The sequence below is a fragment of the Armigeres subalbatus genome, chromosome 1, assembly GCF_024139115.2.
Source record: "Armigeres subalbatus isolate Guangzhou_Male chromosome 1, GZ_Asu_2, whole genome shotgun sequence".
Classification (NCBI taxonomy): Eukaryota; Metazoa; Arthropoda; class Insecta; order Diptera; family Culicidae; genus Armigeres; species Armigeres subalbatus.
In genome coordinates, this window is record NC_085139.1 from 212,501,096 (window position 1) to 212,624,800 (window position 123,705).

The 123,705-nt window shown below is 40.2% G+C and overlaps 2 protein-coding genes and 1 long non-coding RNA gene across 3 annotated transcripts; 2 read left to right on the forward strand and 1 right to left on the reverse strand.

Annotated features, from left to right (window-relative positions):
- Positions 1–31,186: 31,186 nt before the first annotated feature.
- Positions 31,187–77,090, forward strand: LOC134205745 (uncharacterized). The gene is made up of 5 exons (XM_062681311.1): positions 31,187–31,285; positions 31,373–31,547; positions 44,492–44,748; positions 76,406–76,640; positions 76,753–77,090. The coding sequence occupies exons 2-5, from the start codon at positions 31,515–31,517 to the stop codon at positions 76,891–76,893; spliced, it is 666 nt and encodes a 221-aa protein (XP_062537295.1). The 5' UTR covers positions 31,187–31,285; positions 31,373–31,514; the 3' UTR covers positions 76,894–77,090.
- On the forward strand, positions 64,421–65,222 carry LOC134205747 (uncharacterized). The gene is made up of 3 exons (XR_009978189.1): positions 64,421–64,522; positions 64,597–64,657; positions 64,717–65,222. It is a non-coding gene; the product is annotated as an uncharacterized LOC134205747 (long non-coding RNA).
- Positions 77,091–77,133: 43 nt separating the features above from the next.
- On the reverse strand, positions 77,134–97,639 carry LOC134205744 (keratin, type II cytoskeletal 1-like). The gene is made up of 4 exons (XM_062681310.1): positions 97,487–97,639; positions 96,909–97,341; positions 96,378–96,839; positions 77,134–77,714 (listed from the first exon to the last, which is right to left on the reverse strand). The coding sequence occupies exons 1-4, from the start codon at positions 97,499–97,501 to the stop codon at positions 77,662–77,664; spliced, it is 963 nt and encodes a 320-aa protein (XP_062537294.1). The 5' UTR covers positions 97,502–97,639; the 3' UTR covers positions 77,134–77,661.
- Between the last annotated feature and the right edge of the window lie 26,066 nt (positions 97,640–123,705).

The window sequence follows — 123,705 nt, forward strand, 5'->3', positions numbered from 1 at the left end:
AACCTAATTTGGAATACACATTCATTATTAATGGAGCAACTTATGAATGGGATTGGAGGCTCCCACGCAATACAGCGGAACGGCGACGGAAATGGCAGATTTGATACTTAGCCCATATATTTTTTGTCAAATTCCACTGAATTACGTTTAGGGCTTCATAGGTCATTCGGTAAAGAGGGAGGGACTACTGTAGAAAACAAAGAATTATGTGTAAATTCTGAACACGTGGGTCAATTGCAAACAAATAAGGAACATATATTCATTATTTCCTCCTACACTTATGGGTGGATTTAAACTAACTTGGGTATACATACATTTTTTATTTTCTGAAGACGATTATGAATGGAATAAGTGGGTAATTAAGTAACGTATGATTTTTGAACGCATTTCAATCACATTTAAATCTCGTAACCTTTTTTCCAATGGTTTGTATCATTCTTCTTCCCCGCAAGATACATGCTCATACATTGGCGGGCAAAGAAAATCTTTCAATTAATAACTGAGGAAATGCTACTAGAATACCAAGTTAAAAAGCGGCCCTAGGTCCAGATGGAATTTAGAGCCATTGAAGATGAAAAAGAAAACGAAGAAGAAGGATTAATCAGATGAACAAAAATGACACTCTGAAACAATTGACAAATACACCCATATAATTGGAAATATTTTGATTTCGTGATTAGTTAGTACCGTTTTGACTCAAATCCCGAAGAAACTCATATTCCGAACAATCATAACATGGAGATATATATATAGATTTATATTTATATTATTATTGCATAAATAAACAATTTTTCACGCCAGGCGTACAGATTAAGAACTTTAGAATCGTCATACAACGTGATAACAATGAAATTTTGCATTTTAGTGCATTTAAGGTGATGTTTGGAATTCGAATCAAAGTGTTCAGCATTTGAGACAGTTTTTGACAGAATAAAATTATTCAGCATTGATACCTACAACCAATAAAACATAATTATCAAGCGCGTATATTCTCTATTCTTGCACTACCCGATAGAAACAATTGGTCAATAAAAATATTTTAATTGAAAGTGTTCTGAATATGAATCAAAACGGCAATCGAATTTAATCTAATGGTATTTTTGAAGCTATTTGCGTGAAAGATAGCACAAACAATTTCAGACTACTATGTTGCACTGCACGTATCAGTGATGCTCTCAAAGGAGTTTAGCGATCATGATACTCAACCTCTAGTCAAATCGATAAGGCACTAATTATTGGGGCGATTAATCAAGCCGTGGTTTTCATTGAGTGAAAGCTTCTGAGTACTCCGTTTAGCCATGGGAGCGTCCACAAATTACGTAACGCTTAGAGGGGGAGGGGGATTGAGCGAAGTGTGACGTTCCATACAAAATGTACAGATGTTTCATACAAAAAGTGCGACATAAGGGGAGGGGGGTTGAAAATACCCAATTCTTGTGTTGCATGATTAATGGATCTTCCCTATGTAGATTTTCTTTTAACCTGCGCTTAATGGGGAAGAGCCATAATCAGTATAAAATGGAGAAATAATTTTCCTCATACTAATTTGCCTACAAACTTAAAACGTCTTGTAATAAATCAGTTTTATCCAAATGCAGGTAAATTTTCGGAGGACACTCAGAACATGATAAAAAAAAATAGATGACAAGCCCGTGGTGGTAACAGATTGTATTGAATTTCCACCCGTAAACATCCTAAGGCCGAACCGAGAATCGAACTGGCTATCATCGGATTGGAAATCCTACGTCTTTGCTAGCAGGCTGACTGGAGACCCCCAATTGGATTTGTATTCGGATGTCAAGGGATCGACTTGTGTTTGAATATTTAAAATATTTCCAGTTTGAGTCGGGTTCTGGTTGAATATAATATTGCACTCCAGGTGCTGGTTCGGTTATAAAATTAACACTAAATTTGCCATAAGAAAAGAGTTTCAATATGTTGCCTTATGAAAATGATTTTAAAAAAAGTGAAGTTAGTTGGAACCATGGACGTCGGGATCAATAGGACTGCATGCACATGTGGACCACATGACCATCGACGCGTAAATGAAGCACTGTTACTGGAAACACTGTCATTTAAAGATTGGCGCCAGTTGTGAATTTCGAAAGTCCAGTTCATAAATAAATACATCCGGTTTGAATTGTAATGTGAAACCAAACCATCTCTTTCCCTACTGTGCACTTCAAATAATCTGAACGTTGTTTCTATCTGAATTTTCAGCTACATTTCACTGCAAATGCTTAAAAAATTCACGTGAAACTTACGTGTCCGGTAAATGAGAAATCTACGGGAAAATTAGGTAATTTTTTTTTCAGGTTTCCATCTGATGCAGATTTTTTAGGGGTACATTCATTTCTTCGATAGGTTATTGCGCGTGATGAACCTAACCTTATATTTTGGACAGGTACTGGTCCTGTTGTAAACGTTTCGGACTTAGAATTGTTGCCTTTCTCGTATACAAAGTATACGTAAAAACCATATGTTCTAGTCTAGTCTAGTCTACACATACACAGCCAGTTCGTGAAAGAATCCTGGAAAGTGATAGATTCGACGACATCTATCACTTTTCTTGTCATTATTAATGTTTGAAGTACATCATAAATGCAGTTCAATCAAGAGTTCAATCATAAAAGCGGACAGGCCTACTGTGCAGTGATGTTTAAAAAAATGGATATCAATGCTCAACTTGACTGTACATGTAAGCCATAGAACGGGAGAGTAAAGATGGATTAATCGTTGGGATTGACATTACAAGGAGGATTAATATACACTCCTTGAGTCCTCGAAGTCTTGGAATGGGACACAGTTTTTAGTCTAGTGCCTTGGCTTATACAATAATTGACAAAAGTATATGTAATTCCTGAATGTAATACAAACCTAGCTGATTGAAATCGATTCATGTGTTTGGAAGTGATACCGAATAACATATTCATTTTCGAAAAACCGCTCCCACCCCACTAAATGAACTCCTCATTCATACCCTCTCCATCTACTAAAAAACCCACTCGACCCCTGAATAATCGACCTCTTGATATTAATGATGTATTCCAAATTTGATTGAAATCTACAAATGCTTTTAAAAGCAATACTGAATCATTGGTTTTCTAAAAAAAATCCACTACCCATATATCCTCCCTATTTTCTAAAACAGAAATGATTAGCTTCGTGATATAGAGAATATGTAGTTTAAATTTAGTTGAAATCGATTAATGCGCTTTTGAACCACACTAAATGAAATAAAACCCACCCGCACCATACACTCTATATCGCCAGCTTATCATCTTTGTCGCTCTCTTATTTCAACAGCGAACAAGCTTACTCCTCTCTTGTTACAACTTAAAAATCACCCCGTTATAAGAATGGCTGGTGCTACCCAGCAATTCCAATAGGACATCGATGGAAAATGATTCGATATCTGTCAGTAATCTTGCTCATGCGAGCAGGGTTATTCGATAATTATTGAAATGTCACTTTTAAGTTTAATTTTAGTTTAATTATCCAATTGAGACAGACCCTAAATGGTTGGTGCTGGAATGATTTTTTGGCTGCCCTACAGTTACACTCACGACGGTGGCGATATGAGATTTACCGGAGAATATGCTGGGATCCATGTTTTTCAAAGCATTGACTTTGTCATATGTATTTCACCCTGCTGGGTATGCTCTAAAACATTTGGAAGAAATTAGGGTTTAAGACCAAAAATGATAAATTGGATCTAGACTTCAATTATTTGTCCAAATCCAAAAACAAAAAAAATCAAAAAACAAAAACAAAAGAGGCTCCTGCACAGAAGAAGCTGACAAAACTGCAAAGGTTAGTGTCCATTGCTATAACGGGAGCAATTGAAACAAGACCTCCTTCTGACTTTGGATTCAGGATCTTCAGGGTCGTTCATTGTGAGTGATAGCTCATTCTCACCACGCTACCGTTCAGTTAAAGGATACTACTATCTGTACTGGGCCGTTTATGAATCGAATTATTGACCAGATGGAGTACACGTTCAACGAGAAGAGGGTAAATAACAAACAGGAAATACCGATAAGGGCTAGAAAATCCAAGGTTTCTAATTTCCATTGAACCACAGACCGACGAGGCTTGATGGCTCCTTTGTGAGCCCGGAATACGAAACAAACATCAAAAGCTAAGGAAATATTAATATTCAGGGCAACTTTCACTTATTAGTTATAAAGTAGAGGCATTTTTTAACTTTACAATGTTTATTGTGACGTCACATTCATAGGGATACTTGCGCTTTGAGTTGTTGGTTGTTGGAATTGGGTGGTCTCGATGACTCTGATGGCCGACGGGCCTGAATTGTTGGTTTCGGCGTTTGGTCGAACTTCAATGACCGACGTTCATTGGAAATCGTCGTACTGAGGAGTATTTTAGCCCAAATCCTGGCCAAAAATCAAAACAAAATTTGTATATTATTTTCGTTTTTATACCCTCAAATAGTAATATTTATTTGCCTTGGGATTTTTGAAACAATATTGTTTACTTTTAAGCAATGCTGGCTACCAAAACTTAACCATGCTAGTTTTATCGCAATTGTCCATGATCAAATGCTTACCTTTATCGTGTTTTTCTGGATTTTAAATGATTTCTAAGATGAAAACCAATATAGGTACCAATAATGAGGGTATGTAAAGCGTTTCCAAGCATGATTCGATCTGAATTTTTCAGGTGATTCATAATGATAATATTAATTGATGGCTTTTTCTACCTTTTTACAATAATATGTTTTACAAACGAGACGAGCCAGCCTTCGGCTGAAAGTCTCTTCAATAAAGATACAAAAAATGTTTCACTAAATAAAATTTTTGATTAAGTTCCAAACTCGATCAAACAAAAAACCTCAGTGTTGGAAAGATTGGAGTTTCCTCAATAAGCTCCACGAAAAAACTTTTGACGCATCCTCACGCAATCGTGACTTGTTTTTATTCTTAATACATGTAGTGAAATTTGTTTAAAAAAAACTAGAAGAAAACATTAAATATTTATTATTTTGAGCGATGAAGCTCACATAAATGGTTCGCTTCCAAAGAAAAGTTGGACTTTGATGAACACACTGATCCATAAAAAGCATACACATTTTTCGGATGTAAAAGGTTGTTAAGAAGTAAAGCGGTTGATTTGCACTTCGTATTTATTTGATCTGCTCCATTGATTATAATATAAATGCATTATCCAGGGATTTTAACATTATCCGATAACTAATTTATAGAGTCGAAGTGAACGACCAAAGTACATATTTCATAAAATTTAGTAAATAATAATAAGAGAAATAAGATTAACATAAAAATTATACGCATCAGAGGTGGCACCACTCATCGCAAGCACGCTGTAGTTCTCAAGAGCAGCGTTCTTGCGCCAAGTGGTGCTCTATCAAATAACAATAACTGACACACTTATGGATCAATACAAACAAAACAAACCTATCAAGAAAAAATACGCTTTGCTGTTTATTGAATGCATTTCAAGACGACAAAATTATTAACATGGTTTTGGCCACGCTTTTACACTGCGTACTCCTATCTGGTCGGTGCAGTGGAGCCGTATCGTTCATTCGCCGGATCGTTTAGCATCCAGGGAGTGGACGATCCATCGACCCAGGGCGACGATTGCCTCCGGTTTGGGTGATACTCATTGTTGTTGAGAAAGATGGTGGAAAAAGCGTTTGTTCGCTTTGGGCTCGACACGTCTCACACGGTAGCTACCGGAATTTCCTTTTCAGCGTTTTTCTCCTGACCGTAGTGCATGTGCGACCAGACTGTCCGTCTGACCGCCGATCATCAGCTAAGCCTGATGAATAAAAGAAAAAGGTCCACTCTGGACCTACCAACCGTATTAGAACTCGTGACGTCACTTTAATGCCCTTTCTGTTAATTTGTTATCACTATTAAAATTCACCTTTTTCTTGTTGTTTTGTTTGTGTGTAGGTTATTCCAATATAGTTTTATCACAGGCCATACTTTAGCATAGCTTTCAATTATTTAAGCATTAGTTTTCAACACGAACAATAATTAAAAAAAAAACTAACCCTTTTTTGCTTTTTAACATACATTTTTAAACTAACACAGCAACTAACATAGTAATAGCTTTTAACAAACTATTTTTAAGAAAAGAAGCTTTAAATATCAAAATTTCTAAAGCACAATGAGGTAAATTAAATCTAAACTCAATACTTCACGACTAGATTTTACACACGCGCGCTCTACTAACTAGTCCAGGATCACGAACGAAAAGAGAACTTTTCATTCTATCATCCCGTTTTTCTACAAAAAAATCGTTGGTAAAATTAAGAAAATCAGTTAGTGGTTTTAGTAGAAAGTATATAACTGTTGAATTAACAATGCAAAAATGTTACTTCGGTTAGAACTTTGACAGTGGCAAACTTTTAAAACAACATTTTCCTCTCAAAACTAAATGCGTATTTTACTACTCAAAATGACATTTTCTTCTCAAAACAAAATGTGTATTTCGCTGTACAGCTAATGTAATTGTTTTAATTGATCAAAATTTGTTATTTCTCTTTTATTTCAACTTTAAGGACATAGTTGAAAGAGTACCACAATGGCAGTCAATATGGCACCGGACCTTCCACGGGTCAACCCCACACCTCCCGCACTCCTCTCCCACCAACATTCGGATGCATCGAACAGCATCGAACAAAAGTCTAATATTGAAATTACTAACCTGTTCACAGCATATTTATTCACTTCCCGTGATAATGAACATGTTTACCCAAAGAGTCTCATGTATTTCGGCTCGAATATTATCCTAAATCATCAGTTTCGTGCCAATTTAATTGCCGTTCGCGATTTGGTGGGTTTATTACTGCACTTCACTTCTTCTCAAAGGGCACGGAAAAAATCAAGTTTTTACTCACTTCTCCGCACATGAGCAGCCCGAAATGTTGATGGAATGCAAATTAAACATCACTTTTCGAAATCAGTCACTTGTTTAAACCGAAAACTCAATATAAACTGCTATTTTTGCCTGAAAAAAAAAACGATTAAAAACTGATCGCGGAGCGAATGTAAACACTGGCAGCGGCAGCAGCAAACTAATAACTAGGGTGGTTCAAAAAATAATTTTGCTCCACCACGCTCAGTCGATTATGATTAATAATTTGGGTGTCATCCAATGGTTTGGGCTGGTTTGAATAGAGGCTTACCGTGCACAAGTCGTTTCAGGTTTGTATGACAGGCGAGGTGGAATTTAACATTATTCTGATTCTGGCACTCCGTCATTTGGCGCTATCGAGGGGGGAGACCATATGACGGGATGAAATATTCAAGAGTTTCAACTCCATAGACAATCCATATTGAATGGTCGTTCCAATAGTTAGGAGTCGATTTTAATCGAGGTTGCGAGGTTGCGAAAATCGCATGATAATTAGGCTTCTCAGAAGGCATCATCGAAACGTGCAATTCAACAAAATACCCAAAATTTGTGATATCTATCGCACCAGGGGCAGATGCTTCATACAAAAAGTGTGACATAAGGGTGAGTGGGGTATAAAATGCTATATTTGCGTTACGTAATCAATGGATCTTTCCTGCGGTGCGGTTTTTATTCAGTGAAGTCTCTGGAATGTTGCTTTCAGTTATGCGGTCTTTTTTTTGCCAGCGTTTGGAGGGGAGGCGCCGTAGCCAGTGTAATAAAAGGTTTAGTTTCCCATACTAGTTTTCATACAAACTTGAACCGGCTTGCGCTCAACCAGTTTTTGTTCAAATCGGTTTTTTGAGGACACTCGGAGCATGGGACGGAATCGAGTGAGCGTAGTGGAGCTGGGTCGTTTTTTGAACCACCCTACTAATATTCTTTGTTATTTTATAAATACGACACCAATACTACTACAGTATATGACAGTTTTTATTGTACCAATACTTTCAAAGCTTTGTTTTGGTACTCAACCCACCTTCACCTTAACATCGGTCAGCGATTGATGATGGCCCTGAAGAATTGAAGAAATAAGGATAATAAGCATGGAATGATACAATTAATAAGCCTTACTGCTATTTTGCCCTGGAATACATTTTGTACTTGGTCTGACTACGATTTTGTTGTGTTCCGTCAAGGCATAATCTTCCGCCAACTTTATTGGCATGTACAGCTGGACATCTGCTTTATCTTGCCATCTACAAGAAAGGCGACAAACTGGAGTGTGAGAACTTTCGAGCGATCACCATCCTTAATGCCGCCTACAAAGTGATATCCCAGATCATCTTCCGTCGTCTGTCACCATTAGTTAACGAGTTCGTGGGAAGTTATCAAGCCGGCTTCGTTGACGGCCGCTCGACAACGGACCAGATCTTTACTGTACGGCAAATCCTTCAAAAATGCCGTGAATACCAGGTCCCAACGCACCATCTGTTCGTTGATTTCAAGGCGGCATACGACAGTATAGACCGCGTAGAGCTATGGAAAATTATGGACGAGAACAGCTTCCCTGGAAAGCTTACCAGACTGATCAAAGCAACGGTGGATGGTGTGCAAAACTGTGTGAAGATCTCGGGCGAACACTCCAGTTCGTTCGAATCGCGCCGGGACTAAGACAAGGTGATGGACTTTCGTGCCTGTTGTTCAACATTGCGCTAGAAGGTGTCATGCGGAGAGCCGGGTGTAACAGCCGGGGAACGATTTTCAACAGATCCAGTCAATTTATTTGCTTCGCGGATGACATGGACATTGTCGGCCGAACATTTGCAAAGGTGGCAGAACTGTACACCCGCCTGAAACGTGAAGCAACAAAAGTTGGACTGGTGGTGAATGCGTCAAAGACAAAGTACATGCTTGTGGGCGGAACCGAGCGCGACAGGGCCCGCCTGGGAAGCAGTGTTACGATAGACGGGGATACCTTCGAGGTGGTCGAGGAATTCGTCTACCTCGGATCCTTGCTAACGGCTGACAACAACGTTAGTCGTGAAATACGAAGGCGCATCATCTGTGGAAGTCGGGCCTACTACGGGCTCCAGAAGAAACTGCGGTCGAAAAGATTCGCCACCGCACCAAATGTGTCATGTACAAGACGTTAATAAGACCGGTAGTCCTCTACGGACATGAAACATGGACAATGCTCGAGGAGGACTTGCAAGCACTCGGAGTATTCGAGAGACGGGTGCTTAGGACCATCTTTGGCGGTGTGCAAGAAGACGGTGTGTGGCGGCGAAGAATGAACCATGAGCTCGCCCAACTCTACGGCGAACCCAGTATCCAGAAGGTAGCTAAAGCCGGAAGGGTACGATGGGCAGGACATGTTGCAAGAATGCCGGACAGCAACCCTGCAAAGATGGTGTTCGCTTCCGATCCGGCAGGTACGAGACGGCGTGGAGCGCAGCGAGCGAGATGGGCAGACCAGGTGCAGAACGACTTGGCGAGCGTGGGGCGTATCCGAGGATGGAGAGATGCGGCCTCGAACCGTGTATTGTGGCGTCAAATTGTTGATTCAGTGTTATCTGTTTAGATGTTAACTAAATAAATGAATGAATGAGACAGGCCCTAAATGGTTGGTGCTGGAATGATTTTTTGGCTGCCCTACAGTTACACTCACGACGGTGGCGATATGAGATTTACCGGAGAATATGCTGGGATCCATGTTTTTCAAAGCATTGACTTTGTCATATGTATTTCACCCTGCTGGGTATGCTCTAAAACATTTGGAAGAAATTAGGGTTTAAGACCAAAAATGATAAATTGGATCTAGACTTCAATTATTTGTCCAAATCCAAAACATAAAAAAATCAAAAACAAAAACAAAAGAGGCTCCTGCACAGAAGAAGCTGACAAAACTGCAAAGGTTAGTGTCCATTGCTATAACGGGAGCAATTGAAACAAGACCTCCTTCTGACTTTGGATTCAGGATATTTAGGGTCGTTCATTGTGAGTGATAGCTCATTCTCACCACGCTACCGTTTAGTTAAAGGATATTACAATCTGTACAGGGCCGTTTATGAATCGAATTATTGACCAGATGGAGTACACGTTCAACGGGAAGAGGGGAAGTAACAAACAGAAAATACCGATAAGTGCTGGAAAATCCAAGGTCTCTACTTTCCATTGGACCACAGACCGACGAGGCTTGATGACTCCTTTGTGAACCCGGAGTACGAAGTAAATATCAAAAGCAAAGGAAATAAATATTCGGGGCAACTTTCATTTGTTAGTTATAAGGTAGAGGCATTTTTAACTATACAATGTTTATTGTGACGTCACATTTATAGGGGTACTTGCGCTTTGAGTTGTTGGTTGTTGGAATTGGGTGGTCTCGATGACTCTGATGGTCGACGGGCCTGAATTGTTGGTTTCGGCGTTTGGTCGAACTTCAATGACCGACGTTCCTTGGAAATCGTCGTACTGAGGAGTATTTTAGCCCAAATCCTGGCCAAAATCAAAAACAAAACCCAGATTAATCCACCTAGCGGTGATGGTGCCTTTCTCGTTCGTTCAAAAGGTTTGGAAAAATCTCAAATAACACCAATATGTGGATTGGTCTTATTTTTCATATTTGTTTATATGCATAAAAAATTCTCGCCAAACGCAATTTGTTGCAAACAAATCGGATGAGCATAAGAGCAGAAAATGGCATTTTATTTAGTAGTTTTAAAATTAGTATTTTCGCCATAACTTTTGACCCAATTGTACAATCCGGCCAAGTTTCTATAGGAAACAATGGGACAAGATTCTGCGTCGAATGCAATCTGTTGCGAGCGACCTGAGAAGCACACATATTGCACATCAATCAGAGTAACTTATATATGACCGGATTCAGTCACAATATGGTTACTGCAACCAGATTTGTTGAAATTGTGTTGCTTGGGGAATAGATGAAGTCTAAGTGCTAAGAAAGTGAGCTAGACTTTTTTGAACTCTTTTTCACAATAAATAGTTATTTGACCATAACATCTAAGCCCATAGTCCGATCTGGCTAATTTTCAATAAGAAAATATGAGACATTCTGCGTTGAATGCAATTTAATGCGAGCAAATCGGTTGAGGCAAAGTGCCTGAAAAATGAGTGACATTTTTTTAGCGATTTTTTCATAAAAAATGGTATAATTTTCGATCCCATAGGGGAAGTGCACCGGTTTTGGCCAACTTAGTGCCTATTTTGGCCAACCCTTTTTTTTATTGTCTTTATTAATGAGGTTTTCGGCCCTTGACCGGTTCACCTCATACTTGGCCAACCCTGAAAAATACATATTTTTCCAAAATAATCGATCAGTTAAAAGCAGCGTTGAATCGTGAGGGATATATCTCTTGTTGGAACTAATAAAACCCTCCCGAATCGCTTTATTTTTGGAGTTATTCGCAAAATTGGCCAAATTAGGAACATGGCCAAAACCGGCCAATTTTCAATAGGAAACAACGGGACAGGATTCTAAGTCGAATGCAACTTGTAGCAAGCAAATCGGTCGAGGATAAGTGCCCGAAAAATGAGTGACATTTTTTACGCGATTTTTTCGTATGAATTTGTATTTTGGCCATTACTGCTGATCCCATAGTTCGATCTGACCAATTTCAAATTGGAAACAATGGGACAGAATTCTGCGTCGAATGCAACTTGTTGCAAGCAAATCGGTTGAGGATAAGTGCCCGAAAAATGAGTGACATTTTTTTACGCGATTTTTTCGTATGAATTTGTATTTTGGCCATAACTTCTGATCCCATAGTCCGATCTGACCAATTTCAAATAGGATACAATGGGACAGGATTCTGCGTCGAATGCAACTTGTTGCGAGCAAATCGGTTGAGGATAAGTGCCCGAAAAATGAGTGACATTTTTTACGCGATTTTTTCGTATGAATTTGTATTTTGGCCATAACTTTCGATCCCATAGTTCGATCTGGCCAATTTTAAATAGGAAACAATGGGACAGGATTCTGCGTCGAATGCCACTTGTTGCGAGCAAATCGGTTGAGGATAAGTGCCCGAAAAATGAGTGACATTTTTCACGCGATTTTTTCGTATGAATTTGTATTTTGGCCATAACTTCTGATCCTATAGTTTGATTTGGCCAATTTCGAATAGGAAACAATGAGACAGGATTTTGCATCGAATGCAACTTGTTGCGAGCAAATCGGTTGAGATTAAGTTCCCGAAAAATGAGTGACATTTTTTACGCGATTTTTTCGTATGAATTTGTATTTCGGCCATAACTTCTGATCCCATAGTCCGATCTGACCTATTTCAAATAGGAAACAATTGGACAGGATTCTGTGTCGAATACAACTTATTGCGAGTTAATCGGTTGAAGATAAGTGCCCGAAAAATGAGTGACATTTTTTACGCGATTTTTTCGTATGAATTTGTATTTTGGCCATAACTTTCGATCCCATAGTTCGATCTGACCAATTTCAAATAGGAAACAATGGGACAGGATTCTGCGTCGAATGCAACTTGTTGCGAGCAAATCGGTTTTGGATAAGTGCCCGAAAAATGAGTGACATTTTTTGAGTAGTTTTGCGCACACACACACATACACACACACGCACACACACACACACACAGACATCACCTCAATTCGTCGAACTGAGTCGATTGGTGTATAACACTATGGGTCTCCGGGCCTTCTATAAAAAGTTTGTTTTTGGAGCGATCATATAGCCTTTACCGTATACTTAGTATACGAGAAAGGCAAAAAATCTCGCCAAACGCAATTTGTTGCAAACAAATCGGATGAGCATAAGAGCAAAAAATGGCATTTTATTTTGTAGTTTTAAAATTAGTATTTTCGCCATAACTTTTGACCCAATTGTACGATCCGGCCAAGTTTCTATAGGAAACAATGGGACAAGATTCTGCGTAGAATGCAATCTGTCGCGATCGATATGAGAAGCACACATATTGCACATCTATCACAGTAACTTATATATGACCGGATTCAGTCACAATATGGTTACTGCAACCAGATTTGTTGAACTTGATTTGCTTGGGGAATAGATGAAGTCTAAGTGCTAAAAAAGTGAGCTAGACTTTTTTGAACTCTTTTTCACAATAAATAGTAATTTGACCATAACTTCTAAGCCCATAGTCCGATCTGGTCAATTTTCGATAAGAATGGTATAATTTTCGATCCCATAGTCCAATATGGCCAATTTTCAATAGGAAACAACAAGACAGGGTTCCCCGTCGAATGCATCTTGTCGCGAGCAAATCGGTTAAGGATAATTGCCCGAAAAATGAGTGACATTTTTTACGCGATTTTTTCGTATGAATTTGTATTTTGGCCATAACTTCCCAAGTAGCACACGCAACATCTTCCAAAAAGCATATTGTTTCTATTCAGTTTCATTAAAGACATTGGAAAAACATCAAAGCACGAAAAAGTTGCATTAAGATGTTAAAAACGTTTGAGTTTTGGTCAATGTTTCATTGACATTGCAATGCAGTACGTGTTTGACATTTGGGAACAACAACCAAAAAATACTGCACTTTATGTTGCAAATACCAAACAAAATTATCAAGTTGCATTTTTTTACCATGTAACTTCAATCCGTCTTTCAAAATCTATTTGTTTGTTTAAATTAAGTTGCAGATAAGTTGAGTGTATCTTCGTGTTTAATTTAGCATCGTTCAACGTTTTGACAACTCACATTTTTTTCCGGTGATGGTGCAATCAAGTAACAGAAAACCTGAGTACAAAACTTCATAATCGTATGGTTTTTATGATGAGTCAACATGCAGTCCCTTCGAAGTGTTGAATGGTGCTGTGTTACAGTGAAGGACTATCAATCACAAGATCCACAAATCGAATCCAGTTTTATATTTTTATTTAATTTTTATCCGCTGTAGTATTCTGCAACATTATTGCAATTTTACTGCAATCGAAGGATGTTTACGTAAGCTCCACCTCTTGCGCTTTTTATATTGCAAGAGAGCTATGTTTGATGGCACATACGCAAAGATTGTTTCTTTCCAAATAGTTGCAACACAGTGGAATGTTCAGTAGTGAAACAAGTTGTGCTGCTTGGGTTTCGATCCCATAGTCCGATCTGGCCAACTTCAAATAGGAAACAATGGGACAGGATTCAACGTCGAAAGCAACTTGTTGCGAGCAAATCGGTTGAAGATAAAAGCCCGAAAAATGAGTGACATTTTTTACGCGATTTTTTTCGTATGAATTTGTATTTTGACCATAACTTTCGATCCCATGATTCGATCTGGCCAATTTCAAATAGGAAACAATGGGACAGGATTCTACGTCGAATGCAACTTGTTGCGAGCAAATCAGTTGAGGATAAGTGCCCGAAAAATGAGTGACATTTTTACGCGATTTTTCGTATGAATTTGTATTTTGACCATAACTTTCGATCCCATGGTTCGATCTGGCCAATTTCAAATAGGAAACAATGGGACAGGATTCTACGTCGAATGCAACTTGTTGCGAGCAAATCGGTTGAGGATAAGTGCCCGAAAAATGAGTGACATTTTTACGCGATTTTTTCGTATGAATTTGTATTTTGGCCATAACTTTCGATCCCATAGTCCGATCTGGCCAATTTCAAATAGGAAACAATGGGACAGGATTCTACGTCGAATGCAACTTGTTGCAAGCAAATCGGTTGAGGATAAGTGCCCGAAAATGAGTGACATTTTTTACGCGATTTTTTCGTATGAATTTGTTTTTGGCCATAACTTCCGATCCCATAGTCCGATCTGCCCAATTTTCAATAGGAAACAATGGGACAGGATTCTACGTCGAATGCAACTTGTTGCAAGCAAATCGGTAGAAGATAAGTGCCCGAAAATGAGTGACATTTTTTACGCGATTTTTTCGTATGAATTTGTTTTTGGCCATAACTTCCGATCCCATAGTCCGATCTGGCCAATTTTAAATAGGAAACAATGGGACAGGATTCTACGTCGAATGCAACTTGTTGCAAGCAAATCAGTAGAGGATAAGTGCCCAAAAAGTGAGTGACATTTTTACGCGATTTTTCGTATGAATTTGTATTTTGGCCATAACTTCCGATCCCATAGTCCGATCTGGCCAATTTCAAATAAGAAACAATGGGACAGGAGTCTACGTGGAATGCAACTTGTTGCGAGCAAATCAGTTGAGGATAAGTGCCCGAAAAATGAGTGACATTTTTACGTGATTTTTCGTATGAATTTGTATTTTGGCCATATGTTCCGATCCCATAGTCCGATATGGCCAATTTTCAATAGGAAACAACGGGACAGGATTCTACGTCGAATGCAACTTGTTGTGAGCAAATCGGTTGAGGATAAGTGCCCGAAAAATGAGTGACATTTTTTGAGTAGTTTTGCACACACACACACACACACACACACACACACACACACACACACACACACACACACACACACACACACACACACACACACACACACACACACACACACACACACACACACACACACACACACACACACACACACACACACACACACACACACACACACACACACACACACACACACACACACACACACACACACACACAGACATCACCTCAATTCGTCGAACTGAGTCGATTGGTATATAACACTATGGGTCTCCGGGCCTTCTATAAAAAGTTTGTTTTTGGAGCGATCATATAGCCTTTACCGTATACTTAGTATACGAGAAAGGCAAAATTTTAGATATTTGTATATTATTTTTCATTTTGGTACTTTAAAAAAGTAAACTAATTTGCCATGGGATTTTTGAAACAATATTGTTTTCTTGTAAACAATGCTGGCTACCAAAACTTAACCATGCTAGTTTTATCGCAGTTGTCTATGAAAAATTGTTCACGTTTTATCGTGTATTCTGGATTTTTAATGATTTTTAAGATGAAAATCAATATAGGTAGGTATCAATAATGAGGATACGTAAAACGTTTTCAAGTATGATTCGAACTGAAATTATTTTCAGGTGATTCATAATGATGATATTAATTGCTAGCTTTTTTCTACCTTTTTTACAATAATATGTTTTACAAACGAGACGAGCCAGCCTTCGGCTGAAAGTCTCTTTAATAAAGATACAAAAAAAATGTTTCACTAAATAAAATTTTTGATTAAGTTCCAAACTCGATCAAACAAAAAACCTCAGTGTTGGAAAGATTGGAGTTTCCTCAATAAGCTCCACGAAAAAACTTTTGACGCATCCTCACGCAATCGTGACTTGTTTTTATTCTTAATACATGTAGTGAAATTTGTTTAAAAAAACCCAGATTAATCCACCTAGCGGTGATGGTGCCTTTCTCGTTCGTTCAAAAGGTTGGAAAAATTTCAAATAACACTTGTATTTCTTTGTATTTCTTTCACTTTGTATTTCTTATTTTTCATATTTGTTTATATGCATAAAAAAAATTCTCGCCAAACGCAATTTGTTGCAAACAAATCGGATGAGCATAAGAGCAAAAAAATGGCACTTTATTTAGTAGTTTTAAAATTAGTATTTTCGCCATAACTTTTGACCCAATTGTACGATTTGGCCAAGTTTCTATAGGAAACCATGGGACAAGATTCTGCGTCGAATGCAATCTGTTGCAAAAGACCTGAGAAGCACACATATTGCACATCAATCACAGTAACTTATATATGACCGGATTCAGTCACAATATGGTTACTGCAACCAGATTTGTTGAAATTGTGTTGCTTGGGGAATAGATGAAGTCTAAATGCTAAGAAATTGAGCTAGACTTTTTTGAACTCTTTTTCACAATAAATAGTAATTTGACCATAACATCTAAGCCCACAGTCCGAACTGGCTAATTTTCAATAAGAAAATATGAGACATTCTGCGTCGAATGCAATTTAATGCGAGCAAATCGGTTGAGGAAAAGTGCCTGAAAAATGAGGGAAAATTTTTTGTATCGATTTTTTCATAAAAAAATGGTATAATTTTCGATCCCATAGTCCGATATGGCCAATTTTCAATAGGAAACAACGGGACAGGATTCGACGTCGAATGCAACTTGTTGTGAGCAAATCGATTGAGGATAAGTGCCCGGAAAATGAGTGACATTTCTTACGCGATTTTTTCGTATGAATTTGTATTTTGGCCATAACTTCTGATCCCATAGTCCGATCTGACCAATTTCAAATAGGAAACAATGGGACAGGATTTTGCGTCGAATGCAACTTGTTGCGAGCAAATCGGTTGAGGATAAGTGCCCGAAAAATGAGTGACATTTCTTACGCGATTTTTTCGTATGAATTTGTATTTTGGCCATAACTTCTGATCCCATAGTCCGATCTGACCAATTTCAAATAGGAAACAATGGGACAGGATTTTGCGTCGAATGCAACTTGTTGCAAACAAATCGGTTGAGGATAAGTGCCCGAAAAATGAGTGACATTTTTTACGCGATTTTTTCGTATGAATTTGTATTTTGGCCATAACTTCTGATCCCATAGTCCGATCTGACCAATTTCAAATAGGAAATAATGGGACAGGATTTTGCGTCGAATGCAACTTGTTGCAAGCAAATCGGCTAAGGATAAGTGCCCGAAAAATGAGTGACATTTTTTACGCGATTTTTTCGTATGAATTTGTATTTTGGCCATAACTTCTGATCCCATAATACGATCTGGCCAATTTCAAATAGGAAACAAGGGGACATGATGATGCGTCGAATGCAACTTGTTGCGAGCAAATCGGTTGAGTATAAGTGCCCGAAAATGAGTGACATTTCTTACGCGATTTTTTCGTATGAATTTGTATTTTGGCCATAACTTTCGATCCCATGGTTCGATCCGGCCAATTTCAAATAGGGAAACAATGGGACAGGATTCTGCGTCGAATGCAACTTGTTGCGAGCAAATCGGTTGAGGATAAGTGCCCGAAAAATGAGTGACATTTTTTGAGTAGTTTTGCACACACACACACACATACACACACACACACACACACACACACACACACACACACACACAGACATCACCTCGATTCGTCGAACTGAGTCGATTGGTATATAACACTATGGGTCTCCGGGCCTTCTATAAAAAGTTTGTTTTTGGAGCGATCATATAGCCTTTACCGTATACTTAGTATACGAGAAAGGCAAAAAACCCAGATTAATCCACCTAGCGGTGATGGTGCCTTTCTCGACCTTCGTAAAATGTGTGTGCTTGAAAAAAGATGAGCTAGTGGCTAGGAGTAAAAAAGACAAATTTCTTTGTCCGTTCTATGAAAATCAGATTATTTATGGCAAAGATATTGTAGATCCAGTTGAAAACCGAAAATCATATTTTGTCCCATTTCCGGATGTCGCAACTGCATCGCGAGTGGTGCCCGACTATGGCACAGTTGCGCACTACTCGCGATGCAGTTGCACAATCCGGAAATGCGAGAAAATGCGATTTCGCGGGACCTCGGTTCGGTTTTCAGCTTGATCTACAATATGCTAATAAGAATTTCGACATTTTTGTTTCCTTTTCCAATCTTTTTGACGTACATAACCCTGTTTTATTTCACCCAGTCATATATTTTAAGGATATCACTTTTGGATGTTAGTTGAACTGAAGCTCCGACTACACAAAAGAAAACGAAAATGTCATGCCCACCACGCGAGCGGAGGGCAACATTTGTTATGATATAAATCTCATGACCGTCTTTCTGCCAAACTCCCGTATGAAGTGGGAGAGACAGAGACATCATCTCAGTTCGTCGAGCTGAATCGATTGGTATATAACACTATGGGTCTCCAGGCCTTCTGTAAAAGCTTGTTTTTGGAGCGAACATACAGCCTTTTCGTATAAAAAGGCTAAAATGGTGTTTCGGCCATAACTTCCGATCCTATAGTTTGATCTAGCCAATTTTCAATAGGAAAAACCCAGATTAATCCACCTAGCGGTGATGGTGCCTTTCTCGACCTTCGTAAAATGTGTGTGCTTGAAAAAAGATGAGCTAGTGGCTAGGAGTAAAAAAGACAAATTTCTTTGTCCGTTCTATGAAAATCAGATTATTTATGGCAAAGATATTGTAGATCCAGTTGAAAACCGAAAATCATATTTTGTCCCATTTCCGGATGTCGCAACTGCATCGCGAGTGGTGCCCGACTATGGCACAGTTGCGCACTACTCGCGATGCAGTTGCAACATCCGGAAATGCGAGAAAATGCGATTTCGCGGGACCTCGGTTCGGTTTTCAGCTTGATCTACAATATGCTAATAAGAATTTCGACATTTTGGTTTCCTTTTCAAATCTTTTTGACGTACATAACCCTGTTTTATTTCACCCAGTCATATATTTTAAGGATATCACTTTTGGATGTTAGTTGAACTGAAGCTCCGACTACACAAAAAGAAAACGAAAATGTCATTCCCATCACGCGAGCGGAGCGCAATATTTGTTATGATATAAATCTCATGACCGTCTTTCTGCCAAACTCCCGTCTGAAGTGGGAGAGACAGAGACATCATCTCAGTTCGTCGAGCTGAATCGATTGGTATATAACACTATGGGTCTCCAGGCCTTCTGTAAAAGTTTGGTTTTTGGAGCGAACATACAGCCTTTTCGTATAAAAAGGCTAAAATGGTGTTTCGGCCATAACTTCCGATCCCATAGTCCAGTGGTGCTCAGCATTTTGTGTGTTTTTTGCCTTAATTTGCTTATCACACAATAAAAATGAGCTTTCATCTTACAAGTTAGTACTTGGACGAAAGCTTAGATATATCAGCAGAGGATATTAAAACGAATATTGGTGGTAAAATCATTCCGTACGACTTGATCAAAGTAAAATTACCCTGCGGCCCGCGGTCCGCACTTTTGTTTTGCTTTGATCGTTTCGTACGGAGTGAATTTAACACCAACATCCGTTTTATTACCCTCAGCAGATAGATACATTTGAAAGCTTTCGACCAAGTGCTAATTTGTATGGGTTAAGCTCATTTTTATGGTGTGAGCTCATTTTTATGGTCCGATCTGGCCAATTTCAAATAGGAAATAATGGGACAGGATTCTGCGTCGAATGCAACTTGTTGCGAGCAAATCAGTTGAGGATAAGTGTCCGAAAATGAGTGACCTTTTTTACGCGATTTTTTCGTATGATTTTGTATTTTGGCCATAACTTTCGATCCCATAGTCCGATCTGGCCAATTTCAAATAGGAAACAATGGGACAGGATTCTGCGTCGAATGCAACTTGTTGCGAGCAAATCGGTTGAGGATAAGAGCCCGAAAAATGAGTGACATTTTTTACGCGATTTTTCCGTAGGATTTTGTATTCTGGCCACAGCTTTCGATCCCATAGTCCGATCTGGCCATTTCGAAACAGAAAACAATGGGACAGGATTCTGCGTCGAATGCAACTTGTTGCGAGCAAATCGGTTGAGGATAAGTGCCCGAAAAATGAGTGACATTTTTTACGCGATTTTTTCGTATGATTTTGTATTTTGGCCATAACTTTCGATCCCATAGTTCGATCTGGCCAATTTCAAATAGGAAACAATGAGACAGGATTCTGCGTCGAATGCAACTTGTTGCGAGCAAATCGGTTGAGGATAAGTGCCCGAAAAATGAGTGACATTTTGTTGAGTAGTTTTGCGCACACACACACACACATACACACACACACACACACACACACACACACACACACACACAGACATCACCTCGATTCGTCGAACTGAGTCGATTGGTATATAACACTATGGGTCTCCGGGCCTTCTATAAAAAGTTTGTTTTTGGAGCGATCATATAGCCTTTACCGTATACTTAGTATACGAGAAAGGCAAAAATGGGACAGGATTCTGCGTCGAACGCAATTTGTTTCGTGTGAATCGATTAAGGTTAGGTGTCCGAAAAATAGGTGACATTTTTGTGATTTTTATGAAAAAGGTAACTTCCAATCCCATAGTCCGACCTGTCCAATTTTTAATAGGAAACAATGGGAAAGGATTTTGCGTCGAATGCAATTTGTTGCGAGCAAATCGGTTGAGAATAAGTGCCTGAAAAATGAGTGACATTTCTTACGCAATATTTTCGTATGAATTTGTATTTTGGCCATAACTTTCGATCCCATAGTCCGATCTGGCCAATTTCAAATAGGAAACAATGGGACAGGATTCTGCGTCGAATGCAACTTGTTGCGAGCAAATAGGTTGAGGATAAGTGCCCGAAAAATGAGTGACATTTTTTACACGATTTTTTCGTATGATTTTGTGTTTTGGCCATAACTTTTGATCCCATAGTCCGATCGGGCCAATTTCAAATAGGAAACAATGGGACAGGATTCTGCGTCGAATGCAACTTGTTGCGAGCAAATCGGTTGAGGATAAGTGCCCGAAAAATGAGTGACATTTTTTACGCGATTTTTTCGTATGATTTTGTATTTTGGCCATAACTTTCGATTCCATAGTCCGATCTGGCCAATTTCAAATAGGAAACAATGGGACAGGATTCTGCGTCGAATGCAACTTGTTGCGAGCAAATCGGTTGAGGGTAGGTGTCCGAAAATGAGTGACATTTTTACACGATTTTTCGTATGATTTTGTGTTTTGGCCATAACTTTTGATCCCATAGTCCGATCTGGCCAATTTCAAATAGGAAACAATGGGACAGGATTCTGCGTCGAATGCAACTTGTTGCGAGCAAATCAGTTGAGAATAAGTGCCTGAAAAATGAATGACATTTCTTACGCAATATTTTCGTATGAATTTGTATTTTGGCCATAACTATCGATCCCATAGTCCGATCTGCCCAATTTCAAATAGGAAACAATGGGACAGGATTCTGCGTCGAATGCAACTTGTTGCGAGCAAATAGAGTTGAGGATAAGTGCCCGAAAAATGAGTGACCTTTTTACACGATTTTTTCGTATGATTTTGTATTTTGGCCATAACTTTTGATCCCATAGTCCGATCGGGCCAATTTCAAATAGGAAACAATGGGACAGGATTCTGCGTCGAATGCAACTTGTTGCGAGCAAATCGGTTGAGGATAAGTGCCCGAAAAATGAGTGACATTTTTACGCGATTATTCGTATGAATTTGTATTTTGGCCATAACTTTCGATCCCATAGTCCGATCTGGCCAATTTCAAATAGGAAACAATGGGACAGGATTCTGCGTCGAATGCAACTTGTTGCGAGCAAATCGGTTGAGGATAAGTGCCCGAAAAATGAGTGACATTTTGTTGAGTAGTTTTGCGCACACACACACACACACATACACACACACACACACACACACACACACACACACACACACACAGACATCACCTCGATTCGTCGAACTGAGTCGATTGGTATATAACACTATGGGTCTCCGGGCCTTCTATAAAAAGTTTGTTTTTGGAGCGATCATATAGCCTTTACCGTATACTTAGTATACGAGAAAGGCAAAAAATGGAACAGGATTCTGCGTCGTTTCGTGTGAATCGATTAAGGTTAGGTGTCCGAAAAATAGGTGACATTTTTTGTGATTTTTATGAAAAGGTAACTTCCAATCCCATAGTCCGACCTGTCCAATTCTCAATAGGAAACAATGGGAAAGGATTTTGCGTCGAATGCAATTTGTTGCGAGCAAATCGGTTGAGAATAAGTGCCTGAAAAATGAATGACATTTCTTACGCAATATTTTCGTATGAATTTGTATTTTGGCCATAACTTTCGATCCCATAGTCCGATCTGGCCAATTTCAAATAGGAAACAATGGGACAGGATTCTGCGTCGAATGCAACTTGTTGCGAGCAAATCGGTTGAGGATAAGTGTCCGAAAATGAGTGACATTTTTTACACGATTTTTTCGTATGATTTTGTGTTTTGGCCATAACTTTTGATCCCATAGTCCGATCGGGCCAATTTCAAATAGGAAACAATGGGACAGGATTCTGCGTCGAATGCAACTTGTTGCGAGCAAATCGGTTGAGGATAAGTGCCCGAAAAATGAGTGACATTTTTACGCGATTTTTTCGTATGATTTTGTATTTTGGCCATAACTTTCGATTCCATAGTCCGATCTGGCCAATTTCAAATAGGAAACAATGGGACAGGATTCTGCGTCGAATGCAACTTGTTGCGAGCAAATCGGTTGAGGATAAGTGCCCGAAAAATGAGTGACATTTTTTACACGATTTTTTCGTATGATTTTGTGTTTTGGCCATAACTTTTGATCCCATAGTCCGATCTGGCCAATTTCAAATAGGAAACAATGGGACAGGATTCTGCGTCGAATGCAACTTGTTGCGAGCAAATCGGTTGAGAATAAGTGCCTGAAAAATGAGTGACATTTCTTACGCAATATTTTCGTATGAATTTGTATTTTGGCCATAACTTTCGATCCCATAGTCCGATCTGGCCAATTTCAAATAGGAAACAATGGGACAGGATTCTGCGTCGAATGCAACTTGTTGCGAGCAAATCGGTTGAGGATAAGTGCCCGAAAAATGAGTGACATTCTTTACACGATTTTTTCGTATGATTTTGTGTTTTGGCCATAACTTTTGATCCCATAGTCCGATCGGGCCAATTTCAAATAGGAAACAATGGGACAGGATTCTGCGTCGAATGCAACTTGTTGCGAGCAAATCGGTTGAGGATAAGTGCCCGAAAAATGAGTGACATTTTTTACGCGATTTTTTCGTATGATTTTGTATTTTGGCCATAACTTTCGATCCCATAGTCCGATCTGGCCAATTTCAAATAGGAAACAATGGGACAGGATTCTGCGTCGAATGCAACTTGTTGCGAGCAAATCGGTTGAGGATAAGTGCCCGAAAAATGAGTGACATTTTTTACACGATTTTTTCGTATGATTTTGTGTTTTGGCCATAACTTTCGATCCCATTGTCCGATCGGGCCAATTTCAAATAGGAAACAATGGGACAGGATTCTGCGTCGAATGCAACTTGTTGCGAGCAAATCGGTTGAGGATAAGTGCCCGAAAAATGAGTGACATATTTTACGCGATTTTTTCGTATGATTTTGTGTTTCGGCCACAACTCTTGACCCCATACTCCGCTCGGGCCAATTTCAAATAGGAAACAATGGGACAGGATTCTGCGTCGAATGCAACTTGTTGCGAGCAAATCAGTTGAGGATATGTACCCGAAAAATGAGTGACATTTTTACGCGATTTTTCGTATGATTTTGTATTTTGGCCATAACTTTCGATCCCATAGTCCGATCTGGCCAATTTCAAAAAGGAAACAATGGGACAGGCTTCTGCGTCGAATGCAACTTGTAGAGAGCAAAACGGTCGAGGATAAGTGCCCGAAAAATGAGTGACATTTTTTACGCGATTTTTTCGTATGAATTTGTATTTTGGCCATAATTTTCGATCCCATAGTCCGATCTGACCAATTTCGAATAGGAAACAATGGGACAGGATTCTGCGTCGAATGCAACTTGTTGCGAGCAAATCGGTTGAGGATAAGTGCCCGAAAAATGAGTGACATTTTTTACGCGATTTTTTCGTATCAATTTGTATTTTGGTCATAATTTTCGATCCCATAGTCCGATCTAACCAATTTCAAATAGGAAACAACGGGACAGGATTCTGCGTCGAATGCAACTTGTTGCGAGCAAATCGGTTGAGGATAAGTGCCTGAAAATGAGTGACATTTTGTTGAGTAGTTTTGCGCACACACACACACACACATACACAACACACACACACACACACACACACACACACAGACATCACCTCGATTCGTCGAACTGAGTCGATTGGTATATAACACTATGGGTCTCCGGGCCTTCTATAAAAAGTTTGTTTTTGGAGCGATCATATAGCCTTTACCGTATACTTAGTATACGAGAAAGGCAAAAACTAGTCGAAAAAATTAAATATTTATGATTTTGAGCGACAAAGTTCACATAAATTGTTCGCTTCAAAAGAAAAGTCGGACTTTGATGAGCACACTGATCCATAAAAAGCAAACGCATTTTTCGGATGTAAAAGGTTGTTAAGAAATAAAGCGGTTGATTTACACTTCGTATTTATTTGATCTGCTCCATTGATTGTAATATCAATAAATTATCCAGGAATTTTGACATTATCCGATGACAAATTAATAAAGTCGAAGTGAACGACCAAAGTACATATTTCATAAAATTTAGTAAATAATAATAAGAGAAATAAGATTAACATAAAAATTATACGCATCAGAGGTGGCACCACTCATCGCAAGCACGCTGTAGTTCTCAAGAGCAGCGTTCTTGCGCCAAGTGGTGCTCTATCAAATAACAATAACTGACACACTTATGGATCAATACAAACAAAACAAACCTATCAAGAAAAAATACGCTTTGCTGTTTATTGAATGCATTTCAAGACGACAAAATTATTAACATGGTTTTGGCCACGCTTTTACACTGCGTACTCCTATCCAGTGATGGGAAATGTCCAAAAAATGTCATGGCATTGGTATTACTAATTTCGTAATAACTTTTTCCAAAAATTAATTACAGTTCGGATTTTTTGATCAACAGTACTTAAAGGGTCCTAGAACTTTGTCGAACAGATCATTGTTCTAAATACAAAGTGTGAGCCATGAGAGCGAGATTAAAAAAATGTCACGGAATGTCATGACATTAATGTCATTCGGCTCTCACGCCGCCAATATCATATTTAGAGAAATTACCTATTAGAAAAAGTTTTCGGGTCATTTGAAGGCTACATGTTTATATGGTAAACATTATTGTAAATGACTTGTGAGAAAAGTTATTAGCAAGTTAGTCCCATGACATCGATATGACATTTCCGTCACTGCTCCTATCTGGTCGGTGCAGTGGAGCCGTATCGTTCATTCGCCGGATCGTTTAGCATCCAGGGAGTGGACGATCCATCGACCCAGGGCGACGATTGCCTTCGGTTTAGGGTGATACTCATTGTTGTTGAGAAAGATGGTGGAAAAAAGCGTTTGTTCGCTTTGGGCTCGACACGTCTCACACGGTAGCTACCGGAATTTCCTTTTCAGCTACAACATTTTGCTAACAATTTTTTACTAACACAACAACTAACATAGTAATAGTTTTTAACAAACTATTTTTAAGAAAAGAAGCTTTAAATATCAAAATTTCTATAGCACAATGAGGTAAATTCAATCCTCAATTCATCACGACTAGTTTTTACACACGCGCGCACTACTAACCGGTCCAGGATCACGAACGAAAAGAGAGCAGTTCATTCTAGCATCCCGTTTTTATACACACAAAAAAAATCGTTGGTAAAATTAAGAAAATCAGTTAGTGGTTTTTAGTTGTTGAATTAATCATGCAAAAAATGTTACTTCGGTTAGAACTTTGACAGTGGCAAACTTTTTAAAACAACATTTTCCTCTCAAAACTAAATGCGTATTTTACTTTCATACTAACATTTTCCTCTCAAATCAAAATGTATATTTCGCTGTACAGTCGACTGTAATGCTTTTAAAACAAAAAGTGCAATGAGCTGTTAATGTAATTGTTTTTTATTGATCAAAATTTGTTATTTCTCTTTTTATTTCAACGTTTAACATCGGGCAGCGATTGATGATGGCCCTGAGCAGGGAATCAATATTCGAGCAACGCCTAACAATATACCCTTTGTCGTCAACAGAGTTTGTTACTGACAAACGCACCTAGCGACAAACCTTTATCAGAACCCGAACACAATATGACAAGAATCATTTGCCCTGCATGCTCTGATATTTCCGAGAATACGATGCTAATATTGTAATCATTGTTGGATTCTCGAATATTTCCATATAAGCAGAAACTATGATAGCATAAAACCGAAATTTGCTCTAGAAATAATGCAAAATAACGGAGTGAAAAGTTAGCAAAAAAATTGTCTTCTTTTTTGGTGATGACAAAATGTTTCGGATCTTTGTCATTATTATCTCCGACAAAAACACAGCTTTGTCGATAGTTCTCTTTTGTCGCTTGTTTCGCATGCGCATCCGAGAAAAATTGATTCCCTGGCCCTGAGGAATTAAAGAAATAAGGATAATAAGTATGGAGTGATACAATTAATAAGCCTTACCGCTATTTTGTCCTGGAACACATTTTGTACTTGTTATGACTACGATTTTCTTGTGTTCCGTCAAGGCATAATCTTCCGCCAACTTTATTGGCATGTACAGCTGGACATCTGCTTTATCTTGCCTTTTCGGAAGACACAGGCTGACTTTGTGGACTGCCGAGTGATCGCAAGGGACAAACACCATATTACGGGTCTTTTGAACACAACCTGGAGAGCAGAGTATAAAATATTCACTTTCATGAAGCACATTCACTCCGACTTTCGACATTCGTGTTTTGATTATTCAAAACGTAGAATGACTTACTCAGTTTACTTCTACATAAATCCATTCAAGTGATTACAACTGAGTATGGTAACTGCGCGTGTAAAAAACAAAATTAGCCTGGATTATATTGACATTTGGCACTAAAAATGCCCCTTATTTGAACGTCGGGATGTATTCGTGTATTTATTTGAAACATCAAACATGAGTTCAGTTTTACGATTATTTAATAATTTGTAATATTCAAATAAATACTCACTGACTGGATTATATTGACATTTGGCACTAAAATGCCCCTTATTTGAACGTCGGGATGTATTGCGTGTATTTTTTTTAAATCATCAAACATGTGTTCAGTTTTACGATTATTTAATAATTTGTAATATTCAAATAAATACTCACTGACACATATTCATTCTGAAAATTGACGTTGCAGCGCCGAATATGAATATGTTTAGAAGTGAAGTGACAAAGAAGGCCGATGGGCTTCATAAAAAATAATCGAATATTTGGAGAGTAATTAAGAGAGATAAAAGATAAAAGAGTATTTATGCTACAGAGTAATTGAAGAAGGAAAAGGGTCGTAAATACATCGAATCATCAAAATAATGAACCTTACCTTTTGTTTGTCCTAAAATCGGCTTTTGCAGCACTCGACAAATATCACAAAGCCAATTTGAACCGACAGGCCTTTTGATTTTCTTCATTTTCCTGAAAAGTTTGTGCTGACAAATTGGGCTGCTTTGGATCATTACAAAATTTTACTTTCAAATTAAATATTTTAGCACTCAAAACTACAAATTTTTCTAACTTTTGTTGAAGTGTACTAAATAAAATTCTTGAGAAATACCCCCTTGGGAAGTACCAGAGTAGGATTTATTTTTCATCGCAATTACTTGGACTGGTGCAAATCCAAACAATGATAAATTTTCTCTTGTTTCCTTTTATTTTTTTTCCGCGCTTTGGCAGGACGGTCTTGAAACCTTGTTTCTTAGAAGGAAGTGGAGAACTCAGAGACTCCCATGTCCTCTAGTTTAAGTTAATGCTCATTGCTGAGCGTGGAGACGTGACATTCTAAGAGGTTTTTCCCCAAAAAAAATTTCTTGCTGGATTACCACCACTTGTCGGACTTTTTCTTCCGCAAGCGGATCCAACGTAAAACGAAGGTACGGATCCAAGCAAAGATCGTAACGGGACCAGTAGGTTCAAAAAACGCTGAGAAGCACTGCGGAAATTAAAATAGTTTCGGGTAGTATTAAAAACTTCCTTCAGCAAAGAGAACAGACAACCCCACAATACAACAATGCGGGCTGAACTTTGTACACTTATTCGCTATGATATACGATCTTGTGTTTGCTGGGTAGATGATTACCCAATGCAGCGCTCTAGTCAATGCCCCACCATCGTGTTTAAACAGCTCTCCTGATAGTTGTTCAACCCCTGAGGCTTTATTGCTTTTCAGGCGGACAATCTCCTCCTGGATTTGATGACGATGATGATGATTTCATGGAGATTCGGAACTGGAAAACTCTACTAGTTGCTTACATTCATCATCATATCAGCCATTTATCTGATCCGGGACACTGTGCCTAGTGCACCGTTTGCAGTACTTCCCTTAGCGGATCGAACATCTCTCCAGCCATCTTCCAGGGAAGCTGGGCCTAGCTGCTCTTCCGTTGGAAGTGACACCGTTGAGAGTTTTGAGCGCAGGCATACTGCAACGAGGTAGTGGTCGGATTCGGAAAAGAATTTACCGTCGATTACAACGTGGTCGATTTGGTTTTCTGTTTCTTGTTTAGGTGATTTCCATGTGTGCTTGTGGATTTTCTTGCGCGGGAGAATGTACTTCTGACTACCATTCCGCTGGAGGCAGCAAAGTTTATGCATACTTGGCCCTTGTCGTTCGATACGGTATGGAGACTGTCCGGTCCGATCACCGGTCTATACTCCCTACGTGAGCGTTCATGTAACCGATGACGATTTTTACGTCGATTTTCTGTGGCGCTACGACGTCGAAGTTGTGGGATGTAACTCATAGTAAATTATCGTGATCCACTATTCGTCGCCTGGGTCACTGTCGATTTTATTGAGTCGTATTAGCTCTTATGACGTTCGTAGTGCTTGGTTTTATAGGAAGCTTATTGGGCCTGCGCAAACCTCCTATCTCGACGGAAGGCTGTATTGTAATGTCTGTTTAGTTTCCTATCAAACCTCAGGACATCGGCTAGTACGCTTTGAGCGGTACACGGTCGCTTTGGCTGAGCCTGCTACCGGATACATGCAGCTTTTTATAAGAAGCACCACAACTCGCAGTTGACCTGTGAGGGATTTTCAAGCCCTTGTACAATGTACAAAGTTCCTGCTGCCCCTCATATATTCGGGAAACAAAAATGGAATTGTTAGTGATTCCAAACATCAGACATGCGCCTATCTTTGAATTTGTCATAAAATAATAAATTCTTTCCTGTGAACTTCCTTCAATTCTGTCGGACATAAACAATCAGAATTTGATAATGAAAAAAAAAATGGCAAATTTCTAACGAAAGTACAAGAGTGCTATAAATTTTTTCTCTAATAATTCAGATTTCGGCACCGAAATCGAAGCCCTACGAGATGAGCCGGGCAAGGGCCAAAAGTCTCTTTAATAAAGACAAGAATAATAACCCTAATAGAAGTATCTAATAATTATCGAAGTCATACAATCCAAAAATAATAATAATAAAGATGGTATGGATGATGTAAATCGTTACACAATTGATTACAGCTGGTTTGAACAGATTCTGGCAAATTATTATAAGTTTCTTCTATTTTTCTTTCTAATGGCACTGAAAACGAGCATGATTAACAACAAGAGAAAAACATGTCACAGTGCAGATGTTTGCACTTTTAATTGGTCATTAGCTTGAACGTAGACGGCGTAGCATAACCAACACGCGTAATACCGTAAGCGAACAATTTAGATTCGGATCTCATCGTTGTGTACTCAACCTACTGTTAATAATGCTCGCGAATTGAAGTGGTTCAGTGAAATGGATAGCTTCCTACCCTTAGTCGGCCACCCATTCAAATGTCATCAATCGTCGAGGTGACTTGTGTGACTGTTTCCCAGTTTTCGCCGGATAAATAAGCTCAAAAATCCAGCATGGAGCGAAAATTTCTCCCATGGTGGTTAACTCGTGCAAATCGTGACACACACGTGATCCGAATGACTCAAACCAATTGATCGTTGCCCGAATTGAAGGTACACGTGAGGCGACTGTCAAATTATGTAATTGAAGTTTTGATTTTCATGTTCTCAGAGTGGTGCGGCAAAACTGAAGCACGCAAAAATCATAAACATGTGATTAATGCAACCTAACCAGACAACATATCATGATCACTTGATCTAACCAACCCCCTCATCTCGCTTTGTGTAGTATGAGGTGAATCGAGGATTGCTCAAGCATCACAGGCGAATCAAGAGAGGTGGAGCATCACGATCTTGTTATACATGAAGGTGCATCTAAGCTGCCTACCAACGTATGGGTCTCCCAAAACTCAATTTCGCAGCGATCCATTACGAAATGACCCTTGTGTGATAACGTTAGACCCATTACGGTCTGTCAAATGTTTCGAACGATCGCCACACGAGCGTATCGCCGCAGCCATCGCGTTCTGATCTCCAAAATATAAGACTCCGACTGATGGTGATCGACCAACTAGCGGCATGGCATTAGTCGGCGATCCAAATTCGACTAAAGTGCTCCAATCAACGCCTTCCAGAAGCACGAACCAATCGTCCAGCCGGTGTGATCTTCTAATTGTTACCCCACGATCTGGAGGTCTGTGTGAGACTCGTCTCAAGAATCCAACAGCGTTGACCGCCACGGCTCCGTTTGATGTAATCTGCTGCGCCAGACAAATTCACTTTCAGTTCGGCAAGATTTTCCACATCGTGGGCTTCTCGTCTTCTATACAGATTTTCATTTTCATTCCGTCTTCGTGTTCGTCGTCTTCGACTTGGTCTTCAGGTGTGCTTTTCCGTTCGTCACCGCTTCTTAGCTGAAGCGTTTGGGGGCGCGGGGTGCTCTCCCCAGAGTGAGAGGAGACTGACGGAGGTATACCTCTGCTAATATAGCAATTGTAGTTTAGTCGGCGGTACACTTTTTTCCATATATAAATCAGATCATTATTTTCCACCCCAGTTTAGTGCTGTACTAGCGGTGTGAGCGGTTGGATTAATGCGAGTAAAAACAAAGAGTTTCGAGAAGAAAACGAAGTGTCTCGGATTCTGATTGTCATTAGAACAAATTAGGACAGAAGTTCTTTTGTGGATTAATTGTCAAGATGATCGTCAGATTTTTGGGAATTGTGACAGTGGTGAGTGAATTCAATACACCATTAAGAACTATAAGGATTAATGGATTTCATTGAAGTGTGACGAAAGTCAGCTTATCAAAAGACATGTTAAAGGTTTTTGAAAAGTTCACTTATGACAAAAAAAAATAAAAAAAACAGATTACATCATGGTGACAAATATATGCCTTAGAAGTTCTGAAAAGTCGTGTTTACAGAAGTGTTTTTGAAGCAAGATTAGTTTGTGGTAATGTACACACCAAGTGAAAAGTGATCATAGCTGTTTATGAACTGTGTCCTGTGTCAAACCACTTGTTTTAAGGAAATCAAGCAACGACTAATGTTACCACATGCTGGCGACTTCCGCATATACCAAATGAAACGTTTACTGGACAATAAGAACAATGGACAATAAATGGAGTGAACATGTGAACATGATATGAATAAGTGGAAAACTAGCAATACATATATCAATGTTTTGATACACATTCTGATAATGGTACATAGGGGGGAAATTAATCCCTCTCCAAGAAATTGCTTTGATAAAAGTAGAAAGGTGCCCGAAGATTTTTTAAATATTTTTCCTTCAAAATACGAAGAATTTTTGAATTTCTGTGCGTATACATGAACGATTTTTGTTATTGAATTCGACAGCACATGCAATTTAAGAATTTGGAGAGACTTTATCTTCTTTCTATGATATCCACGCAATAAATAATTATTTCTGCCGACCCTTGATCAAATCTGTCAAATCTACGAAAAACTAGAAGAAAAAACTGTAGAACAGATTTATATTTTTTTGATTTTTTTCGTCATTTTTTTGTATGGGTGAGTAACGAGGGATCAAGTGTCCCAATAATGAGGCAAAAACTTGAAAACGAAATATTCTAAAATTATAATGAAATGTTGACATTTTCATCAGTACAGATCATTAAGTATATTTATGGCTTCGAGCTGTGAAAAACGAAAGCATTTGGTCATTGTTATGAGAAGTTGTGCAAATTTTGCGTGGCCATTAAAAAAAAAAATTTTTTTTGTCTTTATTTAGGAGACATTAAAAAATCTTTAGGAGGGTCAAAACATACATCTCCCCACCTTCCCCTATTAACAACACCCGTGGGGCTCAAATAAACACGCTTTAACCAAAACTGTTAAACTGAAAATGTCAAAGGTGTCTTGCGATTCCAGATCCGAATATTTGATTTTATCGTGTATGAGTGATAAAATGGCCATATTTTCAACATATTAGCAATGAGTGTTATGATGGCTACTGCATAATGATCATTATGACACTCATTGGTACGCTATGAAATGGGAATACAGTGGAATCACATTTACATGGTTACATGTTGCTCAATTAATGAAGTGAATGTAACGTGTGCCCTGTACTATTTTAATTTAAATCCCGAACATGACACATTTTTCGAACACTGGCGTTCTAGCGCCCAAAACTAACAATCACTTCAATTTTAAATACGAAGGATCAAGATTACAACCGAATTGAATACCCTATGAACAGAATTAAAGAAATAAGGTTGAAATGATCATTTAGAAGCGAGTGTTAAGTACTTTGAGGAGACTGAGCTCATCATATGCCGAGAGTTAATTTCGCCATCGTTTCATAGTTCGTTGGGCCTGGGTTCCAGGGTAAACAAATTCTTCAACAACTTCAAACACATCCCCATCAAGCACTATCTCAGCATCAACACCACTAGGTCTTCCTCTATCTCTACCTGCCACCATGTACTTTGTCTTGGTATAGTTAATGGTTAAGCCTATTCTCGCTGTCTCCCTTTTCAGAGGGACAAAAGCCTCCACTACTGGTCTACTGCCAGGCGTTCGTGTGATGATAGTGCCGTTCCTCTGCACGCCAGATCTCCTAATAGCGCCTTCGAGTGCAATATTGAACAATAAATTCGAAAGTGCATCACCCTGCTTCAATCCGTCTAAGGTCACAAACGAGGTTGACACTTCGTCTGCAATCCGAATACTTGATTTCGAGCCATCCAGTGTTGCACGTATCAGTCTAATCAGTTTCGCCGGAAAACCATGTTCGGACATTACCTGCCACAGCTCATTTCTCTTAACTTAATCGTACGCTGCTTTGAAATCAATAAACAGATGGTGAGTCTGCAAGTTGTGCTCCCGGAGATTACCAAGGATCATCCGAAGGCTATCAGATCCGTCGTTGATCAGCCCTCACGAAAACTTGCCTGGTATTCGCTGCCGAAGGACTCCTCAAGAGACCTCAGTCTGTTAAATAGGATACGCGACAGGATTTTGTACGCCGACTTCAGAAGAGTGATCCCTCTGTAATTGGCACACACCAGTCTGTGCCTTTTCTTATAGATTGAGGCCATCCAAGCAGCCGGCAGGCAGTTCATCATACTTCCATATTTTCTGGATAATGAGGTGGATTGATTGATGCAGCTGCCCACTTCCGTGTTTGAGAAGCTTGACCGGGATCTCGTCCTTCCCAGCAGGTTTACTGTCAAACTATGTCCATTCTACTCCTTAATACACTTTTATTTTACCATTCAACAAATATTCGAAGTGCTGGTTCCACCTGGCTGCCACCATAGTCTTGTTTGTTAGCAAATCCCCCTATTGGTCATTGCACATGGCGGGCACTGGCGCAGCTTTATGTCGCGCGCCATTTACAGCTGCGTAAATCCGCCGCATATCGTTTCCATGTTTTCCTGCGCTTCAGCTATCACACTCTCTTTGTGGTGTCTTTTTCTATGCGGTGGATTCGTTTCTCTTCTGCCCTTGCTACACTGTACCGCTCTCTGTTGGAACGGGTACGAGCCACTAGCATTCAACTCCTAGCAACATTTATCTCGTCCGTCACTCGTTGGCGTCGCTGTGAAGTGCCTAGCAGTTCCTGTAGTCACAGCTTCGTGGATATTTTCCCACAATCTGTTGACGTCGCCAGATCCGGTGGCATCTCCTATCCGTTCTTTCAGCCTCTGGTGATATTGTTCAGCAACTCTTTCAGCTATAGACAAGCGTTGGATATTGAAACGCTGAAGAATCGCGTTCGAATTATTGCAACTACAAGGTAGTGATCCGAGTCGATTTTCGGACCTCTGAAGGACCTTACATCTATAACATCCGAGAAATGTCGTCCGTCTACCGCACGTGGCGTATCTGTGAATAAGTGTCTCCACTCGGATGTTGTCAGATGTGTTTACGGATATTCTTACGTGCGAAGTAGGTACTGCTGATTGCTATTGCTGATGCTTTACTAGCATCAGCAAAGGTTACAAGTCGCCGACCATTATCGTTGGTAACGGAATGAAGGCTTTCCGTACCAATGACTCTTCCGATCTTCTTCTGAAATGATGACCCATTTAAAAATCACTATAATAAAAAACAAAAAAAAATCTCCCGATCTGCGCATTTTCATCCCCGATGACAATCTTTACATCGTGTGTTGGGTATACTCCGTAGACCTTATCAAGGCTCTCATAGAACTCATCTTTCACGTCATCATGCTTATCGTTTGTTGGAGAATAGATAGCTGGATTGCTGCAACACTCACGCCGACCTTTTGCAGCTCACAAGCCAGGAGCCCTACACGTGCGGGTTCATCCAAAGTTCTCACGCTCCAAAATCCGACTTTCCAATCGTTGTCCTTTATTCGCTGTTGAATCAATCCGTTTGCTCTTGCTATCAATGGTAACTGTAGAATCTCCGGTAGGCTACCTTACAAGTGTTGCGCTACCTACATCGCGTTGAAGGGGCTGCCTTCTTCGAAAATGACGTTTTTCAGGTACACATACATGTTTAACGAACGTAGGGTTTTTGATGGGGTCTGTTTTCTTTGCGGGCAGCAAGGACTATGTCCAAGGGCTTGACGATCCCTCCTCAGGCCAAGGAGAGGCCGTTTCTTCAACTATAACATCATCAACATGCACTGCCACACGAAGGGAGACCCGACGACGAGAAAGAAGCGTTCTACGCACAGCTGGAGCAGACATACGATGGATGTCTACTGCGGGAGATCAAAATCGTCATCGGTGACATGAACGCTCAGGTAGGAAGGGAGGAAATGTAAAGGCTGGTCATCGGACCGGATAGTTTACATACTGTTTCGGACGACAACGGCCAACGATGCATAACCTTCGCAGCCTCCCGCGGAATGGTAGTCTGAAGCACCTTCTTTCCCCGCAAAATATCCACAAGGCCACATGGAGATCACCTAACCAAAAACGGAAAATCAAATCGACCACGTTCTAATCGACGGTAAATTCTTCTCCGACATCACGAACGTCCGTACTTACCGCTGTGCGAATATTGAATCCGACCACTACCTCGTTGTAGTATTCCTGCGCTGAAAACTCTCGACGGTGTACAACACGCGTCGAAATCGGACGTCGCAGCTTAACATTGGGCGGCTACAAGACGGTAGACTAGCCCAAGAATATGCGCAACAGCTGGAAGTGGCCCTCCCAACGGAAGAGCTGCTAGGTGCAGGGTCTCTTGAAGATGGCTGGAGAGATATTCGATCCGCCACTGGTAGTGTGAGGTTGAGATATATTAGGAATTGGGCAATCAACTTTTAGAGTGAATTGATGACAGATATGCAAATATCGTATAACGGTTTGGTTGCCAACACCGACCAGTAAATGGCAGGCCATGACTTTGCCTCTATCCTCGCGGGACAACGAACGGAGTAGCACGCGCGATAAGACAGCACACCCCGTGACGGATAGCTCGTTCAGCAGAACTGGGCCGCACATTTAGCGATCCTGCCAGGTTGTTCCTGCTTGGAAATAATTGTTTTGTAAGTATTCTGTGGACGTGATTGGGACATTTTTTCATCGGTTTCGACTTGTAATGTCGAAGATGCTATGGAAGAGCGTCGGATTGATAAATTTGCTTATCGGTTTCGACTTGTATTGTCGAAGACGCTCTGGAAGAGCGTTGGATTAAATGATTTGCTCATCGGTTTCGACTTGTGATGTCGAAGACGCTCTGGAAGAACGTCGGATTGATAAATTTGCTCATCGGTTTCGACTTGTAGTGTCGAAGACGCTCTGGAAGAGCGTCGGATTAAATGATTTGCACATCGATTTCGACTTGAGAGACGAGCTCGGTGGTCTAGTGGCTACCGCTTCTGCCTTGTAAGCAGGAGGTCATGGGTTCAATTCCAGGCTCGTCCCTTTCCTACTTTGTATTTCTATCTAAGTTCTTTCTGTGTTTCACGTTCTACCAAAACGATTCCTACTGTTATAACCTTCCACACAATCCCAAAACCTCCCGTGGCACCTATGAGAGGTCGTAGAGTTCTCTGCATCTTTCTTAAGTAGGTGTCCAACTAACCATCCTTCCCCTTCCTCAGCATTCGCAAGGACGTGGCCAGGACAGATCTCGACTATTGGAAGGTGCATTGCTTTCATCTAAGAGAATAGTGATTAGTCCCAAATCAATATCTGTGGTAACGGATGAAAGTGACGCTACTCTCGTACAATAGTCTAGGCTTGTACCACCTACGAATTTGTGCGAAATGCTCAATGCTAATGCGATGCTAATGCTAATGCACATCGATTTCGACTTGAGATGTCGAAGACGCTCTGGAAGAGCGTCGCATTAAATGATTTGCTCATCGCTTTCGACTTGTAGTGTCGAAGACGCTCTGGGAGAGCGTCGGATTAAATGATATGTACATCGGTTTCGACTTTCTGATGTCGAAGAAGCTGGTTTGACAAATGTGTTGTTTCTCAACGGTTTCGACTTAAAAAAAGTTGAAGGCGCTGTCGAAGCTGCTGTGGTAGAGCGCTGGATTGAATGTCTTGGCTTGTGACTTCGCAGACGCTTTGGAAAAACACCGAAAAAAAAAGTTATTTGTTTTCTCATTGGTTTGACCTACGAGTTAAAATGTCGAAAGAATTCTGGAGTAGCGCCGAAACAAATTATTCGTTTTCTCATCGGTTTCCACTTGTAGTGTCGAAGGTTCCAGATTGAATGATTTGTTTCTCTTATCGGTTTTCGACTAAACATGATATTTTTTCGGAATAAATGATTTGTTTTCCCATCGGTTTTCTGCTTGTGTTGTCGAAGGTGCTCTGGAAGAGTATCGGATTGTTGCAGCTTTTGACGGCGAAGGTTGGGTAGAAGAGGGGCAAATTGTTCGCGTCAAAGAAACGTTAATCAGCGTTAAGATCGTTAAGATCAGCAGAACACAACTATTCAAATTTGAATTCGGAAGGTGTTGTGTGAGAGTACCGTACTTATTGGCTTGCGTTTGAAGGGCCAATACATAGTATGTTTGAAGAGCTATCGATATTGTTTTGATTTTTCCATTGGAAAGCCATCAAATTGTATTGGATATGGTCTGCCGAATCGAATTCTATTGGTTTTGGATTGCAATGCTGGAAATATCCGCAAAAAAAAAATTAAATAAAAGGAATACAACTGGAGGATCATGAACCTGAAACAGTTGACTTTTTCAAAATTTTAAAAAATGCTGGATTAATTTACTTAGTAAATATGCATTTACGTATTTGTATGTGGACTTGGAATTGAAATATTGAATTTGGATTGTTTTTGGTATTGGTTTTTAATGAAATATTTGATATTTGATAATGGGTGAGGTATCATGATTATTATATTTGAAATGTGGAATTGGCTTGGTTGCAAATATTTAATATTATTTTAGAATCAACTTTTGGTTATAAGCTAGAGATTGTATTTGAAAGATGGAGTTGGATTAGAATATTAGTTGTGAAAATTGGATATGAATATGAAAAAAAAAATACTGATACGAGTTATTTATAACCATGCAATGGCAGGCATAAATAAAACTTTAAATTATTTACTGTGGAAATGCTAAAAAAACACGTAAATAGTAAACCAAGAAATAGTTGCAATGCAGAGCCATGGAAGATGAAGAGAATAAAAAAAAACTTGATTATTTTATATGAATGTTTGATTTTGGTATTCCATTATAAAAACGTTCCAATGTTGGTCTTTGATTAAAACTTTGTTCATGGAATGGGAATATTGGATTTGCTTTTCGGGTTCATACATTGGATTTAAGTATCAGATTGGAAAATCCTATTAAAATATTTGAATTCCAATTTTAATTAGGATGTTTTTGAATAAAGGAATTGAGTACGGATATCGGATACTGGATTGTAAAATTTAAAAAAAAAATGCGACAACTATTCACTTGTTTATGAAAATCCTAAGCCAATGGTTTTTTTTCTCTTTTTTTAGTGAGAGAAGAAGGGGAATGTGAGGGTGAGATATATTAGGAATTGGGCAATCAACTTTTAGAGTGCATTGATGACAGATATGCAAATATCGTATAACGGTTTGGTTGCCAACACCGACCAGTAAATAGCAGGCCATGACTTTGCCTCTTTCCTCGCGGGACAACGAACGGAGTAGCACGCGCGATAAGACAGCACACCCCGTGACGGATAGCTCGTTCAGCAGAACTGGGCCGCCCAGGTAGCACCGCAACCGCTGCACTTGGCACGGTGCCCCCGGATCAGAGAAACGACTGGTATGACGGCGAATGTGAGCAGATAGTAGAAGAGAAGAATGCAGCATGGGCGTGATTGCTGCAACACCGCACGAGGGCGAACGAGGCACGATATAAACGGGCGCAGAACAGACAAAACTCGATTTTCCTGTGGAAAAGTGCCAGCAAGAAGATCGAGACCGTGAAGAGACGGATCAACTGTACCGCGCTAATAACACACGAAAGTTCTATGAGTAGTTGAACCGTTCCGTAAGGACCACGTGCCACAACCTGATATGTGTAAGGACATAAACAGAAATCTTCTTGGACGAGCGTGGGGTGATCCAAAGGAGGCGGCAGCACTACGAAGAACACCTGAATGGCGGTGTGGCAGACGAAGATGGCGGTATGGCGAAGGATCTGGGAGAACGGACATAATTTTACCGGCTTCGGATCTCCAGGAAATCCAGGAGCAGATTGGCCGGCTGGAGAACAACAAAGCCCCTGGGTGGACTAACTACCAGTAGAGCTATTTAAACACGGTGGTGAGACACTGGCTAGAGCGGTGCACTGGGTCATTACCAAGATTTGGGAGGAGGAAGTTTTGCCGCAGGAGTGGATGGAAGGTATCGTGTGTCCCATCTACAAAAAGGGCGATAAGCTGGATTGTAGCAACTACCGCGCAATCACATTGCTGAACGCCGCCTACAAGGTACTCTCCCAAATTTTATGCCGTCGACTAGCACCAATTGCAAGGGATTTCGTGGGGCAGTACCAGGCGGGTTTTATGGGCGAACGCTCCACCACGGATCAGGTGTTCGCCATTCACCAAGTACTGCAGAAATGCTGCGAATACAACGTGCCCACATATCATCTATTCATCGACTTCAAAGCCGCATATGATACAATCGATCGGGACCAGCTATGGCAGCTAATGCACGAACACGGATTTCCGGATAAACTGACACGGTTGATCAAAGCGACGATGGATCGGGTGATGTGCGTAGTTCGAGTTTCTGGGGCATTCTCGAGTCCCTTCGAAACGCGTAGAGGGTTACGGCAAGGTGATGCTCTCTCGTGTCTGCTATTCAACATCGCTTTGGAAGGGGTAATACGAAGAGCAGGAATTAACACGAGTGGTGCCATTTTCAATAGGTCCGTGCAGCTATTTGGTTTCGCCGACGACATAGATATTATGGTACGTATCTTCGAGAAGATGGAGGAAGCCAACATCAGACTGAAGAGGGAAGTCAAGCGGATCGGACTAGCCATCAACACGTCGAAGACGAAGTACATGATAGGAAGAGGTTCAAGAGAAGGCAATGTGAGCCACCCACCGCGAGTTTGCATCGGTGGTGACAAAATCGAGGTGGTAGAAGAATTTGTGTTCTTGGGCTCACTGGTGACTGCTGAAAATGATACCAGTAGAGAAATTCGGAGACGCATAGTGGCTGGAAATCGTACATACTTTGAACTCCGCAGGACGCTCCGATCGAATAGAGTTCGCCGTCGTACCAAACTGACAATCTACAAAACGCTCATTAGACCGGTAGTCCTCTACGGACACTAGACCTGGACGATGCTCGTGGAGGATCAACGCACACTTGGAGTCTTTGAAAGGAAAGTGCAGCGTACCATCTATGGTGTGGTGCAGATGACGGACGGAGTTGCAGCAGCTGCTGGGAAAACCATCCATCGTTCACACCGCCAAAATCGGACGACTGGGGTGGGCCTGGCACGTAGCCAGAATGTCGGACAGTAACCCGGTGTAAATGGTTCTCCACAACGATCCGACGGGCACAAAAAGGCGAGGTGCGCAGGCAAGGTGGATCGATCAGCTAGAAGATGACTTGCGGACCCTCCGTAGACTGCGTGGTTGGCGACGTGTAGCCATGGACCGAGCCGAATGGAGAAGACTCTTGTATACCGCACAGGCCACTTCGGCCTTAGTCTGAATAAATAAATAAATAAATTTCTTTGTGAAGGCCATCAGGAGAAAGTCTTTTAGAGATATTTTCCGAATGTAGCGTTTACTTTAGCGATCTCTAGAAATTAACAGGACTTCAAACCGTCTAAGACGAATTAAATACTGTCAGACGACACTGAAGACGAGCACACAGTTGTGGTCGAAATACGTATCTGCAAAGATAACGAAAATCAACTGATGGAATTAAATGGACAGTACTTAATTCGTCTTAGACGGTTTAATACATTCCACTAAACGAGCTTAATATATTTTTCTGAGGATTTTAAAATTTATTAAAACGTTAATCGGAATCGGTCCACATTGTAGCGGTGTATTTAACGAAAAGAGTTGGTGAATACTCATAATTGCGTATTCTGTTGGGTCTATGTACGCCAGTCATTGTTATGCATAATGCTTAATTCTCACAGACCATACAATAATTCGAGAAAATGGTTACTATTAAAATTCTCCACGTAGGCATTGGTTTGTTTTAGAGTGACATATCGCTTAATGATAACTAGATTGAGGAAAAGTCATCAATTATTTTCTCAGTAGTCTAGAAATGCTTTTCAGGTAGCATCCACGTTGATTTTTTTCTGGCATTATCAGGCAGTATCATCCGAGCACAAGATAAATATCATCTTTGCTTGTGCAAAGATATTATCCCTAATCAAAGAGCACTCTGGAAAGATATTATCATTTGCGAGGGGGACGCCACTTTGCGATTGCACACTTAATCGCTGCGAGATCTTATTAAATTCTGGTCGAAAAGCCATCGCTTTTATTATCGCAACTAATCGCGAAATTAATCGCATAATCGCGCCCCATCGCGCTTTATCGCAACTGTTTATTGCTCGAATCGTAAGTAGCGATCCATTGTTACCAGAGTAACCAACCAAACTTGTTTTGTTTATTTCGAGTAGGTAAATTCAGTTGCATCGGTGACAACTGTAAATTTTAACCCCGCAAGGAAACCGACGTATTGACATCATTGGGCTTCGGCTTCTCGCTTTTGCCGGTAAATTACCTAGCAGCATGGAGACAAGAAAACTCGGCTTCGGAAGCACTTTCGTAATCGTCGGTAGTATGGACTGACCACAATCGACAGATTTCAACAGATGTTTCGGTGGATCTTGTACGAGTGGATCATATGTCCGAACACGGGCGATTAGTGAGAAACGATCAAATAATAATGTAGTTTACGTGATGGTATGGAATAAACAGTATGCTCAGTGAGCTACGGACATATTCTTTTTTAATTTACGCGGGCAATTCTCCAAATGATTTTCAAGAAGTTCTTCAGTAATTCCTCAAAATTACTGTAAATCATTCGTATTTTACACAGAACTACAAATTGACGTTTCCCATTTATAATCTTGGACTAATCTTAGGTAAACTTCCCAAAGAACTATCTTCAACAGTAGCGCTTTCTCTTTGTTTATTATTTTGAAATATTTTCGTAGCAGTAGCAGCCTCGATCTGTCTTTCGGTGAGGTCTTCCAAGGGTGGGTTTATCGAAGCCAGTCTTCTCTAGAATTCTTTCAAATGGGATGGTATGGTAGGGTAAATGATCCAATAGTGGAGGAACTAAGCGCGTTCCAACACTATTAATTTCCCCAGAAAAATAACAAATCTTATTCCACTTACCTTTGATATGTATCCGAAGGCTCTACGCTTCTATTTCTATAAGAAAATGCTTCCGTTTGAAAAGAAATCATAATTTCAACCTAAAATCAAAACTCCAATTATTGGTACAGTGTTCCGATAGTTGCGATATTTTTTAATCTTTGTTCCTATAGTTGCGAATCCCATTGTTTTCTTACGGGACTCGCAACTATAGGAACACTACCGCAACTATTGGTGCACCGACGGAAAAAACATTAAGGTATTTTGATGATATTTACCAATTTACAAGAGCTAGCCAAAATGTTTTGGTTCCGTTCGGGTACTGATTGATTAACTAATTGATTAACAATGTGGGTTGCTGCGTTTGATTTGTGAATTTTGAGTATACCATACTACCGCAAATATAGGAACACCCACGACTAACGGAACTTTTACCCTACTGGAGTTTACCTTTCCATATTCTTTAAAAAATAGTCTGCCGGTTTATTATATTACTGTTTATTATCATCCATTTGAGAAACAATCATTACCTCCAGATTATTCATGTCGGATGTCGTGTTATTTCTTAAACAGCCTGTGTTGGTATAAGGTTCTGCACAGATATATCATAGATGCCCAACCAAGTGACCAAGTGAGTTTATAATCTTAGGTCTTCTGTAGAGTCTACCGAATATCCAAATGGAACGCTGCGGCGAGCAGAGAAGAACGCACCGGAACATGGACACTGACAGAAGCTCGCATTTTCCGTAGATAGCCAAACAAGGGACTAACGAAACGTGGAACTGCAGGCAAGCAGCAGAGAACACACAGGAAGGCCCCGGAACTCCGTCATCTCAAGTAAAATCGTTATTGAAAAGCGAAATTGTTGTGAAAATATACTAATCGAATATCGGACAGCAAGAAATGTCATTCTTTTATGACAGTCAGAATTTTCGAGCAGTTCCCTTCTGTCAACGCATTTATCGCATCATTATCGCGCTTTCATCGCGATTAATCGCGCTAATCACAGGTAAAAAGTTTCATCGCAAAGAAAATCAATACCACGTAAATCTTTGTTCCAGGGAAGCTTCATCTACTGCTCATCGTGGAAGTGGCGCTCCCTCGATCATTTGAGCATTTGATGATGATCCTGATTTCCAGCGCGGTTCGGGGTTTGTTCACGTTGCGAGGGCGTTGCTACAACAAAAGCAGTGAAAAATCTTTTCTCCATAGACCAATGCCTCACTTATTTTGACAGTTCACAGAGCTTGTTTACAAAGCGATGAAAAAGAAAATTAAAATTCATATTTTTAGTTTAAAATTGCTGTGATCGAAGTATTTCAGTAATATTCTTTGCATTCAGCATGAAATCAATCGCAAAGGACATCGACATGCGCATAAAATGATCAAACAATTTTAAAGGAAGCTTTGCCGGAGACTCGGTGCCGGTGTCCCGGTGAAATAGCTTTGTGAACTATCAACCTACGTCATCATGCACTGGTCTATGGCGAACATTACGCTTTGTTTACTGAGCAGATAGATAACTAAGATCGATATTCCAGCATATCATCAGTATCCAGATTGACATTGGTTTAATTCAAAATTAGCTGGATATTCCAGCTCTAAGTACATGCATGCAAGTGCTCTTAAGTTAAAGTAGCCGAAATTCGTGGTAATTTTGATCACGTTTTTTATTCCCGCGTGCTTTCCAAGTGGAAGAATTGCAGAAAAGAAAATTCAAAATAATACCGCGCACCTGCATTCCTGTCAATGAAGAAAATATATCAATAAGTTGATTTTTAATAAGACGCATTAGGTTTATCTAATTAGGAGCAAAGTTTCTATGCAGTTGAATAACATTTTTGCTCTAATTTATTAGCCACTATTTCAAGCAGTCTCTCATCAATATCAATTCCTTCGCAGTTCACGTCCCTCACGCCCTCCCTTCTGGAAGCCCGCCCAGAACCACCCGTAGGCGGTGGCGGCCCATATCCACCGTCTCGGCCGGAACCGCCAAGCAGTGGCTACAGTTACGGCCCACCACCGCTGCCGCCATCCATTTCCGTCAACAGTTATGGTTCAGCCACCTCGGAGTACGGCCCACCATCGCAGGCCCCCATCATCCACAAGCACGTTTACGTGCACGTTCCTCCACCGGAGCAAGAAGTTCCAACCACCCGGTAAGTACCGAACCGTACCTGTGCGAAACTTTAATTGCACCCACCACCGTCAAATGAGCGAAACGTGCAAGGAGAAAAACCATTTGTCACATCGTCGTACCAACGCGTACGGTGCATTATCGTAGGGTACGCGACGCCGATTATGTAAAAGCATTAAATTCGATGCCCCCCATAACGGTGAGGAGGATCAACCCGGCGGTCTACTTGACCTTCTTTGAACTGAAGCCGTCGTAATGTGGAATCGCCCAAAGGCTTCTCGGCGGTGTTACAGCACAGCATAACCCATCGAAAAAAAAATATGTCCACTCATCTGTCAGATCTGGCAATCTACGCTGGTGCTGCTAAGGTATTCCAATGTTACTGCCAGGAAGATTTGTTGATTGCTGATGTCTTTTGTTGTCCTCGCGATTGACATTATCTTGGATTCGATTTTAATCGAACAAAACGTGCTAACACGACAAATTCCAAATTGAATGTATGCCAAGTTGGTAGGTACGTTGGCTAATAAAATATGACCGCAAGCTCTATGTTTAGAGGCTTTTAAATCAAGTTTTTTGGAGACCAAATTTAATTCAGACACGCGCGTACTTTTGGCATTTGCCATTTTATGCAATTCGTTTTTCTTTTTGGGAATTCTACAACTTCGTTTATTTCAAAAGAAATTTGGACATTCGGATAAAAATATTAAATCTCTGAGATAAAGGCCTTCGCTTCCACCTGAGGCCTAAAACGAATGAGCATATTTACAGCAATACAGAAGCTCAGTTTTTGGGCTTAAGTATCGGTCTGATCTAGCATTATCCCGGGAAGGAAATATTGTCGACTCTTGAGTCATAGTGCTTGTGCACTGTGCTTGCCAAACCAAATGCGTATTGAAGTAGTATAGCGGGCTAAGAAAAGCTTGTAGAAATGCCAATAGGACACTCAAATGAAAACTGAGCCATTGAAAATAAGAAGATCAAATTTTGAGAAATAAAACACCTTTGATGGAAAACATTTGTCGTTATTCTGTTCGGCGTCACGCAGACAGATATTTTAATCGACGGCGGTGTGAATCCACGTGGATTTTTTCCATGCATCTGTTTTAAAGAGAAATTTTTGTGGGTGTTTTCCCGGATTTTTTTTAATTTTTATTAATGTTTCACCTAATAATGATTATGAACTCTTCGTTTTTTTTTCTGTACTTCCCCGCAATCTTTTTTCTTCCCAGGGAAATCCGTTTGAATTGCCCAAACAAATATTTATACTGACTTTTCACCGAAAACTTATGTGAATACCCCTCCCCTTATTTTTCGGATTTTTTTTTCTTTATTTCCACGATTTATTAAAGGATTTTAAATTTGTTGTTTTAAATTCTCAAGGTAAATTATTCTGATTGTTTATGTGCTCTTATTGTTTCTAGAATAAGCTGAACTGCGCATAATGAAACACAATTGAAAAAGTGTGTTTAATGTGTTCCTCTAAAAGAGTCCCTTAAATCTACACTGGACGACAAAATCAGAAAAAAAAATTGTGTTTGGGCTGCTCATGTACCGCTATTTTATGTATGACCCAAAAAATCGTCTGGTGACTATTGATTGATTGGGAAAATCCCGAGATTACTTGGACACAAATTAGAGCGGTTCATCGCTTCCAATTTTGCTCCAAGCCAATTTTGAGTTTTATTACCTGAAGTCGAAATTGAGTGAATTAAACTTACATTTGGGTAAATAAATTTTCCGTTGGGTACTTTTTTAACATGGAAATAAAGGCAAACTACTTCGACCCTACTTACTCAATTTTGGCTTCCCGTACGGATGTTCGAGGTAAATTAAACTCACTATTGGGTAGTTTATTTCTTCCGTGGGGAATAATAGTTATAAAATAATAGAACGTGGGGTAAAAAGAGCAATATTTTAGCTTCTTTAGTCGTGCGGGGGACAAATATAACTCCACTCAACTTCCTGGAAAACTCTAGATCATACTCTCAATGTGGGATTATTTGTAACTAATTTGAGGAATATGAGAACATGGGGTAAAATCAGCAAGATCTCAATTCCCAACATCGTGCAATAGACAGAGCTCACACGGTTTTTGGCAAAATGTGTTATGTTTTATCGGTTGTTTGTAACTCCGATCTTGACGAATTACATAACAAATAAGAAGCATTGGGGTAAAACGATGCCTTGCAACTTCGTGTAGTGAACTTACCCAGAAAGTTCTTCCCATTGTGCAGCGGATGGCAGATTTTTATGCAGTTCTGCATAAGAACCTTACAGAAACTGTATAATGGCCGAAAGGTTATTAAACCGAAAACGTTTTGGCCGAACTGATCATTTGGTCATAATGGCTGTTTGGCCGAATTGGTCATTTGGCAGAAAATGCCGTTTTTCCGAAATACCGTGCTGTGCCCTTATTCCGTTCACCTAAGTCAATGCGCTATGTCTAAAAACTCTAAAAAATAGCCATTTAGTATTTTGAAGCTGCAATTTCGCTACATAGTGTCATTTGCTATATACAATTGAAAATAGAATATGTTGAGATGCATTCATAGACATAAAAAAATAATTGATCGATTATGTGGTCCTAATTCCAATCATCTGAAATGGCATTGTTCCTAATTCCGTTCATTCGTGTTCCTAATTCCAATCACCCGAAGAACATTTGATTTCTTGGAGATGCTGATACCAGGTATCATTTTTCTCACAAATCCATCTTTTCATTTATTATAATATTGCAAATAAAAAGCTTAAAATGTAATTTCCTTCCAAATTTAAAATACAATGAATGATATTTCCTTAGTATAGCCAAGTTGACTGTTTTTTCGTTTGTTTTACATACCTTTCGAGATATATTCAACATGAACATTGATGCTAATTGCCCAGTTGTATTTGGTACCACAGAAAAGGACAGATACGATTCATTATCGGAGTTTTACACCTTCTCTTCAACGTAATTTTGACTAGAGCCTGGATACTAGGCCTTTAATTATGACCTGAACCATCCAAAACAATATCTCTGTTTGTTTGGAATTGTTCGTACCACTGTTTCGTTCAAATTGAATATTCTTTAAAATTCCGGTTCTTTAAAGTACCGGATAACCCTACTTCTACGAAGTATTCACGGATTTCGGTAAAACATAACCTTATTTGCAGCTCAGAGAGGGCAGTGTTTTTTTTTAATAGAAATTCGTCAAGAAATTTCCGGATAAAGCTTTTAAACAAGCACGCCGCAATTATGGATTGTGCTGTTTAAAACTGCCCGAATTCTCCGGAAATCCTTTCTTAACATTGTCCAGCACATCCTCCAAACCCAATGAACGGAATAAGGAACGAGTAGATTTAGATGTACCCTTATTCCCGTCAAGATATCTTTCACTTTTCAGCATTTTCTATCGGAAGAATCCAGGTAACAATTTGGTAATACGCTATAATGTTAACTGTTTTGTCTTGTTATGCTGCTGTGTTTGAAATCCAGGTCAAAATTTCACTTGAAAATGCCTAAATATTATAACAGACGTTCTTAGCAAATGGGTTAATGAAAACAGTCAAAATGGCGTTCGTAGTGACGACCAACAAATTTTGTTTAAATTTTCACTATTAATCATTGGCGTAACTACCTCCGATGCCTAGGGGGGGCTATAGCCCCATTATATTTTTCTCGAAATTGACCCTCTTTTCGAAAATTCTCGAACATTTTAACACCTCATCAAATTATCAGCGGTAATGTGACAAATGCAGTCCAACCACCTACGGCAATGGGAAATGAAAAGGGAAAGATGACATTGATCATCCTGAATGCGTAAATTTTTCTTCCGATCCAAAAGTCTAAAGGAACATTGTTTAATTTGAAATTTAAAAATAGATGCAAAATGCTTCCTCGACATTTTCGGTCTTGTTTGACGTACGGAATATTAAGATTGAAACGCACTTGCAAAACACCGCAGGGCACTTGACTTAACCTTTGACAGTTAATATATGGGCCTGACGTTTTGGGCTGATGGTTCATTCGTTCTGAAATGTTGCACAGCCCAAAATTTGCCTTAAAATGTCTTAAACACAAAAATATTTTTTACTGATTTAGACTTTTACCAGAATTTTTATAGCATCGGTTCAAGTATTCTTGACCGATGCACTATCGTTTGCAACCACAAACGAGTTAGGGCTTTAGGACCCAATTGCGCTCGACTAGCGTCAGGCAGTGGATATATTTGCATACTTCATAAATATTCTATCTATCTCAAATGAAAAAAAAACAAACGAGCAATGGGTAATGTTTTCAACATAACCGCGAGTAGACGTAGGACTTGTATAAACGTAACGTATTTACATTTAACTTTTTACTTTTAGATCTATAGTGTTTGATTATGGGTATTAATATTGGAAACGACAACTTCCATGCTTTGTAGAATTATTAGCAATTTGTGTATAGAAAACTTCTGGAAATAAAGCTAATAATTAAATACATAATTAGAATTGCTTTGTTTGTAACTATTAAGCCCTTATTTACTCAAGCAAATGTAGGGCATTTATAGATCTTTATATATAAAATTTTCAGACTTGGGCAAAATGTGCTATTTTAGGAGAACAGTCCCGTTCTCCAAACAAAGAAATACAGCACCAATTTCGTTGCTTCTTTTTGCTAACATGCATGCTTACTGCTGAAAAAAATCACAACAATAAGAAACAAGTCAAGGAGCAGTAACCCTACTAAAATAGAGGAGGTACTGCTAATACGTCAACGAAAAATTATTTGATGTTTTGATTCCAAACTCCGAGTCTACGTCAAGTTTAATAATACAATTTCTCAGAAAATGAAAAACAAATTATTTTTTGTGGACTTTTTTAAAACATTTACATGTATTTACATTACAGCGAAAGTTTCTAATCTAAAATGGATATTAATCCTATTGCTGATTAAGCATCTTTAATTGATAATGCCTCCTGCAAATAAATAGAAGTAGTTATTTTAAACAAAATTTTATTTTCATCAGTGTAGTTGATTTTTTTTGCTAGGGAATCAGAACTGTTGTAGTATAACCATAATGTACGTGCCGTTTAGAACCAAGCACAACTTAACATATGCAGGGCTGTTACAAAATAGTCGAATTCAATCCGCGAATTCCGCGACTAGCAAATTGAAAACCGCGAATATGAAAACAAATCCGCGACTAACAAAATATAATTTCTTACTTATAATTACACGTTTTATAATTTTAAAATTTTTCAATATTTTTGCTTCTAATCTATTGGCATCAATAGAAAACAAAATAGAAAGAACATTCACTTATTTATGTAATATATAAAATTACATAGGTAACGCTTTAACCATATCATGACAAAAACATTTATTTGCAGCGTTGAACTATGCCTGAAAGTAATTTAATTTTTAATGTTGCCGGAAACCCCACCATTTGAATCGATGTTGTATCATTACATTTCTTTATAAGTTGGTTGTGCAGATGGCAGTCTGTTGTCATAGGGCTATATATTTGAATTACACTTTTTAGTACACTATATAGTATTCTTCTAATCTATACTATTGTTTTACAAGGGCTTGAACGCATCAATAACCCGTCAGGCTACTTATTGATCAGTCATTGCATTGTGTACTTCCATCAATCCGCCAGTTAGGAAATAATATAAAACCATTTTTTTAAGCAAGCGATTCTCTACAGAACTCTGCAGAGGCCCGAGCAAAGCCTGACGAATCTGATTTAAAAGCACTCAGGCGAAATGAAGCCAGAGGTGGACAGGAACAGTCCTAAGGCCTGCGAATTTTTAAGAACTTGGATAATATTCACGATTTGAAAAATAATGTCATTATCACTACGTATGAGATAATGGATGAGTATTGCTATGCTTATACAGCACGGCAGACATGTTTTTCATTAACCGGAAGAGCGTCAAGCGAAGATAACATGCACTAGACATTCCAGAAGAGGCCGTAGTCTTCATGGTAGGCCGCGTACACGATGGCGTTTTGCCATCTATAGTGAGCAATATAACGTTGTATGTGCTATTCATCGTAGGATTCGTTTGGAGTCTCAAGGCTCAAGTTCAGTCAGACAGTTTTCTGCAACTGAGTAATCACGAACGAACTCTCAATGGATATAAGAACAGCGAGGAATTTTGAAGCGAAAGTAATGGAATAAAAACTAGCCTAGCAAAAAGTTATTTGAATGCATAATAGAACAAAGGATGAATACTGAATGGTTTGAATGAGATGCCTGCAATAGTGGGAGTCATTGAGCATGATACAAAACTAGACGCAACTGATGGTCAGGAAATTTAAAAAAAAAACCTCTCGTTCAACCGACGATATCCGGATTTCTGAATATCACCCCAACCATCGAAAGGCAGTATCTGACAATTTGACAGACTTTCTACGTGTCCACTTAAACCAACATCCATACGACTATTGAAAGATTATTCATATACTATGTGTTTGGATCTCGACAGGTTGCCTTTTGGCAAACGCCAAAATAAATGACATGTTGAATTAATCCTAAAATTAAATTGAGGGAAATCGCGATTTTCGCGAGAGTATAGTTATAAATCCGCGATTTTCGCGACAATATTTGACGGAACCGCGATTTTCGCGACTGGAAGTGTAAATCCGCGAAATCCGCGAACGTTAGAATCGCCAAATCCGCGACTGTTGTAACAGTCCTGCATATGGTCAGTCATATGACATGACTCGTACCCATCCAGGGGTCATGTGGATTATGAAACCAATCACCTGAATGAGCAGACCAAATCTCTCTAATTTTATTCTTCTTCACCCGACTAGAAGGTCATATCAAAATTATATCATCCTATGTTATTATGTTATACTAAATTTTTATAACAAAATTTGTTAGAAACATGGTGCAGGATGTTGTTAAAATATCTAAATTTCTATCAAAAACTACACTACTGGAAACAAAAAACTATCAAATTTAGTTACAATTTTATCAAAAAAATAACATATTTTGTTAGAAATTTATAACAGAATCCGATACAAAATATATTGTTTCTGTGCAGTTGGAAATTTTACAGCTCGTGATGGGTTTCGAGATTGCGATCAACAATCATAATTTTTTGTTTTCGTCTGAACAAGAATATTTTTCGAAAACATGAAATTAACAACATAACAAATGAGGCAATTACCTTCTCAAATTATATCAGCTTTTTGATATCTATGGCTGGGAGACTTTGCTACATCTATTTTAATTGCCTACTGTTGGGCAATTCGGTGTTAAGCATTTTTCAAATCATATTATGATATAATCCTGTTAAAACATTTAAAAGATAATGGCTACTGAGAACAAAATTGTATCAAAATAAGTTATGCATCTCACCATATGTTAAAATTGCGTTCAATTTGTGTTATGCTGTTCTAGTCAGGCATCCACCACCGTTGCTCTTGCTGCCTTAGCCATCATCGGCCTCTAGCCGTGAACTCCAAGCGATGCAATGGGCGATTGCATCCATCGCAACCGACAACACTGCATCCGACCATCATCAAGCACAGAATGACAAAAAATGCGCCCACTTCTTTCATGCATATTCGCAGACCCACCGGCAGTTCTACCGCTGGGACTGCATGCTGTCGCTGTGTAGGTAAACACAGCGAACGAACGAAACGAAAAATGCGCAAAAAGCAGAAAGCACGTCAGTACGCGCTGCTGTCACAAATTGTAATGACTCGCACACGGCAGGCACTGCCTCTTTTATACACAATGAAAATCTTCCGGTAGACCCGAAGGCCCATGACATACCGCATTCTGATGTCCGTGTTAGGAATGCACGGGATTGGTTACATATGAAATATTTACTGGCTTTGACAAGAATTAAAATTTTCAATAGCTTATCGTTAATAATCTTAAGTTTCAGTGAAATAGGCAAAATGCTGGAGAGTGTACGAGTCGATTGATATATAAATCTTCAAAATCCATCGAAAGATAAAGGCGCTAGTAACGTTCAAAATCTTCCCTTCCAGCGTAACGCTCTCGATTTTCAAAAATCTAAATGACACCCAGTATAGTAAAGAAAGACGTAAGTCCTACGTCAAAATAGTGCAACTTTCCATGGATTCCGCCGAGAATCTTCCAAGAATTCTGATGAGAATCCTTTAGTGATCCTGACTGGAATGTTCCAGGGACTCCGATGGGAATCTCTAGATATTTCGACAGGAATCCTTCGAAAATACCGATGAGAGCCTCCAGGGATCATGAAGGGAATCCACTAGGAATTTCGACGGGAATATTTCAGGAATTTGAAGGGGAATATTCCAGGATTTTCGTCGAAAAGCATCCAGGAATTTCAATATGATGGTTCCAGGTATTTCATGAGCAATGTTCCAGGGATGAAGACGCATATCGTCGAAGGATTCCGAAGCAATCCGTCCAAGGACTTCGAAGCAAATCGTCGAGCGACTATGAATTAATCCTTCAGTTATTTCGAAAAGAATCCTCGAGCGTTCCCGAAGGGAATTCCCCAAGGATGTTGAAGCAAATCTTTGAGGGATTCCGATGCAAATCATCAGAGGATTTCGAAGCAAATCGTCTAATGGTTCCAAAAAAATTCGTTAAGGGACTCTGAACATAATCTATGAGAAATTCTGAAGCAATCCGTCGATGTATTCCGAAACGAAACGTCGAATGATTCTGAAGCAATTCTTCGCGGGATTCCGAAACTAATCGTCAGCCGGATTCCTTATCGTCTAGAGATCCCAGCGCAGATCATTTGCAAAACGTCGAGAGACTCCGATTTAAATTTTCAAAGGATTACGAAGCAAATTGCAGAAGAATTCTGATTTGTCAAGGAATTCCAAAACCAATCTTAAAACGAATCTGGAGATATTCCGGAGCAAATCAACGAGAGATTCTAAAGCAAATTCTCACATTGAATTTTAAAGAATTATTTTTCACAGATTCCCAAGGGTATTGCTTAACAATACTGGAAAAGAATCCAGTTGGAATTCTTCTAGATTACGATTGGAATACTTCGATGAATCCGAAAAGAATTCTTTAGAGATTGAAGTGAGAATTCTTCTCGGATTCTGATGAGAATCCTTCTCGGATGCTGATGGGAATCTTTCTCAGAATTCAGAAACAAGCTAATTTTTCTTCCACTCATTTCATTAAGTATGATAGAGTGAATATGAGAGATAACTCTTTCTTCTTCAAACTTTTTCGGTAATTCATTATGCTATATGTTGAAAACTGATATCACTGCTAACTAACTTATCAAACCCTAGTAGGGCTAATTTTTTTCTAGGGAGGGCTAAGCCCCCCCCCCCTAGCCCCCCCTTATTTACACCAATGCTATTAATTGCTAAAAATGACGCTGGTTTTCATTTCATACATAACCATAGAAAAGTACACGAATATTTTTCTGTTGTTTTTAGACAAAAACTCTTTATTATTTATTTATTTTTTTTATTAACTAATTTTATTTGCTAATTATCTAATACATGCATTCATCTCTTAGACTAGGTGTTCCGTGTTTTCTTAACACTATCATCCTTATTTGCTATGTTATATTTTTAGTTATTATTAATACATTTCAATTGCCTCTGGCAGTTAGAATTTTTCCTCTGGTTGAATTGAACCATGTAGGAATTACAATGTTTTCAACTTAAACTAATCTTAACCTATTTTATACTAAAGAATTTTACAAGGGAGTTAATCGTTGCAATATAAGATTGCAACGATTTTTATCTAAAATTGAAATTATTTTGTTGGACATTTGTTGCAATGTCTCAATATTAGAAATTCTATGAAGTTCATTGGTACTATACCACGGAGGCAACTTCAGAATCATTTTCAGAATTTTATTCTGAATCCTCTGAAGTGCCTTCTTTTCTGGTATTGCAGCAACTAGTCCATATTGGCACAGCATACAACATGGCAGGTCTAAACATTTGTTTGTAAATCAAAAGTTTGTTCTTAAGACAAAGTTTTGATTTTCTGTTTATAAGTGGATAGAGACACTTAATATATTTGTTACATTTGGCTTGAAGGCCTTCAATGTGATTTTTAAAGTTAATTTTGATCTAGCAGAAGTCCTGAATATTTAGCTTCTTTAGACCAATTCATTGGAACCCCATTTATAGTGACAATATGTCTGCTAGAAGGTTTCAAGTAAGAAACTCTCGGCTTATGTGGGAAAATTATAAGCTGAGTTTTGGAAGCATTAAGGAAAATTTTCCTTTTTTGCAAGTTAGATCCAAACTTTTTTTTTCAATCTACTACAAATGACACGAAGGCCCTTTGGCTGAGAGACCTGTGTCATCTGCAAACAAAGATTTTTGACACCCTGGTGGTAAATCAGGTAAGTCAGAAGTAAAAATGTTATACAAAATGGGCCCCAGTATGCTGCCTTGGGAACACCAGCTCTTACAGGTAATCTATCAGATTTAGAATTCTGATAGTTTACCTGCAGTGAGCGATCTGATAAATAATTTTGGATCAGTTTAATAATGTACAGAGGAAAATTAAAATTCATCAATTTTACAATCAAACCTTCGTGCCAAACACTGTCAAATGCTTTCTCTATATCAAGAAGAGCAACTCCAGTCGAATATCCTTCAGATTTGTTGAGCCGAATTAAGTTCGTAACTCTTAATAACTGATGAGTGGTTGAATGCCCATGGCGAAAACCAAATTGCTCATCAGCAAAAATAGAAATGTCATTAATATGAACCATCATTCTATTTAAGATAATCTTTTCAAACAGTTTGCTTATTGAAGAAAGCAAACTGATTGAGGATAACTAGAAGCCTCAGCTGGATTTTGTCCGGCTTTAAAATTGGAACAACTTTGGCGTTTTCCATTTATCTGGGAAGTATGCCAATTGAAAACATTTGTTAAATATATTAACCAAAAAAGATAAAGAGCTCTCAGGAAGTTTTTGATAAGTATGTAGAAAATATCATCATCACCCAGGGCTTTTTCATATTTTTTAAATTTTCTAGTAATAGATCTCACTTCATCCAAATAAGTTTCCATCGAAGGGTCAAAACATTCTCTTGATTGAGAATGTCTTCGAAGCTCCGTGTAACCTGATCCTCATTTGGACTAGTGAGACCTAGACTAAAATTATGGGCACTCTCGAACTGCTGAGCAAGTTTTTGAGCCTTTTCGCCATTTGTTAATAAAATTTTATTTCCCTCTTTAAGCGCTGGAATTGGCCTTTGAGGTTTTTTAAGAATTTTTGTTAATTTCCAAAAGGGTTTCGAACTGGGATCCAACTTCGAGACATTATTCTCAAAGTTGGTGTTTCTCAAAATAGCGAAACATTTTTAAATTTCATTTTGAAAATCTCGCCAAATAACTTTCAACGCGGGATCGCGAGATCTTTGGTATTGCCTCCGCCTCACATTTTTAAGACGGATCAGTAGCTGAAGATCGTCGTCAATAATAATGGAGTTGAATTTAATTTCACATTTAGGAATTGCAATGCCTCTGGCTTCGACAATTAAATTTGTCAAAGATACGAGCGAATTGTCAATATCACTTTTGGTATCCAAAGGAATATTAACATCAAAATTCCTATCGATATATGTTTTATATAAATCCCAATCAGCTCTGTGAAAATTTAAAGTAGAGCTGATTGGATTATAAATAACTTCTTGTGAGATTTCAAATGTCAATTGTAGAAGAATTTCGACTGGAAGAAAAACAAGTAGGGCAATTGGGATATTGAATAGTATAATATCCCGCAGAACAATCTTCGAATAAAATTTTGCCGTTGGAATTGCTTTGAGCATTATTCCATGAACGGTGTTTGGCATTGAAGTCACCAATTACGAAGAATTTTGATTTGTTGCGAGTCAGAATTTGAAGATCAGCTATCAACAAATTCTTTTGCTGCCCATTGCATTGAAAAGGCAAATAGGCTGCAATGAAGGAAAATTGACCAAAATTTGTTTCAACAGAAACTCCCAAGGTTTCAAAAACTTTGGTTTCGAACGAAGAAAATAACAGGCGCTGTCAAGACGATCATTTCTGTAGATAAAATAATTTGGATCTCTTTTAATGGAGAGTCCGGGCTTTAAATAAGTTTCTGTTATAATGGCAATATGCACATTATGAACTGTTAGGAAGTTGAATAATTCGTCTTCCTTACCCTTTAGAGAGCGGGCATTCCAATTTAGAACTTTCACACAATTATTTAGATCCATTAAAACGGAGTCCGATAACAATCTTTTGTGTGTACTTTATACCAACCTGAACAGCTTCTGGTATGGTATTTGCTTTGAACATTGCATCAATCATGTGATGCAATTGTTCAGTTAAAAAATCAAAATTGGAAGCAGTCATGCTACCTGAATCGGCAACATGACCGTTATTTTCCGTTGGGACATGGGTATAAACCTCATTTTGAGAAGAGAAATTTTGTCTACCAGCAGCGATGTTTGCATACGTCATCAATTTTGCACGGGAATTCAAAACTTTTTTGCGTGAAGGGCATTCCCAGAAATTGGATTTATGATTGCCCCCACAGTTTGCGCACTTAAATTTATTGGAATCTTCTCTCACAGGACATGCGTCCTTGGCGTGAGAGGTTCCACCACAAATCATGCATTTAGCATCCATGTGACAATGTTTGGTTCCATGACCCCACTTTTGGCACTTACGACACTGGTGGGGTTTTGGAAATTTCCCCAGGCCTGCGGAAATGTTCCCATGTAACACGGACACTGGACATAATACAAGCCTTTTCCAAACTTTTCATATTATTTAGTTCACTTTTGTTAAAATAAACTAAATAAAATTCTTCAGAAATGCCCTTTCTGGGAAATACCAGAGTGGAATTTCTTTTCATCTTAATTACTTGGACTGGTGAAAATCCAAGTAATTGAAATTTCAATTTAATCTCATCCAGTGATTTATCATCACTGGGGAGACCTTTCAAGACGACTTTGAACAATCGCTCAGTTTTGTCGTCGTATGTGAAGAATTTATGGCGCTTCTCAGTTAAATACTGAAGAAGACGTTTGCGATCGTCAAAGGATCCCGGCAAAACGCGGCAGTCACCCTTCCTAGCAATCTGAAATGAAACCTTGATCCCCGAAGGTTACTCTAAATCTCATTCCGGAAGCCAGAAAACTCGGCAACAGATACCACAATTGGCGGAATCCTTTGCTTTTTCGCATGAATCGAATCACCTGGGCTAGAGGTATATTCGATTTGCTCAATTTCATCATTAATCAAATCGAACTGATTGCTCAGTTCGATTGGAGAAGAATTATTTCCGATATTAGAGTTAGAAGGAATATCTGAATTCTCCAGCTTCCTTCTATTTTTCCGCGTTTTGGCAGGACGGTCTTGAAACCTTGTTTCTTTGAAGGAAGTGGAGAATTCAGAGACTCCCCCTTCCTCTTGTTTTTATTAATGCTCATGGCTGAGCGTGGAGACGTGACCTTCTAAGAGGTTTTTTTCCCAGAACGGTGTCCCTGCAGGATTACCACCGCTTGTCGGAATTTTAATTCCGCAAACGGGTCCAACGTAAAACGAAGGCACGGGTCCTTGCAAAGATCGTAACGGGATCAGTGGGTACAAATAGCGCTAAGAAGCACCGTTGAAATTAAAATAGCTTCGGGTAGTATTAAAAACTTCCTTCCGCAAAGAGAGAAAGAACCGCACAGCACGAAAGCACGATGCGGTCTGAAGCGTATAAAGAACATTGCCTGTAGCGACCCAACGATAGAATCGCGACGACTAGTTGTCGCCGTCGCGGCGATGAAATCGCGTAGGTCTTGGGGAGCCTTTAAATGTTAGAGGTGAGCACCCAAGTCAACTTCGCACGGCATGTCAGAAGTAAGAACTTAAGTAAGTCAAACATGGTGTGTCAGGGCGTGTGTCAGGAGGAGTGGCAAGGTGTGCTAGATTGAGCACCCTAATAAGTCTCAAATTGGTTTTCTAGAGCGTGAGCATCCACGTTAGTCTCACATGGTACGTACAGGGTTATGACTCACATGGTATGTTAGTAGTGAGTATCCAAGTAGGACTCATATGGTGCGCCAGAGAGACTGTCAGGGTGTTGTTCGCGCCCAAAGCGAACGTGATAGAATGTTTGTCCCAAGTTTCCAATCCTAAAGTTAATCACCCCAAAATCCCACATCCCATCCTACTAACCCCGAGTCGACCGCGGCTGTTTCGGTCCCCTTCCTACTAACAACCATGTTTTGAAAATGAACACGCACTCCTCATCCAACGGCAATTGATAGCTTGCATGCTTGGCTTGTAAAGTCCAATTAGCGAGAAGTCCCGTTAGCGGAAGGTCCCGTTATGAAGTTGAATCCACCAGCAAGGAAGAAGAAAAAGCCTAATGGAACGTACACACGGTCAAGCAGTTTGACCAACATTGACTCCACCTCTCGTTTGTTCAAACATCCATCAAGTTTTACCAACAGACGCACGAACAATCAATTTATTCGGCCAACAATATCACACACGAACGACCGAAGCGCCAACTTGAACACCAACCATCAAAAATATATCACTACAAATGCTCAAACATGTTCGGCGAACCTTGACTCCGCCCCGACAACTTAAACCAAAAGCAAACCGTTTGAATTTTTCCAACCGAGCCGCCAACTGTCAAATGGTTGTTCGAACAACTTCACACACGTTCAAACAAAGCAGCAACCGAAGCGTTTTCTTTGGGGTGGAGTCAATGTTCGTCAAACTGCTTGACTGGTGTGTACGCTGCATAAGACGAGAGCACCGACAGCAATGACGACTTGGCAACATGACGCACACTGACCAATCAGGAGGCGGATAGGATTCAACATCATGTATATAAGAAATGTGCATTCGCTCAAGAGCATTCAGTTTGTTGTGAATTATCACGTAGAATACATTGGTTTAAATTGAAACCGCTTTCTTATTTCTGGACAAGCCAAACCAAACAGCCTTTCTCAAGGCTTCAAGAGTTAAGAAATAATTTCTTAGTCGCTATCGTACGGACTTGGAGGCCCTTCAGCCGAAGGGCATTGATACAGTCTACATTTCAACCGAGCCAACGGGATGGCTCAATCCAGGCATCCTTCAGAGGGAAGGTGCTGCTTTCGAGGTTAAGATACCGACAGTTCCTCGCTAACCGTCCGTGATCGGACAGGTGTGTTAGTGAGAGCATCCAAGTAAGCCTCATACGGGATGAGTGCCTGTGTGTGCGTTGATGAGCGAGTACATTAAGTACTACCTATCCCCAAGAAGTAATTCTGGGAGGCAATTCCTGGGGGAAATGATGGACGGATCCCAAGGAAGCTTAGTCGGTACCTTCACTCGTCGAGTTCAACACTCCAGTACACTTTTGAGTAGTAGCTACTAAGCACGTGTGCTGGGTCGTGCGTCAATGCATTCTCCCTTGTTACAATTATTAACTGCCGGATAATCATGTTTGCATTTGTATATCATGAGGCGTACACGATAAAGCTTTTATGCGCAAGGAAATCGTAGAAATTTACAACCAATATTTGTTTTACACCGGACCGGGAATCTCTTCAGCATGGTCTTGCTTCGTAGCTGCGCATCTTACCGCACGGCTTTCACGACGTTCTCTCACACTAAACTATTTAGGCCAGAACAAATACGGATTCATTCTTTTGCCATGTTGGTCTTCAGGAAACGAAGGGGGTGGTAAATAAGAATAAAATGATAACATCGTTAAACTCAACAAACGAATAATATTCATTACGGCCCAATTTCCTGAAAAACACTTCTCCTTTTCCTAATGATACTTTCACTCCTAGTTTCGGAATTTCCAATGTACCAAGTATCCGGTTAATACTTAAAAGTTGGCAACAAGGTTCTTCTCCACCTTTATTACCCGACTAGTAAGAGCGAATAAGAAAGAAAGTTCTTGTAATGGTGTGCTCAAAATGGCCAGCTCAATATTTTCGTTCCATAGCAATATGGGTATCAAACTTCAAGACAAGTGGAATTATGACATCCGGATATGATTCTGGGGATATTGACCACCCTGAGGTTAGTTCCGAGGCCCCTGGGTGACCCAACAAACAATTGAAGCACAGAATCGAAAGTTATCGCAACCGATCGACAAATATGGAATAATATTGAAGTTTGGAAAGTAATCAAAGAGCCATTGAAAAACAACACGAAATTGTGATTGCTGTTATTTTGCCTAACGGACGTTACCCAGGAACTGCTTGGTTGATAGCGTGGGAACTATCATACCAAGACAAGCAAAATAACAGCGATTTCAACCTGCTTATGTGTTGTTCGACGTTCGGAAACTATTCTAGCGATCAGTGGCATTTTTCAGATATTCCTACAAATTGGCGCTACTAATTGGAATTTTTCAAGCAACAATTTATACGTTCCTACTTGGCCCAAGCGATCTGATATAAATTGCATGTGTCATTGTTTTGCAAATTGGATTGCTGAACAAACAGTAAAATATTAAAACACAACTCAATCAACCCTAGTCTGGTTTCGTGTAAGATCCACCACGCTACAGGCAAATCATGACATTCCCCAATATCAAAGTCCGTGGTACTTATGAGGGTGTCGCTAAGTCGGGAGCCTCTCATTAAAAAAAGACAGGAACAGGTATTTAAAAAGTGTGGACATTGAGGAAGTTTGAGAATTGACAAAATCAAGCCGCATAAAAAGCTACGTCAGCGTAAGTTGCTAACGGTTTATACTGAAATTGTTATCAGTTATTCTCTCAAAATGTCCATCCTGTTAAAGGTCTAAGCTTTCTACAGTATGTATGTGTACTGGCCAATCTTACCGTGAATGAATCGTCTCTATTAATTTACCTACCGGTAGTTGGCATTGTTTGAGAAAATGAAACCATATCCCCATTTCCCAACCAAAGCCACCAATTTCGACTGGACGACACTTTTGATTACGGTGTGCTGGGTATTCCACGAACTGGTTTTCGCTTCTCTCGTATAACTACGTTGTAATGAAAGGCTATGCTTTCTCAAACAAAACGGACATCTTTTTCTTATTATCATTGGCATTACATCCCCCACTGGGACATTGCCGCTTCGCAACGTAGTATTCATTAAGCACTTCCACATTTATTAGCTGCGAGGTTTCTAAGCCAAGTTACCATTTTTGCATTCGTATATCATGAGACTAACACGATGATACTTTTTTGCCCAGCGAAGTGGAGAACATTTTCAACCCGAAATTTCTTACACCGGACCAGGAATCGAACCCAGCCACCTTCAGCATGGTCTTGCTTTGCACATGTTACAGCACGGCTAAGGAAATATAATTCCAAATATCACTTGATCCTTTTCGACGAACTGAGATCATGTTTGTGTCTATGGTTATGTAGTTTTTCAAACTTTCACTGGTTTCATGTACTTAAACTTAATTTTGGCGCACCAGGTTCCAATCGAGGACGATTTACATGTTTACATTTACAGATTTGGACAGAATTCTGTGATGTATTCAAAAGTTATAACGAAAATGATGTTTTGATACTCAGAGTTTTTTTTCTTTATGAAAGCGATTTACAGCCAGAGTCTGGCTCATTTCTGGATCTATACTATACAGAGGTTGGTCTCCTAGTTGATATCAAGAAAAACAGTATCACCACTAGATGAATAAATCAGTTTTTTATTTCTTTATTATAGTGGCATTTAGCTTTACCGCTACTACGCCACCACCATATCGACTAGTGTCTCATTCATTAATTGGCTATTAATTCGTTGTCCATGTTTTGCTCATCGGCGCGCATCCGACCAACAAAAAAAACCGTGGGAGGTCTCAATTTCCATACCTTTTCAATTGAGCAATTCAATTCTTCCATAATCTCTTGATTTACTTTGTGGGTTTCTTTTTGCACTGTTTCACCATTGCTATCCATGGAGCGGATGGTATTTTCGCGCTCGGAATCAGCAACACGTCTCCGTTATCAGTGGATCATGAAACACGGTCTAAAGCAGCAGGTTGCACTTGCACTCCGACCGACATCGATTGCAATTTGTTCTTCATCAAGCACGCAAAGTGGTTCATCGACGACCACGACCGGCACGTGGGAACCTCATCAAAAGTGGAGATCATGCACCACCTTCACCGGATTGAGGCAAACATTCTTGTCCCAAGCACAAGCATCGCTGTTTAGTTTACTTTGCACTTGTGGTTTGTTAACAAATGCCTCCGCCCAACCGAAGAAGTTCATGCGGAATCAAACGGAACGCGCACGCGTCATCGTTGAGACAAGGTCTGATTTGTATGCTAATTTACTTGGATCGGTAGATATGCTAGGCTTGTAAATATCAGACTCGAAGAATTTTCACGCGCCGCTCGCTCACTCGCTGGCTCGCCGCACTGCATTTCGACAGTTTCGGACTGGAAGATTATCTGCTGGGACTCGGTATGCATCTTGGCCGGCTAAGTGAGATGCAATCCGCTGCTTCGGCATCAAGCAAAAAGAAGTAGGAAGAAACTGGTTGCCCTCGTGGTTTGCCAGCAGAAATGATTAATGGCACCGTTGTTATTGTTGTTAATGGGGAGCATCTTACTCGTGTGCTGGGAGATGGAATTTTGGAAGACAACAGCTTGCAGTTTGTAGATATGCTGCTTGATTGGATGATACCGTTCGAATTTTAACGCCCTTCTGAATGTATGTGGTGAGAAACTTTTTAGGGGCAATATAGCAGAGTCTGTGATGAGTCAGACGCAAACTAGTATTATGAAACGTCATTAAATCATTTTGAAGAATTGGATCAAGGGGGCAAGATATGATCAAGTTAATGATGAAATGAGATTCTTTTGTTTAATGTTTTGAGTAGGTATAAATTTCATTAGTATATACAATCAGCACTGGATTCTAGTATGATAGTTGAAAAGATCATATGTCAAATCTCTGTAAATATTTTTTTAAGTCATTTTGGTTTCGGAAATTATAAGGTTTTCTTTCAACTTCACAGTAGCTTACTTAACTCAAGGGCACTGCGTACTCCGGGTGACAAAAAGATCCAACTTGAAATATTTCAATCTTCTGAGCTGTAAGATTGCCTGTTGTGAGTTTTGTATGGGCGACTTTTTGTATTTTTTTTTATCGAAGCATCGTCACCATGAGCCTCTGAGTCTGCCTCTGCTGGCTTCCAATCTATCATTTCTTTGTCAGTTCCGATTCCACTCCTACGAGGGGCGTGTCCGACTTAGTTCCACTTAGGTTCCCAAATTGTAATTCCTATCATTGCATTCTCTACAGTAAATTCGCGCTTATGATTTGTAGTTTAACAAAATCATCTTGGATCAACTAACTGCAATCACTTAATAGTTTAAAACATGCGAGAAAATTGTATATCACCCAACCAGCGGATGGCAGATTGTAATACAGTTCTGCATAACAACCTTAAAGAAACTGTATAATAATTGGGCATATACAATTTCGGAAGATTTTAATACAATTGTTGTATTGAAGTAATACAGATTTGTATTATTTTAATACAATATTTGTATAAAAAGCTTACAGAATTGTATATGCCCAGATTTTATACAATATTTGTCAAGTTTTTTTTTTGTGTGTAGGTACTTTAACGGAAGGATCAAAGTAAGTCTTCACTGAACCGACAGCACACTTAAATTTCACCTGAAAATTCAGGTGAGTTCTGTAAAACAGGTATCAGATACACTTTACTTGATGCACTTACAATTTAACGGTAGTAAGGTGCCATTTATCTTAATTTCAGGTGAAAGTTAAGTGAATTTTGGTAGATTTTAAGGGAGTCATGGTGTGCAAAAATCATGTCATTATCTTTGATTCAATATGGCGATAATAGCGTGCATCAATCTCTCAGAGGTGTTTGGGTAAGCATTTAAATCCAAATTATTTCTTTATGTATTTAATTCGAGGTTTTATTCGTAAATGAATACCATTTTAGGATCCCAGAATTATGTGAAGGTGGCCAGTCGATGTTGCCGAGAACGGATAGTATGTATAAAGTATGTATAATATTTCTATGAAAAACAATTTACTAAACTATTGTCTTCAATTTTTACAGAAGCCAACTATCCCTGCAATCATATTTATTTATACGAGCGTTGCAATAAGCACACCAAATTGAAGGACCAGAGATTTAAATGGATTTTCAAGCGTCTGGCGGTCAAAGCAAATTATTCTTGGATGAAGGAATAATTAGGAAAGGAAAGCCATTCTCTAAGGAACTGACCGCCAAAAAGTCAGAAACTACAAACGATGAATTTGTACGTACACACCCAATTAATTGCTTTGTATCGAACAAAAAATGTTATATATTCTCTCTTCCATTTTCTCAGTTTTTTGTTTTATTGAATGAAAAACACTAAATAAAGATGCAAAGAAAAATAAAACAAAACTTTAATTATGTATGCAAATGCCTCTCCGAATTCACGTAAATGCTACTAAAAATTCAGTTAAATGTTACCAAAAAATCACTTAAAAGTTGAGTAATCATCAACGTAAGTATTATCGACGGAACCGGTGAAAGCTACGTGACAATACGGTAAGTTTCACCATCATCACATGAATTGAGTTTTGATTTCCGATTCATGTAGAATTCACCTGAAAAGTAAGGTGGAAAATATCTACGTGTCTTTTCAGGTAAATGCTACGTGAAAATTATTTGCAGTGTTTCAAACAAGTGGTTAAGGTGATTATATAATGAACCCAGAAATCGGCCATTTTGTAAACCACGTGCTTTTCCAATATTTTTTTCAAAATCACGTGATGAAAGAATCATAACCCGTATGGGGCTGAAATAATGGTAAATCATTTACTTAGTTGTGTTGAAAAATCATAATTTGAATTTCGGCGCTGTACGAAAACTATTACGCCAGATTTGGGGTTTAGGAAATGTAAATAAACGTGTGGTGAATTTGAAATTCACCACGGGCTTCATTCTATAATCACCTTAAAGAAAATTTTCTATCCGTCATTTTTTTCGATGTTCATAGGGGAAAATACGGCTTTGGCAGGTTTTGTTCTATTATTGTTAGGGGGGTTTTTGTTGACCAAATTTTATGAAATTTGGCCACAACATTGTTTGATATGCAAAGAATGTTTAGGCCAAATTTCAGCATAATTTGTTATAAAAAAAAACCTGCCAAAGCCGTCATTCCCCCTGATTAAGTATTTTTTTTGCAATGTAAAATATATATTTCGAGATTTAGTAAAAGTGGAGTTCAGTGCGTAGGCTCTTGAAGAAATAATTGATTTCCGGAATTTTTGATACTCAGAAATCTCCCCTGTTGTCAACTTGGTACTTGATGGACACTCCGGCGAGAAACGTGATATCAATATAAGAACCTCGACTTATTTGTGGCAGATCAAATTAAGGTATGTAGAAGGTAGAAGCAATGAGTTTCGTTAAGGCTGAATATATGGTCACATCACTTCAATGTATTTGTACTGATGCGAAGGATTTAGGACTTTCGATAGATTCAAACATTACCTGATGGATTTCCTTTCTTGCGTGCAGTTCACTAATTACTAAGTTCACTAAGTACCTAATCCAATCAACCAATCAACAATCAATCTTTTAATTTGAACATTTTAATTTCGATACTCCTTTTTATCAGTCCTTCCCTTTCTAATATATTCATAATAGTAATACCAGTGGCAGTACGAATGGATGGGCTTCCTGTGACTCATTATTGTAATGAGTCCAGCTGATGTTTTTATATTATACTAGCTTTATGTACCCGGCTTTGCTCGGGATTGAAAAGTAAATCATGCAATTCAAATGTCTAATTGCAGCATCAAACGCAAATAGGCAGATAGACTGACAAAAAGATAGATCGATACATAGATGCAACTCGATGTGTAAACTGTGATCAGTTTTTCAACAGGGCGACTGTACCGGTTTGTCTTTCTGTCCTATTTGATGTTAGGCTATTCGGCCGAATGCCGTTTGGTTTAATACTACAATAGGTTGAAAACATCCCTCTGTCCTTTCTTCTTTATTTCTATCTTCTTCCTACCTTCTAACTTGTTATTTTATCTCTCTTTCTTCTTCCATTTTCATTCTTCTTCTATGCATATCCTTCTTTCCTCTATCCAGCTTTCCACGCTCACCATTGTCGTAGCCAAACGATTTGTCTTCCTCCTCCGTGGAAAACATGCTTTGGACACCGATAAAGAATCATCGTCCTTCCGCCTCAAGAAACGAAAACTGAATGATCTTCGTTTATATTCTATCACCCATCGAACAATCTAGAATGTCTTGTCAGCCTACTGCGATTGAATTTCAAATTTCTTTTCATTAGCTTCTTAGTATGCTGGCATTTCAAATACTTACTACGATTGAATTTCAAATTTGTTATCTTTTTTTCATTATTGTCATTTGAAAATATTTTAGTTTATTTCTTTATTTTTATTATGAAATAAGACATACGTTTTACTTTATCTATCAATTTAATCAAAAATGCAAATGATTTATTCAGGCTCACTTTATTCCCCACAACCATAATGGCGGATACAATAAAAATTCTGACAAGATCTACTTCCCGACACTGAACTGGAATTCCCATCTAAGCAAACGTTGTTTTTTTGACGTAGGACTTACGTCTTTCTTTACTATACTGGGTGTCATTTAGATTTTTGAAAATCGAGAGCGTTACGCTGAAAGGGAAGATTTCGATCGTTACTAGCGCCTTTATCTTTCGATGGATTTTTAAGCTTTATATATCAATCGACTCGGACACTCTCCAGCAATTTGCCTATTTCATTGAAACTTAAGCTTATTAACGATAACCTATTGAAAATTTCAATTTTTGTCAAAGCCAGTAAAAATTCATATGTAACCAATCCTGTGCATTCCTAACACGGACATCAAAATGCGGTATGTTACGGGCCTTTGGGTCCACCGCAAGATTTTCTTTCTGTATAAAAGAAGCAGTGCCTGCCGTGTGCGAGTTCCCCTAAAATAGCAAATTTTGCCCAAGTCTGAAAGTTTTATTAATAGAATTTTTAAACTTCAAATACAGGGATTGAATCCTTAAGAGAAAGAGCAAGTCTCTCACTTATCATCTCTGTATACATATACGATATGTAGCATACCGCGTGAAACTTTTTTCGCAAGCCGTCATGATAGAGAACTGATTCGGGATGTTATACTGCATGATAAATTTCTTTTAGAAAGCTCCAAATATGGGGAGCACTGACTCTGATGATGCATTTCAACTTGTTACGAAACTGTCAATCTGTCTCTGTGTCGCTGCATGCATAAAAGAGAACTGTTACTGTTAAATGTTTGTATTTGAATGGACAATTTCTACTGTTCTCAATCGAATATATTTTTTCAGCAATTCATAGTCATTCTACTCATAATGATAGAACTAAAATAGTACTGAATGATCACTAAAATGATAAATTTACTCCTATTGCTCAAACTTGATAACGCGATACTCCTATATTAAATAACAGTTACTTAATAAATAGAAGACATGACTTTCCCCACTTTTAATTTAGCTCCTTCCAAGACGGAAATAAGCAACATAAAATTTTGAACAGTTTTTTTGAAAATTCATTAGTAATGTTGAATTAGAATTTATAAATTATCAATTTCGAAGAATTTCCACGTTTTTGCTTTTCTCGTATACAAAGTATACGTAAAGGCTATAGGATCACTCGAAAACCGAACTTTTCATAGAAGGCTCGGAGACCCATAGTGTTATATACCAATCGACTCAACTCGACGAATTGAAGTGATGTCTGTATGTGTGTATGTATGTGTGTGTGTACAACAAAATGTGAGACACACTTTTTTGTACTTTGGCTCACAATAGGTTGCAATCTACGCATGATGCGGCCTAGTTGTTTCCTATTGAAAATTAGCCTGATCGGTCATTCCGTTCCAGAGTTATTAACAAAACATTGGTTTTTGCCAAGGGTCACCCCTTGGAAAAAAAAAATCGAAAATTTTTTTTTTCCCAATACTGCTGCAATGCATTCAAATGACCGCAGATAGATATGAATAGATGGAAATAGAAAAATCTATCCTCCTAAAGTACAATTTTGACCTCTCTTATATGTTTTTCTCATTTTAATAATGCACGGGAAAGGCACCACCAACTCTAGGTGGATTAATTTTGGTTTATACATTTACGTTTGTTACGAGTAGATTTAAAAGCCTAACCTCACTCCGACCTCTTGGCGTTTTAGAAGTCTGCATGGACTCTTCTGCCATTACCCCCTCTCCATATCATTGGCCTTGGCTGCAAAATGAAAAAAAAAATATGTTTCAATCTGTGGTCAAATTAGTTTTTGCTAATGGTTACTTATATTTTAAAATATTTTCAGTTGATTTTGGAATTTATTCCGTGGGTGGTTGAAATACACATGTCGATGTTTTTTACTGTAGCTTAACGAAGATTTATGTGGGGTTCATCAGGAATACGCTTTAAATATAGTGTATATAACAATCAGGGAGGGATTGTGGGGATGAAAATATTGTGGTTCTATTACCCGTTAAATAAGTGGAGCCATATTGTAAACATTTCAAACACGAAGATGTGGGTGAGACTTGATTTTGAAGAAGTGGCACAGCAAGTATAATTAGTAAATTGTTGGATTATTTTAATGGAAGAATATAAATCTTGCGCAAATGCCATTGTTGATAGAAAAATAAACAACGCAATGGATCCCGCTGGTAACGAGGATATCAACGTTAGCTTAGATGGGAATTTCAGTTCAGTGTCGGGAAGCAGTTCTTGTCAAAATGTTTACACGCTAAAAATGAACTACTCAAAATTGAGTCGAATCCGACTCATTTTCATTAAAAACGGGACAACTCAAAATTTGAGTAAAAGATACTACTTCAATAAAATGATAGATAGACGGAATATTGTGAAAAACCTAAATATTAGGGGGAATTATTTACATTTAGAAAAAAGATTAGTCATTTTTTTTATTGGCATCTATTCTATGAGAAATTAATTCAACAGATAAAGTATACTTACGCAAAGCTAACAGTTCACATGTGTTAAAAACTGATTTCAATACTTATACAACATAGAGTGTATGTATTAGGTCGTTGAAAAATGTAGTGATAAATGCAATTAATCACAATAAGGTAAGGTTTCAAATTCTACATGTAAACAATAAGCCTTATAAATGCAACAACAGCTCGATATTTGATCAGAAAACGATTACGTCTTTCTTGATTAGTAATTTAAAATGCTTCCATTCAAATTTGACAATTTAAATCGTGATCATTACTAATATTAATAATATTAGAAGAATCTTTGGTTTTTTGAGGCTAACTCGCCAAAGCTTTTTTTTTTTGTCTTACAGTTGGGTATTTTAATGCTTAAAATCATTGTATCTGATTTTAATTGTTCGAATTCGGCGCTTTGATTTATTGAGCAAATAATTTTGTTTATACTGACCGGAGGGTCCGCAAGTCGTCCTCCTCCTGATCGACCCACCATGCCGCTGTGCACCTCGCCTTCATGTTTCCGTCATATCGTTGTCGAGAACTATTTTCACCGGATTACTGTCCGACATTCTATCTACGTGCCCGGCCCACCGCAGTCTTCCGATTTTCGCGGTTTGAACGATGGAAGGTTCTCCCAACAACTGATGCAACTCGTGGTTCATTCGCCTCCTCCACGTACCGGCCGCCAACGGCACCCCACCATAGATGGTACGCAACACTTTCCTTTCGAAAACTCCCAGTACGCGTTGGTCCTCCACGAGCATCGTCCAGATCTCGTGTCCGCAGAGAAATACCAGTCTAACAAGCGTTTTGTAGATAGTCAGTTTGGTATGACGGCGAACTCTATTCGATCAGAGCGTGTTGCGGAGTCCAAAGTACGTACGATTTACTGCCATGATGCGTCTCCGAATTTCTCTGCTGGTATCGTTATCGGAGGTCATCAGTAAGCCCCAGTACACGAATTCTTCAACCACCTCGATATCGTCACCACCAATACAAACTCGTGGTGGGTGGCTTGCGTTGTCCTCTCTTGAGCCTCTTCCTATCATGTACTTCGTCTTCGACGTGTTGATGACTAGTCCAATCCGTTTAGCTTCGCTTTTCAGTCTGACGCTTTTCAGTCCTCTATCCTCTCAAAGTTACGTGCCATGATATCAATGTCGTCGGCGAAACCAAATAACTGAACGGACTTCGTGAAAACCGTACCACTCGTGTCAATTCCTGCCATTCGTATTACTCCCTTCAAAGCGATGTTGAATAGCAGACACGAAAGACCATCACCTTGCCGTAACCCTCTACGCGTTTCGAAGGGACTCGAGAATGCCACTGAAACTCGAACTACGCACATCACCTGATCCATCGTCGCTTTGATCAACCGTATCAGCTTATCCGAAAATCCGTTTTCATGCATTAGCTGCAATAGCTGGTCGATTGTATCATATGCGGCTTTGAAGTCGATAAATAGATGATGTATGGGCACGTTGTATTCGCGGCATTTCTGCAATACCTGACGTACGGCGAACACCTGATCTGTGGTAGAGCGTTCACCCATAAATCCCGCCTGGTACTGACCCACGAACTCTCTTGCAATTGGTGTTAGTCGGAGAGTACCTTGTAGGCGGCGTTCAGCAATGTGACTGCGCGGTAGTAGCTAATCGCCCTTTTTGTAGATGGGACACACGACACCTTCTATCCACTCCTGCGGCAGAACCTCATCCTCCCAAACCTTGGTAATTACCCAGTGCAGCGCTCTAGCCAGTGCCTCGCCACCGTATTTGAACAGCTCTCATGGTAGTTGGCCAACCCCAGAGGCTTCGTTGTTTTCAACCAGCCGATATCCTGGATTACCTGGAGATCTGGAGCCGGAAGACGTATGTCCTGCGCGCGTGCTCCCAAGTTCGTCATTATGCCGCCATCGTTGTCTACCACATCGCCGTTCAGGTGCTCTTCGTAGTGCTGCCGCCACCTTTGGATCACCTCACGCTCGTTAGTGAGAAGGTTCCCGTTTATGTCCTTACACATGACGGGATGTGGTACTTATGTGAACGTTTTAACTTCTCATAGAACTTTCGTGCGTTATTAACGCGGTACAGTTGCTCCGTCTCTTCACGGTCCCGATCTTCCTGCTGGCGCTTTTTCCTCCGGAAAATCGAGTTTTGTCTGTTCCGCGCCTGTTTATATCGTGCCTCGTTCGCCCTAGTGCGGTGTTGCAGCAATCTCGCCCATGCTGCATTCTTCTCTTCTACTAACTGCTCACATTCGCCGTCGTTGTGCCAAGTGCAGCGGTTGCGGTGCTACCAATGGCGGATCGAATATCTCTCCAGCCATCTTCAAGAGACGCTGCGCCTAGCTGCTCTTCCGTTGGGAGTGCCACTTCCAGCTGCTGCGCATAATCTTAGGCTAGTTTGCCGTCTTGTAGCCGCCCAATGTTTAGCCGCGGCGTGGTGTACACTATCGAGAGTTTTGAGCGCAGACATACTGTAGCGAGGTAGCGGTAGGATTTGCGTGCACACTGCGGTAAGTGCGGACGTTCGTGATGTCGAAGAGGGAATTTGCCGTCGATTAGAACGTGGTCGATTTGGTTTTCCGTTACTTGATTAGGTGATTTCCATGTGGCCTTGTGGATATTCTTGCGGGGGAATAAAGTGCTTCGGGCTACCATTACGCAGGAGGATGCAAAATTTTTGTTCGATACGCAAACTATCTTGTCCGATGACCGGTCTATACATTTCCTCCCGTTCTACCTGAGCATTCATGTCACCGATGATGATTTTGACGTCCCGCAGTGGGCATCCATCGTATGTCTGCTCCAATTGTGCATAGAACGCTTCTTTCTCGTCGTCGGGTCTTCCTTCGGGTGGGGCAACGCACGTTGATGATTCAGAAATGAATAAACGGCCATTTACCCTCAGCCTGCACATCCTTCCGTTGATTGGCTGCCACCCAATCACGCATTGTCGCATCTTACCCAGCACTATGAAGCCGGATCCCAGCTCGTTGGTGATGCCACAGCTTTGGTAGAAGGTAGCCGCTCGATGCCCGCTTTTCCTCACTAATTCTTTGTAGATTATCCTGTCGCAACCTGCGAAGCCTAAAGACTTGAAGTTCCATGGTCCAAGCTTCCAATCGTGATCCTTTATTCGTCGCATAGGTCGTTGCCGATTATATCGATTATATTATATTATATTCTATGTCGTTTGTAATGGTTGTTTTTAAAGTCGTCTTATTGGGCCTACGCAAACCTCCTGTCTCGTCGGAGAGCCGTCGTGTCAGGTCTGTTTAGCGTCCCACCTAACACCAGGACTTAAGTTTATGCGCTTTGAGCTGCACACGGTCGCTTTGGCGGAGCCTACTTGCGGAATGCGGATACATGCAGCTTTTTATAGTAATTTAACAGAGCCCACTGTCAAACCCCACCACATCCTAGGCAGGCATCACAACTCGCAGATGGCCTGGGGAAGGATCGTCAAGCCCTTGGACATAGTCCCTGATGCCCATAGTCACATAGTCACGAAATTATGATAGACTTTGAACGTTAACAGCTCAGCTCAGTTGCTCGATGGATTTCCATTTCCATTCGATCAAGGATGAGTCAACGCTTCTTTTTATTTGTCTAAAAATAACGATTTTCAACTATTTATTATCGATAATTGGTAAAAAGATTAGAAATAGGTAAACCAACCAATTACGTACATGCATCGCAAGCACAGACATCAAAATCAAGCAACCTGCGGGTTTGGACCTAATCCTCAGTTCGAACAAGATTTCATGCTAAGCGGATGGCGTGGAGTGCACAGAGCATCATGAAAGCGCTGGTAGCGTTTTCAACGGAAGACCATAGCATTGGTGGTTACCACCGGAGTGGTTTTTGCAGATCAAATTGCCCTAGCCTGTTTGTCTTGATGAAGATTTTTCCTAACGGTCAATACCTCTTCTTGGACAAATGATATTAGTCCTGAAAAGGAGTGTGTGTAATTAATTCTTGAACTTCCTTTTTTTCACGGTGCCATGGAAAACGATACACATATGCTTCCATCACAGACAGGGTTTGCAGAAATCGCTCTCGATAGATAACGAACAATGATAAAAGAGAGGCAAAAACCTCTTCGAATCATAACAAGCCATAAAAACAAAACTATTGCACTTGTATACAAGTCGGAAAAAAACTGATTCGGATAGGTGGTTTGTTATTTGGAGTGAAATGATAGCTCTTAATTTTGTTGTACGTCAAAGGCAAAAAATACCACATTTGATGCACTCACGAGCGAATTGCTACAAAACGTCATACTCAAAATCTGTAATATCGGAGGAGTGTTATAGCATTGCAAACTGTTCGTCGCTTAAATATCGTTTGGTGGCATTGCTCGGAGCATCAAAATTGTTTCCCGTTGATTCGAATCCCCCACCCAGAATACAAATCTGACAATTATTGTATAACTTCTTGGCATATACAATTCTGTAAGCTTTTTATACAGATACTGTATTACAATAATAAAAAACTTTAAGATTTCATTACAACAATTGTATTAAAATTTTCCGAAATTGTACATGCCAAAATATTATACAGTTTCTGTAAGGCTCTTATGCAGAACTGTCTTTAAAATCTGCCATCCGCTGGTTGGGTGCAAAAATCCATAAAAAAATACTGTTGAAATATGCTACGCTATCATCCACAACGATATAGACTTTATGCTCAAATACACACTTCAAACACAAAACATAAGGTAGCCCACAACCAGCACTAGGTTACACAACACAAACATTTCACTGGAATTTGATATAACATCGCAAAGTACACTTAATTTACTGAATCACACTCGCTTTTTTGCAATGTTTTGCTTCGGTTAATCGCATATGAAAAACGACAAAAATTAGGAACACAAGCAAATTTTTAAGATATTTTTTTTGTTTGCTTGTAGCAAGAAACCATATGCGGTATTGTCTCTAATTATACGCACTGTCAAACTACAAATTTGACAAAGCTTAGATTTGTCGTGTATCTGTTAAGCGTCAAAAGTTATGCAGGGTGGCCCACAGCCAGCCGGAGATTCTCCCCTACTCATCAATTTTTATATGTGGACTCATCTGCAACTCCGGTTCCTTGCCAATCCCCTTGTTCAGGCATTGTAATCGCCGAAGCGCCATGGAATCATACCGCTCATCCCAGCGGTGAGTATGCGACTGGAGGAGCATGAGGACAAGTTGATCTTCAACAGATAGCAGCAGCTCGTTGAGTTTGGTAACTCCGACGTTTTCAAGGGAGAAGCACTCCTTCATCGCTTGGTGACGATTTTCGTCTGCATCAGGGTCCGAATTCTCCTGCTCGGCATTTCCAGACGAGGCCAAGATTAGTGTGCCTGGTGGCCGTACATCACGGTAACGCCAAAAACATCGTTTTTGACGTAGGACTACGTCTGACTTTTCAATATTGGGATTCACTTTACGATTGCGAGAATCGGAGACCGTCACGAAAATATGATAGACTGTGAATATTAATATCTCAGCCGTTGCTCGTTGCATTTTTTGACCTTATGTATATAGTGGCGACTGTATATATAGCACTAAGTTTGCATATGTACGACCACTAGGGTGGTTCAAAAAATCGATTTTGCTCCACAGTGCTCATCTGATTCTTTGCCATGTTCTGAGTGTCCTCTGAAAATTTGAGCTCATTTGGATTAAAACTGATTTAGCACAAGCCGTTTAGAGTTTGCATGCAAATTAGTATGGATAAATTTATTTTTTCATTACACCCAGTTATTTTTTTACACGGGTGGGTATTAGTTGATTACGACCTTTAGCGTTAATGAAACTATGAGTTAATCCCATGAAAAAAATCACAAAAAATCAAAGAAAATTCAGATGGTATTTAAAAAGCTGTGGAAAATCAGGTTAATTGGGAAATTAAAGAATACCAACCGTGTAAAAAAAAATATTGGGTGTATACAGTTAATGACGTTTCCCCATTAAGCGCAGCTTAAAAGAAAACCTACACAGCTGAAAGGAATACTCAACAGCTTTCACCCAACGAAAATTGCATGTTGATTAATCGCCCCAATAATTGGTAATCGAATTTAATCTATACCGTGGTTTTCTGGAGCTAATTGCATAACTCATCAACAGGCAACATTGCTGCTCGTGGCGCGAAAGATAGCACACACAAATTCAGTCTACTATGTTGCACTGCACATTTCAGTGATGCCCTCAAAGAAGTTTAACGATCATGACTAAAGATTCGCAACCTGTCTTAAAATCGATTACTAATTATTGGGGTGATTAATCAACATGCGATTTTCGTTGGGTGAAAGCTGTTGAGTATTCCCTTTAGCTATGTAGGTTTTCTTTTAACCTGCGCTTAATGGGGGAACGTCATTAACAGTATAATGAAAAAATAAATTTCCCCATACTAATTTGCATGCAAACTTGAAACGGCTTGTGCTAAATCAGTTTTAATCCAAATGAGCTCAAATTTTCAGAGGACACTCAGAACATGGTAAAGAATTAGATGAGCACTGTGGAGCAAAATCGATTTTTTGAACCACCCTAGACCACGCTTCACTCAAGAATAGACATTCCATTTTTTGCCAATCTATATTCGTTTTTTTTCCATACGAGGATGTGGATGTGTTATTATAAAACTGGAATTCTTTGAAAATCAAACCTTAATTATTGCCTGCGATTAAAAGTAGTCGCTCTAGCAGATTATTTTAATGCGTCGTACAATATCTTTGGACCCAAACAATGCGATTTTCTATCGTTCTTTCTTTATTTCCAGGAAACCCATCTCCGTCCCACCCCCGCAGAAGCACTATAAAATCGTTTTCATCAAGGCACCATCGCCACCCTCTCAAGCGCCACCTGTGATCCCACCCTTTCCCCAGAACGAGGAGAAGACCCTCGTCTACGTACTGGTCAAAAAGCAAGAGGAGCAACCGGATATTGTCATCCCAACTGCCGCTCCGACGCCCCCATCCAAGCCGGAAGTGTACTTCATCCGTTACAAAACGCAGGTGATTTCGCCCACTCCAGCCCCATTGTCAAATTTCTCTGAACTCTTAACCTTATTTCTCTTTCTCGCGTACGTGTTTCTTCTATGAACATTGGCAACGACAACAACAACAGAAACAGGATGGGAACGCCGGAGGTCCATATCCGGAGAGCGGCGCTCCCAGCGGCGGCGGCATCGGACCCATTCCGTCTATCGGCGGAGACTACGGAGCGCCGTCGAGTCCTCCCAGCAACAGCTATGGCGTTCCGCTATAGGTCGGTTCTGTCCGAGTATATCTACCACAAGTTTCTCAAGCTGTTTAGCTTGACGGCTGCGGCAGCGGCCACTGTCTGAGTATTTTAGTGCTTTTTCATTATAATGTTTAGTGAGTTCGACTGTTCACTAGCCTCGAACGGCATATGTTTACAATGTAAGGTGATAACTGTTTCAATAAAAGTCGTACGTTAGTTAATTTGTTTGTATAATCTCTCTTTTATTTTCGTTCTATAATATGATACTTAAATATAAGCAACAATTTGTTTCTCCTCCTCTATCATTTCTACACATATCTTATCTAAAAATTACTATTTTTCGGGGTATGTTTCAATAATTTAACAGCGAAAAATTGTCAGCATTAAATTAAATTAGTCTTCCACGTAGGCACGAGGATGGCTTTCGATCCTGAGTGCTTATAGTGTTAGTAGGCTGTGCAAATGAGATAATGGTTGCCAGGGTGACCATCTTTCCTCTGTCACCGTTACGTGAGGAGAGATGGCAGCCGCGGCGGCGCACCCAGGTCCGAATAGAACCATCGATCGTGCCTAATAATAGCCCTCAGTTTTCGTGTTTAGTCCGATGTCTCAATTGGTTTGCGTTGCTCTGTGAACGCATCAGGGGGTCTAACCGAGTATTGTCGTCGCACCTACAGCAATCGCTCGCTCGCACGCACTTAACTAGACTAGCTTTAAAGCAAATACGGAGGTATCGCGGATGGATCAGCCGTTAGGGGATAGCTTTGGGTCGGGCTCGATCGGTGTGACCTCCTAGGGGTAGCCCTGGTGAGCGGCGGGGGCTCCATAATCCGTGTGTGGAACGCCTGTTCGGTGCGGATGGATGAAAGAAAGAAAGCGAAATTTGGTTTAAATGAGTGAAGATGCGGCTGCACTTAAGCAAGTGGGCAATCAAGGTGTTAGCACAGAGGTAATCTTCAAAAGATAAATTTCATAATTCTGTCATAAGTATTTAAATTTTGAATGATGCCCGTGATCTATTCGTCGTTGTACCCACAAAGCTTGATCGCCTGTTTGTATACACTTCGAAAGCAATTGCGACGAAGTGGTAATGACAATCAAATGAGGAAGACAACTGCGTCTAATTGCTGTTCACCGACTATGAAGGAGGAAAACCACCGCAAGAGAAATCGTCATAATAAATATTTATCTAACATTTTGATGGCATTTGTCGCACACCGTAGGCAAGGTCTGGTTGGACGGATGGCACGCGATTATGTAGATTGGCGTAGCGTGTGAAGTGGGAAGTAAAATGCTTTTCGCACGAGGATGCACGAACACCCGGTCGTAGACATTGAAGATCGCTTCCATCAATGGAATACGGAGCGAGGAAAAAAAAGTAGGTTAGGTGATCGTTTGTTTTGCAATCCACTAAAAAGGTCAAAATTTGCATACGGTTATGCAATGCAGTAGGCCGTGATATTTGCAGTGACCATAACAACAAAATGCTGACCTTGATCCATTCATACAATCGTTGCAAGGGGTTAATGAAAAAATAGTTTACTAATACCAAATGAGCGAGTGGTGCTTCATGAGGACACTTATTTTTGTTACTTTCAGTTCCCTTGAAAAGAATATTACTAAATTTATCAACCCTCTACTGAACCTGTACTGTGTAGGATTTTTGTTTTTATAACTTTTTAGTTGAATGAAATTTGAAGATAAAAATGGATAATGTAGTACAGTTAACCCTCTAAAAGTCAATAACAAAGGGATTGACGACTGAAAATATCGAGACTTTTAACATTAAAACAGCTGCAGCTGTTTGAACATTATTTCCAAAACATATTTGTAAATATGGCATAATTTGCCAAATCTTTTCATTTTTCCTAGATTTAGAAATTCAAACGCATAACCTCCTACCCGAAAACTCTTAAGGTTATGTTTCTATCGAATCTTCCCAATCGCATTCAAACAACATGCCTGAACAACATCCCTCTTTGGGGAGATTTGTTTAGGCTCAGATTGCAATTTTGATTCCAAGATTTAAAAAAAGATTTACCTCTAAATCTCAACTCGATAGCGATATCAAATCGTATTGGACATTCGAAATCTTCATTAGATATTCGAAATATCTCATAAAAATACCTTAAAATAGCATAAATATTTAACGACGAAACCTTTCCAAGTCTCCACGACTACCAAGCTCCAAACTACGCTGGTAGAAATTCGCCAATTTCGTATTATTTATCACATGCTTGCCTTCTTCAAGACCTCCGCGATGTCAACACCAAACCCTATCAATAATCTTAATAATGCATAACTCTGCAATTTGAAACCCCCAAAACCATATCCGGCTCTCTCGTGGAACGACAGACCTCTACAAACCAAAATCGATCGATCATCTGTCAGGTTGACAATCATGGCATCTCTGCCGATGATGATGTAGGTGTTGTTATTGTTGGTGCTGCCGTAATCCGGACGACGGAAACATATCGCTTTCGCTCTCCAGCCTGCGTTGCGCCGATATTTATGCTAATTTTGCGACCACCGCACCGCCGTCATCGGACATCGCTCGGGAAGATGTCAAATCCGACCTCGCCGAATATAAACCGCACGAAGTTCGCCTCCAACCAGATGGGCGGAGAAAGTTTCTGATGCTTTCTTCTCCTTACAGGTCTTTTTCGAAAAATAAAGATGTCAACAAACAACACTTCTTAATTTATTGACATTAGGCAAGCTTTATCCATAAACTGGTTCGTTATGTTTGTCAAAGACACGCAATGCGCGCATTGTTGCCGATTCCCCATTCGTCGTCTGCATTTTGCTTCCTTCGATCTTCATGCCATCTCTTGGACCCGAAGTTCCGAGATTATGTAAATGTGTTACGGTAATATCCGTCGACCATGTGTTGGTGATTTAATTTTGAAAAATTTCTGTTTATTTTCCCTCAGTCAGATCTCGTTTTGGGTTGGGTAAGGATCACCGCGAGATGTCACGTGCAACCGGCTCGCCCGCCGATGATTTATCAATGGGCTCCGATCCCCGAGCTTTGAGGCTTCGAGAGAAAAAGGGTTGGTTGTGGGAAGCGAAAGTTGCCCTTTTGCGACACCTCTGTCTGGTGGTCTGGTCGGGACCTGAGCCTCCGCGATTCGGGCGGAGTCTTTTGATCAGTTACCAATGTTAAAATTTCGCATAAACATTTTTCTTGAAAATTATAATAAATGGAAAGGCAGCAATCGCAGCGAACGAGCGGAGGGGTCCGTTGCGTAATAACCGAGACATCGTCGAGCGATCCCGTTAATGATCGGGACCTTTTACATGATAAAGGAGTTGATTTTTCATTCACGTCTGAAACTGTGGGAACAGGTTTGTGCTGAATCACCGACTACAGGACGGAAGGATTGAATCATTTTGACAGATTTATGAAGTGCTGAAGTGATTGAATAACCATTCAGAAAAATTGGCGAATGACATAATGGGGGAAACTAGTAATTTATTGGAATTAATTTGGTCATTCCTGATTTGGAAATGGCTTAGTAGACTAGTCCCTGACCATGGAAATAGGTGTTAATTGGTAGATCAGAGTTCAATTCCCGACGACTGCCAACTTTATTTTTTTCTTGTTTTGTAAAATAAATAAGAATCTCATCATCATTCCACGTTAAGTTAACTTCTAATTACCTTTACCACCTAATACTGTTACATTTCTTGAGAAATGCAGGCCACATAATTACAATTTTACAACGCCGGGTGTTATAAATTAACTCTGAAATTCCATCCAAGGCGACAGAACCTCAACCCGAAGCGAACGACAAACGACACGATTTATGACGCCAGCAGAATAACGGTATCACGTGTTCCACGCGCCCTATCATCAGCCATCGTGTCTGGAATCTCCAGCCAACGCAACAACGGTGGGGTCAACCAAACAAGCCGATCATAACACATTCGCTTTCGATGCAAACCGGCAAGGCGGCCGACAACGACGAAAAGCGAAAACCTGTCTCCTGCGGGTGGGATCGGAAAAGAACAAATCTGCCGCCCCGCAGACGGAGGCTGCTGGCTGCAGAGGGAACCAGTTCTTGGTCCAGCCAGCAGGGTGGTGTCGTCGGCCGGCTCTGTCGAGAATGTGTGAATGTGATGTAAGCAAATGCGCGTGGTCATCGCGATCGGATCGGGACAAAACAAAACCCCGAAAAAATGCCGGCAGAGAGGTCACTGACCCAGCTGGATACGAATCCATCGCCGCCGTTGGTTGTCATGTTCTAAAACAAATGCGACTGATTAGGTTTGTTGATATTTATGTGGAATACCACTTAGAATACGCATCATAATAATTTTGTACTCAAACTATCGTTACGAAAGTTTTGTAATGGCTTCTTCCGCTGATTTATGGAAACCAGCCAGCGCACAGTGGGGAAAATCGGACCAAAAAAGTACCTATTTATTACGGCTACTTGCTGCGCCGAAAAAATACCTTTCCTAAAGGCAAAATCCACGACCAGGCCAGATTGAGCTGGCCCGGAGCCGACAGCTTGTGGGGGCCCCTAAATGTACAAAAAAGCTTGGTTTTGGTACATAAGATTTGTAGGATCCGGCCCCCCTAAATCCGGCCCTGTCCACGACAAATCAAATGGTGCTTTTTTTCATTCGCCATCATATTTTAATCATATTTTTTCTATGACAGCTACAACATAAAATCGATTGCGGCTAACTATTTCTATGTTTTCTGATGCTAAACTAGTAGAAAATACGAATGCTATCTATTCCAACCTTGGACCATGACTGGAAGTGGCGGTTTGGCCCCATCTCCTCTTGAAATTCTATTTTTTCTTTGACAGTTACAAAATTACGGCTGACTATTTTTATCTTTTCTGATGCTAATTTAGTATAATGTGACCAGTTGTCCCGCGTTTCAAGGCCAGCGTCTTGTCGTTTGGATACGCCATCAATTCGATCAGGAGTTTGCCCACTCGGAACTAAGAAAGGAGATATGCAAGCCGATTGCTCGTTCAACACGAGGAATCGCTCACTTAATTCCTATTAATCCTGGGTCTGGAGGGCGCCTGCGCCAACCACCACTTAAACGACCTCATGCAAATGGACTGCTGCCATCCAAACCACTCGTTGTCGGTACCAAAATAATGACACATAATGACATTGTAAAGCACCAAGAAACTGGTGAAGAACTGCATCCAGTGTGAAGATTCAACCAAAGTGGTCCGGCTAGTGAAGAAAAGAATGAATCGCCCACTTTGAGCGTGCTTACAGCGGCACACTAGGAGTTAACTTTCTGAAATCAGTATGGCGAAAGGCATCTAAGGTTCGATTTCTCAAAATTAAGCACCTTCATCAAAAAAATATTTGGTAGGCGTAGTAGCAGACACCTTCCTACATAACCGGTACCAAATAGTTTTTCATGAAAAGTTTCTATTTTCGAGAAAACCCACGTTAAATGTCTTTCACCATACAAATTTCTGGCGGTTAACTCATGCTGGCTATTTTGCGCATATACTATAGCGCCTGGATGTAGCAGCGGCGAGTAGAAAATCAGCCACTGCCAATAATGAATCGCCTGCTTTGAGCGTGCTTACAGCGGCACACTAGGAGTTAACATTCTGAAATCAGTATGGCGAAAGGCATCTAAGGTTCGATTTCTCAAAATTAAGCAGCTTCATCGATAAAATATTTGGTAGGCGTAGTAGCGGACACCATTCTTCATAACCGGTACCAAATAGTTTTTCATGAAAAGTTCCTCATTTTGAGAAAACCCGCGTTAGATGTCTTTCGCCATACAAATTTCTGGGGGTTAACTCTTGCTGGCTATATGCGCATATACGATAGCGCCTGGATGTGGAAGCGGCGGGTAGAAAATCAGCCACTGCCAATAATTCATTCATTGACACTAATAAAAGTATGAGCTTCATATCTTTCAAAATTAGGATTGACCCCAAGTTCCGTGAAGTCGCACTTAATGCAAATACATGGCCTACGGGTCTTCTATTTCGAGAATTCGAGGATACCAGCTCAAAAAACACGTGGAAGCTGCTGCTAAATATACCAACCGTCACGGTTTCTCCTGTTGGCGGACACCTACTTATGTTTCGGAACTTATAATCTAAATTTCAGCACCCACGATGCACGAGACCTCTTCACCAGGACGCACCGATAAAAGCATTTTGTAGGTCCCCAGTTCCTCTTACTCAGCCAGCGTTCACCATAGTCGTCCAAGTCCTGAGTTTAGAAGCAGATTAGGGGACTCCCAACTTGTAATTCAAGGCGAGTACATTTGTTATCGACAAAATGTATCGTCTGTTGCCGAATTATATTTCAGCATCGCCGATCAACTCTCAACCTCTGCTGGTTGGTCGCCTAAAATTATTCCAAGCTTCCTATTCGCACCAAACCAAACTTCTGTTATCTCTGCTAACATCTATTCGGAATTGACTCCGAGTTTCATCGAACGAACAGGATCGCCGCACTTACAAGAATCAATTATCATTTCTCCAGTACAAAGTCAAGTCTCTCTTCATCTAGTTCTCATCCAGAACGCACATTTGACACCTATATTCCACTCAACGCAGTCGAGCCAATTCTAGCCAGCGAACAGCAACCGTCCTGGCCCTGTGTGTGAGTTGGGAGCCGGACACCAACTTTTGGCAAGTATGATCAGCCATCATATCTATCTCCGTCTGAAAGTTTTCCGATTTTCAGCGAATGCACCCGAATGCCATACCTACAAGCATCACACAGTACTTCAGGACCTCATCATCAAGCCGCTGCGACCCATTCATCTAGTTTTCCACCGGGGCGCACAATCGACACTAGCTGTAAGGAAGCCCGTAATACTCTCAACGCAGACGAACCACCACTACCAGCGGCCAGCAGCCATATCGGGTCTGCATCTGAGTTGAGAGACGGGGTCTTCCGAAATTCTATAACCGTTAAAATCAGTTCCCAGTATCTTCTGTACAGTTCATCTCCACACTACCGAATGTTTCCGGTGATAGGAGTGCGGTTCTAGCATATTCGAATGTCTTGATATACTACCAGAACGTCGGTGGGATCAATAGTTCTCTTGTCGATTACCATTTGGCCCTTAGCGATCGCTGATCCGACGTCTATGCCTTGATGGAAACCTGGCTCAACAATAATACCACCGCAAATCAATTCTTCGACGAATCATACCGCGTTTATCGGCAATATAGGTTATCTTCCAACAGTAACAAAAACACTGAAGGGGGTGTTCTGTTAACTGTTCGCTCCTGCTTCAAATCTCGCTTAGTGAGTCCTCCTGACAACTCGTATGTTGGTAAGTTGTGGCTCGCTGTAACTACTGCTGATGCCACTCTCTTCATCTACGTTCTTTACATCCCTCCCGATCTAATCAATGATGCGGAGTTGATCGACCTCGCTGCGCTTAACTGGGCGGTCTCGCAATTAGAACCATGGGACAAAATGATTATCCTTGGTGATTTCAATTTGAGCACAATCAATTGGTAGCGCAAAAAGTCGGGATTTTTCTTCCCGATTGCTTCGGGATCGCTGATCGGCCAGACGTCTCGATTGCTGCTTGACACGTATAGCACAGCTGGACTGAGACAGCTGAATCATCGGAACTACTTCTAACGGCGCTACAGTCTTGGATAATCGAAACGAATGTTTTAGATTTTCCCGACGTTTCGACTCTATTTCGAGTCTTTTTCAAGGGAGAATTCTACGAAATCGTTCTCCCTTGAAGAAGACTCGAAAGAGTCGAAACGTCGGGAAAAATCTAAAACATTCTTTCGATTATCCAAGACTGTAACGCCGTTAGAAGTAGTTCCGATATACCAACATCAGTTGAACCCTCTTCATCATTATTACAGATGAATTATGTAGAAAACGAAAACAACGGAATACATGACCGGCTCTTCGTTAGCAGCGACCTCCGCTAGAGCAGTTCGTTTATACAGGCCCCATCACCGCTCGTCAAGATTGTCAGACATCATCCAGATGCGAGTTAAGACAAAACCGCTTCATCACTTTCACGAGCCGTCTGAAACCATTTCAAACGACTTTTACAAGGTCGATTTTAACGGGATAAATGCCTTTTTTGCTCAAGTTGACAAGGATGTGGCTCTTCGAGACTCCGACGTCAACCTATCTGCTTCGACCATGTCAAATATACTACTTTACGTCATCGACCAGTTTGTTCCCGTGAGATCCATACCAGAACCGACCAAACCAGCCTGGTCTAATGCTCATCTCAAAAGTTTGGAAAGAGTGAAACGGCTTTCAGACAACACAGAAAGTATCGTGCGGGCTCTACGAAAACAAACTGTATCAAAGCCAACTCCGAATATCAGCAACTCAACTATCATCTCTATAACGCCTTTCAAAATCGTTAGCAAAGTCGTCTCAGAAATAAATCCAAAAGTTTCTGGTGGTACGTCAACGAACAACGGAAGGAATCTGGATTGCCCTTAACGATGACTGCCGGTTTATCCGAAGCTACCAACGAAATTTCTAATTTGTTCCGTACTAAATTCATTAACGTATTTACTAATGAGTTTCTCGACCCTCGGGATGTAGTTATTGCCACCAGGAATGCTCTTGTCTCTAGGCAGCCATTCGTCATCACAAACGATTCAATAATAGTTGCTAGTAAGAAGTTGAAATACTCCACGGGATGCGGCCCAGGTGGTATTCCATCGCTTGCAGACCGCGTACTGCTGCAGTATTCAACCTCTCGTTGACTTCCGGGGTGTTTTCGATTTGCTGGAAGCAGTCATATACATTTCCAATTTTCAAGGAAAGGCTGCAAGAGAACCGTAACAAACTACCGGAGAATATCTGCGTTGTGCGCCGTTTGCAAACTATTTGAGTTGATTGTTCTTGACGAGTTGACTTTAATGCTACGTTTAGACAAGGCAAGTGAATTTCAGATTATACCTGGAACACGTCACGTACAATAGCAATTGAAAACGTTTGGCCTGGAAGATGTTTGAAACTGTATTTGTAATTGAATTTTGTGGCTTATTAAAATCTCCCCTTGTTTTTTTTACAATTTACGAGAAGTTTTTAAACGGAAACCGGAGACAAACGGAACTCGGATTTCTTGGTGATTTTTTCTTTCGTTTCTTCACTTTTCGCGAAAATTTGTGGTAAGCAATTTCAATAAATTGTGTTGTGACGGGAGTAATTAAAAAAAAAACGATTCCAAGCACGGGAAATATGGAGATGTTGTAAGTAAAAATATAGTTAACTTTATCGTCATATGAGTTTACGATTGTTTTTCATCGCTTTAATTTCTTTTTCTTTTTCTCGTTCCAGAGAGCGAGTAATGGCGCTTAAACCTAGGTTTGAGAGTGTACACTGATGTACATAAGTATTCGTCATGTTTTCATAGTCATCTATCTGAATTTATGCGAATACTTAAGCCCATCAGTGTATAAGCCAGGGCACTAGACTAAAAACTGTGTCCCATCCCAAGACGTCGAAGACCCAAGGAGTGTACATTAATCTTCTTAGCAAAGTCACTCCCAACGATTCGTCAATCATCTTTCCCCCTGAATGTGAAACGGTTGGTACGGCTGTCCCCGTTTCTTCCTTTTCGTAGATTCAAAACTCTTCGTTGATCATGTTATTTATTACTAAATAATCTGATTGCCGGGGAGTTCTGGATTTTCTCCCAAATTCAAGCCTGCACGGTGGGCCTGGCCGTTTTAATACTTGTGTCATATTTATGATATGCTGCAAATATTAATGCAGACAAGAAAATGCTCGGGAATACAACCGACATTTCCAGGATGCTTTTCAATACTGGCTGTGCATGTGCTAAGACAAGACAAGACAAGACAAGACAAGACGTTTAGACAAAGCAAGTGAATTGAGCAAATCGCTTGAATCGAGCGCGAATGGAACGTGTAAACACCTTAATTCAATTCACAATTCGTTCAGAAAAGAAAGTTGAACATGTTCAACTTTTTGCCAAGTCAATTGAATTCAACTGAGTTGTTCAATTCACTTGCCCTGTCAAAACGTAGCATAAGCGACTAAGATGGGATTTGTCCAAACGTTCAACAACCGCTAACCTAGCGTGCTTCACTTCCTGTGTAATAAGACAAATAGACAGACCCTTCTGCTGCATTCGACAAAATGAATCACCAGATTGCCATTACAAAATCTGACAAATTACATTTCACATTTCCTCACCGTTTGCAGTCCAATCCGGCTTTCCACAGGGTAGCCATCTTTGGTCGTTTCTGTTTCTGCTTTATATGAATGACGTCAACTTTGTTTTGAAAAGTCTGAAGTTATTATCACGGGACTGACACTTGTATACCTCCACCACAGCTCGTTCCGTAGCCAACATTGAAAATTCCGCACTGACAACCATAAGGAGAATCATGATAAAGAAAGAGATAGGTGCGTTCCAGACTGACAGTTTCATACACGACAAGCATCTATACTACGAAAACACAACCAAAACATCAGACCCCCGGTTATTATACGCCGACGACTCAAAATTGTATTACATCGATTCTTTTTTACACGGAAAATCCGTGCAAAAAGTTTTATTATTCTCGACAAATCATGCAAAATGGAGCAACTTTGCAACAAATAATTTGTATTGATTTGCCGTGTAAAAATCCGTGTAAAAACAGAATCGGGTGTATTCTATTTCTGCAACAACAGTTTGACTCCTTTGCAGAATGGTGCCGCATCAACCGAATTGTTGTTGTTGTTGTTGTTGTTGTTGCAGTTTGGATTTGACATTTGGTCCGAGGAACTGTGCCTCACGCCAATTACTGTGACGGATGGTCGTTACCATCGTTGCAAATATTCGTCATTCACGTGGTTTTCATAATGGGTGCCTTCTTGACATTCGTAAAAATTTTAGAATGTTTTTCAGTTCTTCGTGGTTTACACCCTGCTGCTGCTGGTTTCGTACTAAATCCTGGATCCGTCTGTGGTTGTCCCAGTTTCCCAGTAGTTTCAGATGTGGGTGTATTTTATACAGTTCAAGAGCGTGTGTTCCGTTTCAGACTACGCTAGACGCATTTTAGCCAGCCAGTAATTTGAGAAATCGTGACCGGCTGGTATCCTGTTAAATGTTCTTGATTCCTCGTCATTAAAATCTGAGTTTCAAAACCAAGGCTTTCTAGGGAAACTAAAAAAACAATTTTTCTTTGTTTTGAACTAGTGCGATGGAGTTGTTCCACGCATTTGTCGTTTCTGCTAATTATTTCCTATATCGCTGTACCACATCATTTATAAGGAGGAGATTGTTGACAATAACTGCAGGACTAGTTAATCCTAACAACCCTACACGGATACAAATTTCATCCATTTGCTTCAAAAATATACATGTTTACTTCCAAAATGGTAAAATGTTTGAATCAAACATATTTATTTTAAAAAATAAATTAAATCCCTGTTTGTTTTATACGAACACTAGTGGGCAGCCCCTCGCTCGCTCGCTCAAAAGTAAACAAAAACTCAAGTTCGGATCGGATCCGATCGGAGGTCAACAAAGGAGTAGGAGCAAAGCGTGGAATAATATTTTTTCTTGCTTCCAAATTGATGATAAGGATGTTTTGCAGGTACAGAAAGGTAAGTAAATGAAATATGAACGATTAGAATTGTGAAATCTGGTAGTCAAATGCTACCAGAATATGAAAATTGGTAGAATTGATAAGAAAATATTATGAATGACCGAACCAAAACAATAATATCCATGTTTGCTTCAAACATTTAGCTGGTTGAAACAACTTGAAACGCACATTTGATTCAAAAGAAAGTTTTCGTTCGCTTCAAATGCAACAATATGTTTGATCCAAACATATTTATTTTGATGCCAGAACAAACAGAATTATTGTTTGGATTTACCTAGAATATGTTTGTTTTTAACGTAGTTTTTTCTGCGTGTATAACTAGAGACCGGCGGAGTGAAAAACTGTAGAAATGGCAACGTATGAAAATGCATGAAATCGTGAAAATATTACAGGCAGCACTTGAACTTTTGCTTGCTTCTTATGCACTCAGCGAACTGGACTAGTGAAATTCATAACTGGCGCCTTATGAATCATCGTCTGATCATTCCTCCAAGAGTGGTTCTTATACGTAGTAAACTTCCTGAGTATTCAAGCGTCGATGGGCGTGTGGTCTATCTACCGGCCTCCTGACCCTGACGTAAATGGTTCGAACCCAGTCTGCCGCACTTTACTTTTTTTAAAATGAAAATCTCGCTTAACTTTTCAAAAGGTCCTAAGTAACATTTTTTTCATGAATTAATTTGAATAGCGCAATCAACAGAACAACATGAAAGCTATTGATTGTAGTATTCAAATTAAATCATAAAAAAAATGTTACTTAGGGCCTTTGAAAAGTTAAGCGAAATCATCGTTCATCATAAGGCAATGTATTGAAATTCATACCGATTCCTTGTGGCAAATTTTCATAAGGCGTTTGATTGAAAATCATACGTCCATTTTCCTCAGTGTGGAAGCAAAAAGTAAACGAGTCGAATTGGAACCGCTTTTGACGGTTCGATTGGAAACAAGATGGCGTCTTCGCCGATCTCTTATTCTAGTATTTATAGTTAATCCCTGCTTTGTCAGAATGTCAGCTCCTTCGTTGCCTCCTAAACCTACATAGCCCGGAATCCATTAGAGTTCCGAACCTGTTGAGTGCAGTACTTTGCAATTATTACTCGTGAGGCTGTTCCACGATTTTTCTTTCCGGTGCTTCTTCTTCTTCTTATTGGCATTACATCCCCACACTGGGACAGAGCCGCCTCGCAGTTTAGTGTTCATTAAGCACTTCCACAGTTATTAACTACGAGGTTTCTAAGCCAGGTTACCATTTTTGCATTCGTATATCATGAGGCTAACACGATGATACTTTTATGCCCAGGGAAGTCGAGACAATTTCCAATCCGAAAATTGCCTAGATCGGCACCGGGAATCGAACCCAGCCACCCTCAGCATGGTCTTGCTTTGTAGCCGCGCGTCTTACCGCACGGCTAAGGAGGGTCCCAGGTGCTACTTACGGACTCCCAATCTGCCTGCTTACTATTGGAAAAGCATCAACCGAATGAGACTCAATGTCGCTAAATCATCTGTCACACCACTAGAGGTAATAAACCATAGAGTAAGATTGTCGCTGCGGTTCCCTTTGTTCTCGTTCCCAAATATGTTGGGTACAAAACTGACAAAACGTACTGATTTTTCCTACGTTGACATTTTGCGCCCTATTATCGCCAGCAAAAGATGCTTCGCCAGTGACTTCAGCGACAATCTTCTTCTGTTGTCAAATCTTTCGGACGCAAACACACTATTCTCCAGCATGTATATGCAGAATCAGGGTAGGGTAGGAAGACAGCTGAGTATGATAGCTGATCCGCAGGAGGATATGGATCTGATCATAATTCGAAGATTTCACTCGATTGTAAATGGCGCTCGGCACAATACTGCATCAGAGCGCACTCTGTGCAATGTCCGAGTAAGCAATTCTCTGACAGACAAGACAAGGTTGAAGACGCACTTCGAAGATTTGTTGTATTACGAAATGAGATAAACATGGTCGACGACAGTCAAGATGTGGAGCCACTAAAATACTGAATGCGGTCAAGAGGGCTCTAAATTAACATTTACAAAGAAATCAACATTCAGAACTCGACGTACAAACTTCTGTCATGCATTTTGTGCGGGGCTATTTACAAAATACGTAAAGCTAAAAGGCGGAGAGGGTTACACCAAGCGTAACGGTTCCTACGAATAAATAAAATACGGCAGATTACAGTGGACTGGGCATGTAGTACGTCGAAAGAGAAACCGACGAAAGTCACATTTAGCAGAGAATCTGGAAGAGGACGTCATCTCCTGGGCAGACCCCGTCGTTGGCTGTGTGCAATGAAGGAAGATGCCCGTCCCAAGTAACACGACGTTTTTCTCAGCAAGTAACAACAACTTTGCTGTGACTTACTAAAAGAATTGTGTACAATGCGACGAATATGTGGATTGTGGAGCTCCATTGCACACAAAAAGCGCAAGAGGTGGAACCTATTTGCAATATCTTGCAGCTACAATGAAAATAAAAACACAAAAACAAACTGAGAATCGAACCATGGACCTTGAGATTTAAAGCCCTTTATTCTTTGAAATGTTGAAAACAAAATTCTACTCAGCTGAGCTCAAAGTGTTTTGCAACATATCAGAAACTTTGTAGTAAGATGCGAGGAGGATTGTGTGCTTCTTGGGATGCGGCCGGTGTGCAGGGACACTGACGACTGGCGGCCCAAGAACAAGCGACCTGGAATCCCAAGTGACCAAAAGTTCCTTTATAAGTACACTGGATTCTGTTTTTACACGATTTTCATTTTTTCAAATTTGCAGTAATTCTGAATGTTTAACGCATTTTTTAAGCGAAATTAAGCGATTAAGCGAAAAACGTACTTTTAAAGGAACTTTTGATTACTTGGGATATGACATTACATTTGGCTTTGCTATGGACAGAGTGTTCGACTATCATAGATACACCCAACCGGCGATTGTCAGATTTTCTAACAATTCTGTATAAGAATCTACCAAACCCTGTATAAGAACTGGGCATATGCCAAATTGTTAGATTCTTATACAAAAAATGTAAGCACACGAACAAATATTGTTAGAAAAGCTTACAAAATTGTTAGATTCTTATACAATATTTGTATAAGAATCTAACAATTTTGTATATGCCCAGTTCTTATACAGATTTTAGTAGGTTTATATACAGAATTGTTAGAAAATCTAACATCTGCCGGTGAGATAGATAATTTGTCAACGAACCCTTCAACAGTCACAGATCGCTTGAGAAGTCTTTCGATGACCAATACTAGGTAGATTTTTATGAGGCCCGATCAACAGCGGATCGGTCCTCGATAAATACCGGGAGTTCAAAATTTAAAAAAGGCACAACGGTTTTCCGACGAAACTGCTTGGGTTGGTATGTACAACGCTTGATTGTTCGAAATCAAACATTCGATTTGCAGACGAGGTGTTAACCTAGTTTGTTCTCCTACATGGGTTGAAGCATGAGCGTAGTATTCTCCGCCTATTGAGCGCTCGTAGCGTAGCGAGTTTATCGGCGGTAGTTGTCTAATCGGAAATCTCTGGGAAACTTGAACCGAAAGTATGACCAAAGTTCGTTTCCTTGCGCCGCTGAGAGAGTTGGCCCTTTTCCAAAACTCAGCAGACATTGTAGTCCATGAATTTTCTCCAACCCCATAGCCTGCAAGTTGTTCTACGCTGAGTGATTCAAGAAGATGCGTTTTGACGGCCTAGATAGGGAGTTGCACTGATCTTTTACTGTCGCGTATTCATCGCTACTGTAGAGATCGCTATTAAACCATCCCCAAGCAACAAAAAGTACGGATAAGATGGGATGTTTTGGCTTAATCAGCTCGCATTTTTAGTAATTTTTGTATGGTGCACCATACATACGCTCCCATGGGAGCGCAGAAGTTAACTTTGAAGTTCGGTTAAAGGGGCTTGGAGCTCAATGTGAACCAAAAGTGAACCAATAGGTTCGGTTAGGAACAAATTGAAGTAAAATCTGAACTTTTGGTTGCTTGGGTCCATAAAAACGGACAGTAGAAACTCCGACTGATGATAATAAAGTCAATGCCGTTCGTTCAAATAAATCTCATCTCATCTTTCATCTTTCATCTTTCGTTTGAAGTGCATACGCTTTTTTTGACAAGTGAAGATCACTGCCTCCAGATTTTTTGAACTATTGTGGAATACACTTTTGCTGTGGAGTACACAGAGTTATTAGTAATAACATGTTTGTGACTAAAGACCAGATTATAGATGATTTAGGAGTTACAGTAATACCCCTATTCAGGCGCGATTAACTTTAAAAAGCCCACCACATCTTTAGGAAATAAAATTCTCATGTCAGCAGGGCCTCGAAAGGGCTTGCCAAGAACGTTGGTCCTACGATGGGTGAGTTCGGATGTTTCTCTCTCCTCGTTACATAAGCGACAATTTCAGGAGAGGATTGCTCCGATATTTTGTAAATGGTATCTGCAAGGGCAGTGTCCAGTTATTAGACCGGTGTAGGTGAAATTCCTTTTTGTTATTTGTTAGGTGTAAGCTTACAGATACGAACCTTTTGGATTGGCTCGTATAGGGATGTGCTTCCCAGTTTAGTACGATTTAGCTGATCAAATATTCGTTTAGCTCTATTTCAACAGAGCTGTCTGAGATCCCAAAAAACGACTCAGATCCAACGAATGCCTCGCCTTAAAAATCTCTACCATTACAGCACAAACTTTTACATGTATTGGAGCCCTTAAAATAGTTCTTAGTACAATGCTTGCGTAAATCTCATTATATTGAATAGCTCTGATCTCAGGACTATAAAATCGTCAAATATGACCAGTGAGTTTATATCACTGCCTAAAATTACGCTTCTGAGTCACCTAGTTTTCTCAAGCATCGAAAGGAGAGGATGCGGAGAAGGTCTTTCATGCATGCAACGCAATTTTTTTCGTCTGTTTCAGAAACAAAATATGTACATGCACTTTGAAGAGCAATTTTGGAGTACTGCTTGCATTTTTTGTACTGGAAGTTCCCCAGGGTGTTGAGTTTTGCCAAAAACTATTGACCTGTATCGAGGAAATCGATAAATTCGGTGCCATTTTGTTCAAAACAGTTTTGTTTAATCGTTATTTGATGATTTAAGTTTGGCGATGGCGCTTTCAAAGTTCTTGCTTGTCTTTGACGTTTGCGCACTACCGCCATCTGGTTGCCGCTTGGCCACACAACCAATGATTTTGCATTGGGCGACAAGGTTTCCGTGACGATGATTTTAATTGCATTTTGCTCAAAGTGAGACGTCTGTTTCTTTGTGGGTTGATCGAGAAACAGTTCGGTACAAGCCCTCTGCACTTACCAAAATAGACGAGGGAGGTTGAAATTCACAGCAAGAAAAATTTGAAAGGTCTGGTACTTCGCAGTCTGTAGAAACGTTTAATTAAACGCTTTTTTATTTTCCCGAGGTGGGCACCGCCAAGTTTCAGGAAACACGATTTTTGCCTAGATCTCAGTGAAAGTTACGTTTCATTCATTTGGAAAGATACGGTAAATATTTTGCCGAAAATCAGTAATAAACAAAATTTTCTGCTCAAGTTCACTTCTGGAGCTTAATGAGCTAAGCGATGCCCGATCTTGCCGAACTCGAGATAGAAATACTTGGTGTGTATGAAAAATTATCTTTACAGATACGTATTTCGACCTCAACTGTGAGGCTGTCTTCAGTGTCTCGTACTTGACTCGACTTTTAGTGTCTATGGTTCTGTGAAGAAATTCACGAAAGGACTATCAATCCTCCAGAATAAGTGAACTGCGAAGTTTCTCATTCCAGGACCGATTTCCAAATTTGGCGTTCATGATTTTGCAAACAATTTCTGAGTAAAACGGTGTGCCACGATTGCATGTCTATAGTGACCGAACGCTCAGAAAGTGTTTGCTTCCGAAATTTCTGAAGGCAAGCTCGACCACGCTAAATGTTATAAGACGGAGAATCTCTTACCGAAAACTTTCCCACGTTTCCAACGCCTTTAGACCCAGAAGTAAAAGAGGCATTTGGTGCCCGTCCCATGCAGTGTCGTTATTGGCTCTACATCAACAGCTCGGCTGCCGTAATCTGAAAAAAGTGACGTATTTTGCAAAAACAGTGTTCACGGATAGTACTCATCGAGTATCTTTTACTCAAATTTTGAGTTGTCCCGTTTTTAGTGAAAATGAGTCGGATTCGACTCAGTTTTGAGTAGTTCATTTTTAGCGTGCAAGCCATGTGCATTAATTTGAAAAATACAACTCCACAGTTGTTCGGGAAATGCCTTAGAATCCGACATTCAACGTTTGGAGCCGGCCAGTCATAATGTAGACAGACGGACAGAAAAGGCAGAAAACGAAAGACAGTTGACCCGGCGAGGTCCAGGAAAATTGTAAGTCCGTTCAAGAGTTGATGGAGGAATTTTTCGAATCGCGATTCGGCGAGGAATGCGAATATTTTCACCTGGCTTGTCCTAAAAAGAAGGACACGTGCTGGCTTCCACGTGTACGATGTTCGGAAGGCACATAAATGGAACGGTCAATAAAATACGGTCGGTCAAAACCAGCGCCTGGAAGTTATACTTGGAGTGGCTGACGAAACCGTAGTGCTTTTTGCTAGACGAATAATTTCCAGCAAAACGGAGTAGTTCCCGGGAGAGGAATGTGACATTGCTACATTACAGTTTGATGTGGTGGAGAAAGGTGGACATTTTAGTGATTTAAATTTGGACCTATGCTTAAGCGATGATATTTGCAGTTGTAATAATCCTCTTAAATTTTTAGCTAATTTGGTTGTTATTTGACTGAGCACGCAAAATTAGAAGTTTGTATGGAAATTACTATAGAAATCGCCACTTATGTGAAACCCCGTTAATAATAGCTAATAATTTAGGAGGAATATTTAAACAGCAAATAACATCGTTTTAGCATAGAGGAGCAAAAAAGTCAAAACTTGAAGCACTCTAGTAGGTACACTTGCTCACTATGAACCAATACCGCCAGAAGCGTCGTTTTTCTGGCCAAAAAATACCTCAACGAGCGAAACTCCAACATAGTGTTGAAGATCAGACTTCGTGAAACACCTAAGGCATTGAAAGAAAAATGATAAACAATGCTACTTCTTTCAAAGATGTCAGCCCCACACTTCTGCCCAAAACTATATAAGCAGTGTCAAGAACAACGTAGGAGAAGTCTGCATTAAGACTTCGGTCAGATGGAGTATATTGAGAATAAATAAATAAAGTCCAATAAAGTAATGAAGGAGAAACAAAAATTAAATTTTGAATAACATCCGACTTAAAAGAATTGTTGGTGACAATTTTTAAAAGTGTCACTTTTAAAAGTACAGTTGTCATATCCGTTTGTAGTGAAGGTCATGTATTTAACTTGATTCCGTAAGTAAACCAAAGTATAACCTATTTTTTTTAATTGAAGTTGACAGAATCGGTTTATAGACGTTATACACCCATTTTACCCTGATGGATTTGATCAATTTCCCGATCTACCTCAGTTTTAAAATCTGTTTTAATACTGCCCGATTTTTCTGCGATTGTTTTGAATCTTTTGTAGGGTGAACTATTTTTTTTTTAATAATAATTTCAAAGACCAGAAATAGCTGCATACAAATAAACAAATGAAATCATTAATAAGCTGTATAAAATTTAGCAAATACAGAAATTCTAACGTAACGAAAGTTAAGTAAAAAGTGAATCCTTTAAGAATCAACAAAGTTTCACTTAAACTCACATTAACACTCATCGTTAAGTGCTGATTCCATGCAACTTCTTTTCGTAGAAGGGTTTCCGGCAGTCGCAAAAATATTTCCACTTATCTGACAAGGCCCGTTTTAGCCAAAACCTGACACACTTAGAATCACATGGTCTCTCCTCATCGATTCCCACACAGCCCACAATCACGAGTTGCAAAGAAAATACTCACCACCACCGACAACGGACGACGAAGCACCGCTACCGCTGGATGCCAGGGAGCCCAACGAAGCATCGAATCCATGTCCCGCAGAGGCCACTCCACCACCAATGGCGCCGCCACCGATAGCACCACCGACCAGTCCACCGTGGGATGCACCCTTGTTGGCCTTGTACTTGATGAAGTAGACCTCGGGTTTGCTTGGTGGCAGAGACGGCAGCTGCGGGATGTTGATATCGGCCTGCTCGTCGGGCTTCTTGACCAGCACGTAGACGATGGTCTTCTCCTCCTGTTGGGACTGTTGGAGAGCGATCTGGGCGGCCGATGGCTGCACGTTCGGTGTCTTGATGAAGATGATCTTGTAGTGCTTACGGGCCACTCCCTGGCTCAAGACCTGCTGGGGACGGGTCTCTTCGGGTTCCTGTGGTGGCACATGTACGTAGATGTGCTTCTGGACCACGGTTTGCTGGGGAGCTGCAGATTCAAAATTCGGATATAGAGTGTATTGTAAATGCGATGCACACAATTGTTAAGATGACTTACCAAAGGCCTGAGCGCCGCCAGTGAAGGAGCCACCGCCAAAGGAGCCACCGCCGAAGGAGCCACCGCCGAAAGAGCCACCTGAAAGGGAGCCACCGGAGGCAGAGGCACCGGAGAAAGAACTACCGGAGATAGCACCACCGAAACCAGCCGAATGGCCACTATCGAATGCTCCACCACCGGAGATGGCGGAACCAAAGCCAGTTCCTTGGTATACAGGAGCTGGTGCTGACACATGGATAGGAGCAGCATGTACAGGAGCGGCCACATGTACTGGAGCCTGTGCCGTGTAGTAACCACCACCATGACTATGAGATGAGGCATGTACTGCTGAAGATGATACACCTCCGTGCACTATTGGTCGTGGTGCTGCATAGTTATAACCTTGAAGAGGAGCCTCTGGCCGCGCCGCAGCCATGGCCACACAAGCCAAAACCTTCACGAAAGAAAAACAGTTCGTCTTAGAATCGTTGACATTTTCACTAGAACACTGTATCACAAAATTCCCATTTCATCACTCGAGTCCAATAATCGTCCATAAAAAACAATCGTCCATGATCGTCACATCACAACCCACTTACCACTAAGATCTTCATTCTCGAAAGAACAGGACAATTCACAGACCCAATCACAGAAACAAATTTTTCACCGAAAAATGGCTCCGATATTCACTGGAGGAAGCTGATTCTCGAACTGAATATTGGAAGCATTGTTTGTATCGATAAATATAGGTAACTCCCCACCACACCGAGGGCCGACCATAGTCGACTGCAGCAGCCGTAGCCTGCCAGACCCACAACAGATGAGTCTGCTGAAAACGATGACGATGACGAAGATCAGGAGAGCCCACCGAAAAAAAAACCTGTCCCCCGCCCGACGACGACAGAGGCGGCGGCCGTGCGACACAAAACCGATCAACCGACCGCCCCGATCAGCCCGAACCAAAGAAAGCACATGGTTTTCGTCTGCGTCCAACCACGCCAGAGGAGGTACAAATGATACCGTGTCGGAGGTGCTGATGGGAGCCCAGTACCGGTGCGATGGCGCGGCGTGGTGCAGCGCTTTGACACGCATCATTTGATCCTGCGCGTGAGACATTATGCGGCGAAACGGTTGTTGAAAGATCGCAAGTTCGCCTGCGGTGAGGAAGAGAACATGTACTTCCGAGTTTTACGATGCGATAAAGGTGTTAAGTAAGGTGGAGCGCTTGTTTGGCATAGATTCCAGGATTTTCTCCCACGCGCCCATGACAGGGTCCGTAGCCGATCGGTTTCATCATCTCAAGCCGGTGAACTATCACGGGTTGATTTATTTGCCAAATGCTGCTGGTGATGATGTTGAAAACCTAGTTATGCAGATAGCGCTTGAAGAGTGCAAACATTTTTGCAGCCGTGAATAATGACGCGATGGACAAAATGTCATAACATGGTCCTTGCCGAGCTTGACATCATCTAAGCTGTTTATGCGCGTGCAAATATGTTGCATCTTTTCCATGTTTTCATTTTTCTCATGTTGAGTGGAGGTTCCTTGTGAAGGAAATCACTTTGCTGGTGAATATAAATCAACACATCATTATCAAGAAGCATCCATAATGCCAGGAAGAATTTATGTTGATTGGATTCTAGCACATAAATAATAGGATGATTAATTGCCCGACGTACTTCAAGCGTGACTAAACAAAAGGCCTAATTGAGTTATTACACATACAAAGTAAGTATTAACAAAATTGAAGCATTCAATTCGTAATAAAATACCTGAACTTTTGTAACAAATCGGTACAATGCGAGGCTGTGGAGCAGATGGTGACAAAAATGGTTGGGAAAATAATAAAACTTGATTTTTTCGGAAATAGTTTATTCGTACTACGTGTTATTCTTATGTAAAATAAATCCATATACAAGAAAGATACTAAGTTTATAAGGTCCCGTTGGTATATCACTTTTACGTAGTGTTTTACGGTGTAAGATCTACCAAACCGACCACTAGCCTGATCCATTTTTCGAGCTAGGGTAATAAGTAGTGGTAATTCAGAGATTTATTGTATTTAGTCCTCTATACAAATATCAGTTTTTTGAAGTATAACAAAACTAACTTTACCCTGCAGATGGTTGAAAGACTTAAATTCCTGTTGGTTGAGACTAAACTGTAGTGGAAACCACTTTTCTAGCAATTATTTAAAAAACCTCGGAGTCACTGTTCTAGGCTGAACTGACTGCCGAAAAAAAATCTAGTTAGGGTTTTTAATACGTACTAACTTTTCATGAACTGGTAAGCATTGGTAGTTCGAAAAAACACACGGAAGGGTCTAAATAGCGGGACCTTGTCACAATATTTTATCCCTTCTGAAGCTTATAAGTAAAACAAAACAAAATCTGTATCGAAAACGATACTGCATTGCTTCTCAATAGCACTGGAGTAATTCGACATGACTTATAGACTAAGGATACGGGTAATGCCATAATAGATTTAATAACTGGTCGCAGTGGCACACCCGAACAGGAAAAGAAAAGTTTATAAAACTCGATGTAACATTAGTTCGTCAGGAAACCTTGATCAGCTGGCAGCAGAAATGGAAAATTGGTGAGCTGGGTAGATGGCTGTATTCAATTCGCCCGCAGATGTCGAAGCGTCCATGGTTAAAAAAATTGAATATAGGACGAGACTTCATTCGAACCATGTGTCGTCTAATGTCCAATCACTACACTTTAAACGCACATCTTTAAAGAGTGGGGCTCTCGGGAAGCAATCTCTGTGTTTGCGGCGAGGATTATCAGGACATTGATCATGTCGTATGGGCGCGCGAGGAGAATCGCGGCCCCAGATCTGCATTAACTGAACATCTCAGGGTCCGAGGAAAACAACCAAAGCCTATTAGAAAAGCGTTGGCGGGCCTTGAACTCGAATACATGGCCCTTGTTCACCAATTTGTAAAATTTGCTGATGTACGATTGTGATCTTAGTCTGCCCACCCCTTGTCTGTCGTACCCCATATCGAATGTCTTCCTCTTGTTGTCCATTTCAATGTCTGTCGTTAACCTTTTTCGTCTTCCTTTCATTTTGCCTCCAAAAAAAATTTTGTCCCGTTACAGATGTGAAACATCACCAAGAATGTCAACTATGTGAACATCAACAACCTAATTACTTAAGCACCCTAAATTCCTTTCCTTTCCTACTATATTATTGTATTCCCTAACCTCGAGCAAACCGCGAGTCTTTCGGTTTCCCAAAACTAACATTATGTATAATATTTAGGAAATGAATTGTTAAACTTGATTTTGGCTCCGTAACGCTTCACGGCAATTGAGCCTCCAAAATAAACGAAAGATTTAAAAAATAAATAATAAACTCGATGCATATAACTATGACAGTACTTAATAAACTCCAAGCATCGAAACTTCAATTTCCCAGTTTATCGTGGTATCAGTAAAAGAAGAGCTCCTCTAATGCGTTCTGGCTCGTTTTCGTAATTTTGCATGATAAAGCTCTTTCAAATACAGAGAATACACGAAAAAATACATTGGTTTTACACAAAACGAAATACACTCAGGTTTTTTTATACGATGGGGGTACGCACCTTGTAAAAAACGTGTAAATTATTTATTTATTTATTCAGACTAAGGCCGAAGTGGCCTGTGCGGTATATAAGAGTCTTCTCCATTCGGCTCGGTCCATGGCTACACGTCGCCAACCACGCAGTCTACGGAGGGTCCGCAAGTCATCTTCCACCTGATCGATCCACCTTGCCCGCTGCGCACCTCGCCTTCTTGTGCCCGTCGGATCGTTGTCACCGGGTTACTGTCCGACATTCTGGCTACGTGCCCAGCCCACCGCAGTCGTCCGATTTTCGCGGTGTGAACGATGGATGGTTCTCCCAACAGCTGATGCAATTCGTGGTTTATTCGCCTCCTCCACGTAGCGTCCGCCATCTGCACCCCACCATAGACGGTATGCAGCACTTTCCTTTCGAAACCTCAAGGTGCGCGTGGGTCCTCCACGAGCTTCGCCCAGGTCTCGTGTCCGTAGAGGACTACCGGTCTAATTAGCGTTTTGTAGATTGTCAGTTTGGTACGGCGCGGCGGGGAACTCTATTCGATCTTGCGGAGTCCAAAGTACGTACGATTTCCAGCCACTATGCGTCTCCGAATTTCTCTGCTGGTGTCATTTTCGGCAGTCACCAGTGAGCCCAAGTACACAAAATCTTCTACCACCTCGATTTCGTCACCACCGATGCAAACTCGCGGTGGGTGGCTCACATTGTCTTCTCTTGAACCTCTGCCTATCATGTACTTCGTCTTCGACGTGTTGATGACTAGTCCGATCCGTTTAGCTTCCCTCTTCAGTCTGATGTAGGCTTCCTCCATCTTCTCAAAGTTACGTGCCATAATATCTATGTCGTCGGCGAAACCAAATAGCTGGACGGACTTATTGAAAATTGTACCACTCGTGTTAATCCCTGCTCTTCGTATTACCCCTTCCAAAGCGATGTTGAATAGCAAACACGAAAGACCATCACCTTGCCGTAACCCTCTGCGGGTTTCGAAGGGACTCGAGAATGCCCTGAAACTCGAACTACGCACATCACCCGATCCATCGTCGCTTTGATCAACCGTGTCAGTTTATCCGGAAAACCGTGTTCGTGCATTAGCTGCCATAGCTGGTCCCGATCGATTGTATCATATGCGGCTTTGAAGTCGATGAATAGATGATGTGGGCACGTTGTATTCGCGGCATTTCTGCAGTACTTGGCGAATGGCGAACACCTGGTCCGTGGTGGAGCGTTCGCCCATAAAACCCGCCTGGTACTGCCCCACGAACTCCCTTGCAATTGGTGCTAGTCGACGGCATAAAATTTGGGAGAGTACCTTGTAGGCGGCGTTCAGCAATGTGATTGCGCGGTAGTTGCTACAATCCAGCTTATCGCCCTTTTTGTAGATGGGACACACGACACCTTCCATCCACTTCAGCGGCAAAACTTCCTCCTCCCAAATCTTGGTAATGACCCAGTGCAGCGCTCTAGCCAGTGCCTCACCACCGTGTTTAAATAGCTCTCCTGGTAGTTGGTCAACCCCAGGGGCTTTGTTGTTCTTCAGCCGGCCAATCTCCTCCTGGATTTCCTGGAGATCCGGAGCCGGTAGAATTATGTCCTGCGCGCGTTCTCCCAGGTCCATCACCATACCGCCATCTTCGTCTGCCACCTCGCCATTCAGGTGTTCTTCGTAGTGCTGCCGCCACCTTTGGATCACCTCACGCTCGTTCGTAAGAAGGTTCCCGTTTATGTCCTTACACATATCAGGCTGTGGCACGTGGCCCTTACGTGAACGGCTCAACTTCTCATAGAACTTTCGTGTGTTATTAGCGCGGTACAGTTGCTCCGTCTCTTCACGGTCTCGATCTTCCTGCTGGCGCTTTTTCCTCTGGAAAATCGAGTTTTGTCTGTTCCGCGCCTGTTTATATCGTGCCTCGTTCGCCCTCGTGCGGTGTTGCAGCAATCTCGCCCATGCTGCATTCTTCTCTTCTACTAACTGCTCACATTCGCCGTCATACCAGTCGTTTCTCTGATCCTAGTGCAGTGGTTGCGGTGCTACCAATGGCGGATCGAATATCTCTCCAGCCATCTTCAAGAAACACTTCCAGCTGCTGCGCGTATTCTCGGGCTAGTCTACCGTCTTGTAGCTGCCCAATGTTAAGCCGCGGCGTCCGACTTCGACGCGTGTTGTACACCGTCGAGAGTTTTGAGCGCAGGCATACTGCAACGAGGTAGTGGTCGGATTCAATATTCGCACTGCGGTAAGTGCGGACATTCGTGATGTCGGAGAAGAATTAGAACGTGATCGATTTGGTTTTCCGTTTCTTGGTTAGGTGATCTCCATGTGGCCTTGTGGATATTTTTGCGGGGAAAGAAGGTGCTTCGGACTACCATTCCGCGGGAGGCTGCGAAGTTTATGCATCGTTGGCCGTTGTCATTCGATACGGTGTGCAGACTATCCGGTCCGATGACCGGTCTATACATTTCCTCCTTCCTACCTAAAAACGTGTGAAAAAACTCTTTAATACGAAAATCCGAGTAAAAAAATCGAAGAAGTCCTTTTTAATTAAAAAAAAAAACAGATTAATCCACCTAGCGGTGATGGTGCCTTTCTCGTTTCTTTCGAGTGAGTAATTTCTACGCACTTTTGGTATGAAAAAAAGTATTTTGGCCATAACTTCTGAGCCCATAGTCCGATTGAACCAATTTACAATAGGAAACAATGGGACACGATTCTGCGTCGAATGCAATATGTTGCGAGCAAATCGGTTGAGGCTAAGTGTTTAAAAAATGAGTGAGATTTTTTCTTGTAAAAAAATGTATTTTGGCCATAACTCCGAATCCCATAGTCAGATTCGGCCAATTTTCAATACAAAACAATGGGGCAGGACTCCGCGTCGAATGCGATCAAATCGGTTGAGGATAAGTTTTGAGAGAAATAGGTGATAATTTTTTCAATATTTTTTCGCTTCATATAAATTGTATGGAACTTCAAAAAATTACTAATTTTCTGTGAATTTTTACATTTTTTATAAACATCTTACAAACTATATCAACATATTGCCGCAAAGCTCGAGCACCAAAGCATTTTTTTCTGTAGTCAACCCAATTTTAACCAAAATGTCACTGCTTCTAACTCCCTCATTTGATTGACAAAAACTTATAAACTGGGTATTGCCGGAATGGGCTCGGTGAGTGGTATGCCGGAAATCAGTATTGCGCCATTTTGAAATTCAAGTTGACCGACTTCCGGTCAGACTTGTGCTTCGCCACCGATGGTTTTCTCCGCCGTTGCCACCGTAAAAAAAATCGGCTTGCAGCCGTATGAAAATTAAACAATTATGCAGCATTTATTCTCATTTCCCAGAAATCTATAATTTGAAATCGGAGTAATTCGTTTGAAGGAGTTCCGGAGGAATTCCTAGAGGAACTGGTTGAGGAATTCCTTTGAGGAACTTCCGGAGGAATTCCTGGAGGAACTTCCGGAGGAATTCCTGGAGGAACTTCCGGAGGAATTCCGTTGAGGAAATTATGGGGGAATTTCTTTTAGGAAAACCCGGAGAAAATTGTGAAGGAACTCCTGAAGGAAATTCTGAAGGAACTACCGGAGGAATTTCTGGAAGAAATTGTGAACGGTTTCCTGAAGAAAGGAAAAGGAGCTTCCCTTAGTATTTCCTGGAGGAACTTCCGGAGGAATTCCTGAAGGAACTTCCGGAGGAATTCCTGAAGGAACTTCCGGAGGAATTCCTGAAGGAACTTCCGGCGGAATTCCTGAAGGAACTTCCGGCGGAATTCCTGAAGGAACTTCCGGCGGAATTCCTGAAGGAACTTCCGGCGGAATTCCTGAAGGAACTTCCGAAGGAATTCCTGAAGGAACATCCGGAGGAATTCCTGAAGGAACTTCTGGAGGAATTCCTGAAAGAACTTCCAGAGGAATTCCTGAAGAAACTTCCGGACGAATTCCTGAACTTCCGGAGGAATTCCTGAAGGAACTTCCGGAGGAATTTCTGGAGGAACTTCCGGAGGAATTCCTGGAGGAACTTCCGGAGGAATTCCTGGAGGAACTTCCGGAGGAATTCCTGGAGGAACTTGAGGAGGAATTCCTGGAGGACCTTCTGGAGGAACTTCTGGAGGAATTCTTGGAAGAAATCCCGGATGAATTTCTGGAGGAACTCCCGGAGGAACTTCCGGAGGAATTCCTGGAGGAACTTCCGGAGGAACTCCCGGAGGAATTCCTGGAGGAACTTCCGGAGGAATTCCTGGAGGAACTTCCGGAGGAACTTCCGGAGGAATTCCTGGAGGAACTTCTGAAGGAATTCCATGAGGAACTTCCGGAGGAATTCCTGGCGGAATGTTCGGAGGAATTGCTATAGGAACTTCCGGAGGAATTCCTGGAGGAACTTTTGGAGGAATTCCTGGACGAACTTCCGGAGGAAATCCTGGAGGAACTTCCGGAGGAATTGTTGGAGAAACTTCCGGAGGAATTCCTGGCGAAACTTCCGCAGGAATTCCTGGAGGAACTTCCGGAGAAAATTGTGAAGGCACTCCTGGAGGAGTTCATGGAGGAACTTTCGGAGGAATTCCTGGAGGAACTTCGGAGGATTCCTGGATGAACTTCCGGTGGAATTCCTGGAGGAACTTCCGGAGGAATTCCTGAAGGAACTTCCGGAGGAATTCCTGGAGGAACTTCCGGAGGAATTCCTGAAGGAACTTCCGGAGGAATTCCTGGAGAAACTTCCGGAGGAATTCCTGGAGGAAATTCGGAGGAATTCTTGGAGGAATTTGGAATTCCTGGAGGAACTTCCGGAGGAATTCCTGGAGGAACTTCCGGAGGAATTCCTGGAGGAACTTCCGGAGGAATTCCTGGAGGAACTTCCGTAGGAATTCCTGGAGGAACTTCCGGAGGAATTCCTGGAGGAACTTCCGGAGGAATTCCTGGAGGAACTTCCGGAGGAATTCCTGGAGGAACTAAAAGGGAAGGGTCATTTGACCGAAACCCATTAGGCCGAAAGCCATTTGGCCGGATACCACTAGGCCATTCATTTGGCCGAAAGGGTCATTTGGCCGAATAGGTCATTTGAAAAGTGAGAAATTGGGAGTGAGAAGAGAGACGTCTCAATTATCATGCCTCATTTCTCACTTCTAAAGTGCGGAGCGCTAAATGAGTAGTGAGACGTCTCACTACCCACTTTGCACTACTCACTTTTCACAGTGACCCGAGTAGCACACTTGTCACATATCACTCTTTATTTAAGCTGTAAAAAGTGAGGAGCGCGAAATGAGTAGTGAGACGTCTCACTACCCACTTATCCCTACTAACTTTTCACAGTGAAGAGAGTAGAAACGTCTCACTTCCCACTCCTCATTTCTCACTTCTCACTGTGATTAGTGAGTAGTGCGAAGAGGATAGTGTGATGTCTCACTACTCACTTCATGCTCCTCACGTTTTACAGTGAGAAGTGAGAAAAGAGGAATGAGAATTGAGACGTCTCTCTTCTCACTTCCAATTTCTCACTTTTCAAATTACCTATTCGGTCAAATGTTCCATTCAGCCAAATGACCCATTAGAAAGAAAAAAAAAGAAAGAAAGAAAGCAATAAAGCTGATGAAATTTTTCATTAACTTTGAACGCTTTTAAAGAAGGGGTCGTCTATGAAAAAATGCTCAGTTTGATTGCTTTTATAGTTCTTTATGGAAATTTCTTTTTTATTGCTTTTATTGATCATTTCGTGGAAAATTTTTATTTTTTTGTGGAAAAGAATATTTATTTTGTGAAAATTTTGTAATTGTTAATTGATAATATTGATTTAGTTATGGAAATTTTGTATTTTTTTCGTGGAACATTTTCATTTCTTTATGGAAAATTCTTCTTTTATAATTGCTATTTTTGCTTTTAAAAGTGCTTATTTATTTTTGTTTTGTGGAAAATTTTTAATTGTTTATGGAAATTTTGTTTTATTTGTGGAAATTTTATATTTATTTATTGCTCATACCCTGATTTCTTTATTGGCAATTTTCTATTTTTTATGGGAATTTTCTAATTGTTTAGGGGGAGTATTTATTTTAGTCTTATTTCGACGGGCTAGAGACTAATTTGGTATAATCTATCTTCTATATAAGGGGATGACGTCTTTTGCAGTTTTTGTTCTATTATTGTCCCTGCATATCAAAGAATATTGTGGCCGAATTTCATAAAATTTGGACAACAAAAACGCCCCTGATAATAATAGAACAAAACCTGCCAAACCCTAATAAAAATGAAATGGTCTGTGTTCGTATCCGCATAACTCGGAAACAGCTGGACAGATTTTCTGCATTCCTTCAGAATATAGGGGAACGGTTTGGCACTTCATTCCATAGCTCCTACTTCCATCCCATCAAAAACAAAGCAATGAAAAGGAATAATAGGAATTGTTTCTAATTTTTGTATTTTTTTCAGTAGTGAGCACGCGTGTTAGCAAGCCACGATATTGGTGCTGTATTTCTTTGTTTTGCGATGAGATGAATATATGTTCAGTGAGATAGAAAACGGAACAGTTACCCTGTTGTCGTTTCCAACGGGTTTATATGATATTTTTATTTTCTCATGCGAAAATCACGAGTAAGGGTGGAGAAATTATGAAAAACTAAAATTAAGATAATTCGCATGGGCAGCTCAGAACGCGCATTTTCGCCCACTATGCAGGAGAACGTCTGCTGGGTCGACTAGTCTTCTTCTATTTTCTTCTCTATGTAATAAAAATGAAATGGTTTGTGTTCGTATCCGGATAACTCAAAACCGGCTGTATGGATTTTCTTCATTCCTTCAGCAGATATGTCGTTATCGTTTCCGACGGGTTTATATGATATTTCCTCATGCGAAAGTCTATGGTAAGGATGATCAAATCGTGAAAAACTGAAATTAAGATTCATATGGATATTTCGCATGGGCAGTTCACAACGCGCATTTTCGCCTACTATGGAAGCGGTTAGATTTAGAAAGTAGTCGTATTTTACAAAGTTCTTCGGAAGGTCAAGACTATTTTGTTGAGAATTAGTTTATTTCGGAATTCATTGTTCATGAGACTTACAAGATAAGATATCTCGGAATCTATACCTAAAGTCAAGGATATTATCAATCATTTAGTAGTTTGTCAATAACTCATCCCAAAAGATGAGTTTCAAAATGTGTTGTATGGTGGACTTCTAGTGCGAAGGCTTTTCTACAACTCTGTCTAATGGTTCGTTGTTTGAATTCCTTTAGTAACTTAGACTAAATAATAACAAAATTCCAATCATTTAGTTTAAGTTACTGCAATTAGGCGCTAGTGTACATAAGATTTTCAGCAAAGTAGGATATCTAAGAATCTATTCAATTTAGCAAGTAGCTGTATTCTACAAATTTGTTTGTATGGTAAAAACCTTTATGTTAAAGATTAGTTTTGTTCAGAATTCATCTACCCAACGGCGCTAATGTACGTGAGAGTTTCGGTAAAGTAGGATATCTCGGAATCTATTTAACTTAGAAATTCATCGTCTTCTACAAAGTTTATCGAAAAGTCAAAACCATTATGTTGGAGATAAGTTTAGTTCGGAATTCGCCCACCCAAAGGCGCTAGTGTACATAAGACTTTCAGCAAGGTAGGATATCTTGGAATCTATACAATTTAGAAAGAAGCCGTCTTCTACAAAGTTGTTCAAAAGGTCAAAACCATTATGTTGAAGCTTAGTTTAGTTCTGAATTGATCCATCGAACGGCGCTAGTGTACATGAGACTTTCAGCAAGGTAGGATATCTCGGAATCTATTCAACTTAGAAAGTAGCCGTCTCCTAAAAAGTTGTTCGGAAGGTCGAAACCATTATGTTATGTTGAAGATTAGTTTAGTTCAGAATTCATTCGCTCAATGGCGCTAGTGTACAAGAGATTTTCGGCAAGGTAGGATATCTCGGAAGCAATTCAATCTAGAAATAACCGTCTTCTACAAAGTTGTTCGAAAGATTAAAACCATTATATTGAAGATTAGTTTAGTTAAGAATTGATTCACCGAACGGCGCTTCGGTAAGGTAGGATATCTCGGAAGTTATTCAACTTAGAAAGTAGCCTTCTTCTACAAAGTAGGAAGGACAAAACCATCATGTTGAAGTTTAGCTCAGAATTCATCCACTCAATGGCGCTAGTGCACAAGAGACTTTCGGCAGGTAGGTAGGATATCTTGGAAGCTATTCAATTTAGAAAGATCAAATAGTCAAAACCATCACGTTAAATATTAGCTTAGTTCAGAATTCATCCACCCAACGGCGCTAGTGTACAAGTGTATCTGGGCAAGGTAGGATATCTAGGAATCTATTCAATTTAGAAAAAAGCCGTCTTCTACAAAGTTTGTTCGAAAGGTCGAAATCATTACGTTAAAGCACAGACAAACAGACATAACATGTTGAACATTCACTCATCAAATTCATCGTCGTTCAAAAACTAACGAAAACTGTTGATTTCAGTTAATTTGGCAAATCACGAACCAGATGGCGGTAGTGAGCAAACGACAAACCAGAGCATATCCGATGCGTACGCCACGAGTAATAAAATTGGCCAACTAATGATTATTTGAATTGACCAGTAAATCAGTGAACGATGGAGGTTTGACGAGTGTTATTTCTGTTGTCTGCGAAAACGGCTACCGCAGTGATGGCGTTGGGGGCAATCATCGATGGTGCAGCAGCGGTGGTTGTTGATAGTGATTGAAGACATCACAGCTCTCTAAATTTCACATATTCCACTAGTTTTGTGTGCGCTAGCGCCACCAAGCGGATGAATACCATAATAATGAGATTTGAAATATAATGGTTCTGACCTTCCGAAAAACTTTATAGAGAATCATAACTCACTAAATGATACATATTCTGTGATATCTATTTCAATTGGTAGCCTCATGTGCGTTTCCGCCACCTAAAAAACTCAACCCCGAGTTAAGGACGTAAGGTTTTGATCATTCTAACTCTGTGGAACATCACAACTCTCAGAATTAAACAGATTCTGATATATAACAACTTGGTGTAATATCACAAATCTATTTTTCAAAAGTTCCGAGATATCTAATTCTCTCATATACGCTAGCTCCGCCAAGCAGATGAATTCTGAATTAATCAGACGTCCACCGTAATAGTTTTGATCCTTTAAAAAACTTTGTAAAAAAAACACAACTATCTAAATTCTACATATTGCAAGATGTCTCATTCAACTGATGATCTCATATACGCTAGCGCTGCCAAGCGGATGAATTTCAAATTAATTAGATGTTCTGCGTAGTGGGTTTGATCTTTTTAACAATTCACACTTAATCTTATTTACCGGGCTCGGTTACCAGTTTACCGATTTCTTAACAGCTGAGCTCTCGGTATCCACCTCAGTAAAATAGTTTAAAAAGTTACCGAGGTCTCGGTTCTGAGTACCCGGTGGCGAAATGTCAGTTACAACTGAGCACTCGGTAAATAATACCGAGTTATTTGCACTTACATTACGGATTTCGATAATGAAAAATACCGAATAAATCGTAATTTGGGTTTCTGTTTTTTCTTAGATAATAAAATAAGGAAGCACAAGAATTTTGTCATTCATCGATTTATTATTATTCATTGACAAGCATATTTTATTATATTTCAAAGTGAATTGGTGTGCGTTCGTAACCGCATAACTTCCAAACAGCTGGATGGATTTTCTTTACTCCTCCAGTACGTTATTATCTCCAATATTTCCTCATAAGAAAATTATCACCTATGGGGAAATCGTCTGTCGGGTCAGCTAGTAATATTATATTTTTTGACGAATCCAGCTAGGTTAAACAGCGAGATAATTTAGCCTTTTGTCTGGAAATTGAAAATATCATGTTCAAACAGTAATGGTTGATAAAATGTAACAAACAGTAATGAAACCTTGAAACCTACCTGAACTACTTAAACTTTCAACCCGTAAAATATTACTCTATTATATGTACTGCAAAGCCTTCAAATTAAATAAAGCAAATCGCACGTGCAACAACTTCTTTCAAATGAATCGGAGATGTGTACTTCATAAATATGGCGTCGCTAAGCAATCACCATCGGTGATAGCGTCACATCGAGCTTTGCTGAGAACTCTGTACTTATTTCACCGAAAGCTCAGTTAAACGCATTGATTTTTACTGAACAATCGGTATATTTTTGACAGTTACAGGAAGTTTTATTTGGAACTGAGTTGTTCGGTAATTTATACTACCAGAGATCAGTATTTTATTTTGAACAGCTGAGACATCGGCAAAAATATTTACAGAAATCGGTAAACTTATTTTAAATAACTGAGCTCTCGGCTCAAATTTACTTTTACCGATTGAAATCAGTAAAAAATATTACCGAGCTGAGATTCTGAATTTAAGTGTGCATATTTCGTTCAAATAGACGCTAGCCACCATGCGGATGAATTTCGGTTTTCGGGTTTGATCTTTCGAACAACTTTGTAGAAAATCACAACTCTCTAAATTTCACAGATTCCTAGATTTCTTATTCAACTGGTAGTGTCATATACACTAGCGCCGCCAGGTGGATGAATTCCGAACTAATTAGATGTTCTCCTCAATGGATTTGATCTTTCGAACAACTTTGTAGAATATCACAACTCTCTAAATTTCACAGATTCCGAGATATCTTATTCAACTGGTTGTCTCACAAGCCTACTAAACAAATATATACAAAATTTTCTATTGCAAAAAACCAAGCAATGTTATAATAGGGAAGAGCGATAAATCTTTGCAAAAGATATTTTTAGTTCCCAGATAAAGATTATCCTTATCGGTTCTTTTTGTCCTGCTGTCCGAAACATGTGTGGTACCTAACTGTCAAATTCATTCATTGACATTTAGATCCCCTATCCTCGCCAGCACAAGCTGTTCCGGAGAGCGACGACAGCGACCATCTTTATCTGGTAGCTGAACTATCTTTCGTCTTTGCCCTCATCTGCAGAGGACAAAGACAACGCTGAGTTCCAGTTTGTTCGCCAGATTTGCAACAAACATGGAGAGGTATATGTTGGGAACTTTCCAAACTGCAATAACTTGTATATTTCAGAAGTAAAACACAAATCATGTTAACAGATGGTTATGTTTATTTCTTAATATTGATAAATGATACTTTTTTGTCTTTATTAAGGAGACTTTCAGCCCATAACTGATACTTATTTAACCTAACACATCGTCGAAAATCGATTAATTCTCGAAAGGCGCGACAGGCGATCATTGTCCTATTCTGTTGCAGTTTGGAACAAACGTTTATTGCGAGTTGAGTTTGTCCTAGCATTTACAAAAAAAGAAAAATGTGGTTCTCATTAGCAATGTTGTTGTTTTACATTCCCTGAAAATAACATCTAATGGGTGGCCACTAAATAGCGGGAATGGAAAAAAAGGCTCGGGAAAGAAAACTGCAAAGAAGTGCAGCTCAATCTGATCTACGTTATTATAAAAAGTAGTCCTTAGTATTTAAACATAGATTAATGAATGATAGTGTATGGTTCGTGGTCCGCTGCGCGGCGTGGTTTAACGGATGCCATTTCCGGATGCTGCTACTTATCCTATTGATCAGTTGCTTCGTGTCTTTGGCCTTCAAATCACGTGTGTATACAATGGAGCTCAGTAGACCAAAAATACTTTAGCAGTTTTCTAAACATTTTCACGCTTAATATTGTCCACCGCGTACTTTTCCCACAATCTTTGTTCGCTTAAAAGTATTGTACAATGCGCGCCACAGTTCTTCCTGTTTGATGGTATGTTTCATAATTGAACATTCTGGAGTAAAAGTTTGTGGGCGACAATTTTCTGAATATTCTAAGGATTTTTTCACATAAGGTATTATTTCTGTGAAAGCATTGATGTTCTCATAGAAAATAATTGAATAATTAAATTTTTCGTTTTTTAGAAGCTACACGATAATAAGAGTTTGTGTTTATACTTCAACATTTAGGTGCATTCCCTATTCTCCACCATTCTTTTATTGCACGCTTCCAGCATGCGAATGGTGAACGTATGCTGATTGTGTCTATACCTTCTCTTACTAAAGCCTGTCCACGTTAAATTTCGGACACTGAGATAATGTCCAAATGTTTTTCAGCCATTTTATCAATTTGGACGAAGATGAAAACGTGCTAAATGCATCACATAAAGCGGATAGATTCAGCTATGCAAAAATTGATCTTCTCTGCGGTTTGTGAAAATTTTAAAAAATCGCATTGGAAGATGGGTGTCCGAAATTTAACGTGGACAGGCTTTAGTACTGAACGAATTAAACATGTATCTTCTCAGTGCCATGTTGTAGCATGAAGCAATCCTTCTCGGTTCCGACCCGTAGAAATGGAACTTCCGAACAAAACAAACCAGTAAATTATGCCAGCAACACAAAGCAAAGCGAGAGAAGCTTTGTTGCTAAATGATGTTGTGAGTAGGTTGCAACACCGAGCAACAATACTTCATACGCAAAATGAAGCACGACAACTCTCCCGTGCAGTATTTGTGCGACAAACACAGTACACGCTTAAAATGAATTACATATTTTTGTGTTCCGTTCACACAAAACGGGGCTCTCCTGGAACAACTCATATTACGAGTAACTACCATGTTACTCATTTTTGTGTAAACTGATGGCCGACGATTTTCGGTGAGTTCATTTCACACAGCGAGAGAGCAGTCGGTAACCGGACCTAACCTGAATTGTATGATTTCAAAATAATGTTAAAGGAAACCAACTTTTCCATACTTGTTCGGAGGCTTCTCCAATCGTTTCGATCAACAAAACAAAGTGCGATGATTGTATTCGCAAATTTGTATTGTTTCGCCTTCGAAACAAAAGGAAAAACCTCCGAAAAAGTTCGAATCCTTGCGGTACATTCTGTACGTTCACAATCATAGCGACCCGAAGGAACTTTGACAGTTCGAGGCAAACTCACTTACACATATCATGCGTATGTGAGACAGTACACAGCGACTGCTCGTGTTTCACACAAAATTTTCAATCATTGTGAGAGTCGGTCAAGGCGTCGCCGTGATGTGTGAAAATTATTCATGCGATGTGTACTTGACTTTAAGCGTGTACATCGAATATGTATCTCCTCTCTCTCGATGAATCTGAGAATTTCCATGCAACAAATTATCAGTCATAGAGTATATTCACAAATCGGCACTTTTTTCAAGCCCTGCCCTTTCGGCCAAATGACCCTTTCGACCAAACGACCCTTTGGCCTAGTAGTCTGTTCGGTCAAATGGTTTGGATTCTGAGAGGCTCGTCCTTAAACATGTGCGCTTGCAAACGATTTTTTTTCTAAAATGAGCTACGCCTGAGCAAGTGCACGGGTTGTAGAAAAATATTGTCGATTCCTCCCGTTTCATGTCTCGAACGTAGAAGAAACTTCAATGAGGATGTGATTGAAAATCTGAAACATGTTCTGCACATTTTTGCACATTAAATAACGTAGCGTTTTTAGAAGCGAGGTCTTGGTTTAGGCCTTGTATTCGCGAAATCGTAGCAAGGATGTTATCGATCATTTAGTAATTTGCGTTCGATCATTTAGTAACTCATTCCAGAAGCTGAATTTCAAAATGTGTTGTATGGTGGACTTCTAGTGCGAAGGATTTTCTACAACTCTGCCTAATGGTTTGTTGTTTGAATTCCACTAGTAACGGAGCTATAGCTATAGTTTCAGTAACTTAGACTAAATGATAACAAAATTCCAATCATTTAGTTTAAGCTTCTACAACTAGTGCTATAACTCCGTTATTAGTTGAATACTTACAGCGAACTATTAGGCAGAGTTGTAGAAAAACCTTCGGACTAGCATTTCATCATATAACACATATTGAAATTTACCTTTTGAAATGAGTTATTGAAAAACTACTAAAATGATCGCACGCAAATTACTAAATGATCGACAACATCCTGGATCGAAGGTACAAATCCGGTTTGAGCTGGAGCTATTTGTGTTGTTCCTTTTTTGAGGTTCTGAAATCATCTTTCAGGATTTCAGAATTCCCCAAGCGCCGAGAAATGGTTTAGTATTTGGTCGGGCTTCTGCCAAAACACATCAAGGTTTCGTTTAGCGGATTTGATTGATCGCAAGTCGTATCGAATATCCCCCATAACTGAGAATATCGTACATCAAATTTCAGATGTTAAGGGGTTTCGTCCTTTTTGAAGAACCTAATGATTAATTCCACCACGTTGTAATGTTTACAGATTTCATATTTCGACTTTAAGGTAATTATACAATGTAGCCCGAGGTGAATTTTAAATTCACCACATGTTTTTCTACTCACATTTTCAAAAGTCTAAATCTGGCTCAGTTTCGTACAGTGCTGTGTCGATTCTTCAGCAGAAGTAAACAAATGAGCTACCATTGTTCTAGCTCTTGCAACTCGTGCTCTTGAAAAATACTTCCAAAAGCGCGTGGTTTCCAAGATGGCTGATTCCTAACTTTGTTGTATAATCACCTTAACTCTCAGGCCGTATTCAATGGCTCTTATTAATTACTATCCAAGTTGCTTGAGCGTTCGGAATATGAATCACAACGGCGATTCTTGATCCATTAGTCCATTTAGAATGATTTTCCAGCCTTCCACACAAACGTGTTGTTACGTGAGAATAGAATTGTAAACCCCTGAGTATGAGTAGAATTAGAAATAATTTGTGTGTGTGTGTGTATGCATCTTCGGTGTTCTTCTGCTGCAAACAAAATATCTAATCAGAGTAAATGAAGCAGCAGCACGGGAGTGACGGAAATAAAGTTTCCGTTGCTGCATAGTGAAACACCGAAGATGTAAGTATTGATTTATAATGTTTTACGTACTACTTAATGTTAATATGAAATATATGTAGCTTTATAGCATGACGCAATATATTGTGTATTTATTGCCGCGCTGAAAGATCGGTGACTTCTGTGCTGTTCGCAACACTATAAAGATCTTCGTCGCCCTTTATTCATCAAATTGATGTTCATCGGATGGCGCCGCAGGACCCGACCCGAGCCAACAAAGTTCAAAACGGATTTCCACCGCGAGATGCACAGGAATCTTTGAATTGTTGCTCACACGGTTCGATATAAGCCGCTAAACAAAAGAACATCATTCTGATCAAATATAGACGCACCACGCACATCGTGTAGAGATCGTTCGCTGCTGAACCAGAGAACAACAAAAGCTACCACTGGATCTGGACAGATGTTTCCACTGTATACTTGACAATGCGAAGCAGGTTAATTCAGACCGTTCTACAAAGCGAATGCACCGTAGGGTCATGAGGAGACCAGCACAAATGCACGTCTCACAGGTTGAAGTGGAAACGCAATATCCAATATACCTGAGTTCGTTCGTTCAACTATAGCAGCCAAGTTAAAATTCTCACGTAAGATTATCTGAGCGATGTACGAAATAAGTAAAACTTCGATATGTAACTTACTCAAAGTGTTACGGGGGGGAGTGTTACGTGAGAATAGAATTGTAAACCCCTGAGTATGAGTAGGATTAGAAATAATTTGTGTGTGTATGCATCTTCGGTGTTCTTCTGCTGCAAACAAAATATCTAATCAGAGTAAATGAAGCAGCAGCACGGGAGTGACGGAAAGAAAGTTTCCGTTGCTGCATAGTGAAACACCGAAGATGTAAGTATTGATTTATAATGTATTACGTACTATTTAATGTTAATATGAAATATATGTAGCTTTAAAGCATGACGCAATATATTGTGTATTTATTGCCGCGCTGGAAGATCGGTGACATCTGTGTTGTTCGAAACACGTGTATTTTTTTGTTATTGAAATAATTTTGTAGCAGGTGGTAAAAGCAAATATGGGACAGAAATGCGATTACAGGTAGTATAGAAATGGTCAAGAATTCCAAATTATGCTGCATGTTGTTTGGCATTTTATGCGAGTTATTTATTCCAACTCAAACTGACAATACCCTATCTTCATGAAGTTTCATAATGCATAAATGCAGATGCTGATAATCTTCAATTTGTCAAAGCTACGATTCCACGCGAGACAGTTTATGTAATCTCTGAAGCATAACCTTGCGAGCATTTCACGCGCCCACGCCCAATGCTTGACAAATTGTACCAATTGAACCGAACACTATCGCTGGTTGCATCTTTTTTGCAAATCGAGGCTAAAGAAATTCGCCAATATTTCATAATCCGTCGCGTCGTCGACACCGCTGCTGACCATCATCCCGCCCAGCGTCGCTCTGCTCCCGGCCATCATTGGTTGACAATAACCAGTTTAAAGATGAGATAATTTTCGTCCGTACATATATTGCTTTCTTCGCCCACCCCTTGTGCATATTATTGCTACGCAGATTTAGCATCCATTTGGTTATGGCTTATGTATCGGAGCGGCGCATCTGATCTCGGGTGGATTGAATGTGCCATCTCTCCTACCGGCGAGGTGGTGGCCACACTTGATTGGGGTTACCCATTTTTTGACATTTGCCTTTTTGGGTCGGTGCCTTGCAGTGTGCGAGGGGTCTCTGTTCAAGGGTACACGACCAAAAGCCGTAATATATAATTTTTGGAGAAGCACGATTTAAGTGCATAAGTACGGTGATGGAATATGTGGGCAAAACTACAGGCTACTTTGACGTTGACTAGAACAAGCTGAACCGTATATTATGATGATGATAATCGACCATATTTTTCCTTTTTGGTATAGATACCTATCTAGAGATCTGTAAAGGCAACATGAACTAATACTTGTGACAGATATATGATGCGAAAATCACTGCACAGAAAACCAAAAAATACCCAAAAAGTGGGTTGTTTGCACTCAAAACCGTGGTTTGGGCCAATAACCCAAATATGAGTAAAATGACTTTTCTGGCACTACACGGAGAAACACGTTTACTCATTAATGGGTACTTTTTCGTTGTTATCTCTTTCCCTCTGCTTTGAAAAATTTACCCATTTTGAGAGAATAAGTGGATCTACTCATTTAAATGAGTAAATCCACTTATTCTCCCAAAATGGGTAAATTTCAGCAGAGAGAAAGAGATAAAGAACAAAAGTACCCATTAATGAAATAAACGATTTTACTGCAGGTAGTTTGCCTTTAATCCCATGTAAACAATTTACCCAAAGCTGAGTTTAATTTTATCCAAAGCGGACCTTGATCAACCCAAAATAGAGAATATTAGAATTTACTCAAATTTGGGTTATTGGGCTGATCAACCTCGGTGAGGTGTTTGCATCTTACTCTAGTTTTGATAGCAAATCATGGGAAAGAAAGGGAAAACTACCCAAATTTAGGTAAATTTTTTCTGCGATGTTCTCAATAGTGCGTATATTGAACTCAAAGTTTGGGTTGATTTATCTGTCCGTGTGGCAGCATGAAATCATATATCTGTCACCCAGAATCACGTTGGTATTACCCAAGCAATGATGATTCTACGCTGATACGTACCCTGCTCTGCGCCCGTTGTATACAACGTTACAGGTACAGCGCAAAGCAAATTTGAATGCAAGCAATGCTAGTAACGCATACAATGGCGCCATCTGGTTGCGGTCACTACCCATCACTGACGTTAAAACATAATAAGAAAAATGAGTTTTTTCTTGTTGGAATATGAAAACGACCAATGAACGTGTTCGTCGGCGATATATTTGTATATTCTATTTTAGTTCAAACTACTTATTTTACAAATTTATATGCTACGTCATATCACTGAATTTACTAAATGATTATTGTTCAGTAGGCATATATTTATAAAAATATTGTATCTGTTTGTCCTGGTTATATTTGATGACCTTAAATAATTTTCTTTTGCTATTATCAGCTTTTTTTAATTCTGAGTTTTAGACAAGTCTGGAACGTTGATCTAACAGCATGGATATCTCCATCAATCCTTTTTACTAATTTTAACATTACAGTCCTGGATTCACTGAATCAGCCTGCTTTGATCCGAATTGCCCGGAGAATGTCCTGCATTACCACATGATAAATCTGTAAATTCTGGATGAGCTATGGAATTCGTAAGATATTGGATTTAAAAAAATGGTCCAGATTCGAAAAAACAGCAGAAAAAAAAATCTTGGACACTCTAGAGGGTTTACTGAACTTGGAGAATGGAGATTTAAATAATTTTGAGAATCTAGGCCATTTCCGTATATGTACTGAAAATCAACAAAAGTTGAAAAAATTTATCAAACTCTGAATAACGCAGAAATCTAAGGAATTTGAAGTATTTGATTACCCAGGAGGGTTTAAGGAATGTGGGAATATTAAGAATTTGTATGATTCTCAGACTTGTCATAAGACGAGTTTAAACAATCCCATTGAATTCCACCACTTAATTATATCTTGTCAGATACGTATTTCGACCTCAACAGTAAGGCCGTCTTCAGTGTCTTGTACTTGATTCTCAGAGTTAAACGTGTCTGAACCGAGGAAAATTTCCGCACATATGTTATGTGTGAAACTACATAGATTTTTTGCAATTTGTAGTTGCAAATAAAGCTTATGTGTGGGAACATAAAAGTTATTAGGTTTCCGTCATATAAAAGTCTATGTTGTTGATTCAAATACAATTCATAAGGATGACTAATATTATTTATTTGACGATGCAAAATAATAGATATATTTCTAGATCATGAAATTCATTTGTATATTATGCCACTAATGACTGTGGGATTATTTATAATTAAAAGAAATATTTTTCATTTTTTCAACTTTATTAGAAGAAAACAAAAAAACATTGATTGTTCATTGTGAGAAAAACAGAGATGAAAGAAGCCAAGCTAGACATTGAATAAAGATGGTCATAATTCTGTCCGACAAGTCCACCATCACCCACCTCATGATACCGGATGTATAGCTGCTTCCTGGGTTAGATGTATGGATCCGTAAATACAAAGACGAAAATCTCACAATTACTCCCATTCTCAGTGGTTCAGATACGGGTGCTCAACACGACGGTAGCAGCATTCTTGTCTGTGTGTCCCTGACGGACGTACGTGACCGGTACTTTTCCGCGAAGTACCGCCGTTTTTGGTCTATACCAAGTCTTTGGTCTTCCATGTTGGAAGCTGCAATTCGCTTTCTCTCTCGTGGTTCCTGCTGCTTTCATTTTCTCCGTGTTCGAATGGTTCTTCATGCAGCTTGTTGTCCGTCCTTTTCACCAGGAAATACACTAGAAATAAGCAGAAAATCGTGAATTAAGCAAATTAATTAAACATTTAACGATTACTCACCAGTAAATCAAATAGCTTCCGGGCAGTTTATAGCGTTCACTTTCAAACTCAATCTCAAACAATGCCAAACATAAACCATATGTGGGTGAGGAATATAATTTTTGACTATGCAGATCGACCAATAATGTTTATGTGTCACAAACATGACCAAGATATTTAACTCATATATATATATATATATAGATTATCAGTACTTCGTTCAGTTGCATTGTTGCTTTTCAAGAGGCTCAGGCCTCCTTTAAGAGGCTCGGAGCCTCCTTTCAGAAAGCTCAAGGAAGCCTCCTTTCAAGAGCTCGGAAGCCTCCTTTCAAGAGGGCTCAGGAAGCTTCCTTTCAAGAGCTCAGAGCCCCTTTCAAGAGGCTCGGAAGCCTCCTTTCAAGAGGCTCAGGAGCCTCCTTTCAAAGAGGCTCAGGCCTCCTTTCAAGGGCTCAGAGCCTCCTTTCAAGAGGCTCAGGCCTCCTTTCAAGAGGCTCAGGCCTCCTTTCAAGAAGCTCGAAGCCCCTCCTTTCAAGAGGCTCAGGAGCCTCTCCAAGAGCTCAGGAAGCCTCCTTTCAAGAGGCTCAGAGCCTCCTTTCAAGAGGCTCGGAAGCCTCCTTTCAAGAGGCTCGGAAGCCTCCTTTCAAGAGCTCGGAAGCCTCCTTTCAAAGAGCTCAGGAAGCCTCCTTTCAGGACTCAGGCCTCCTTTCAAGAGCTCAGGCCTCCTTTCAGAGGCTCAGAGCCTCCTTTCAGAGGCTCAGGCCTCCTTTCAAGAGGCTCCGAAGCCTCCTTTCAAGAGGCTCGGAAGCCTCCTTTCAAGAAGGCTCGAAGCCTCCTTTCAAGAGCTCAGGCCTCCTTTCAAGAAGGCTCAGAAGCCTCCTCAAGAGGCTCGGAAGCCTCCTTTCAAGAGGCTCAAGCCTCCTTTCAAGAGCTCGACCTCCCTTTCAAAGAGCTCAGAGCCTCCTTTCAAGAGAGCTCAGGCCTCCTTTCAAGAGGCTCAGGCCTCCTTCGGCTCGGAAGCCTCCTTTCAAGAGCTCAGGCCTCCTTTCAAGAGCTCAGGCCCTTTCAGAACAAGGAAGCCTCCTTTCAAGGGCTCAGGCCTCCTTTCAAGAGGCTCAGGAAGCCTCCTTTCAAGCTCAACCGCTTCAAGGAGCTCAGAGCCTCCTTCAAGAGCTCGAAGCCTCCTTTCAAGGGCTCGGAAGCCTCCTTTCAAGAGGAGCTCAGAGCCTCTTTCAAGAGCTCAAGCCTCCTTTCAGAGGCTCAGGAAGCCTCCTTTCAAGAGGCTCGGAAGCCTCCTTTCAAGAGGCTCAGGCTCTTCAGAGACTCAGAGCCTCCTTTCAAGAGCTCAGAAGCCTCCTTAAGATCGGAAGCCTCCTTTCAAGAAGGCTCAGGCCTCCTTTCAAGAGGCTCAGGAAGCCTCCTTTCAAGAGGCTCGAAGCCTCCTAGGCTCAGGCCTCCTTTCAAGAGGCTCAGCCTCCTTTCGAGCTCGAAGCCTCCTTTCAAGAAGGCTCAGAAGCCTCCTTTCAAGAGGCTCAGAAGCCTCTTTCAAGAGCTCAGAAGCCTCCTTTCAAGAGGCTCGGGCCTCTTTCAAGAGACTCAGAAGCCTCTTTCAAGAGGCTCAGGAAGCCTCCTTTCAGAGACTTCTGGTTTGCCTATACTGTCATTCTACGCATATTTATCCCATGTTACATTTGATGAAAAATCTCAAATTCAGTCAATTTGTCCTACTGAAAAAACTAAGTTGTTGTTTGATGATAATAGAGACTGATAACCATTTAAGTAAATAGTGATTCGTTTCATTTACAGAGAAAAATAGGAGTTACCTCAATGAATGTAAAAGTTCAAAGGGGTACCTCTCAAGCAAAACTTGAGAATCCTGTCTATTTGATCACTATAGAAAAAAAATCACGTTCGGTTATTGCATTCAAAAGTTATAATTAAAATGGTTTGTTGAAGTATATTGGTTTGTTGGGTGATTCGCTATACAGCGTTTGCAAGAAAGAGCAATTATAGGATAAGTAATGTCATAATAAATCGAAATCAAACGATTGAATCGAGAAGATTGGAACCGATCAACATAATTTGTATGCAGAGGTTTTTGGAGCCAGTAAAGGTTCTTAAGATGATTCGAGACCCTTACCCTTCAGAAAAGGTGGCTCCGATACAAATGAAACACTAGTTTCTTCTTAACTCGAGAACTAAACAGAGAATAGAATCAATTTTAGGCGAAACGATAATTTAGTAGTAAATAAATGACAGTTGTCAGAATGACAGCTTTTGTTTTCTGTCAAAAGATATATTGTTGCCCACAACCGAACCCGGTGCCCTCAACCGAACCTCTTCCTCTGCCGATGCTTGCATCCTCGAATTCGACCTTGTACAGCTCTGCATTGTTAGGACGAGTAGATACCACGCAATTAAAATCTTCTCCATGTTCGAAAATCAAGTCAACCGAAGACTGGGCCGTCTTCAGTTGACTGTACGATACTTTTGGTACCAAAGCTGAACTCGATCGATTGTATCATATGTGGAGATGTACACAAAACAGAACAAACCACAGAATTACAGTACTAGTAGCACAGAATTTTAATTATTTTTAATTTTAATTTACAAACTCACAAAACGAAGAACGTATCACTTCCCAAAGGTGATGCCATGATGCGTAATTTTTCCCTTATGGTCGTTGTTGTCGTAAACCCACAAACGAACGGTTGAATTTGAGATGCCTTTATACACATTGTTGATGCTTTGAGTGCGATCAGAAGACAGCTGAAATAACACATGTCGAGGATGCTGTTCAAAAGTGAGGAAAAGTCAACGAAATGGATATATGTTTCATTCATTAGCGGTGGAACGTTCTCATTTGATGGACGTGCGTTTCAAACGACAAATGGAAAACAGCATTTCGGCGATGCAGTCGCTTTCGCCTCTTTGAAAGCGATATAACACGAACCGAAAACAAACTTGTGTATGTGTCCAATTACATTTACCAGCAAAACCATTGATTGTGAATACTCAGCCTTCTGATATTTGTGATAAACGCGATTCCAGCAATTCATATCAAACTTTAGAACCACAACTTCTAAATCTACAATACAAGACCAAAAATGCCTCAGAAGAGTTTTTCGCCTCGTGAATTAAAACAAATAAATCATGAACATGTTGCAAAACGACCAGAAGTATGAGTGTCATAAAAATTAAAACGTCCATCCCGCGGGGCCTGCACATTGTTGGTTGTTTCCTAACAACGATGGGAAGAAACAAAACGCTGGGTCTGATCCTGAATGGAAGGCTCTATGCGCGGCACGTTTTAATTGAATTTTTCCCTATCCGTTTTAACGGTTTGGTACTCGGAAGCAGATCGACACGGGGTTTCGGTAGTACCGAAGGACCAGAATACGAGAACGTGCAAACAAATAGCATCCAAAGTCGTAAAACAGAATAAACATTTGAATGAAATGGTCGTTCTTCCGCCGAGCTCGCAGAGAAATGAGAGTGAAAGGCCCACCGAGATGCATAATTCACGGTCAGCTCAGATGTTCACATCTTAATTTTTATGCTGGCCACTGCAAATCGCTGGACCATTATTATGTTGTTACGCTTTCCCAACAACGAGGACACACCATTAAAGGTCAACCATCAAGGAAATGAAATCAAGAACTCATCACTCAGCGCGGAAGAAATTTGAAACATTGTTTCAGTTTGCAATTATGACGTCAATTAATCTTATATTTTGAAAAACTCGCTTAATTTCCAACGGTCGTTAATCTTAAGAGCCGAATAAAAGTCGAAAGGGCGAGAGAGAGTGTTGGAAAATATAAAGGAGGTTATGGAAACCGAAGACCGATCTCCAAAGCACAGCAGTAGGGTGAGCGAACGGAACGACGGTCTTTTCGAACGTTGTTAAGTAAAATAAATTTAATGTTCAAATGTCGTATTTATAAAACAAATGAAACCATCGCCAAGCGGTCCACTTGAAAGCGTAATCCAATAAACAGACCACAAATTGCAGGACGTGCTACATCGGGCCATAGCCGATCCGCTCAGAATCAATCACCACCTGATTGCCATAGC

What these genes read in the sequence shown, in the direction of transcription:
- LOC134205745 (XM_062681311.1), top strand. Translation starts at nt 31,515, where the DNA reads ATGATCGTCAGATTTTTGGGAATTGTGACAGTG. An exon ending in TTTTGGGAATTGTGACAGTG is followed by an intron (nt 31,548 to 44,491) that starts GTGAGTGAATTC and finishes ATTCCTTCGCAG; the next exon opens with TTCACGTCCCTCACGCCCTC. An exon ending in CAAGAAGTTCCAACCACCCG is followed by an intron (nt 44,749 to 76,405) that starts GTAAGTACCGAA and finishes CTTTATTTCCAG; the next exon opens with GAAACCCATCTCCGTCCCAC.
- LOC134205744 (XM_062681310.1), bottom strand. An exon ending in TGGCGGCGCTCAGGCCTTTG is followed by an intron (nt 96,840 to 96,908) that starts GTAAGTCATCTT and finishes TTGAATCTGCAG; the next exon opens with CTCCCCAGCAAACCGTGGTC. An exon ending in GTCGTCCGTTGTCGGTGGTG is followed by an intron (nt 77,715 to 96,377) that starts GTGAGTATTTTC and finishes CGCACCGAACAG; the next exon opens with GCGTTCCACACACGGATTAT.